The sequence below is a fragment of the Limanda limanda genome, chromosome 11, assembly GCF_963576545.1.
Source record: "Limanda limanda chromosome 11, fLimLim1.1, whole genome shotgun sequence".
Taxonomy (NCBI): domain Eukaryota; kingdom Metazoa; phylum Chordata; class Actinopteri; order Pleuronectiformes; family Pleuronectidae; genus Limanda; species Limanda limanda.
This window is the reverse complement of record NC_083646.1, coordinates 25,204,813-25,348,991: the sequence shown is the minus strand read 5'-3', so window position 1 is coordinate 25,348,991 and position 144,179 is coordinate 25,204,813. Positions and strand designations below refer to the sequence as shown.

At 41.1% G+C, this 144,179-nt stretch overlaps 2 protein-coding genes across 2 annotated transcripts; both read left to right on the top strand.

The window, feature by feature from the left end:
* Positions 1-25,334: 25,334 nt before the first annotated feature.
* LOC133014520 (plectin-like) lies at positions 25,335-89,439 on the top strand. Its single transcript, XM_061081787.1, has 35 exons — positions 25,335-28,869; positions 51,582-51,643; positions 54,506-54,523; positions 55,561-55,650; positions 57,615-57,692; positions 57,792-57,896; positions 59,460-59,626; positions 62,554-62,669; positions 63,049-63,152; positions 64,025-64,144; positions 65,022-65,117; positions 65,226-65,353; positions 66,426-66,519; positions 66,669-66,823; positions 66,942-67,260; positions 67,345-67,422; positions 67,575-67,736; positions 67,840-67,944; positions 68,042-68,137; positions 68,253-68,378; positions 68,516-68,668; positions 68,782-68,936; positions 69,580-69,706; positions 70,062-70,245; positions 70,920-71,077; positions 71,956-72,134; positions 72,219-72,357; positions 72,506-72,862; positions 73,140-73,223; positions 73,342-73,446; positions 73,591-73,689; positions 75,594-78,947; positions 81,289-88,367; positions 88,529-88,642; positions 88,777-89,439. The coding sequence occupies exons 1-33, from the start codon at positions 25,335-25,337 to the stop codon at positions 87,448-87,450; spliced, it is 17,010 nt and encodes a 5,669-aa protein (XP_060937770.1). The 3' UTR covers positions 87,451-88,367; positions 88,529-88,642; positions 88,777-89,439.
* A 36,647-nt stretch (positions 89,440-126,086) lies between these two features.
* LOC133014297 (riboflavin transporter 2-like) lies at positions 126,087-131,050 on the top strand. Its single transcript, XM_061081492.1, has 4 exons — positions 126,087-126,249; positions 127,680-128,744; positions 128,902-129,025; positions 129,584-131,050. The coding sequence occupies exons 2-4, from the start codon at positions 127,726-127,728 to the stop codon at positions 129,794-129,796; spliced, it is 1,356 nt and encodes a 451-aa protein (XP_060937475.1). The 5' UTR covers positions 126,087-126,249; positions 127,680-127,725; the 3' UTR covers positions 129,797-131,050.
* Positions 131,051-144,179: the final 13,129 nt, after the last annotated feature.

Below are 144,179 nucleotides of genomic sequence, written 5' to 3'. Positions count from 1 at the left end.
ACCTGTGCTGCAGTGCTGCCACATTTATTTGGATTACAATGAATGTTTGCTTGTTGAATATTGCAGTAATGCAACAGTGATCTGAGACAGCTGGCTGTGAAAAAAGGCCAAACAAGGCAACAAACGGTCAGAAAAAAGCTGCATGAAAGGAACAAGATGAGACTCATGACTCGAGTTTACAAGAGGACAAGATTACAATTTGGGAGGACAGTTTATGAGTCTCTGCAGCTTTGCAAAGATCTTCTCCTTGTGGACTCTTGAGCTTGAACTTGAAGTTGAAGGAATGATCGGCAGCAGGGCCCTTGAACTTGGAGCGTGTAGTCCTTTTACAGGTCGGCCGTGTGTGCTTTTCTCCAGTCTGCATTCATGGGAAAATCAAACCCAGTTACATTTTCACATGTCCCAGACTTTAGTTTCTTAAATGAGATGTTGAATCAGACAGTAGGGTGACTCATTTACTATTCCTCAGAGGCAGTCCCTTCTGTCTTGGGTTTATTTATTTGGATGTCTTTATCAAAAAGGATGAACGATCAACAAATGATTTAAAGTATAATAGGCCACTTAAGTGACCACATACAAATGACTCATTCATTCTGACCACACACTGATTGTTGGCTACTTAGGAGTAACAAGTTAAAGGGATAGTTCAGAGAAAAAACGGAAACAAAACATAACATGCCTCCACACTGCCCCTGTGGTGTCATTCGGGTGTCCACAAGTTAGAACACAGAGATGTGCTACTTGTGGATGGGTTAATATAAAGGAATGCCTTGTGTTGGCGACAGCCAGTGGCATTATGTTTTCGGATTTACCGTCCGTCCCGTATATGTCCATCCTGTGTATGTCCGTGCCGTCCTTCCATGCTTCCCATTCTCCTGATCACATTATCTCAAGAATGCTTTACTGGAATTTCTTGAATTAGGTACAAACACTCAGATTTAAGGATGAACTATAGATTTTGGTGGTCAGAGGTCACAGTGACCTTATATGAGTCTGGAAAAAATGTTCTATGTCTTCAGAAATAGCAGTGGTTTGCGCAGGCTTACTATGCTGTGAGTAGTTTAGACTTTCCGTGATTTCTTTAGTGGATTTATATCTTGTGTAAATGTTTGTTATATTGTAAATCCGACCCAAGAAAAGGTACTTTGCCCTGATGTGGAGAAGGTCATTGAATCAACTCAATGAGTTTTACTTGACAATTTGAATAAATGAATGTGCACAGGTTTCACGCAGAGAATTTTCCACAGGCATGCAGAACTGTTTGCTGTCTAGCTCTTTAACAGAGACAGAAGTGATCGACTCTTCAGTGAAGTGAGGAAATGCTGAATTTAATTAGCCCAAATACAACAACTCGAAAAAAACTGACATCAAACCAACTGGGATCGTTTGTTTAAAAGGCTCAGTAGCCAAACTAAAACCAATGCTCACTATCACCAGCTATGAAGTGGATTTTCTCTCCCATGTGTTAGAGATTTTTCCCTATTTGCTGAAAATTAAATGGTTACTTTTAGGAAGCCATGTTGTCACATGAAAATAGGTCAACTTTATTTATAAAGCTCAATTTAATGGAAGGAGGTCTGTGCACTAATGAAGTCATACAGAGATCAAGGGTTTTAAAACAATCTTCAGGTCGTTAAAAGAGAGGAAGGGACTTAACATATATCATCTGATTCATCAGCATTTATCTACCTCCACCAACACCAGTCATCAGTGTGAATTGAGTTGGTATCACCTTCTCTTTATTTTAATGTGACCAGTCTTACATTAGATGTTTGCAATTTTTCGTTTAGAGATAGAAAATATTGATTTTCACAGGAGGATATTATGATTATCATCAAACGGAGGAGGTGCTCAGACTTCTGTGTGGCCTGCGGTTATTGTTTCCATGTCCATTCTTTCCAAACATTTATCTGTATTTAACCATGTGGGAATTCTAACACATTCCTCAGCTATTTATAATGTGTCAGGCTTGTTACAGCTGTGGTTTATCAGTGCTGAATCCAGAATCTCTCTGACACGTTAAACTGTATATTTTAACATGTTTCATTTTATGCTAAAGTGTTATTCTGACTTTGGAACATCAGCTCTTTGTCACAGACACATCTGGTTCCACGCCCCTCTCCACAATGCCTTTAAGCAATTTGTTCACAATTAGGGACATTCCTTATCCTTGCATCCCTGCTGGAAAATGCATCATGGGTAGTTTCCCCTCTCTGCTGTTGAACTATTTTCGGTGAGAGTGACGCCCAGGGGAAAGACCTCACATTAAAGTAGGAGCAGCTTGGATTTCATTTTGTGTCTCCCTCATGGAAAACGTGACCAAACAGAAGTCAAGGAGCCCAGTGGCTAGTATTAACTGTGCAGTCAAAATCTGGGTGTCAGCTTGTGGCTTTGGGTGCAGAGTGTCCATCAGGTTCACATAGGCAGTGGGGGGGGGGGGGGTGGGGGGGGTGGGGATTATTGTTTTTATTTATCAAGATATCAAACAAACACTTCAAGTGGTAGCTAAGGAGGCTCAATACCAAGTTTCATAAACCTGTAAGAACTGTATTTGTTCGGCCACTTGGGGGCAGCACCACAAGCTAAAGGTGACATTAGTGTAAGAAGGGACATTCAAAAAACAGGTTGAGATGCAAGCTGGCTCTAGGGACATGCTTACAAGTTAATGGACCTGACACACATTTACCTGTTATACTGTACAGTATTTAAAACAAAGATGGAAATGTACTCAAGGTGCTTGCAGTGCCATATACAATGAATGGAAAATTCAGGAAGTTGCTCAATATGTGAGGAAACATTCAGACAGAAATCAAACAAGATACTCTTGTGCATGGTTTGAGTTGCTGAGGCTAAACGTCCCAGATTTGATGATCAAAGTTTATAATATAAAAAATAGGAAATATTATCTTGTTGGAGATAAGTATCAGTATAATTGATTTTTAAATGATCAAATATCACAATGTTGCCTCATGGTAATTCCTTAGTGATATCAACACAGATTCCAACAGATACATATGCGAAAAGGACAACGAAATATTTGACACTATTTACACAAGACTGATTGTTAAAGGAAATAATTTAGAGATAATGACTTTCATGCTGTGCCTGTGCTGTGAAGATGTTTTTGTTTTAAAAGTAGGATTAGAGGGTTAATCCTCCTCAGACAAGAAAAATAAAGGCATCATCATTTTAGGATTTCAGTGTCCAGTTTCAGTAGGACCTTTCCTTACACATCTATTTGACCTATTTGAGTTCACTTGTATCCATGTTTTTTTTTAAATTTTGCCATTTACCATATATACAGAACGTAACGGAATTTAAATCATCAGAATCCATTTGCACTTCTCTCCCCTGGGTCCACTTGAAATCTCCAGATTGGGTTAATGTGTGCTGTGCTGTGCTGCAATTTAAGACTACATGTTAATCATTAACCCTTTTTAATGGCGCTCAGTTAAACACCCACCTAGTAGGAGTATTTACACTTCCCACAGGATATAATTGACTGTGCATTGTGAGACTTTCAGAAACTTTAATGTCTCCACTTGCACCGATGTGAACATCACAAGCCTGATGATGAATTTCAGAGTTTAGTGGGCTGATTACACACATATAGAAAACCTAGACACTGTTTCACCACACAGACACACCCACCCAATCTTTACAGTATTCCCCAATTACATTCTGGTTGTGTCAGCACAAAGACTTGCTCAGACGACAGAAGTGGCCCCAGTCCAGTTCAGCCCTCTGCCTCTGTGGGACTCTTTTATCACTAAAGACTGCTGTCTCTGTTCAATTTGTCACCCAGACTTTTTTTGTTTTGTTCTGCCGAACAAGAGACTCTTGGTTTGTTTCTCTGACACGCTCGCACGATACACTGGACCTTGAACATGTCTTTTTTTTCCTCCCACTTGACGCTGCATGAAACCCTCGCATTTACCCCCATGAATATTCTAATGTGACTGTAATTATCAAGTATTTTTGATCTCATGTTTCACAGCAGCAAAGACACAACGAGATTGTGCAGGATGCATTTGATCCGTTCACTCATGTTCTTTGTGTCGGTTCAACTCTACCCTTGTTTGCTTTTGTTGCTGTTCAGAAATGTTAGCTCTTTTTCAAACACTTTAATGCTACACACACACACACACACACACACACACACACACACACACACACACACACACACACACACACACACACACACACACACACACACACACACACACACACACACACACATACACACATTAACAGAGGTATTATTATTATGAAGGGCGGCTCTGACCTGTGAAAAAGAAGGAGTGGTGGGGGGAACTCGCAATTCTGTTGATCTACACAGTGTGACGTGTTTGAAAGAGAGAGAGCGGAGAAGGAACACAGATAGGGAGAGAAAGATAAAGATCCGGCGAGACGCACTGAGATCAAACAAAGAGAGAGAGTTAGTGACTGTATCCGTTGGGACTTGGTCGGTGGACGTAGCTGTAAATGTTCAGCATGGAGTCCTTCAGCTCGAGCAAAGGTAAGACACGCTCGCTATGCATAACTGAACAGAAGTGCAACTGAAAAGAGAGAAAGGAACAGGTGGCCGAGCTGAGGTAAAGTGATACAGGTGGAGAGCAGACGGTGGGCGGACATAACTGAGGGTGTGACTGCACATGGGTCAAACTCTTCACACGGCAGCAAACACATGATTCAGTATTCACAGGATTCTGTCCGAGTCTGTCAGTGCCTGTCAGGAGACTGAAGTCAGTTGTCAGATTTCAGAGAACACTGAAGGATAGTTATACTTTTAATGTTTCTGATTTCACTCAACTACTGCAGCTGATGTTTGCAAATCAGAGAGCGTGACTGTTTGATGTGGCAATACTGGATTTACAGGATTTTTTGCTGAACCTACATCGCTGCTTCAGCATGAAACAGACAAAATTACTGATTTTCTATTGATATGATATTTTTTTCTTTTATGTATTATTTATTTTACGATTGGCATCAAAACATAAAACCATATATACATTTTTTTACTAATGTACTTAAACAAATGCAAGAGTAATATGTGTATATGGATTGTGCATGTATGCTGATTATTCGGGCAGAGTGTTTTGACTTTGATAGATGTTTCACAACCTGACGAATATGGTGATGTATTGATATTAGCTGAACAAAGCTTTATCAGTACAGCCGTTAAAAGATATGTGTTGAAACAGTGTCATGACTGTCCACCATCGTGCTCCCCAGGTCATTACTACAACTGAACAAATATGAGTTGTATAAAGTCAATTAATATCATCAAATATCTGTATTGGGTTAAAAACATCCTGTATTTGTTGCTTCACATACATTAACTAGTGTTATGTCTTATAGGGATTATTTGGTTGTAATTTACAGAATAAATGCAGCCAAATGTGTATTGGAATTTGACACCGTTAGGTCATCCAGCAGTTATGAAGCGATGAATACATCAAGCTGAATATGTGCACAGCCTGAGGAATGCATCTGAATCTTTAGCTGTTCAGTGAGAAAGAAAGAGGGATTTCCCTACTTGGATTTCAGCCACTTCTTGTTGGATGCAGGGTCCACAGAAGAATGCAAAGTCTGTGATGAAACAAACATTTCATATGTTTCTGTATCTTGGTAACATCATCTTTATGTGTGCATTTTCTTCACTATTTCCTCAACATAATCATGTAATTTATAGCTAATTTAAAAATATATATATACGGTGCCGTTCTAAATATGATTTAGTTAAAAGAAAATCTAAATCCGTGTAAATATGCAGTACATACGATGCACTGAATGTTTAACTTAACACCGTGTTTGGTACTATGGATAAGACATATTTCCTGTCATTCAAAATCAATGTTAAAACCCGAATGTAGAGCCCTAATGTGAATTAAGCAGTTGTGCTTCATTGTGTCCTTCACGGCAGTGGTTCTCAAATGGGGGTCTGCAGATTCCCGGGGGTCTGTGAAAAGAACCAGTAACTTTCCTTTATAGCACCTGTAAGAAACTTTGTAGTCATCATTTGTTTCTCATGAATCAATTTGTCGTCCATATTCTTCAGCCTGTTTGCTTTTCTTGTCTGTACTCGCAGGGAACACAGAACAACATGTTTTAAAGCTGCTAATGATTGTGTTCAACATAATGGAGGCGACTGCAGCTTTATTGTCCTCATACCAATCCTCAAAACATGTTATTTTCCTAGAGTTGTCTGGAGTTTGTTTTATTCTTTTCAAGGAGAGGTGACAGTGGAAGTTGTAACTCAACCCACTGTATCAGCAGTTAATGAAAGATTTTACATGGATTATCCACTGGGATCAGTGGGAATTGAAAGGTTCTTTTCGAGGACCCAAAACATTGATTCACATAGGAATTTACATAATATATACACAAACAAACAGCCACAGCCTTTATCTAAAGCCTGTGAATTCATTGTTATAGTTCATGTTCAGCACGTACAGTCGCAGGTACTGTCAGACCTACAGATGTAGATGAACAGATGATGAGTCAGGGCCACAGGTGTTGGGTTTTCACCACAAACTGACTATAAAGATTGCCGTAGATTCTGGGTCCGGAGGGTGAGGCCCTGTATTCCCTCGAATAACCAACAGAGGGTGACTGTTGGCAAAAATAAGTCAGTTTCTAAAGGACCAATCACTTGATGTAACAGTAAACTTTTCCTATGGTCTTAATCACTGGTCGGTATGCATTGGGGCATGATTACTTTGCGATTGACTAGTACGGTCCAATGGGTGCCGGTCGCAGCTGTAGGTGTGTGTGCAGTGTCCTCGAGCTCTGACTCAAGCTCAACCCTCACTCCTCCAAATGTGGTTACTTCTAGTTTCAAATTTCCACAATGGCGCTGGACAAAACGCTAATTCGAAATTTTAAACCTAAGTGCGACGTGCGACATCATTGTGGTTTTCCACTAGAGTTGTTTTCAGACATGTTCCAGAAAAATGTCTATGGTAAAATGTTCGGAAAGTGTTTGAGTGAGTTGACGTGAGAATACAGCAGGTCAACATCCAATGAGGGAGTGGACGCTGACGAGTGGCGCTTTTGGTGATAAGGGCCAATGCCAGTGCCAATGTGCTGTAAACCAAAACTTTGATTTCCACATTTATACATCAGGTCCTGCTTTCTCTACCCAGACATCACTGCTAACCCTCTGGAAATGTTCCTTCTGGTGTGAACCTGTCTGGCCTCTAGAATCTCTTGGTGCGTTCTTCATATGTGAAAAGAAAACTCAACAAAATGTCAATCCCAATTTTCCAGACATTTTCTCAAACCCCTATGGCCCAAAATCCCATCTGTGCCAAGTGTCTATTCTGTATTTGTAGCATGAACCAGTGCTGAACAGAATAAAGTGAAAAAGAGCATCAATTAAAGAACATTAGAAATCAATTATCATTCAGTTACAGACAAAACCACTTTACTGTATATGATGTACTTCCTGTTGTACTGACAGATACAGTTCAGCGCCTCTGGTCTCTAAAAGCTGCATCACAGATGAATTCATTCTGCAGAGGTGTAACTCTGCAGTAAATGGATACTGACTGTGTTCACTTGGTCTTGAGCAGATTTACTGTCTTGTCGTCGCTCACTGCTCCCTAACTTGCCTCTTTATGCTCTGTATCAGCAGCCTGAGCAGTATATTACTCTCTGATCTCAGTGACGCTGCCGAGCTGCTGACTCTCAGTCCAGAGCCCACAGGGGAGGGATTTTTCTCTCACTCAAAGATGCTTTTTTCCCTGTCACACTCTGGGATTACCGAGAGAAAACGTTCCCACTGAGCTTCCATCAGGCTGCAGCATGACTCAAAGACCTCCCACAGAGTAAGAAGTGGTGCTGTAATGTGTGTGTGTGTGTGTGTGTGTGTGTGTGTGTGTGTGTTTTTCTAAATGCTTGGCTGGTGGAGGTTTGTCTATCTGGCAGTTACAAGTGCAACTGACACTGGTGGAAGTGTTAGGGTTGTTGACAGACGCAGGTTCCAGTCACCAAGGCCTAGTGGGGGGTCAAACATTCTATTGCAGAGGTGAGTTTAGGCCATAGACCCCTCAGAGTCTGTTTGTCATGTTTAAAGCAGGAATGTCAGTGATTCAGTGAGTAATTCTTACAGTGTTGCTGCTTTATGAAATAATTCTGCAGCAGCAGAAACACATATCTTGATCAATCTGCAGCCTCTGAGTGAAGAAGTGTTGCATCAAATCACTGTGCCATTACTCATGGCTATCCACTGTGTTTACCATTATTACATCACCTTCAAATGACACCAGACAGCTACAAAACAAGAAATCCTCACAATATCTATCAGAATGGACTGATTGGACCATAGACTGTAAATAAAGATGGATGACAGGTCTGCACTTTTATCCCACTATCCAGAAATAAAACCAAATTATCCCGGATACTAACTCTGCCATTTTGCACTTTTGGAGCAAGAGTCTGTACTGCATCGATCCAGGTAGAGATGCTGTACTGAGCTCCTGTCGATACACCCGCTCAACCAATCGTGAGTCAGTCCAGCTGTCAATCAGGATGTCTTTTTTTAGCATCACTAAATTAATTAAAACCAAACTTTTTTGAAAAATTAACTCATGCTGTTCATCAGTGTTATAAAAACAACCTTAGCTGACAGAAATCTGTTTTTCTGCACCTACATGAAACAAATTGCAGGTGCACTTAGAGATGTCCCAAGAATCTGTGTAACTGCTTTGGCTTGTCATTGGACAAAATGTTATGATATCACAGCCTCTGCTGCGTCCGCCGCAAAGCAACTAGCTTCTAGGTTCGAACCTGATGTCCAATCAGGCCCTTTTCTTGTGGAGTTTGCATGAACTACAGACTCTAAATTACCCGTAGGTATGAATTTAAATACTCGAAAAACAATAAGCTGTGTTTATGCGTGTGATAGGAGGAGGACTCCTATACTTACACAGCATGCAGTTATACGTCTGACATGTTCAGAAAACCTTTTCAGCAGTTTCAGAGAACTGGCTTTTTCCATTGCTTTCAACCACAGCTCACAGTCTTCATCAGCACTTTTCTCAGTGAGTGAACTTACTAATCAAACTCCATCATCCTGATGTGTAATGAGATGAGGCTGAAGGCCCTGAAGTAAATTAACTTGATGAGATGAATCTGTCTTACTACTGTTTCAATATTTTATTTTAATGCATCATCTATTGTACTTCTGTCCGTCCTGGGAGAGGGTTCCCACATTTGTACTTTCTGTGTTTTTTCCCTTGCTGAAAGGGGTTTTGGTTGTTTTTTGAACAGCCCCCACCATGTCGGAAGATCATGGAACACGGTGTTGTTTCCTAGGGAGCTTACAGATTACCTAAAAAACTAAAAAGTGGCCTCTAAAGGAAATTCACTTCTGTAAATGGTACATTAGAGCTCCCTTTGACACTGAATAGATGGATGTTCCAGGAAGACAGTTATATGGCTAGAAGACAGACTTTCCTTTAAACATACTAGTGTACTTGGAACATCATGTTGTCCTTGACACACCATCCGGCAGCAAACTGTCCGTTCAGGAAATGTGACGATGATGGGATGTTCCAGAGGAGAGTCTGGCTGCCTCCTCTCACATCCTGTTGTTCCACGTTTAGTGTTATATATTGTTTTAATGTTCACTAGCGTAAAACATGATGCGTGACTTTGGCAGCAGCAGTTTTCTCTCTGTAGGGCTGCTACAACAAATGCAGACAGTTATTCAAGTGAAACTGACATAATGTCAGTTACCACTTTAGATTTCTACATATTTGTCCGTGTGGGTGAAGATGTTTAAGACATGTTGTTGGTGTCCAATTCTCCAGCTGGATGTTTTCTCGTGGATGTTCAGGAAATTGTTTTTTTCTCATTTCCTGGGCACCAATTTCTTTGCCAGAAACCATATCTTAACAAGATTTAATGTCATCGCACACAATTAATCTGTGCTTTTTAAATAGGACTGGGTCATTGATTAAGTGGTTGGCGTGCAGTGTGTAACAGAGCAGCAAGGGGTGGGTGGTGGTAACCGTTAGTTCTGTATATGTAATAAATACCACGTTGGTGTTATGTCATCATTGTGAGGAGGACCAGTGCATCTGTGCAGTATTGGTGTCAGGGGGGTCTCCCAAAAGTGAGGCAGACCAGTGACTGCGGTGCAAAAAAAGCCCTTTCATCCAAGATAGCAGCAGTGACTAAAATTAAACTTCTCATCATGTTGTTGTTGTTGTTAGATTTGACAGCAGTTGTCAGTTGCCTGCACATTAAGCACACAAATGAACTATCTGCAAAACATGTGTAGTAGTTTTCTCTCTCAAACTTCTCAAACATGAAGCGTTTACCTGCTGTTGCCTCTCAACAATGAGCAAGAAAAGACTTTCGTAGTAAATTTCTAATGCGCAAGTATGTTTTACACTGTGAATGCTTACAAATACCTGATCTCAGAACAGTGCAAGCCGAGTCAGCATCAGCTTGACAAGCAGACAGTCTGTAGCTAGTCCCCTGTCAGAGATCACAGGTTTGTAAAGCCTATAAGCTGCTCTTCCCTCCACTTGACAAATTCCAGCCAACAACAGGACATGGTCACACCCACCAAAGTGACAGATGATGATTACTGCAGTGTCTGGAAGTCAAGCTATTTTTCTGAGACACATGTTGATCATTTGACAGCTTTTTAAATGTCACCTTTGGCACCTTATTCAATGAATAATGGAAGATACTGGCAGATGAATTGATAGTGAGAATAGTTGTTATGTAGTTAAAGCCCTAGACTTTGTCATCTACTGTGATTAGCTCTTCCAAATGTTTTGTATTTTCATGAACATTGTTCTACTGTATTTGTGTTGAAATTCTTAATCTTTCCTGGATTATCTTTTAACATCGCCCTGTGAGTGTCAAACTGTGAAGCCCTCAAAAGAAGACATAAGCATTTAAAGGGAGCAGCACGATGTCGATTGTCCATAAAACATTTATAACCTGCTCACTAATCCTCACAACAACTGGCAATGTCAAACACTTAACATAAACATTCACCATAAACACTCAGTGACAGTCAGCTGTTGAAAACCATTCCAGAAGATAGACAGGTCCAGTTTTAGAGCGGGGATATTCCCCTGATCACTGATGTCATTAGGTGATGATTTATCACAGTGTTGGTTCCGCATGGGAAACACTATCAGGGCTGATGGTGTAGAGCTGGTGTTCATACGCAGCTCACATGCACAGTGGAAGTGTACGTGTGCATAGGTCCTTCCTGCACAGACGCAGAGCGACGTGGGTGGTAAGAGTCAAGGGCAGGGGGGACTGACCCCGTCATGAAGGATACAGGATAATGTCTGGAATCTCATCTGATATAGTTTCATTGCTGAGGAGGTGTGGAACAGTTTAAGTCCCCATCAGACCCTGTTTAATGTTATTTTCTCAGATATTAAGATTATAGTCTTGGGTGTTTGGGAATCATTATCTAGTGGTGGGAGTACTCAGAAATTTACAGAAACTGGAAACTTCTCCTCAGAAAAATAATTTACTATGGGGATTTTACAATTATAAAGCATTATAGCAGTGTATTATTACATTTTGCCAAGAATCTATGTTTGTTTGTCTGTGTGTCTGCTAGTTTACGCAAAATTATTGGACGTATAACCATAAACCTTGGTGGAAGGATGTGGTATGGGTTAGGGAAGAATCCATTATATTCTGATGAGGATCCAGATCAGGGAACGATCCAGGATCTTTTACTTTCTTTGATGTAGTGGAATAATATAGTAACCTACAGACACATTTTTAGTTTTTCAACATTTTTTTAGTTTTGATTCATGGATCCTAACGAAAACTTTCAGGCAAGTTTAGGGGACATATATGTATTATTATGGTTTGTGTATTTATTTACAGCTGTTCAAACCAATTTTGACGGATTAATACATTTTATTGCACAGTTTAATTTTAACATTTGTAACACATTATAACTCCACTGTCACTCTAGAGCTCATACCTTCACCAAGGCCCAACAGTCTAGTTAATTCAATGGAGCCGCCCCAATTTGCAAACACTGATAGAAGTCAGTTTTGTTTAATGTTTAATGCTGGTTTATTATAAAGGTACATTAATTAGCTCGACCAAAATAGAATGTCAACAAAAGGGACAAAAAAATCTCTTGTCTGCTGCCTTAATCAAATCTAAGCCAAAATTGTATGGGTCTTTCTTTTGCTCATACCCCGCCCTTCAATAAAATCATATTACACTGCTAAAAGACAGACAAACAGACAGAAAACGATAGTAATTCAAACGTAACCTGCTTAGTGGATGAAATATGTACATTCATCATAATTCTGTATATAAAATCTGTCAGGTGACCAGTACTTCCATCTGCTAGATGGCAATTACTGCTATTAAGATACAAGTACAGTATTAGAGATGTTAAAAGTAGTTGGTACAAGTTCCTCAAAACTGCACTTATATTCTGTACTTATTGTAAATGGATAAGTTACATTTAACCTCTCTATAGTTGTAACCAGCCACTTTCTCATACATAATTGAAATTCAAATCGCTATGAATGTCATGATTTTACCTCTCGCTGTAGTATTCCTTAGGAGTTTACCTGCTTTCTTTTTCTGCTTTGCTCTGTTTGTCCAGTAGATGGTGACATTAACCAGTGAACCTGAGTTTTGCCAAACATGTGTCAGTCACGCTCACCAGTCTTCTTTCCGTGCAACGGGATTCATAAGATCCAGATTTAGTCTTGTTGCCAAAATCACTTGAGAAGTGATAAACATGCTCTGAAAAACACGATAATGTAATCCAGTGTCCAGACATGGGGAGGCAAATTCACACATTGGATTGACGTGTTTGCTCGTGTCAGAGGCCGCATCCATTCCTGTTGTGCTCTGCTAATGCAACACACATGGGGGACCTCCTTATCTTTGTCTCTGTGTTTGCTAGATTCAGTTTAACAGATGGGATTTACTGCAGCGTGACTGAATGAATTTCATCCTTACATTCTTTCCTTTAATAAATATAATCGGGTTGTATCTTGTAGCTTACATATGTTTATTCTTCCCCACAGCTCTGATTGTACTAATACTTTGTGTCTCTCTTTGTTTTGCAGGTGAGTGTCTCTTCATCTCTGCTGTTGTTTCTCTGTCACCGAGGATGGTCTGGAACATCTGAAGCTTCCGGCCAATAAGTACTCTGATTTAATTAATACAACTGGGGATTACCATTACACACAGAAAAATACATGTTTAATTCTTTATGATGTCCAAGACGTGTTTGCTTCTTGGTTTTCTCATTTTTTACCATTACCTGAATTAAACCCTTCATGTTTTAGGCATGACCTTAGTCAACTTGAGCTGGAAACCAAATTATTCAAAGTGCTTAAGTGTCACATGCATTGACAAACGTGTCTTATTACTTCACTGACAGATGTATGCTTTGTTACACAGTCACTTTCTTAAGGACAGTTTTTATGCAGCTTTAAAAGTTTCAGTTCTCATGAGTCTGGAGGGTTGGGTCAGGACCTGCCCTTGCAGGCCATCTTTTTCCTCTGAACTACATCTGGAATGTTTTACAGTGGCCATGATAAACCTACGAATGGGCTGTAACACTTAGGTGTAGTCTGGCATCTTTTGTGGAACAGGTCACTTCACTGCTTCGCTCTTAGTGTTGTCGTAGCTGAAGGTGTCATGAAAACCATGGTCTATTATTTAGTCACAGTGACATTGGATCTCTGTTAAATGTCTGTTTATGTCATAGTTGGCTTTACATAAACTGTAGAGGGAAAATGATATGAGGAGAATTAAAATCAGAAGTTTTTGAAATTAATGTGCGGGAGTGTGTTTGAAGAGCAGGCAAACAATGATTCTTCAGTTAGTTTGAACTTTAGTCATAAAGAAAAAATGCCAAGAACGTGTGTGTGTGTGTGTGTGTTCGTCACATCAGAACGTTTTGCCGGTGATGTTCATATGAGTGATAACATTTCAATATCACATCTCTATCTCTGCCGTAGCGTCTCCAGTGCTCACTGGTTCACATTTCATCCCCTTGGGGTGAATATATTCTCTTGCAGAGTCCTGGTCATATCTCACATTGTTGCTCTGGCTGCTTTACAGAGAGAGTCAAATTTTCCAGGTGATTGAGCTGGTTTGCATTTCTCTCCTAAGGTCATTGCCGACATTTGATACTCGCTTTATGCACACTTCTCTTGCTGTGTATTCCAAGGAAACACTCATAGCTTGCTAGCTTCAGTTTTACCACAGGAGTGTACTGTTCATACAGTTTTCTGTGCAAGCAACAAAGGAGGCCCCACACCTTTTTAGCTGCACATGCGGATCCATTGCAGTAAACTCGTTTTAGAAGCTAATGGTGTGGTTTTGTTTCTAAGACTGCACCATGAAGGGAGGCTGCAAAAACATAATGCAGGTCTCAGAGCTGCTGTGGGAGTAACCTGATCTTGTGTCGACTGAAGTTATTCTGCTGTTTTGTCCCAACAGGGGCCACACGCCCTGTAGTGCAAACTGATTGTTACCTCCTTATGATTTCATGCAGGAGCCCTTTTTTGTTGCTGCACTCATGTGCTGTGAATTAATTCACATGGTTCAGTACTGGAGCAGGCTCCTGCTCACTGTTTTTCATGACAGTTTGGGAAGGGAAGCCTGTCCATTGTTTGAAAGCTGCAGTTTTACAGTAGGTGTCACAGTGGAAAACAGGATGCGGAGCAAATCCAGAGGAAGTAAAGAGGAAAGTGAAATGCTATCCACTGCAACAGTGAGGACACTGTTGGTAGGGCAGTCCATGAATGCCCTATATGAAATAAGATTATCTTTTAGGACATTTCTAACAAGGTGAGACTAAGGTAAACACACAAAGATTCTTATAGTATATCAGGGGCGTATCCAGGGGCTGGCCCAGGGTGGACTGACCCCAGCTGAAATTTGATTGGCCCCTTTAGTGCTCCTGTCCTGTCAGTCAGGCTGTCATTTATTTTATTTTTTTTAATAAAGTAGTATCTTACTAAGAATATTAACAATAAATATGCTAATATGTTAAGGATGTTGAAGCTTTATTGAAGAAAGCAGTTTTCATTTGCCTGAAGCTTTAGAGCTAACAGTGAAAATAGGAATGACTTAAATGTGCACCTCACAAAATCAGGAATTGTGCATGGAGGTTGGATCCTAATAATTGGCCCCTCTGTGTAAATTGTGGCCCCTTCATGGTCCCTGATTTCGAAAACCCGTAGATCAACTGCTGTTTCTTTGTGTTCTGTATTGTTAACTGCTTCCAGTGTGTTGTACATTGAACAAGCACCTTAACAACAGTCACCTAACTTTTCATTATTCCTGCAGCAGAGGAGCTGCTGTTTCCCAGCGTTCATGTCTTGGATTCTTACACAGCTCACCTTAAACAAATTGAGGGCACAGTCATAATTTAAAAAAAGATAATAATGTGAATGATCCATTCTCACATCTCACTCCACCCACTAGGCGAGGCTCCGTACCTGCATAATGACACATTTCTTTGACTCATTGTGTTTTAATCACTGCCACACACTCCATATCATTCCATACGTTGTTTTGTGACATTGATGTCGGGCTAGTTTTTTTTCTTTCTCATTGCTGCATGAAAGAACATGTTGGGTACATTTTATAGTACGTGTTTTTTTTAACTCTGGTATTTTACTTGTTACCTGATGTTCTGTAATGTCAAAGAATATAATCTAATTTAGAAAAAGCAAGGACAACACTGGTACAGGCAGTAAGTCAATCAGAAATTAAGTTGTACTTTTGCAGATGCATCGTTGCTCACATGCCAGATTCTCTGTTGATGCTGAATCAGATTAACTTCATTCCTGTGTTTGTGTTGGTATGCTGCAGATACGGTGCTCTTTCCTCGCCTCTCATCGGAATGAATGGTTCAATGAAGTGAAGTTTGTTTTCTTGCGTCAGTTAATACACCGATTCAGGCGCCACATTGTGCATCTCAAAGATAAAATATCTTATCTGTCAGAGCTTTTATTCTAATGATCAACCACCTGAACTTTAATTCCACGTTGCTGCAGCTGTTGTGACTTCACATCAAAGAGTTAATAAGAGCCCTCTTGTGTGTGGTTCAGCTCAGTGACACCAATTCATGAAAGTTAGACAATTATAAATGATGGTGAGTCAGTGCTGTCAGTGACTGGAATTCAAAATTGTGGGAGAACAGGCCCTTTCTCATCAGAGAAACTCTGAAATATGTTTACTAAAAGTCCTGTCTTCTGCGTTCTGCTCTGAGGAAAGAAAGAATGTGACCGATCCATTCTTTCCAGATGTTTTTTATGGAAGTGAAGATAATAAATCACCTTATTGTCTGTGTGTGTGTGTGTGTGTGTGTGTGTGTGTGTGTGTGTGTGTGTCTGTGTGTGTCTGTGTCTGTGTGTGTGTGTGTGGAGGAGGCACCTGTTTTGTGTTTGTTTGCATTTCATTAGGCATCCTGAGGATGAAACTCTGTCTAAAAATAAAGCTCAGTCTCTTCAGGTTACGATGGCAGTCATTAAGGCCAGAGTCCGGATCCCATATCCACGTTTGTTGTTTGATAGCCCGTTGCCCATGGCAGCAGCGGCAGCAGCATGCCCACGCTCCCCGGGACCTCAACCGTGGACACACATGGTATTTGCCTAACGTGTGGGCTGTGTTGCCACAGCAACGCAAGTCCAGCATGACCACACCCATGTGAGGCTTGCAGACGCTGACTCATAGTGCAAATATTCAACTGTTTTTTTTGTTTGATTCTAAAATGTGACTTTGTTTCATTGAGGATATGGTTTCATAGTGCAACACACTTCCTTTATTTTCTCTACCCCTTTATGTTTCTGCTTCTTCACACAAACATGAGCTCAGCCACTCATCGCAGGCTGTGTGCGGCTGAAACCGTCCAGCGCCTTATGGCTGGCACCACCACAACTACCACTCTGGTCGGCCATTTTAAACTGTCCTCGCCAACCGCACTGTGGCGCCATTTTGTGGAAATCACCTTCTATATTCAAACATGACTCATAATTCCTGATACTTAACATTTAGGGTGCACAGTCCTCATGGGCAAACAGTGTAATATGAGTGAGTCTTCAGAGTCTGTCTTTTAGATTTCCTGCTCTTTGCTGAACCTCTGTGTAGGGAATGAATCCATCCACGTCAGAAAACTAAAGCCAGCGTGTGTCGGTGTGTGGCTTTAGTTTCTTTCATCATTATTTACTGTATAACCACATTCAAATATATGTCCTCCTGGCAGTATGGACTGGAGAGAAATCAACTGCTCCTCTTTCAATGTACATGTGTTACATAAGTATTGTTTTAAGGGAAAAAGTTTGGGTTATTGTGTCAGAGCCATAGACTGTATATAATGATGGAGGACATGAAAAGTGAAGCCAAAGCATCTTGATACCACCTGGTGGCTGGCTTCAGTATAGGTCATAAACCCTGCCTCCTCCATGTTCAGAGTTGGGACATGGACCAACCCAATAAAGTCAAAGTACACATAAAATACATTTTTCTCAAATATGCTTTATGGCCTTTTGGTTTGAATAAGCTATTCGATGCTGACTTATGATTGGTCAAGCGCATATATCGTCAGAACTTTGCTTCTATGGCTCCATCCACCGATTGCTACTGCCGGCGTTCGTATCCAGTATGTTTTGGCTTAATTTTTGGGAAAGTGGGAAGAAGTTGAGATGCGGTGTCAATCTTTATATGCAGTCTTTGGTCTGATCTAATGGCTAATCAAAGTTGAGTGAAAACAGGGTTATGCTCTAATTTTAGTTCAGCACACATTAGTGCTCTGTCCTTACAAAAATTTAGTTGGAACAAATTTTAAATGACAACCCAAAAGTAATAAAATGTACATTACTGGCTTACTTTACTGCTCAGTCACGAAGGTGTGCAATAGGTCAAGCTGATAGTGATCACCCTCTGCTGGATCAGGGGGCAAACTACTTCAGACGGTCTGATGTGCTTCTAGACTGTTTATTTTGAATCAGAAGTACTTTTACACCCACATTAGAATTAATGTTGAAATTCAAATACAAAGTGACAGCCCTACTAATCATCAGCCTGAACACTTCACATTATTTCTCAACTCTTTGTCTCACACTCAACCACAGTTGCTAGAAACAAGCCAGAACTGATCAAAAGATCAAAACTGAGACTTGATCCCTCTGCTCTTCACATATTATTACACCTGGCGGTTGTTTTCAAATTGAAAGGAAATTTGCATTGGAGCACTACATGTCGGGACTGTTGCTCCTTTGTTCTGCTGTTGCATGAGTCCAGTTTCAAGATTAGCTCACCAGTTTTTATCAACCCATAAAAGACTCAATTGCTCCCTGTAAACCAGAGGATAAGAATGCAAGAGACTAAGCCAGAGCTGTTGTTTGGTGTATTTTGGAAGCCCTGATGGGGCCTTTTGCAGACTCGCTCCTTGTCCTTTGTTTTCAGTCTGTTTTCTTGCCCTCACTTTTTTTCCCATGTCATCCATCCATCTTAATCTCTGTGCCTGTAATTTGTGAGATATCTCGAACAAGGCGTCCAGTGTATAACTTTGTGTAATAAAGCGTGGGCCCTTTTAAATGTATGGGACATGGTGCAGGGTATCCGGGGCAGCAGAGAGGATGTGTCCACCCTAGCACGGCCCGCAGATTTATAGTGTAGATGTTCCACTGCATTTATGGGCCAGAGATGAAAAGATCCCCTTGTTCTTTTCTTACAAACCCCCTCCCTACCCTGAATGTACCCCTCTGGTCCCATTCCTTCTCTCTTTTTTGCCCCATCTTGCAGCAGGTCTCGTAAGGGTAAAACGAAGTAGTAGCAGTTTGGTTGGGACTGGAAGCATAAGGAAGGTGTTCTGTTCTGTTAGAGGCGCTGAGGCCCTTGTATTATATGTCAAATCAAAACAGCATGGACAGAGGTGATCCCCTTGGAGATCGGTTCTGGCTCAGCCCGAGAAAAGGTAAGGGATATTTAGAAATCCAAACTGAGGCAGGATGCAGCGAGTGAATGATTCTCAGTATTTTCATAAAGAGGTGTGGCCACTTTCAGACAGCAAATATTTTGTTCTCATTTGTGGGCTACAGAGAGTTAAACAGAGAGTTGAGCATGTCCTGGATCTCTTGCAAAACAATGCAATCCATCTCTTGCATGCTGATTCTGATCCCTGGCTGCTGTTTAGCTGAGTTGGCTTCCTGGTCTCACAAGAGAAAAAACAGAGGAGTCAAAAGCTGGTTCAAATTTTCTGTTCAGATTTTACTGCTGGAACTTGTTTGCAATACAAAGCGGTTTTGTAGTCGCTGGCTGTTTTTTGCAGTATTTAGCACTAAAACGTGAAATTCTTTTATTTTTACATCAGAATGACAAGATGTTATTCTGCTTTGCAAAGAGTATGCTGCAGGAGGAAATGTGAGAAGTAGGGGTGATGAAAACTTTGGCTTCTTCTGCATCAGCTTAAGGAAAAGTTTCCATGGTTATCTATGGTTGATGCTGTTTCAAACCTGTCACAACACTGCTCCCGCTTTCAGTCTGGCCCCATTTACCCCCTCACGGTTGGGCTTCTGTCCAAGTCTCAGAGGCTGCAGGGGGCATTGTAAGGTTGGTCACATCGAGACACGACGACTAGCACATGACAGAAAGCTTATTAGAGTGACAGTAAGTAAGAATGATGTCTTTTTGGGCACTCCTGCTTATTTTTGGTAGGCAAGTGGGGCAAAGGGAGGCATAATCTGTGACTTCATTTCTTTCCACTCTGGAAAAGGAGAAGTCAGTGTGATCCGTGACTCGTGGATTTGAGAACACAAGCAGGGCCTGTCATTTTTACCTCAAGCCCACATCAGTTTATAGATTTTCCATGTGCATTTTTGCATGTATTGGCGAGACAAAAGCCAAGAGCTGGCTTTTCTTACTCTACCCACACAGTAGGCGATTCTACTTGGGACGTCAGCACAAGTTTTATGTTGCTTAAGCTTAATCATTCCCTAAAATATACGGTAACTTTCTCACTTTTTACACAAAGCTACACAAACTTTTTACACCACAGTGGTCTTTAATGAGACTTATGTAACTCCAAAGATATTCATGAAGCAACAAAAGTTGAGGTTGGCGAAGCTACAAGAACCCTTTTGCATATTGTCTTGATTGATTTCAGAACAGTGTCTATTGTTCGTACTCCTCAACTCTGGAAAGAAAGAAAAAGACTTTTGTTCAATCATAAATTGCCTCTTTTCTTTTACCTCAGTTCTCCGAGAACAGTTGATTATTTATTTTTGCAGCAGTGTGTGGAAATGCCAAAGACACCTCTCGCTCCCTCTCTGTTCACTAGCTTCTTACACACAGGGCCTCTTTGTCTGGGACCACTTTGTGGTTTTGCACACTTCTGTGGGTTTGTGTTTGGTGGGACCGTTTGCAGATTACGAGACTTTCTTGCTATAGCAACTTCTGAAACTGTCTCTGGTTTTTCTGTCTCTGCATTGGACATATACTGTAGGTCCCTTCTGGTCATCAGTCCTTAAGCCCACTAGATCATCGCAAACATGTCCAGGGACCGCTCTGCACGAGGGGTTAATCCTTACAGCTTCATGCCTCTGGCAGTTCAAAGGCTACTTGCTCTCTGTATTTAAGCTCTATTTGAAACTGCTGCTCTTACTGAACAGGTTCCAGTCAAGGTTGTCATAACGTTTAAATGAGGGTGGGATTAAGGCCTCACAGTCAGTCAGCATGTTACAATAGACATATCAACAAGTTAGTGTCTATATATAGCCCAACATCACAAAGTTGCCTCACGGAGCAAGTTGTACAATATACACAGCAATGTTTTGATCTTCAAGCTAACATTAGCATGCTAACATCCATATAATAACAATGATGCTGATGTTTATTCTGTCCAAAGCTGACATGAATGTCAGGTTTTCCACTTCTGAATTTTTGACCTGATGATTGTGCTACAATAAAAGTGTAAGGATTAACAAACTGATTACAGTTTATCAAGAACAGACCAGGAATGTGTGCAACACATTTACCATAATCGTCCTGTATGCTTTCACTTAAAACCAAAGACGATCTCAGCCACTGGTGTTTCAAGAGGAAAGATTTGGGCTCAGCAAAATCAATAAGTTGTATCCACGAATATATAACAGATTTCATGGCAATTCATCCAACATTAAAGACATTTCACCTTAAAACCAAAATTATAAAAATATACATTTAGAGACTGCCAATGGTGCTGGAGGAGAAATTAGCTGATCACTACAATCAAGAGACTTTGTTTTCTGGGGACCATGAATGCGAAGATATTTAAGTTTGGACCAAAATGGTCAACCAACTGTCTGATAGATCATGGGTCCGACAGACCCTTAGCATGGGCACAAAAGTGCAACAAAATGTCATTCTCACATTGAATTTAATGTAAAGTTTGTCGGGCTTATGTCAGTTACAGAAAAAAATGTTACTAATTTGTCATATCAAGACTTTAAGACACTTAAAGATTTTGAAAATGTAAAGGATTTCTTGATTTCCTTTCGTTGACCAATTTAAATAAATGAATAAGTACATATAAGAACATAATTACTGTAAACTCCTTTCTCCATGTGATCACGTGATCTGGTTCACAACTCTCTAACCTTAGCAGATTCCTCAGTTGAAGGTGTTTGAGCTTTAACATGTGTCAGCGCCATCAGGGGTCACAGCTGTCCCACACATAGGGGGTGGGGGGGAGCCGGAGAGTCAAGTCGTGTCAAGTGTAGTTTGACATAATTAGCACAAGAATTCTCAAAAATAAATTTGTAGTGGTCACATTGACTTTGACCTTTCACCATTTGATTCTAAGCAGATCCTTCTTCTGTAACAAATTTGAACAAGTGCCCAAAAGGAAGATGGATGGACAGACATAAACATATTTCCCCAGATACGCCTGTCGTTGGCACAAAGGCATAAAAATAGGCTCAGATAATAAGACCACTTTCTTAAAAATTTCAAAAGTGCAAGTGATGATTTGGGATAGGATACATTAAAGAAATCAATTTAATGATTTTAATCGTCTCACACTGAGTTTGTTATTAATCCACAATGCCTATGTGTCATTCTCTGGGTCATTTGCTCAATAGTTTTGACTTCTTTAACCTTCTTATTAAGTATGCACTGAACATTTGAGGGTAAGAAAGACCCTGCTGACCTTTTCTTTCCCTGGAAGTGGCTCGAGTGGCTTGGATCTGATGTCAGAATAGAAGGCACGTGTGCAGCCCCAATAGACCGCCAGGGCAGAAGGCCTTTACGGTGGGCCAGTAGCCAGACACCATCAGTTGGTGGTGACAAGTCTATTTTGAGACTTGTAGAGGTCTCAAACTTTCAGGCAGGAGTCGACTCCAAAACCAGAAAAGTGTTCAGACAGTTCCCCAACATTGTATTACACCTTTATCTGCTTCAAATTATCACATCGTGCTCCAATCTGTGGCTGACGGCGGCAATGTTTGCTTCAATTCTGAATAAAACAAAGATGTAAATCCCAGTACTCCTCTTAGACTTTATTAATGATAATTTAATAAATTACTAGCGCCAACTCAAACCTGCTTTCAACTGTTGTAAATTACTGTAAGCAGTTTGAAAAGCAGAAACACATCATGTTCATGCCTCTGTCCGCTGATACAGCACCTCCCTGGCATATTTAATGTTTGGGTGACTGAACAGACTGGGTCCCATCCAGAGTAAGGGTCACTGTGGCATGTTTGAAGTTCACTGAACACTTTGTGCATAAACAGTGCATGAAATCACATTGATATGCAGCCACGAGAGCAAAGGCGCCATTCACAGTGATGCAAATCACCCCAGATGAGACATATTAGCAGATCAGCATGTCTATTTTCCATCCTATTTGTATTTTTTTGTATTAATAAGTTCCTTGCATGTTGTTTTATATGACCTCCTATCCATGGGTTCTACCTTCTATACGACCGCCTCTGCTCCAGAGCCAGGCTAAAGACAAAGTGCTGCATGTCAATGATAAAACATTTGTTTCGTAATACAGAGAAATGCTTTTCTCTTACTGGGAACCTGAATATCCCTTTGTTCCTCCTCCAAAAATTCCTCCCAGCCTTCTTAAAAAAACACTAACTTTACCTGCACGTCTTAAGGTGACATACCGTAACGAGGGATGGTTCTGCTATAGGTGGAGTACACACTGGCATGTCCTGGGGCGTCCCCTGCGAGACTGACTAGTTCTTAAAGAACTATTGTGTGAAAGGAATTGCTTTATGACGGTAGTGATGAGTGAGGTCAATATACCAAACATACTGTCTGCTAAGGAAATTATAGTAATAATAATAATAATAATTAAATTAAATTGTTTATAACTTCTTTAAGCACATACTGAATGTAAGACTACAGTTTTGCTGCCGGACAAGCCTGAAAATGTGATAAAAGTTTGTTTCAGATCTTTGCAAATTGCCGCATGATGAATGACAGTGTGTAGTCCAGCTGTCCTGGACGACAGATTTATTACCTTCTGCTCCACAACAGCCCCGAAAGCGGATAAGTGCCTCACTCGGACCTGACTCACTTCGTTTGACTGTTGCTATGGTGAAAGAGGAAAAGAAAACATTTTTCCGCCAGTATTTGGATGTGTAATAGTGTGTGTGTGCGGTTTCAAACTGCAGTAGGAATGCATCTTTCATTGCTGCCCATTCACCACGAGCATTATTTCGCAACTAGATCACTTTGTTCCAGCACAGTGCCGTCTGCTTACTCTACTCTTCAGGCCTCTGTCTTTCCAGTTATACGAGTGAACATGTGTTCCTCTGCTCTATCTGTCCGGCAATGGTCAGTTTTGGTTTCAGTGTGGCTGTCACTGGACTGGCTGTGACAGGACACTCTCACTGACACAGAGAGACGAAAGGGAGACAGATGTACAGGAGAGGGAAGTGATCCAGGGATAGTAATCTGATATCATGTTCCTGAGAGGACTGAAAAGGTTAGCTATAATGCACAGTTCTTTATATAGTCGTGCAAGAGAGATTCTAGGCTTAATCTAGGAACAGAGCCCTAATGTTGGCCGTCTGAAGCACCAACACATGTTTAGGGAGCTTTACAGCCTGTTGCATCACTATAATGAACTGCAATGAGAAACACTGATTAGTCTACATTTCCTCCCTCTCCAGGGTGGTCTGGAGACCCTCCAAACAAACAGATATGAATAGAATCAAGAATATTTATTTCTATTAGATTCAATCAGCATGGGTCATATCAAACTTGCAGGGTTTAACTTGTAGTGTCATGGCAGTTTTTTCTTTACTCCTTCTGTCTATAAAAAGATTTGTAAGATGTCTATTAAAGGTGACCCAAATATAATTGCGCTGATGCATATACTTTCTCCTCAAATGTCACCAGCCTTGACTCTACACATTCAAAGTGTGTGTGAAACGACATCTGAAAACCACGCCTTGTGAGTAGAGTAAAAGCTCTTCAGTGATATCCGATCAAGTAATGTGTAATACTAGACACCTTGTACTCCACAGCCTACATAGACGATCAGAGAGTTGATTTCTAAGATGGACGTACGTGCAGACTGGTTGACTCTCTTCGTTATACAGTAACTAATCTGTTTGAAAAACAGTCCATTCATTGGGCTGGGGTGTTAGCCAAAGGGTATGTGTCAGACAGTCGTGTTGTGTGTGTTTAGAGGTGTGTGTGTATAGTATATCGGAGGTGTGTGGGTGGGCGTCTCTGAAAAAGTCACAGAGCTACAGAACATGTGCTCTCACACACTTTAATAGCGTCGCTTAGTCACTGGATCGTACTCTTTTTATTTTTATCAAATTATTTCAGACATTTCTTTTTTCATTTCGTCCTACTTCCTGCTGCACTATTTACTTTAGTGAGAACCATTTTCCATGCCACTTTTTCCTAAGAAATAGAGAGAGAAAGTAGGAGGAGCTGGAGTGAGAAGTGTGCCTCTCTCTCTCTCGCGCGCGCACTCTCTCACACACACTGCCTCTCTTCCATTCTGTCATTGCCATCTCGGCAGAACGGAGACTGTTCATTCTCAGCTACGCTGAATGTAATGGGGACAGTACACTTCTGACTTTGTTTCAGCCAGATTTCAAAGAGGAATATTTGTTTTCTTCCAAGACAACCGAAGGAGAAAACACGAGGAAAAGAAAGTAAGGAAAAAAAGATTGCAAGGATTTGTTCTTTAATTATTTTTTTATTGAATTGAGAAACACGTGACAGCCGGTTTTGCCAGTGGATTCTTTAGGGACGTGTGACATTAACACGTCCCTTTTATTTCCTTGCTGTGCATATTCATTTTACTTTGAGAGAGTTTTCTGACACAAAGCACAATGGTTGCTGGAATGCTGATGCCCCTGCGGGACCTCAGGGCTATCTATGAGGTCCTCTTTCGAGATGGTGTCATGGTGGCCAAGAAGGATAAAAGGCCTCAGATCAAGCATCCTGATGTACAAAGTGTGAGCAACCTACAAGTTATCCGTGCAATGGTGTCTCTTAAGTCCAGGGGCTACGTGAATGAGACATTTGCATGGAGACATTTCTACTGGTACCTGTCTAATGAGGGAATTGTTTACCTGCGTGACTACCTCCGCCTGCCCGCTGAGATTGTTCCGATGTCCCTGCAGAGGGTGAGGAAGCCAACCACCACTCTATCCTTTGCTCAACGGGCTGCAGGGGTCCAGACTGTAGAAGGCCCCACGTCTTATGTTCCCAAGCCGGGACGAAGGGGTGAAGCAGAGAGCCAAGATGCACTGGCTGAGCGTCAAGGTTACCGCCATAGGATGATGGGCCCTGGGGAGAGAGAAAGCTACTCTGATAGGACCCCCAGGTTCAGGGGTCGTCCACTGGCTGCAGAATCAGTCAGACCAACAGCATCATTGGAAGGGGAAGACCAGCCTCTGTTCAGGAAAGGGGGCAGCTTTAGAGGTGAAGCTGTAATGGTGGAGGAGAGTAGGGTGAAAAGAGTCTCCCATCAGCAGCCTGATGTGAGGAGTGAGAGGCCAACTACAACATTACAGGAGAAAAGAGCTTTTGGGGTCCAAAAGGAGAAAGCCCCAAGTTCTGTTCCTGTTCAGAAAGCAGCTTGGAAACACGATGTATCACAGACCACTCTGACATCAGTGTCCTCAAAAGCAGCACTACCATTAAGTGTGTCTGCTGTCGCTGAGGGTGCAGGTGGTGCAACATCAAAGATTCCATCTGAAACCTTAACTCCCAAAACAAATAAGGAGAAAACAAAGATCTCTGGTGAGAAAACTCCCATGAAGTCTAACGAAATGATCCCAAGCCATTCATCCACTGGAGCACGTCCTGATGCAGAGGTCAAAGAAGAGAGGATTAATACGTTTATTGTGGATACAATTAAACCTGCAGAGGTTAAGGCTGAAGTGGCATCTGAAAAGCCCCAAGAAGTTATCACAGTGGCTGTTGTTCAAGAAACCTCCAATCTTCTTACTGACACTTGCACTGTTGCTCCTGTCAGTACAAAACCTTCTAATAAAGGTGTAAAAGATGAGAAGCCCGAAAAGGTGATTGTGCATCAAGTTAAATCTGCAGAGGTGAAGACTACAATAGAAACTTCAACTGATAAAGTGAAGCCCCAGACAGCTACCACAAAGGCATCTGCTCAGGAAACCATCAAATCTCTTACTGCCACTACCACCATCACCTCTGTCATCACAAAACCTGCTAATAAAGATGTAAACAAAGAAAAGGCCCAGAAAGCAAATGTGAAGGAGGAATCAATTAAACCTGCAGAGCTGAAGACGCTGAAGATCGATCATGAGAAGGCCAAGAAAACCTCCTGCGTAACCGTTTCTTTAGAGACAAGCGAACCGCCTCCTGACCTTACCACCAGCAAGCCAGTATTGTCCACTGATGCACCAAAGGAGATCTCCAAATTAATTGTGACCCAGGAGCCCATTGATGCTCCCCTAACCACAGTCAATCTCTCAGCAAAGCTTGAGACTGATGTAGTGCCCCTAAAAACAACCACAATAACCTCGATACTTGAGGTTACAACTACCGTTAGTAAAACAACTCTCTCAGCGCCTTTGTCCAATGCTGAAGATGTACAACCAGTCAAGAGGGAAGCTACAGTGACAGAGGGTGTTGAAAAAGAGGAGAAAACCGAGGTCTCTAAAGTATCATTACAGGATCCTACATTAGCACAAAAGGACTCCAAGTTCAGTCAAAATGTTGATGCCACAGGTGTAGTTAAGGAAACCAAACAAGTGGGTGAAGGAAGTTCCAAATCAAAGAGAAAGAAGAAGAAATCTCCAGGTGAGATCTCTAAGATTGTCAACTTTGAGGAAAAGGAAAAAAATTCTAAAGACAAGGCCCTGCTAGAGCCGGCAGAAAGTACCCCCCATCCACCACAATCCCCAATGATTACTTTAGGAAATGTTTGTGATGGTGTTCAGACTAAGGAGGCATCACCTGTAGAGAAAAATGAGGCTGAGGTTAAAATGTATGTGGAGAGGGAGCAAACAAAAGACACCCCGACAAAAGCTGATGGGAAACCAAAGGAGGAAGTCCCGAAACTAACTGAGACTATTTCTGAAGCATCACTACCTATTGGCCATATCCCCACAGTGCCCCCAGTGGAGCTTCCAGGTGAAGCCCAAGTGAAGGAAAAGGTTGCAGGAAGCACTGTCACCAAGATCACACAGGGACCATTACTCTCTAAAGGCGAGTTAAATAGTAAGTTGCTGCACACGGAGCCAGATAAATCTGAGGAAATGCCTGTCAACAAAGGTGAAACGGAGACTGTAGAGAAAATAACCAACGTGGAGTTTATACAAGAAATGTCCAGATCTGAAAAGAAAAGCTCTGCACTGCAGTCAGAATCTCAAAGACCCATAGCGGAGACTAAGCCGCTAAGCACAGAGAAAGCTGCAGAGGAATCTTCAAAAGGTAAGAAGAAAGGGAAAGGGAAAAAGCAGGCTAAGACACCAGAGGCAACGACTATAAACACAAAGCCTGTATTTTTGCCTGAAGCAGAGGAATTACCCTCCACTGGCATTACATCATTGCCCAAGGCCACAGTTAAAGACAGCCCTGTCATGGCCTCTGCACTGACAGACCCTAATGTTTCTACAAAGATGACTCCTAAAAGAATGTGCAGTGAGGAAGTCGGACAGGCAGCAGCTGTGCTCTCTGAGGCCCCAGCAGACAAAGGGGAGGTGGAGCCAACACTGCTCTTTGCAGAAAAAATCAAGCGGGAGGTTCCAAAACCAAAAACATCCTCCACTGCGAGGGAAGCACCCGCAGCCGGAGTGTTAGCGTCAGCAGCGCCAGCAGAGGCAGCTGTAGCTCAGGCACAGGCCAGCCCCCTAGTCAAGCAAGAGGAGCCTCCCAGAGTTGCACAACATTTGGCCACTCAGACAGCAGAGCGCAGCACAGAGAAAAGGCTCTCTGTTTCTGAGGCCTTAAAGCAGAAGGAAGAGAAGAAGAGGGACCTGAAGGAGGACACACCCTCTGCCACTGCCACTCCCGCAGTTGCTAAGCCTGACCAACTTCACCTGGGTGTCACCTGTGAGTCTGTTAGCCCTGACACAGACGAGGCCGCCATGAGGAAGAAAATTGTAGTAGTTGAGGAGTGGGTTGAGGTTAAGAAGGTTGTCAATCCTCAAGCAACTGGGGATCAGTCACCTCCACCTGTGCATCCTGAGCAACCGGAGCAAGCTGAGCAACCTGAGGCACAAGGAGAGGAACTGGACTTGGATGTTTTGGAAGCACTTGCCATAGAGCGGGCACTACTGTCGGGGGCAGCAGAGGCCAGGGTGCAAGGAGCCTCACCTGAGGTAGAGTGGGACCACTCACTGGATGACCCAGAAGAGAAGAGTTGGCCTAACTTCATTGAAGGTAAGATTGAGTGCATGCCAGTTTACCTACTTCCTGCGATGTCCTACACTCTCTGTACATGTGATGTAATTGGTCCTGCACCTAGGTCCCCACCTTTCTTGGTTGTGTGGGAGGTCTTAGGTATGGCTCTTGTGATGCATGCCGTACATTGTCATATGTATTTAAAATATTTAATACTCCAAAGAACACACCCACATTGTAATTATGTCTGACTTGTATTATTTTGGGTGTTTTGATTACAGTTTATGGCTCAAAGTTGCATGTTACAGCTCCCAGTTTCTATTTTGTGAAGGAGACTAGAGGCAGTTTCTCTTTAGGGAAAATCTTAGTGGGATGGTGAGAAGAGTCCTTTGACATGTCGCTGTGATCTAATTATCTGTGTGTTAAAATAGATGAAGTATCAGTAACAGTGCCATAGCACACCCCACTGTGTATTTGAGACACTGTCAGATTTCACCCAGCCATTGTGACATGGATTCCTCCTCCACAGATAGTTACAGGTGAACGTTTTACAAAAAAAGAAAATAGATATATATAAAACTATACATCAAAAATAATTACGATTTAAAACCTCAACTCCAAATATCCCCACAATGTACATGCATCAATGGCAGTTCTATCTCCTATTAAGTATCAAAACCCCTAAATCCAACATTTTTGGGTGGGGAATTGCTGTTTTGTTGGATGATAAATTGAGCTATGCACACTCTGAGTTTGCCAAATGAGATTATTAAGACCTGCAGTCCAAAAAGGTGGGGCTGTTTTCTCAAATTCAGCCTCGCCTGTTCCCTGTAGAGATACTTGTGTGAAAGTAAAAGCCTGACTGACGGACTGACTGAGAGAGGGAGGTGTGGTTCATTTGGGAGCATTTCTCCTCTTTGCTCCAGTAATACTGTGTTCTTGGCATCAGTTTGTGTTCTCTCGTTGTTTCCTTAGTTCTCCTTTTCAGCCTGTCTTATATGTGAGATAAGCATGCGTACCGTTATGGTATGCGTGGGATTTGGGAGTTATGTGAGCAATGTGAGAACAGAACTGTATGCAGTGCAGTCTTCTTCCTTTGAATTTTGGAAATAACAGTTGCCGAAAGTACAAAGGAAGAGACCATGTGATGCATGTGGTCGGTTCTGCTGAAGTGAAACTGGCATTTGCTCATATTGAATCATGATAATGAGGTATTTTCATGTGACTTAATTTTGCATGATGTCTAATATTTCACAATGCTCATAAGTAAAGTAAGATGTTTTGGCTGCTGTGATTACTTATGTATCCCTGAGAGAGAGGGTGTCTAAGCACTTCACATGGGCGTTGCCTGCTGTGGGTGTGAGCAACGGACAAAGAGTCAGGAAGCTGGAATAGCTTGCTCACAACTCTATGGGTGTGTTTGTTTGGATCCTCACGTGACAGGAGATCTGGATTCAATTAGCAGCCTTGATCCTTTTTTCAGTCTGTGGTGCTCATCGTCCCATTTTTACAGTCACATGAGCGTGATATGACTCATACATATGGTAAACCACATGTGCTTTTCAACTTAACAGATATGGATACAGCAGTGCCATCAGGGCACCACAGTGTTTGCTGACCCACTGCTGACATCTGCTGTCCATTGACCACTACTGTCTGCTGACTCATAGGCCAAATGCTACAACTGCAGAGGTGTTTGGATAAAACTCAAAGAAATACATATTTCACAGGATATAATAGACAGAGCTTGTTTTCTTTCTCGGTGTCAATCTTTGCATTAGTCGATTTGCGCAATGCTGCCAAAACCGTACTCCTTCATTTTACCTGAGATTGGATCAGTAGTGTTAGATAGATCTGTCTGATTTACTGACATTGTGTGTTAGTGCTGTTATCTTACTGACTGTGGTATTCTTGGTATGCAGCAAATGAAACAGCTGTCAGCAGAATCAGTTACACCCTTGAGTTATAACTGCAGTCAAGTATATCTACTACTGAGCTGTTTTTTTATTGCTTTGCATCCGTGATGTGGAAACCAGCAAGATGGAAAGTATTTAAAAACCGACTTCTGCAACAAAGGTGTTGCTTTCAAAACAAGGGCTCTTTGAGCTGGTTTCGATTTCAAGGGAATACTTAACTATTTCATGGAGCACTTTTGATTTTGTATTGAATGGAGGGTGTTGCATATATTGTGCAGTTTTGTAGAAGCTGGTTGAAAGGCAGTTTTAAAGCTGACCACACATGGCACAAGGGCCAGTTATACTCCCAGACATGCCACTGAGGTCCTCCACGTTTTGATCTCTGAAATAATGCCCATGCATTCTTGCATGATTGGATAAATGAGCAGCTACAGTTGCTGCAGCTCTGTGCCTTTCATTATGGTGGCACATCATTTTGATGTTGTGACTCACTGGGGCGTGAGTTATGAGCCTGACCTTTTTGAGTAGAGGAAAAAAAGGAATGGGGAACATAATGGACACTCAAAGTCATTCGGTCTGATTATGTGGAGAGTTGGCAGCTGATGTACACTCGTGACAATGGGAGGCAGTTGATACAAGAGTCAGTGCTTAAAATACAGAAAAAGTGAGAATGAAACTTGATAGAGACATCACCTCTATGATATCGGTCAAAGCCGTTAATGTGAAAATCTCCGTGGCCAGGGTGAAACTAATAATACTGTAATGTGCACTGTGATGACACAGTGTAATGAGCAACCAAAACAAAATCCTCTCCCTTAAGCCATTTGAGTGTGATCTTCCAACATTTAGTTGCCAGTTGTAACTGGCGTGTTGGTGAGGACAATATTAATATAAAATATAATGGCAGGTAATAGCAACATTATTAGCAGAGGCTGGAGGTCTGTCGCAGCAACACTCCCCAACCGATATTCCACTTATGACGTTGACCTACAAAATTGTCCCTGCCTCACTGTGGGAGCATTTGCTTTACTTAAACCTTCCATTATGGGCAGGAAACAAAGTTACCTTCTGTCAACTATGACACGCTATAAAAGAAAAAAAGGAATGGGTGATGGTGGGAATATTTACATGGGTACGAAACGGTCTGAAATTCTTGTGTTGTGTCAAATGTTACACCAATTTATTCCAAGCTCAGCTAATGTTACTGGGAGAATACTGGATATTTATATTAGATAAGACATGAACCCACAGCCCCATATGATTTCTAAAGTAACATGAAATGTATCAGAATGTCTTGCGTACTGTTCCACAGAACCTGTATAGATAGCACGCAAAACATAGAAATTACGTGGTCAAACCTCACTATCTATTCAACTATCTATTCTATTCTATTCTTTGACAATTGTGCTACCTTGTTAGTTGTGGAGGTGTTACTAAATATGCTATAAAATAGAAATAAACATCTCTATATATTAATGCTTCAGTTCAAATATAAATAAATGTGAAGTAAAAGGACCATTTGATGAAAATACAATCCATGCTTGAGAGTGACTCATTGAACATGGTAAAGTGAACATGGCAGTGGTAGTGAGACAGTGGCCATTTCATTTGTCAACGTCATGTGTGGCAACCCGTAGGCTAGGGAATTTTTGACCGGGTAATTTCACAAAAATCCAAGAGCAAGAGCAGAAAGGTGAGAGCAGAAGTAAAGGTGCAACGCAGCAGCCTGAGACGGACTTAACCCGAAGCACAGGACGTTTGTCCAGCAACAGTAGATATGTTTACAAGGTTTGAACAGGAGCAGAGAAAAGTGCTCATGAATAGGAACTATTTCAGAGAGAGAGGGCAGGGGAAACATTACAAAATCAAATTGTAATACATATTTCTTTCAGAAATAAAAGACTACTGTTAAATTAAAGGAACCTCAGGCCAAACCCTGGAAACTGAGTCATTGATCCCATGTGGAAGATATTGAGTTTCGCCAAGATGGTTATGACGTTAGTCATTTCCCATGGTACACGTTGAGCCTTATTACAGACCATGACTAACATGACTTCAACATTAGAGAAATTGTTGAGTTTTTTTCAAGATTAAGCCTCCACATGTTCAGTATTCTGTAGGGTCCATTTATCCTTATTTCTCAGTTAATTAAAGTAATTGACCTTTGAGATTTGACCCTATTTATGCTGTATTTTCTCAAGCGACACTTCCCCACCTGCTTATTCAAGATTAGTTATTAGAGAAGTGTGAACAAAATTTGTTACTGCACTTTAAGGGTCTAGATTGAGACAAGAGGTATTTCCCTCTGGGCACAAGCTTAGAATACCTTTCGGCTGTGTGTCTTAACATGAATGATATGTTCATGGGGCGCCTGTGGGGCAAAGGAGTTAATGGATGCACATGAGGATGTACATGGAGGTATTCCATGCGATTCTCTGTAAATCCTCCTCCATGGTTTCTGGGTATAGATGCCTTCATCTCTGCACATCCCATCCATCTATACTGTCCAAGTTTCATGAGAGAAGACGATCCCCTGCTCTGCTCTCCAGACACTCAGTGGAATGGCTTTTAGCATTACGGAGAAACAGAGCCAGTTGTCAGCACTACAATTGACCAAGCCATATGCTTATATTTGAAGTCGCTATATTTAGAGACTGTTGTGCTTTGCGTTGATCCCAAAAGCAACAGGGGATGAGCACTGGAAGCTGCGGTCATGCTCTCAATCTGTCCATCACTAACGTTGAAAATGCTGATGGACATTTAGTGCGAGGCAATCAGATTTTAGTAAATATTCCACTCAGTTTCCCTATTTTCTCACCTTGTTGCTATTGCTGTCCACTTAATGTTACCACCTGTGGTTTTTCCCATTAATACCCATGAGTACATCCAGTTTAATCCATCTTATTTAAAGTTTAAACATCAGACCCTAAGTTCCGATCTTATTATAGTTGATGTGTCATATGACTTTTCTGGAAGAGCAGAAATTAGAGGCAACATGAGTTAAACATTTTAAATAGAAAGTTACCAATTTAAATTGTAAATTTGTGTTTTCTCCGATTGTGTCACATATGTTTTATAATCATTTTAGAAAACCATACTTCTTGTGCTATAGTAGTGATCAGTCTACTATTATGAGTGCTGACAATATTATGTCCCAATGATGAATGTAGCATATGTTGATCATGGTGAAGCCCAGAGTACTCAGACACTTGAGATCGTTCTTTTTTCTGGCTGAGAGATGTGGCACAATATCACAGAATAGCCCTGCCAGCAGCATCATAAAAGAAAGAGAGAGAGAGCGAGCGAGAGAGAGAGAGAGAGAGGTGGGGGGAAGAGGGAGGGAGAGAGAGAGAGGGGGGGGGTCTGCTTGTGTGTGTCGAGGGGGGTGTCTCTAAGGGATGAGCGTGGCCAAGTGTCCCGCCACAGCACTACCATCAGTTTCTAACTGTGACACTGTGTGATCATCTGGCTCTGGTGGATATTAATAGCCCTCAGTCAGCTACAGCGCCCCCCACACACACACAACTCCCCCCGGCCCACCCACTCCTCTCTGCCCTGTGAGCCCCTCGCCCCTGCCCCCTTCCCATGCAGGCTTGACTTGTTGTCCCTCCTCCTGTTTGCCACGGGAGAAGCAGACTGACGGATCCAAGCAGCAGGCGCAGGGCTGTCAAAATCCAACACAAGGGAGAAACGCAACAGTTCCGAGCAAACACACAGGAGCCTCTCCTGTCCTTCTCTTCATTCCCCCTCTGTCCAGCTCTCTTCTTCCTCCTCTTCTTCTTCTTAATCCTCGTCCTCCTCTTCCTCCCTGTCTCTTGATGAAGATAATACCTGGTAGGTCTGCAGGGTGGGGTTGCTGTGGTGTGTCTGTCTGAGTCTAACCGTGTCTGTCAGGCTGCTGGCTGAGTTCTTGGCAAACGCGTGAAGTCCCGTTGTGTTCCCAGTCTGTGCACATACTCACACTAAACATAACAACCACACACACACGTTCACATTTAACAAATGTCAACCTTCACCCACTGCAGTACAGATTGTATTCCATATTTAACCCTGTCCACAATGTGACGGACTCGGTTGGCTGCCTCATTTATTTTCCTATATCCAAAGATATGTGGAATTGTGGTTAGAAATGGGCCAGCGCAGTGGGGGCAATGTCAACCCCCCCTAACACCATGACCACCCCCTCTTCCCGTCACCTTTAGGAGGTGTATTTCCTGCCATCGGATGGTTGTCAACAAGTAGGGGCAACCTGTAAACAGCGCATTAACTTCAAACCTGTGGTTTACATGCGTGTGACAGAAATACCAGTATGTCTCTGTGTGAGTTACTTCAGTTTTCAGCTGTAAAAGTAGGAACCATCAACCATTCTTCTGTACAGTATCAATGTAATAGTGTTCGAAAATTTAGACAGGGTTTTTTAAAGTTAGTGTTTTTTATTACATTTTTAATTGCTGTGCCATCAGATTGTTGAAAGTTCTTTTTTATATGATAAAATCAAAATATTCTGTATTTTTTTTGAGGCATTGTAATTGCAAAGTCTTTCCACTCTGGATGAACTGGATGAAACAATGAGCTGGACTGACAAAGGGACATTAATGTCTTTATTGGGTTTTGCCTTATTCTACCAAGGATGCAGTTAGCAAGCCTCATGTCTGATAACAATGTGGCTATTTAAATAAGATTGTTCCATCAGATTAGCAGCTTTATGTAGTTATATTTCATCCTGCCAAATCACTGGCAACAGTTGAATTTGGATTAGGAGATTTAGAAGATATTCTTTTGTTCTCTAGTTTTGTGTCTTTTAAGAAAATCAACATATTTTCTAATATGCAACCTTCTTCAGATGGGACTACAAAGCTAGGTAAACACTCCCGTGCTCTTCTCAGTACATTAGTGTCCGTGTCATTAAGGTCTGAAAACAGCTGAACAGGTCAGAGGAAGACGTTCAGTCATAGCTCCAGGGTCAGGAAAACAGCAGGGAGAGTACATTTTTTTTAAATGTCCCTGCTGCCATACACGCCCATGCCGCCCCACTCCCCCATTCACCCCCCACCCCTCTGAGTTAAGGCCCACCTGTCACAGCAGACCACACTCAATCCCTCTCATCTCCTATAACTTATATTTCTTTGTCACAACAAATGCTTGTGAGGCCCCACGGACCCACTCTCCCCGCCCTGGTGGTTTTGGGGCACTTAGTCTCCCTGATTATATTTTGGTGCTTGAGAAAACCCAAGAGGTAAGGTTAGAGAACTGCTCCAAAGATATTTGGCTAAAAGTTTAAATAAGCAATAAAGAGTAACATGTTTGTGAAGTCACAAAAGAGCTGTAGCATGTTCGCTTTAGCTCTTCCTCTGCCCGTCTTAATGCTGATTTGGGTGATGATACTGCTACAAAGGGAAGGATTGCAAACTGAATGTCTGTTTATCTTGTGTATCATGTGTGAGAATTATTCTTGACACTGTTCATCCCCGGTCATATTACTAATCCATATGAACTTCCCGTCTGGCATGTTTACCCTCTGCATTAGTCACGTTTATGTGTAACCGTGGAAGCTGTCAGTCGTTGAAGACAGTGACTGCTAGCAGGGGCCACTTGGGCAATTCCAGTGTCATGCTGCCATGTTGCCACCCGCAGATATGAAGAAACTGTTATTACTTGAAGTTTCAAAAGGATTAACTTCTGATTCCTCTGACAGCGTGTGAAGGCCTTGGTGCACAGACACGAAACCAGCACAGGCTCCACCCACCTCGACATAGCTCATTTTCTATTGTTGCACTGCAGAGTGGCTGATGCGATTGCAACAATGTCTTTGTAAGGTCCCTCCCAAACGTATCTAGTCATTGTGGTTATAGATCAAAGACCTGTGTGGGTGTGTGTGTTTGTGTCTGTGCTTGAGTGTGTGCGCGATACATATAACACCTGCCAGGTCGGAGGAGGCACTCCTAGTCCTCAACACTGTCTGCCAGCCTTTTGAACCAGAACAAAGGACATAAATGTGTGTTCATTGGCAACACAAGACTTTATCCAGGAATTACCCTGAAGAAATACTAAATCTGTATGCGTACAACTCCGGGCAGAATGTGTCCTCTAATACTGCAGATAAACAATAAGCCGTCTGATCCAAGTCTGTCACCCGGTGATAAAAGCCGCAAACGCTCTTTGTCAGGCACACCGCCATCTTTGGCTGAACTATGTGAAATATCTTAATGACTATTACATGGATTTTCATATTTTATACAAAGATTCATTGTCCTGATCTAGATGATCTACTGACTGGTATTGTTTTTCCATTCGATGCCCTTGGTCATTGTATCAGTAATATCTCTGGGGAAAGTTTCCACATCATGTAATCTAATCTAAGATAGTGTCTGAGAGATAGGTGACTGGTAAAAAGGACTAGGAAACAAGCCTTTAGATAATATTTAAGTTCAGGTGAAACTCAGTTCAAGACATTAGTTTGAAAATGATGCAGACAAAGGCAAAACTTTGTATCTACTAAGTAAATAAAAATGTGATATATATTATGTTTTAGGTTTAGTTATGTTTAGGTAGGTCGTAATTATATTAACGTTCCTTTTACGGTACTTTAGTTGTGCTTGTGTAGTTTGTAATGTATCCATATGTTGTAGTTCTTTCTCAACAATTCAGATATAAGTATGCTGTAATAAATCTACAAAAACCCAGGTTTCGCTTGGCTTGGCTGTGATGCTATACCTACTGTCTCTGCCTCTAGTTTAAGAGAACGTGGAGTAGAGGGTTATAATCTATTGGATACTTAATCCTATCTTCAATTATGGGGGCTCCTTCCTACCTGTTATACTCTTAAATCTAACTCATTATGGTCTTAAGTGTAACTCGTTGAAACATCCAGAAACCCTGAAATCAGTACCCGCCAAAAATAGAGATACTTGTGGATGTGTTTCGAGTTGGCTGAAATCAGTTTTAAAGTAAGGGACATTGTTCTTTGTACAATATCCTTTATCTTAAAATGTTAAAATGTGCTTATTTTGATAAAGTCATAAGTCATGTGACTCTGTCGTCTAAAGACTGATATCTGACTGCTGTAACAGCTCCTCAGTTGATGTTTACGCAACACTGACGTCGTAATGATTCGTCTGCTCATGTTTTATTTTCCGAGATGCTGTCGAGTTAAAGGGGCGGCAGCTGGCGTCCGTGCTACTCTGTGCTCTTCATGGGGGATTTCTGGTCTTAACTGTCCCCTTGACCATTGGCGTCCATTCTGCATGATGACAGCTCTGTCCTCTATGCAATCACTAAGTCCTCAGCTTGCGCTATCACCTATTACAGCACTGAGAACACTGGACACTGGACCCCTAGGATTTCTTCTGCGTCCGAGCACTTTGAGCTCAGATTGAGACTGGTGGTAACATGGAAGTTAACATTCTCTCCCGACCCTGTGGAAATGAGGTCGCCTGAAAGGTCATGAGGAAAGAGGGCATGGCCAAGTCGGACTGTAAATACTGAGTGTCACACACGAGGCCCATCAGTCGGCATTCTCCCTCTGAACTTTGACCTTACATCTGTGTTTGTTTTCCCTTTCTCAGACTGTGAACGATGGCATGTCAACAATCCAGGGGCCGAGCGTGATATAGTGTTGCAGATTTTCAAAGTCCCACTGCAGTCGTCACAGCAACAGCTAATCAGACTAAGAATTCCTGTTAAATGTTATAAAGCACTGGGTTTTTCCTATAGGCTTTAAATGGGAAGTAAAATTTTGCTGGGCTTAATTCGTTGGTGAAGAATTTTCCTCGCTGTTATTCTGAGGTACAGGCAACATGTGTCTCTTTTGGCTAAATAAAGCTCTCACACCAGCTGAGAGCTGTGAATTTGCAAAGTCATTTTTTACAGCGCTGGTAAAGCACAACATCCTGTTTGACATGCTAAGGCCACGGGTGTAATTTAATCATACATGCTGCCAAGCATAGGGCTCCTTTAGAGATGGATGTCAGGCCCTCACGGAGCTGTGTGGGCAGCGGTGGTTGGGTTTCTGGCTGCGGCTTTGGACTGGTTTGTGGAAAAGCCAGCAAACTTCCTGGAAACGGCCACAGCCAGAATCCCAGAAACCCAGCTTCCACTTACTATACACAGTACACAGGGTGTGTGTGTGTGTCTTTTTTCCATGAGTGTATGTACGCAGCCTCAATTGCCTGCACCAGTGAGACTGCCACTGGTGCAGCAGTAGGCATGAGTCATAGTACAAACAATGAACTCCCGCCTCAGAGGAGCTCAACAAGACTTTTGGACACAGCTCTTCTGTTCTGTGGGAATAGGGAACAAACTCCAGTGAGTGAGAACAACCCACATGCAGCAGATACAGAATCTTCTAGACCTGATTCATATATATGAGCAGGAATGTAACCATGGAAACGGAGTGTATGCAAACCCCTCATGACCCCCATTATCGATTTATCAGCAATCAGTAGTTCATCGAGTAAACAGTGACATCAAAAGTTTACCTAAAGATGCTGATGTCAGCGTCAGTTTATAACTGGGGCCTTTGTATAGAGTTATATAGAGTTTGTGTACTATAGAAAACATCTGTTCATAATCAAATACGAACCCATATACATGTTTCTTGGGTAATTTATTATCTGATAGTTTTTTCAGACTGAGTCAAGCTTCTCGTCTCTAGAGGTCACATCTGTCACCTCTGCGCAGTTATTGTTGTCATGGAAACAAATATCCCAACTAACTACGATGATAATTAATCTGGAGCTAGCAGCTAAGCTTAGTTAAGTTTGGCACCACACCAGTAAATAAGCAACTTGCCTGACTGTAGAAACGTAACACAATCCCAACAGTGAACAGTTTTTACACCTTATATTGAATTTATGAAACAATGCAACTTCTTAATGGATGAATGAATGAAATTATTAAATGATATGTGATGTAGAAGTGGTTGTTGGTTGGTTTTGTCACTTTGCTCAGAGGCACTGTTGTTTATTTAATAATAGACCTGACAAAAAGTTTGAAATGAAATGGTTGGAAATTAAAAAACAATATTTTAATTAAAGATTAAAGGATAAAAAAGACAAACATTGTTTTTTTCAAGCCACACACCAGTAATAAGGTATGTCCTTCCACTGCAAGACTACCATTAGTAATTTTTTCCTCACAGTTTTTAACAGTTTTTATAATTTTGAAATTATAAAAATGTTCAACTTGTTACAACTAACCATTTTCTCTACCCGTGGTTAAAAACATTTTTTATTAAAAGACTGCAAGCAGGTAAATGAAAGATGCTGCTGTGTGAGTGATTGTGACCAGTGCAGCATGTGGGACATCAGATAGCTTCCTGTTCAGTCCAGATTTTAGAGGTCGTTGTCCTCTAAGAAGAGAACTCAGCCTATTCAGGTCACTTTCCCTTTTAAATGTGACCTGGGAACAGCTCAGCTCTACCCTGCACTAAACTGTCACACCCTACCGCTGTCTGTCGACAGTGGGTGTGTGTGGGTGTGTGTGGGTGTGTGCTGGAGTGAACTTCTTGGTTCGCTGCAATGGTTTGTTGTTTGTCGTTTTTTACTGTTCAAACAAGTGACGCAGCTGCTGAGTATATGACGTTTGTAGATCTTCAGAAAGCAAAATCTGCACACAGCAAACAGCTTGTGTGTACATAAACTAAAATAATGACACTGAGTCCGGACAAATGCCAGACTCTGATAAATAGGGGACTTAAGGGCGGGGCAGTTTCCTTGACCTGAGAGGAAAACAAATCATTAAAAAAGTAACTCGAGAAAATAGTTAGAAGTCAATGAGCCAAATGTTGTTTTTTTTATAGATCTAATAAAATGCAACATGACACTATTGACAAAAAAAATGCAATGACAAACAACAGGCAAAGTTGACGTGACAATAATGTTGAATTACCAGTCTGTTATCTTGTGTTTTGTCCATAAGTGATTGGGGCAGGGCAACTTTCACCTGTCATAAAGTGGCTGCCGTTTCTCTTTGAGTCTCCCTACACCAGATGGCACTGTGTGTCTGAAAAGCACGGCTACTACGGGGGGATCTTGTTGTGCACGTCTCCAGCAGAAATGTAATGGCTGCATTGAGGGAAATATCTGCACGAGATGAGCTTGTACGGAGAGAAAGGAGCTTGTTTCTGTACAGTAAGATGTGTTGTGCAGGTGAGGGCAGAGAGCGTACCTATGGACTGTGGGTGGAGATGAAGTTCAAGTAGTTTATTGGTGTGTGGTATGTTCAGCTTGGTGGAACCACGTGGTTGTTACTACCAGAGTCAGGCCTACAGAAAAAAAGGTTAATAGTTTTAGATTTTATAGTTTTTATTGACTGGTTAAATCCTGCAATCCTATAATATTTCGTATACTGATTTGCATTACTCCATAACATGCTGCTTTTCCACCCTTATTGATACATATATATTTTTTTTTAATTTCATTTATTTAATCGTAATTTTGTTTTTAATTCACATAATTTAATTTAATGGAATACAGTACCTTCATTTTTTAAATAAATGACTTTTAAAGTGAGTATTTGTTCAATATTTTGTATTAATATTTGTATGGTAAAGATTCTGTACTTACTGCACTTTTTATGTAATGTGTCTAACTTTATATTCAGTAGATAGATATGAAGTACATATACAAATTTAGTCTATTTTATGATTATACCTCTGAGGTACTTTAATACTTCTCAGATTGTATATAGTCAATATTACAACATCTGTGCGTCTCACAACCTGTTTAATTACAGACTGCGGCGAACATTTTTTTACGTAAAGAGACAAACAGATATTCGCCTCCAGCTCCTGCTGCTGCTGCAATAAATCCCACAGTAAAAGAAGTGAACAACGACCTTGCGGAATGTAAATGTTATACAACCATCCACAGGTACCTTGGCACACCTGTGTTATGATGGGAGGAGGCACTGAGGGAACTCCTGAACACAATAACAAGTATGTCAAATAAAAGACGTGCAGCTTGATAGACTAGAGGTCACGACTGATCAATATATGAAGCTAGATTGTTTAAAGCAAACCTTGTAGTATTGTCTAGTTGTAAATGACTAACTGCAATAAGAGTGGTTTCTCTATTTTTTTCTAATGTATGTCATATGTTCATGGGATGGTTCTTGTTTCTATATCAGTAATGATCCCCAGATGTCCCTAGAACTAAAAATGTTTTGTTGGTGGTTTGTTTGAGGAAAAATGTTTCCAATTGACCAGATCTTTGTTTACTTTCATTGTTATATTCCAGTTAAATCCTTTTGTAAGATCTGTTCATATTTCATAACATGTCCATGAAGCTATTATAGATGAAAATATAATAATTTATCATCTCCTGTCTTATATTATTATTTTTTTTGAAAGTCTTTGTTTTCCAACCCTAACATTTTTATTTATGAAGCAGTCATATAATATTCATCTGTGAGGCAGTGGGGCGTGGCTGTGCTCTGGCCCCATCTACTGGTTAAATTATTGAACTGCTTTGCCGTCACTGAGAGAAGTCGTAGAGTATGGTGGGTGGAGGAAGGTGTTTTCCTTTCCACGTCAAATCGGTCAGTCATCAGAGACTCCCCCACCTCCATATCTAAAAATACAGCCATGAGTTAATCTCAGCTACAGTAGCCTATGCGTCAGTACATGGGGTTGTGTGTTTGTAATCGTTGGCTGCCATAGAAACGTCTCTCAACTTCCCTTTTTTTCCACAGTTACACGGGTGTTTGGAAACTGCCGAGCCTGAGATAGCATATGGAAAAACCAGTTGTCATAATAATGGCTTCAATGATCACCAGGGAAATAAAAGACCTACTATGTGATCCAGGCTTACTTATGGAGACAAATATTTCAAGGAATAGTCCACAGCTTATTCCATAACAATTTAGCTCTGATTTATGACTAATTAATCACCTGATACTTAGGCTATAGCTGAAATAACCTTCCATTAGCTATACCCCTTATTCTTTTAGGGTCAGGGGAGGGGGGGCTGGAGCCAATCCCAGCTGACATTCGAAGAGGTGGGTTCTAGTAAGCAGTGACAGTCCATAGTAGACAAAACAGCACAGCATGAGCAGTTGAGAAAAGTAGAAGAAGAGAGTCGCTGTGGGGATGTAGGAAACAAAGCAGGAGAAAAGTTTTAATCACATCCAAAGCCATGGTTTTGAGCGTTTTAGATTTACAGCCTTGAAAAGGCAATTTTTAGGATGTTAATTAAAAATTCTGCCACTCACCACTTTTTCTGACTTGCTCTTTATTCAGGCATCTCATTTAGTGAACCACAATGAAGAACAATGTCTGCTCTACTTTGCAATCGCACACACTTACTTCGGTCGGTTACCTCAGCTTTGATCTGCAAGTGTTTTGTTCCCCTTACCTGCAGAGGGCGCCACATGCTGTTTTAAATGTCCTCCTCGGTGCCATTCAGACTTCATCTTCCTCTCCTACTTCACCTCCCACTGCCCCTGTTACATTGGAATTCACCAAATGAAATATCAGTAATGGCCACAATCCCCAGATGTGAGGCTTTCAACATAGGCGTCTGCAGCTCAGAACTGAGCTATATTAAAACTCAGCTGCTGTGGCTAATCCACAGGCTTGTTGAGTCTGAGTTAAATTGGGTTCGCAGCTCCATCGTTGGGTCTAATTTTGAAGACTTCATCTGAGGTCGGCTGTCAGGCTGGAGATCAGTGCGGATGATGACTGGACTGTGAGTCATGGTAGAGTTATGACAAACATCCCTGTGATTAAAGCGGACACTAAGAAACCCCTGTGTGTCAGCCTGATGAGTTTATAACTTGTGTGTATCTCATACATGAATTCAGACTGGTTATTTATAAATTTTCGAACATTCTATATTTTTAATCAGTTACATTACCATTGAAATAATAATCGATATTAAAGACCATAAAAGCATCCAAACGTCAAATATATACAGTCACATAGAGTTACTTGTTATCGTTCCCTTTAAAGAACAGGGTTAGAAACACAGTGCAGGATACCTGGTTTATTGAACACACTTCACATAATTAAACACAATTATATCATAACAACGTAACTTTTGAAAAACTCATTGGATTTTCTTGACTGAAAAACAAGCTGCCTTTGATATTGTATTATTCTTTTATGTTCTGTAATGTGCTTAACAGCCTGTCCCCATTAATGCGGATATTTTACAAAACAACCTTTTTCTTCTTTGTTTGGGCCTCTCATCCAAACACAAACAGTGTTTTAAGTCCCAAAAATTGATTTTACAAATGCCCTCCAAAGCATCTTGGAATCTATAACGTTGCAGCTTACTTCACTCATGCCCACTTCTCCTTTGTGTAATGAGCATGTATGGCTATATACCTGTTTCTCACTGTTTGGTTCAAATTTACAGCTGCATTTTGCATCACTGCACCACGTTACTGGCATTCTCAGGTGCCAAGCTCAATACGTTTGAGACCACAGCGTCTTTGCATTGTGTTGATGTAGACTTTATCGCCACATACTGGCCCTGCCTACTTGTTTTAGTGTTCTTTTGTGGACAGATCGATATTTTGTAAAGGTTGTGTTGACAGAATCTTAGTTTTTAAATGGAGAAGAAAATATCCACAGTAGTGTAGACAAAGCCTAAGATGATTTCTCTATTAAATTCTTCATCCAGGTTACATTCAACAAAATGGTTTAAACATGTTTTAAATACGGTGCCACATACCAGACTGTTTGAGTCATGCAGTGAGCGTCACAGCTCTTTTGATCTTTATAAATCCCAACCGATCCAAACCCAGTCCTGTTGTGAGGATACCTCTGCAAAACACAGCAACTACACTTCTGTGTGTGGCTGTGATTCAGGTGGCAGCTACCTTTCACTGCCTCTGTTCCTCCCCCTCTCATCGGTCATCCTCTTCACAGAACAACCAAGGTGATAGTCTTGGGTGTGTTTAGGCTGCTCCTAGTTTTATCAACATTCCTTTCTGTTGTTGGGTGGGGTGGCCAGATATGTTGGTAAACCGCAAATGACAAAGACAAACCAGGGGGGTCAAGAAGAGAGGGATGAGGAAAATGGTAGTAGAGGAGATGTTACCTAATCTGGGAGAGCAAATCCCTTCTGCAGCTCTTTATCCTCCACAATGAAAGGTGTTTTCTGTCCTCCCACTATCCAAACCCTTGTATTTGCTTTGCAGTTGAGCAATTTGAAAAACCATAATGACACACTCTCAGAATTCTTTTCTCCTCTGATTTAATGGTCTTTTTTTTTGGAGTCCTCTTAATCCTTAAATGTAGGTGGTTGTTACCCTAAATTACTGCAATTGCCACTATTCATTAGAGGCATATACACAATATAGTTTCCTGTCTGTAACTTTTGTTTATGATTACCAGATTGATAGAAAAGGATTAAGTTAAAAATAAATGGACTCTCTGTCAGATCCATGTGAAAGAGCAGATTATGTAAAGGAGTTTGGAAAAACTTTCTGATACAGTTTTGTTCACTGGGATGTGGTTTTCAGGACCACAGACGTGGGAGTGCGATAGAACAAACCCATGATGTCAGTGGACAGACTTGTTTATGATAATAACACCAAACCATTTTCACAATAACGGAGTTTGGCAACATAACCAGGTGCCTGCAGCCATGCTAGTGGCTCTGCAAAACAGTATATATGCATAATGTTAAATGCTAGCCTCAGGATGCTAACATGCTCACAGTGACAAAGCAAGCATGTTAATGTTCACCTGGTATAGTAATATTTGCCTTAGTTTTGCATGTCAGAATTTGAATCAAACTGCTAAGTAGAACTGAAGTTAATGGTAATACTATTATTTGTGTTTTGTCCCACACATTTCCACCAGAAGATGGTCATAGTCATTACTAGTTATTCTAAGGGCAAGATGAAGATCTTATACATATTTGATGGTGATTTAATCCAAAAGTGTTTGAGATTAATTTACTCAAAGCCAAAGCCGCATGATGGCGCTAGAGGAAGAATAAAGTCAGTACAACTCATGGTCTAAGGACAATGAATAATTCTACCAAGTTTCATGCAAATCCATCCAAAAGTTGTTGAATTATTTTGGAACAAATGTTGGCCTAACAAATGGACAAACAGTGCCAAAAAATGCTGCATCGGAATGAAAGCCTGTAAAGTCAGTCCATTGTATCACAGTCATATGCTGGGACCCACTCCTCATCTTTGACTGCATGAGTACGTTCATGCTGACAAGTGACGACCCAGTAGGCGCCTTCAAAATATTCCAAAGGATTTTTCACGCTTCTCATCCTCAACGGTCAGCATATTGGTTGCAGAGTCATGGGCACCAATGTGTTTTACGAATTTCCAACGACGAGTTCTATAGGAAAGAGAAGATGATCTGTCAATGTAGCAGACGGTGACGTAATGTCCAAGTCTGATGGGCACACACGCGAAAGTGAAACTCACTTCTAAGTCAAGAAAGCAGCCAGTAATATTTTGGCGCATGTCACATGTTAGGATTGTTATTTCATTGAGTGAAAAAGGGGTGTGTTTGATTTGGGACCATCCCATCCCGTCCGAATTCATGCGCTACACAGTATCCAATTCGAGACACAGCACACATTGATAATGCAACATTAATGTGGGAGGGACAAACCCAACAATCCTGTCACTTTCATCATAGACTCAAACTTCTCATTTAGAAAGAAAATACTATCTCCACATATTTTCACCACACTCTTCCTCCTCCCAAGTATTCCATATGGTTTGGATGAAGCCAGATGAGGGCGCAGAGTAATAAGCATGTTGAGACCTTAATGATATGCCTCCTTTTTGGAGGAAAGATCTCATGACTAAGATGTTCCACACTTTCTGGATCCCATCTGGGTTTCCTGCTCGTGTGTCCCATGAGGTTTAGGAATCCAGCTCAAGCACTGTGGGTGTCGGTCAATGTTCCACTGCCACCGAACGTCACAAGTTCTCAGTTACCTTCTCATGTTGCCTCTGCATCTCAGATAACCTTGAAAAACCAAAATGCTCTGTTTGATTCTTTTTAATTCTTCATTAAGAAATGAGCCTCTAATTTACCTTTCACTTTACAAAATCACATGTATCGTTTCCGTCTGTATTTTACAACAGTAAATTTCGTAATCTGTACGATTCCTTTTCCTTTTTTAATCAACCTCTAATCTAACCACACACCACTCCTTAATTCCTTTGCTTGCCTAGACATTAAATGGAACTAGAAAGGTGTGTCTCAAAATGTGCTAGCGTGGCTTAAATGAGTCAACACACACACTCACACACACACTTTTCACACACCGACAGAGATTTACACTGACACATCCAGTACCTTCATGTTCATACAGGTTTTCAAGACTTTGGAAGAAAAAGGGTTTTTATATGCCAATGATGTCAGACAGGGTGGGGCACATGCCGTATATAGTCACCTCGGGGCTCGAGGGGCATGATTTAGCAGAGGACATAGGACATACAGTACATATACTAGATAGATGGGGGACCATTATGGACGATACAGAGCTTGCCTGTGCTGCAAGAAAATGTTTCTTTTAAAATAGAAAATAGCTACATTTCCCTCTTACAAAAAATAGTTGCATTTTTAAGCAATGGAATTCACCATTCCTTAATTTAATACACTCGTGAATATTGCAACTGGCCATATTTGTTCTAGAATGACCAGTCGGTGATAAAATCTCATTAATATTAGTTTTGAATATATTGGTGACTGGTGAAAAAATTATTTTACTCGCTGCATGATTGTTTTCTATTCATGCTAACTCTATGCTTCAGCAGAAATGTAGCTGATGAAACTGCCAAAAAATAAATTCTGTTTGTCATGTAGATTAGATGTGACTTCATTGCTGAACTGCATTTCTGTGTTTGGTTAGAATTTTCTAGTGAAGCAAAAGTAATAATCCTCAAAACTGCTCAAATTATACCTCATAATAAAACACGTTCTGTGCCTCCCTGGCAAAATGCTCTGGAACTCAAGTGAGGCATACTGCGTTCTTTTATTTTTTAATTAAATATCAAAAATCAGGAAATGTGTTGTAAGGCTGATAAACGATTCTGGTCACATCAGGTAAAATATCATCAAGAGTCTAACAGACGAGACCTAACAGAACAATTAAGTTTGTTATCAGACATGACAAACTTCGATGCAACATTGACTTGACAGAATAGCATTGATAGAAAAAGAAATGCACACATTTTCTCCACAGGAAATATACCTTCCAAATGATTAATTAGACTCGTCGATCTTAACATGCACAAACGCAGTCAAACATGTATTAACGTATTAAGAGGCTGTATTTCTCAGTAATTCAGTGATGTACTAGTTGAGGCCATACATCACTGTCTGGAATTTAAAGCCACCCTTCCCACAACTATCTCTTCCACTTTTTCTTGTCGATCAGTGATTCTTAATGAGAAATGTCTGAGGAATGCTGGGAACAAATAATGATTAACCAGGAGATGTATTTGTGTGTGACTGAGAAACCTTTATCTTTTTAGACTTAAGTTATCAGCCCCATCTTTTATGATTTTTTATATCCCCAGTGACTCAGCGCACGTGTGTATTTTGTTGCGCAAATGAAGTGATTAAGTGATCGTCCCTGCAAGTTACCACACCTCATCCATCCACGCCTTTCCCTCCTCTACCGCGCCTGAGACTGCTAGAGGAAGGGGTGTGTTTAGAGCCCTACCCACCATGTCCTGTGCACTCTAGCACCACTAAACACACACTCGCACATCACACACACAAGGACAGGCCCAGACTTCGTAGCCCACAGGCATCATTTGCCATGAAAGGAATAGAGTAAGCCGAAGAGAAAAAGAGGAAAGAAAAAAAAACTACTTACGGAGGAAAAAGACGGGCAGAGCCGAACCCAAAGAGGGAGTGAGGAGGTTGAGAGGAGAGAAGGAGGGAGAGGGTGTGTGACGTGCTGCGTTGTTGCCACAGGACTGCACACTTTGGAACAAGCTGAGGGCCAGTGGGACAGATATAGACGCCAGAAAACAGAAGTTCCTATCAAGGGGGAAAACCACCAAGGAGATTTTATCATCGGGATTATTATTGTTTGTGCTGACAATCAGTGACAATGACCTCTCCGCCGCAGAAGTACAGGAATTTCTCCTCTGACAGCGTGGGTAGGGAGAGGAACCACTCTGACGATGGTTATTTCCAAGGGATGCTGAAGGCTACAGACGGCAGGAAAGGTACCAGTATTGTGGCAGTTAATGGAAAACAGCTTAATTGCAAACCTTAATCTGGATCTATGTGTTTCCATGTGTGTGAGAAGCTGCCGGGCAGGAATTAAATGTTCCAGGAAGCATTTAATGTAATTTCAGCATTGGACAATGTTCAGGTTGTAGGCTTTTGTCTGCAAGAGCCTGACGAAGTTGCTGTTGGAGCTTTATTGGTTAGCTTGTTGAATAAGGTTTGGTTTTTTACATTAGTAAACTCAGCTGTCAATGCCTTCTTTCATGGTACAGGTACTTTGACTGTTGTTACATGATCTGGAGCAATCTGACGTATTTAAAATCACGGATGTGGTCATCCTGATTGTACTGTCCAGTGTTTCCCCACACAGCCACTTAAAGCAGAATACTATACTTTTATCTAATGCATCAGCTGCTTCCTCTCAGTGAATTGGCCAGCAAAGCACATGCACAAATTTGTGTAATGTGACATGCATGTGTTTTGGGGGGGAACTTATGTTGGATGAATGATGTGCTAGATTTTCTTTCTTATTTTTCCCATATTCGATTATCATTCTCTGTTTTTCCCCTTGAACGCTTCAAACTGATGACATTTTACACTTCTTCCAAATATTCAGATCCTTTATTAAGTTAAATTGGAAATTAGATTACGTAGAAATAATCTATTCTGCTTTCATTAACAAGATTAAATGTACCTCAAGTAAAGTAAAATTACTCATTGTGTAGAAAAATGTCAAAGTGTCATTATTGATCACATGATTGGATACCAATTGCTGTTGGATATTTTTTGCATTGAAAGACGTATCTTGCCCGAATAAAGTAGTCAGTTTGATTATATCATCAACAATGCATCATATTTTATACAGTCTTTGTTTTGCTCGCAAAATTGTATTCGTCAAATTAACTTGAAACGATAGTTGCGTAATCAAAGGAATGCAAATAAGTCAGTACAAACATTGCCCCTGGAGTTTAGTGAAGTATAAGTTTCAAGATTAAGTACTGTACTTAAGTAAATGCACTTAGTTGCAGTATTTTGTCTGCTCTGAACTTCCGTGCTGTTTTGGATCATAAACACCACACCTCACTGAAAGCTCTTTGTGTTTGGATGACATCTGATACTTGGTCGTTCATGCAGGCACTATCTTCTCGCACACCATTCACCTGTGAAGAGCAATGAGTCCATTACTTCAAACAGTATTGAGTAATATGATGTGAATGCAGAGACTCACAGGTCAGGGTGCAGCTGCCATGGGAAACTGCGTTAGTCCACAGCAAAGTTTGTGAAACACCCCAGTGTTATTGCCCTGTTGCCCTGTATGGGTGAGCGAGTATGCTTCTGTGTGAGAGTGTGAGTGTGAGTGTGCGTGTGTGTGTGTGTGTGTGTGTGTGTGTGTGTGTGTGTGTGTGTGTGTGTGTGTGTGTGTGTGTGTGTGTGTGTGTGTGTGTGTGTGTGTGTGTGTGTGTGTGTGTGTGTGTGTGTGTGTGTGTGTGTGTGTGTGTGTGTGTGTGTGTGTGTGTGTGTCTCTCACCGGTCTCTTCACGCTGTGACATTTTGCCCCCTCGACAGGAAATGGAGCCACACAGAGGTTACGTCATGAGGCGCAGACCCTATTGGTTTAAATGATAGATGGGGAGGTTAAAAGTCTGGTGGTCTCTATATTGGGTTTCCATGGAAACAAACTTCCATAACACATTTGAGGAAGTCGTTGCTGACACCCTCCTAAGAAAACAAACGTAGCCTCTGGGCGCGGATTTCATGTTAAAGTTGAATTTGTGCCCTTTTCGTTTCATTGCTGGGCGTGTCACTCTACAGTAGACAGTTGGATCACTACCCTTAAACTGATAAGATAGACCGGCTCTGTTGTCTTGAGTTCAGTCTAGTGCAATGTGAATTGTGTGTGAGTCAGTGAAGGTGAGCTCCACATTAAAGAAAAGACTTGAATTACAACATGCTCATCAGACCACAGCCCTTAGATCAGTTCCCGTCAGGGAGCGAGAAACACTCTGATCCCTCCACTGTGCCTATCATAAATGTTGCAGTGACACACCTTGTGGTTTTTGCCATGAACTCCAACAGGGGCACATCACAGCAGGTATGCAGGGTTGTTGTATTAGTAGGTGTGTCCCTCGCCAAGACCTTGTTGTTTCTTGTTGGAAAATTGCACTTAATAGTTATGCCACGTCTTGCAGAGTGTTTTGACACTACATGTTGCCTTTGGCGTGATTTCCTTTATTCTTCTGTCCAAGAGCACATGGTGGCAGCTGTGTTAGAGTGAGACACCACCTTGCAAATGTTACATTTCCCAGACAGTAGGGGTGCATCTCCTGCAGTGAGCATTATTTGATGCTCTGACTCAGATGCAGGCGCGTACAAGTCGAGGTGTGTTTTTCCACCCAGTGATAAATTCCGCATGTCCTACACAAATCAAACACGTCTGGTATCTTGGGGATTTCCTCTTTTGTTTGCTGCTTTTATATAAAGTAAATTAAACCAGGAACGAAAACATGATGTAAAAGAATGCATCAATCATATGCTGTTATTTTAAACGTGCCACTAGCAAATTGTTCTGTTCTTAATTGGATAAAACTCATCTCTAACAGGGTAAGGTTTGGGGGTTCTCTTCAAACACCTCTCACATCTGTGGTTTCTCTGTCTTGCAGATGAACGAGATCGAGTACAGAAAAAGACCTTCACAAAATGGGTGAACAAGCACTTGATAAAGGTAAGGACCCATCCTTAACTTTCACTCCGTCTTATTGGACTCAGAAGACATATTCATTCACTCATTCCAGCCCACACATGCCCTCGCTGTCATGTTCCAGACGTACTCTATTACGAACAAAGCACACTTGTGCAGAATCAATTGGACAATGAATCTGGACAAATTTAGCTTTTTTCCAACATAGCAATGTGGTCTCACACAACAAGCACAGGGGATATCAAAAAGTCCATTTCCCAGCTTGTGGTCTAAAGCCTAATAATAAGTCTTCCACCACAGAATGCTATGTTGAGCATTTAATAAATGTGCTGAGATTTTGAGAGGTGATTGATAACATTTGCAAATAGTTGGTCTTGATTTATGTTTATGTTGGCAAGAGTTTAGATGTGCTCTTAATGTGTATTGCTCTGGATAACTATCAAAACAATGATTATATGGGATAACATTTAGATTTAGGAGTTTTGAGTCAAAAGCACAGTACAACATTGATTTTGTGTGTGCAAGCTGTAACAACAGAATTGTCTCAGAATGTAATTTGGCTTTGTGGATTACATTCAGAGACCATGAGTCCACCATTGTCTAATATCTCATCCATCCCTCACCTGTGCATTGTGTCTCTTCACAAATTATTACGAGCACCCCCGCCCTTTACTTACATAAACCTACATTAGCTAGGAGGCTATTGTTTCACTCTTGGTTGTCAGCGTTGCACGGCGATGGGGAAGGTTTACCAGAAGACTAGTCTGTCGTCAGCATAGGGTCTGTGTGAAACATCCATCAGCACTCGTCCACTCACACTTTATTCTCAAACCAAGGCCTCAGAAGCATCCAATGCATCAAACATGTTAGGAGGTATGCAGGTCAGGATGAGGGTAAAGTCAAACAGGCCATACTCCTCACTCAGGAGCTCCTCATTAGGGGAGAAAAATTACCTCTCAACACAATATACTCTCTCCAACAGAGCAGTAAAAATAGCCATGCTTGTGCCACTTTACCCATTGGCAGCAACACATTGACAGCCTCTGGACACTTAACTGCTTCCACATTGTTTGTATATTCACTCCCACAGACACTGAGCCAATCATCTTTTTACTAATGGAACAAGAGGGAAGAAAATAAGTACAAAGAGTGTTTTCCTTTCCATGAATGTGCAGTTCTACCGTACTCTGCTTCCAATGTATGACAACATACTGGAGTTACCCCCCCTTATTTCTCTAAAGCGTTCATTGTGAATTGTGGAGGGTGATTCGAAGACATCTGGACTCACTTTGCTCCCTATAAAAAGGCAAATTCTGGTCTCGGCCCGGAGCCCGTGGTGGTTAAGGCTGACGGTAGCACATGTGCTGCACAGAATCTTGGGTCAGGGAGGCTACCTGCATTCATCCCGGGCCTAAAATAAATAACTTGCATTGATGCAGGGAGATTACATAATGATTCACACTAATTTAACTTTTGTGATTATGTCTTCAGTGACAATAACCTATGTAATATAAGCAAACAATTTGTCAGAAAGTCAGAACAGACCTAAAATCTATTTGTTAGTAGATAATCCCTGCTGCAGGCTGCCTTTATGGTAGGCCAGCTGTTCTTTGCAGTTCTTTTTTTAAATTACGAATCATAGACTTTATTAAGACTTGCAAAATTTGTCATACTATGCACATGTTTGGCAGGGAAGTTGTTAACTCTGAGTTTCAAGTGTGCTACTCTGAGGTTAAACCGGTGTTAAACTGGTTTAATGGTTTAATGGTTTAATGGGTGGCTTAGGGGCAGACAATGGCTGGCCATATAAAGCCTTGAAGGCCCAGTGAGTGGTTTCCCCTGCTCAGTCATTTTCTTTTATTGTGCGGAACTGAGTGGGAAGTCAGACGGGTTGCAAAATGGAAATCTATTTTCTAGCTGATTCCTACAAACTTCACTTGATCAGATTAAAAACTATGAATGTTGCAAGTTGATCTCAGATACCAGATGCATGGCTATCGAGTAACAAGGGATCCCCTGAGGGGTTGGGCTGATGTAAAGATTACGTAAACCCTGAGGTATGTTAAGCACTTTGCCTCCCCAGACAGTGCAGAGGGCCCAGGATGAGGGTCTGTCAGCCATGTGCGCTAATGATTTTCAACTAGAAAAGTTTACAGAGCAGCTTCTTTTGTCTGCGAAATGGCAATTTGTAGTTTTGACACCCATCATTCATGTGCAGCAGCCTCTTCAGGACAAAGTGATTGAGGGCTAGTGCTGGATATGGTGAAGGTAGACGACTGGCTGCCGATAGATACCGAGCAAAAAGCTTTTTAAAAGTCTCCTAGATATGGGCAGTGGGCACTGAATATGTCATGTGCAGAATGTGGTATTTTATTAATTTGTGTTAATCTGTCAGACCTTTGGCTATTGGACTGTCAACAACAATGCAAACATGTCACTCTCTATAAAGTAGAGGACTTTTCGGTGTGTGGACAGTGAACCCTGGTGGTCACAGTGTTGGTTACCTTTTCTCTGCAGGCAGGGAGGAGCACGTCAAAGGTTGAATAATTGGTTTTGAATCTCTTGCCAACATAAATAGGCCGCTGTTGTAACTTGCAACGGAAATCAGCATTCATTCCATTCGAGGGCTGAGGACTCCTTCCCCCCTCACATGACCAAACACACCCACTTGAGAACTGAATTTTTCATTTAACAACAACAAAAGTTATTTTTGAAACTTATTCCATGTTTCATCTTTCTGCCTCACAATGTCATGCTTATCATCAAATAATCCCACTTTCAATTTCATTAATTTCATTTGTATTAATTTATTTCTATTATCATTTTCTTCCGTTCATTCAACTTCTCCATTTCTTATCCATCCCTCTATCATCCGCCATCCCCCAGCATCGGAGAGGAGCAGAGGTACGTACTTGCATGTACAAGCAGCAGCTGCATTAAAACACTTTGTGTGTCTGCTATCTGACTATCTTGAAAACTGTTCCCTCCCTTTTTTACAGCTCTCTGCTCCTGTCTAGTTTCACAACACCCTGAAAAGAAATATGCCTGTGCTTTTAGCAGATTTTTACGTTCACCCTGGTGCCTTTGGTCCTTCCCTGTTCTGGGTTTTAATCACAGCCCCATCCATCACTTTTCAGCGATGATAGCAGCTGGTATTTGGCTCCTGCAGCAGAGTTGGGCTTGGCTTGCTCTCGACTATGCATTCTTGACCTGTGTAGAATTGAACTAGAGGAGAAAACACATCTGAGCAGTGAGAAAACTTATATAACACAGCGAGGTAACAGATTAAGAAACCAATGTTAAGCACCTCTTTAAGCGGACAGTTGCATTTTAAGATCCTGAAATAAAAACCTGTAATTTCGCTGTGAATTTTGACGCCTCATTAGGTGGAAAGTGAAAGTAATTTACTAAGTCACAAAAACTGCACAGCATGCGGTTTCCACAAATTTTACGACAATATGTCTGTGACCATTTGTCACTTTGTGGCCATTAACTTCTGAAATAGTCAGAACCATTGAGATTTAATGTTCTGCTTCAGTCATTAACTGTAACAGCAGTTTGTGACAGATAATTTAGATTACAGTTACAAAAGAGCCTTTCTCCTCAAGACAAGATACGATAATCGTTAAATAGTTAAGATAACATTTTTTAAATTAATTTAAGTTATTAAATAGAAATTTGCTGTGTTGCAGCAGCAAAGAAGACTAAAAAATAGACAAAAGTCAAATAATACATACATTGCAAACATATATGCAGAGTAACAGGGTTGCACAGTGTAGCCATTAAATTGTATAACTAGAATAACGTATTGTACAGTTAAATGAGTTGTGAGTTAGGGTGTGTGTCTGTAAATCACAGTGCTTTTGTTTTAACCACTCCCTTAAAGGATCAGATCTTGAACCTTTGTGACCCCTCCTCTGTTTTTCATTTTGTCCCGGCAGTCACAGCGTCACGTGACAGACCTGTATGAAGACCTTCGAGATGGACATAACCTGATCTCTCTGCTGGAGGTCCTCTCTGGAGATACACTAGTGAGTATCGCCATGGTGTATTATTTTTTTTTTCCGACCGTCAGAGTGACTAATATGCATCGTTTTACCTCCACCTTCGATCCTGACCTGTTAAGAAAGCTTACTTATCTGCAAATAACCCTGGAATGCAATCTCAGTGGTAATACATTTTTACTAATCACAGCCGTGTTGACAGTCAGAGGCTTTACCTGAGCTGAACTTTGCCAAACAAAGGCTTATGAAGTTACTGTACTGGGTCACTGGTCTGTGATCTTCTTCACTTTGTCTGTAGAGCAAAATCTCACCAGCATATTTTTCTCTTTTTTGTCTTGAACTAAAATGTCAAGGCTCATATTTTAAACCCTGGGTTCAGACCTGAACAGAAGCTTCTTTGCTGCTGTACTTTATCATGCTCTCCAGGGCGGATCCAGGGGGCACTGGCCCAAGCTAAAATCTGATTAGCAACTGTGTTCTATAGTCCTGTCAGTAGTAAATAAATAATCACTTTTTAACAATACTAACAAAAACTAATTTCCTAAACTAAATGTGCTTGAACAAGGAGCAGTTTTCAAAATAAATGTATTGATGTGTGGCTTTACTCAAGGAATGACATAAATGTGCACCTTACTGAATCAGGAATTATGCATGAATGTTGGTCATATAATTGGCCCCCTCTAAAATGTGGGCCCCCTTATGGCCCCAGATTTAGAAAAACCCTAGATCCTTCACTGGCTCTCGCTCTGCTCATCCTCGGAATGCCTCCATAGCCTTAACACATTAACCTCACTTTGGCCTGTGTTTGTATGTGTGTGTGTGCACTATACTCCTTTCTGATCTGCGCTTCTTCTTCTCTACTCTTCCTCTTCCTCGCCTCCCTTTAACCTTCGTGTTTGTGTGCTGATCGCTGTCGCCTGGCCTTCGCCTCCTCTCTTTGCCCTGCTCTTTGTCGGGGGTTAGCCCAGGGAGAGAGACGTGGTCAGGAGCGTTCGGTTGGTGAGTGGGTTTGTAATTTTAAGTAGACTTCTTTTATTTTTTACGATTCACCCGCGCTTTCGCAACAATTTTGCTCTGCATGGTAACCAAACCTCCATGGCAATCAGGTTGATTTAGCAGTTTTTGTTTGTTTCTCTTCTAGACAGGCTTGCTTTACCAACATTGCTGCTGTACGTGTTTATTGATTATCATGACAGTTTTGGTATAAGCACTACTATTTTTTGCATGCTTTAGCTTTCTTTCTTTTTGGTATTTGGTTAGGGTCTTGAATTCAGAGCCAGTATATTTATGTTCTCTTCATTTACATTCATTTTAATTTTATTTGACAAACTCAGCATGATGCAACATGAGTTAATTTATTTGGCTGTCCTCAGATGCCCCCCATCACAAGCCCAAAACCTTGCCAAGGGTTTGTTTTTGGGCTTCTGTTTTATTTTTGTTTATTTCCACTTCCAAATCAATGATTTATAATTTCTGAGGGAATGTGAAGGAGAATTCCCTAAAGAACTTATAAAGAACTTGGAAAAATGGCATTCTGTCTTCTCTATATGCATTAAATTATGGGAAATATGTACAAAACATTGACCCACCTCGCCTACTCAATCATATAGAATGTATTGTTTGGTTAGGAGAATGATTTCAGAGCTCTTTTATTTGTTCAAGATATATAATATACTGGAACTTCGAATAAGTGAACTAAAGTTCTGAACTGAGATTGAGTACAGAAATATTATGATTCTTTTATTTATAATATTCTCTCGAACAACAAGGACAAAGCCGAAGAAAGCAGCATAATTTTAAAACATTTCTTCACTAAAATGTATTCTTGTCTATTCACCAGTTATTCTTTGTGTTATCCTTCTAATTCCTTCCTTCATTTTGATTGGATGCTTCCCACCTTCCATCATGAGTATGCAAAAATATGAATGTATGGTATTCTAGTGTTGAAAGTTTAACTAAACACCTCTATATCTCTTCTCCACCCTCCACAGCCCAGAGAGAAAGGCCGCATGAGATTCCACAAACTGCAGAATGTACAGATAGCACTGGACTTTCTCAGACACCGACAGGTACGACCTATGAAATTATACTTTCAACCCTGAAAACCTTGCAAACCAATGTGTGGTGATGGTGTACTCATGACAATGCAACTGTTTTGTTTTCCCCAGGTCAAGCTGGTTAACATCAGGAATGATGACATAGCAGATGGGAACCCCAAGTTGACGCTGGGGTTAATATGGACCATCATCCTCCATTTCCAGGTCTCCATTGCTGTCAGTGTTGTGTTCCATTATATTATCGCTTTCCCTTTGTGTGTGGGAACTGCGCCTGTCAGCTGCCGTTTCATCTCCTGGGAACAATCACAATGGACTCCTCTCTTCAAAATCCCTCTCATGAAAGACATTTTCTAATCAAAAGTGTTTCATTCCCACTTTGGGCTCTTGGAAGAGATCATAACAAACTAACACTGCAGTCTGGTATTTAGTGGCTGGTATTAGCAGTATAAAGAAATCAACACAATCAGGGGCGTGCTGGCATGAGTCACTCTGAGTTTGTTTCCTTCATTCAGGTCTGTGTTCTTTCATTCTGAGAGCAGCTGAGCACAAGGAGAAGCACTGAAACTGAACTGCAGGACATTCAGTATATCTTAGTGCTGTTAGAGCAGGAGCGGAGCCAATTTGCATGCATGCAGTGATCTGTTTGAGCGAGAAGGGCAGGGCAGGATAGGCAAAGCATTACAAAATCTGAAAGTGAAATGAAGAACTAATACTCTCAAAATGAAAGCTCACCCTGTTGAATAAGGAAATAAGCGGACTCCCAAGGATAGGGAGAGTCAGTGTGGGATATGTTGATATGCGAGACTCCCAACCAAAGCCCATACACAACAAGAGCTTCCAGGCAGAAGCCATTGGGTATCAGCCTCATAAACAGGGGCACACCCACTAATGCCAGATGATACATGTTGAGTTTGTGGAAAAGTGGCACATAGAGGAAAGAATGGTGTGGTTTGGTGAAGGAACCATTGTTCCCCGTAGATAAAGAGAGGGTGAGCCGGGTGGTGGTTACTGGTGAGTCACAGAGATGAAAGCGGAGTGAAGAGTTATCCCTCTTGTCATGTCATGCAGTGTTAGATCCTACAATATGATGACCCCAAATTTACTGAAATACATTCAGGATGCAGCAACAGTGTGTCTGAGTGCAGACAGTTTGGAACGATATGCAGGGATCTGTTAGAGCGAAAGAGATTCGAGAGAAAGCATCACAAAATCTGAGCATGACATGAGTAAATAATACGCTCAAAATGAGAGAGACTGAATATAAGTAAATAAGGATATCTTGAATAGAGATAGGAAATAAACTCCATATGACTTCCGGGGGGTGGGGGTCCAGTTCTTCTTCAGCTTTTCATGCTCATGCCAAGAGAAAACAAACAAGGACTAGCACTCAAAGACATACTAAATGGAAAACCCGATGGCTATGACTCATCTTTGCTGTTCCTAATTTCCCCCAAAATGGAATCCGGATGCCACAACCACAGTTTGCATTCTTCCAGACAGAAATCCTGCTGCAGCCAACGAGCCAGTCAGAAGCAACTTGAAGCCCCCTATAGCTTAGGAAATTTCTAAAACTCTAATCAAGTGAAGGGATGATCGGTGTCTTCATTGCTCTTGGACTAAATTAACCCTTGGTGTCAAGTAATTCACTTTAATTCAGGGGAATCCAGTAATTCACATCTTTTAATTTCCTCTAATGACCAATTTTTTCCACATTTCTTTAGTATACATCTACAAACTCTTTGTCCCTTTTTGTATTGACACTCGTTTCTATTTACTCAGATCGCAGACATCCAGGTGAACGGCCAATCAGAGGACATGACAGCCAAGGAGAAGCTGCTGCTCTGGTCTCAGAGGATGACTGACGGTTACCAGGGCATCCGCTGCGACAACTTCACCACCAGCTGGAGGGACGGCAAGCTCTTCAACGCCGTCATACACAAACACTGGTGAGTGTGGCCAGTTTGTTGCTGGTAAATAGCCCCCTCGTAGGCTGCCAATTCTTCAAAAAAATCTGTTTTGTATGCCAGGGAATTTGTTCAAATTCATTTGATTAATATCGTGATTGTTCACTTGGAGTAGATTTGCTTGCTAGCAACATCCATTTTCATACAAAATGATGAAATCTTTCTGACTTAATTTATAGGTTAAGAGGGCATGCAGGTGAAACTGTGCTGCATCGTTGAATATGAACTTTTCCCATTTGAATGAATGCTGGACTTTTGTACAAAGAGTGACAGCCCTACCTCTGAGTGATTCACATTAGCCAGAGTTCATATCGTATGCTGTATTTAACCTGCTTTACCCTGCCTACTCTTCCTGCTTCCACTGCAAACCACTTCACAACCCACCACCTCTTTTCATATTGAATCTGACCTAATAGAGTAGTTGTGAGTGATGACTGCTCTGTTCTGTGCCGGGGTCTTTTAGCTGCCGCTCTCCCTGCCTCACTTTGCATGAAGACCTTTGGAAGGTTAGAGAGGTGTGCTCTTGGCTTCCCACATATGCACGTGGAAGGGCAGGGAGTTCTCAGAACAGAGCCATACCACTGAATATAACTTCATAAAAATTTACTTAATTTGAAAGAAAGTTGTCTCGACTGAAATGCCTGCGGAAGGTCACTGCAATAACATGTGCACCCATCCTGTAATGCAGTGCAGAAAGTCAACGTATGCCATATTGATTTATCCCTAGTTATGCAGGAATTCATATCTACTTTTTTAGATAAGCCCAGTAACGTTGATGCCTGTCATGACACATCACCATCCGTACGTACCATTGAACATGGAGTGCAGTGCAGCAGGAGTTCAACCTTGTCACATTTCATGATGCCAGTTTGAACTCGCTCTGTAATTAATTCTACTCTCAGTAAGATGTATCCACTCCTTAAATAATTTTGGACATAATATCTATGAACTGACATTTATATTACTATATCTTATTCATAACAATGGAAATATCATGAGCAGTATGATATACAGCAGTAAATATTTATTTATCCACTCAGGTTAAAATATTGATATTTATTCTGTACTGTAGGCATTAAAACAACTTCTTTTGACCCATTTTCATACTTGACACTACTTGTCACATTTTGCTGTAATGAAAAGTGTCTTCATGCCTCTCTGAACATCTGATGCCTTTAGGCGAGAAATATCACTGAGACGCACTGACTATGACTAATAAGGATCATCTTCTGGTGCCATGTCAAGATGATAATTCCTCTATTAAATATGATTAGCTGATTAAATTGTTAGAAGCCTAGTATTGAAAAGTAAAAACATAATATATCCACTGTTCAACATTACGTATCCTAAAAGCTGCTCTGCTCAATCAGTTCTTAGGGATATCTTTGTGTGCGATTGCCTCATGGGAAATGACTGTGCATCTATTTCTCAGGAAGATTTGTCAATACAATTCACCATTGGCTGCTTTTCTTTATAAATGAGTCTGGAGAGCAACCTAGAGAAAAGTGGTATTAGATGAGAGAAAACAAAAAGCTCAGTATGATGTATTTCTTTATAGCTATTATGGGTTGAGAGAAAAAGATACCTGCAGGGGCAAGTTTACTGAAACCTGAGCGTGTACCAGCAACTTTTTTCCTTTTACATTTTTTTGAGTCACCGAAGGCTGGATTAACCTTTCATAAATGCCAGGGGTGTGGTGTTTGGGCGGTACTGTAGCACTCAATGTCTGCTACATTAAAAGTGTGGCATTGCGTCGTTCCTTGGACTTCAGGTTAAACTTTGCAGAATAGGCATTCAACCGAGAGTGTCTAGGTTTTAGGTTTGGGAAGCTTTACAAATTAAGCTCAGAAAGCAACAGTTTAATTTAGTCTTTTAAAAAAGGAGGCAGTAGCTTGACTGCACCACTAGGAGGCTTCTCCACCTCTGCAGCCCCGCAGAAGGATGGACAGGATCTTCACACGATGATGGACGCCTGAGAAAACGCATATGGATTTACATGCTGCCATCAATCCATACAAATATCTGGATCAGTTAATGCCTCCAGCTGAAGATTAAGCTTTTAAACGTACCACTGGACGAGGACCAGATTTAAGATGTTCAGTATAAGGAAGAAGACTAAAAAGAAAAAGGGAACCGTGGGCTTCACCGACAGCGTGTCAGGATCTGTCAGAGATGTGGGGAGCCGGGTGATCATGCTGTGTGAGGATATCCCATCAGAGGGATCCTCCTGGGACTCGGGGTCACACAGCTCAACGGCTCACTCTAGCAGCAGGGAACTGGGCCACAGCATGAGCAGCTGCCCTCGGCCAGCGATGAGGTCCTCCGTGCAGGAAATCCACCCTGTGGAGACTTCTCCTGTTTATGGACAAAATGCAGGACGGCCCACTACTTGCATTAGACAGTTGTATGGATCTGCTCTTACTGTTTCTCTGACTGTGTTTGCCTGCTAAATATAAGTTAAAATTGATGATGCATATAAAGCTGCCATAAATTATGAGATATTGTTTTAATTACATCAATATATACATACATTTGTGAAGCATTCAGTTTGCACTCTGCAGACATGAACTTTTGCCTCCGCTGGGAGTAAAGCTATGGCTGCTGACTAAAAGTGTGTGATTATGTTAGCTGTTCTAATTTGCATTCCACCTATAGATGACTCTGACATCTGCCCGAGTCAAATACCCAGAGGACAAAAAAATGTAGGTGCTAGCACAGATTTGTCAGAAGGTGAACCGCTGTGCTCTTTTGACGCTTACACAGAAAAGCAACAGCTGCAAATATATTGAGTATCAAAAAATCTGAGTGTGCTGGCCTACACAGAGTTGGTCAATGTGTGTTATATCATATCTAATATGTAAGGTTAACTCCCCCCCTCTGACCAACACCACATTTTTGTGTTCCTCTAGTCCCAGACACATCGACATGGGCAAAGTGTACCGACAGAACAACGTGGAGAACCTGGAACAGGCCTTCAATGTGGCTGAAAGAGAGATGGGAGTGACCCGTCTCCTGGACCCTGAGGGTAAGACTGGCCCAAAATCCTTTTCAACAGACACACCACACTGAAAAATGTGCCACAAAAAACCTGTAACAATAAATGATATTGCAATTATTTTGAAATATATTGTGATTTCACACAAAGATATCTTTGAAATCTAAAAATTTAAATGTGGTTGGAGCTGATGTCTGTATCAAAAGCATGTTCCCATAAATCTTGAAAATATGAAAAAAAGCCTCTGAGATTTAGATATTACACTTGGCAAGTGTGTAATTTTAATCAATCAATGTTCAGCCTTAGTGTTATTCAGCCGTTTCAGTGTTTGAAGATACAATATTCCTACTGCCTGTGATTAATTGACAATATGAAATAACGAGATGGCATAATATTTTTATCTTGTCAGATGTGGATGTCGCTCATCCTGATGAGAAATCCATCATCACCTACGTATCATCCTTGTACGATGCCATGCCTCGACCTGCTGCACATGATGGCGCCAGAGGGAATGTGAGCAGAACTTGTTTTTTGTTGTGGCATGTGACTCTGCTTATATTTAAATATGCTTATTTTGCGAGTGTTTTCCAATCCTATCAATGTTTGAAAGAGAAAAGAGGGGTCTTGTGAAAGGTCTTGTGAAACCAAGTATCTTGAAATTAGCAGCCTGTGGTGTTTACACTGCAGACGCCAAAGGGTCAGGCCCATATTTGATCTGTTCACATAAAACCTAATCTAAATCAGTTTTTACAAATCAATGGCATTTTGGGCATTTAAACTCCACTTGTATTTTAAAACTGGTCCTGATGAAATACCCCATTTGAACCCGGGATTTAATTGTGTTTATGGGATCAGATAGCAATCAGATAGAGCACAAGTCGGGTGATAATTGACCTCTCACCATTGTGACCACACTGCAAATGCAAAAACGCCATACAAGTTTCATGGATGGATACCATCTTCCTCCATCTGTTTTCGTTGTTTGTTGTGTACTAAGTGTACATTTTGTCAGGTTACAATCTTAACCAAATACAACCTGGTTACCAAACACATTTAATGACAGGTGTTAAAGGGGTCTTAAGCAAAAGTAAAATTCTGTCTATAATAATTGACTTGACAAATATGGGTGTGACTGTCCACAGACTGAATTGGAGAAACATGCTTCTGTCTGTCCGTCTCCCACCATTGTCTTCTCTCTCCCCCACTCCCTCCATCATCAACGTCTTCCCTGCTCTCTGTCCGTTCACACAAGACCCAGATTGTTGCCACCTAATTGAGTTTGGCTTGGTGTGTGAGGGATCGAACATGGAGACGCAGAAGAAGAATAGTGCTTCTGTCTGTGCTGTCTTCACTATCAGCTGTCTTTTCTGCTGTGTTGGCTTCAGGAGCTCGAGCTGCGCTGGCAGGAGTACTACGAGCTGGTGACGATTCTGCAGCAGTGGATGCGCCACCATATCATGATATTCGAGGAAAGGAAGTTCCCCGCCAGCTATGAGGAGATAGAGGTGAGCCAATATGCTGATAACATGTGACTTTTATGGCTCTAGGCAAGATAGTAGTTTTGGTTATGAGTTTTGTTGTTGTTGCAGTTGTTGTTCCAGTAACACAGTCCTGAAAATGAAAAAAAAATGTATGATGTAAAATAAGATCAAAAAAGTTTTGTGAGATCTATTCGTGGTCATCCATTGTTAGAATGATAATGCACTCACTTTAGATATTGTCAGGCTTTAGGCAGGCAGTATAAACTGTATTTACAGACATGGTTGAAATGTAGGTGGGGCAGAGCTGGCGCTGAAAATGCAGCCTGAAGGCAAATAATGTCGGACCTAATCCTCAAGAGAATTACCCCTGTGCCACTCCCTGTCAGTGCTATGCAACGAAAGCATGCCGTGACTTCAGTATTTTTCTTTATTGTCTCTGAAGTCAAATTATCATTAGCGTCAGTGCTTCTTTAAAATCAAAGCAAAGTCCGGTGAGAAATCTAGTCTTTTCTCTGGTGACCTGAGCAGGGACTATTTTGGGTTCATTACAAGAGTTCAATTTAATTTACACCGGTCATGGGAAAGCATGAATGATGTTTACAGAGGATTTAACCTCAGTCAAAGTGGGCCATTAGAACTGTAGTGTGATGTGCTGAATAGACTTGTCCAGTTTGGGAAATTAGAATTCAACAGTGATGTAACAGTACATACAGAACACATCCCTGAAACAACAACATAATGATGTGTCCTGAATTCACAAAAAGTCAATGTTTCACTCTGTGTCCTTAAGTGATGGTACATTATTATCTTACGTATTAATAACGTATACGTATCAAACAAACAAAAAGTAAATTACATTTTCTGAATATAAAATATAAATTTTGTGCCATCTGCCCTTCAGCTTCTGTGGCGTCAGTTCTTGAAGTTCAAAGAGACTGAGCTGCCGGTGAAGGAGACCGACAAGAGCCGGTCCAAACACATCTTCCAGTCATTTGAGGCAAGCTGAATCGAACTCCAGATTCTTTTGTATTACATTGTATTCTGTTGTCCAATCATATCAACATGTGCATAATGACTTATGTGTTATACTTCCACCTGCTTGCAGAGTGCTGTGCAGAGTGGTCAGGTGAAGGTCCCCCCGAGCTACCATCCTATTGATGTGGAGAAGGAATGGGGTCGTCTCCATGTTGCTATCCTTGAGAGAGAGCGACTGCTGAGAACAGAGTTTGAGAGGTGAGGACCAAGACAGATACTGATTGTCCCAATTAGATTAATTAGAATAAGCTCATTGATATATATATATATATATCATCTTCTTTCAATATGATATAATATAAGTGTAAACTGTGATCAGTAGGTGTAGATGTACAAAAAGGAAACATATATTGTACGTCACTTTGGATAAAAGCTTTAGCTAGATGATATGTAATTTAAAAACATCAAACATTACAGAAATAACAAATGCATAATATAGATTAGGAGATATTTTTAATATGGTTGACTAACATGATGCATTATGGGAAACAGTTTGTGCACTATGTAGGATAAATCAATTTCACTTAACATTCGGAAACCACTACAAAATGGCAAACTCATTAAATAGTGGACTGCATAATGATCGGTGAGTGATTTCGGACACAGCCGGAGCAAAAGACTATTACTTGTTGTTTGTGCTGGGCTGGAATAAAAAGAGAGAGAAAATTTCCTCATGATTGGACAAAGAAAGATATAATTAGTTCGGATGAAACAGGAGATGAATTTATATTCTATTTCTTAACCCAGAGTTATGTAATGTCTACAAACAGGATGGTTTGTGTCACAAGTTTGCTGGGTCATCTAACCGCCTTGTTTATGGTCCTGAGATGTGGAATGACTGAATTAGCAGACTTGACCGTCTTTGTCAGAAAACAAAGAGATTTTTATCTTACTCTGAGTTTTTTTTGTAAAATGCAATGGGAGTTTGAGCTGAACCCTCGGTCGTAGTAGCTGGAGCTCTATTTGGGATATGTCATTTGTGACAGACCCTTGTGGATATGAGTATTTGCTGAAACGCAGATGTCCGTAAGTGTTTTGGCTGATGTCTGATATCTGAATGTGAGCTTCAGCTTCTGCTCGTCTAACATGTGATGTAACAGGTTTTTAGTTCTGCCAAGGATTATTATTATTATTATTATTTGTACAAAAAATGTCTTTTAAAACAAAATACTGAATTATAAATTATTATATATTCTATTCTGTTTTGCTGGAACCTTAAAATTGTCTTTGAAAGATTATGACGGTGGTGTTTGTATTTTATTTAATTCAGACTTGAGAGACTCCAGAGGATTGTGATTAAAGTCCAGATGGAGTCTGGGTTGTGTGATGAGCAAGTCAGCCACTTGGAGAACCTGCTGCAGACGGTGAGTCCTAGCCAGGTCTAACGTTAGAAATACTACACTTTGAATTTACTTCACAAAGTCACAAATAGTCACTGTAACAACTTTTTGATGTAATTATGATTTCAAAAGAAGATGAAAGTTGTTATTTTTGCTGTCTTCCATCCCTTCAGGACATTCGTCTGCTGAATGCAGGGAAACCAGCTAAGAACACGGCAGAGGTGGAGAGGGAGCTGGACAAGGCAGACAAGATGATCCGCCTGCTCTTCAACGATGTACAGATACTAAAGGATGGGCGCCACCCACAGGCTGAACAGATGTACCGCAAGTGGGTGCTCCGTGAATTACTTTCAAGTTAACTTTTAGTACAATTACTTTTACACAAAGGACATCTGTCAACCACACATGAAGACCATAATGAAAAATGTGTCTTTTGATGTCCACAGGGTCTACCTCATCCACGAGCGCCTGGTCAACCTGCGCAGTGATTACAACCTTCGCCTTAAGTCCTCTGTGACCACGTCTCACACCAAACTGGTGAGCTCCCAGCAGTCCACCATGAAGGTGCGGCCAGAGTTGGACGATGTGACTCTGCGCTACGTTAAAGACCTGCTAGCCTGGGTGGAGGAGAACCAGCGGCGCATTGATGACGCAGAGTGGGGATCTGATCTTCCCTCAGTGGAGTCCCAGCTGGGCAGCCACAGAGGCCTGAACCAGACTGTGGAGGACTTCCGATCCAAGATTGAACGGGCCAGGGCTGACGAGGTAGTTCCCCCTATGAGATCACATATTGTCTAGAGTGCTTTATATTTTGAAATTAAACATTGTTGCATCGTTCATGTTCTTCAGAGCCAGCTGTCTCCTGTCAGCAAGGTCGCATACAAAGAATACCTGGGTAAACTGGACCTTCAGTACGCCAAACTGCTGGTAAATATTTTTCCTATTTCACATTTTTTCGGGGGTAATATTTAGATTTCAGTTTAACACTTGTACATGATTTAACTTGTAGTTGAATGACAGCTATTTAAATAAAGTTTTGTATATCTGTGTCCAACTGTTTTTTCTTTTCTTTCTTTCAGAACTCTTCCAAGTCCCGCCTGAGGAACCTGGATTTACTCCACTCTTTTGTCAGCTCCTCCACCAAGGAACTGATGTGGTTAAATGAAAAAGAGGAGGAGGACGTCAACTTCGACTGGAGTGACAGAAACACCAACATGACTGCTAAGAAAGACAACTACTCTGTGAGTTTTCAATGATTATTTCTCTTATATTAAATAACTGAATGAATCCACAATTGTCATCCTAAGCAAGGTCGTGATTTACTTTTACATTTCAATTCTTCAGGGGCTCATGCGAGAGCTGGAGCTGAGGGAGAAGAAAGTCAATGATATCCAGACTTTGGGAGACAAACTTGTCAGGGATGGACATCCTGGCAAGAAGACAGTTGAGGTAATTCCTCATCACCCCATTAAACCGTAAAGATTCACAGCATAAAAGCATCTCAGTGAGTCCCCAACTTATTTGCCCTCTTCTTTGTCCATGCCAGGCCTTCACAGCTGCCCTGCAGACTCAGTGGAGCTGGCTCCTTCAGCTGTGCTGCTGTATTGAGGCTCATCTCAAAGAGAACACAGCCTACTACCAGGTATGGAACAGGGACATTCATCGGAATTCCATTGGACACAGTAGACATGCATCAACATTCCCACAACTGAGATTCAAATTCTATTTCCCTGATGGTGATGGTCTTTTTTCTACAGTTCTTTGCCGACGTAAAGGAGGCTCAGGACAAGATGAAGAAAATGCAAGAGACCATGAAAAAGAAATACAGCTGCGACCGCTCTACAACCGCCACACGCCTGGAGGACCTGCTGCAGGACGCTGTGGTAAGTGATGAATACAATAAAAATGTAGATAGGGTTGTTAATTCAAACTGCAGAATTATCCTACTGCTCATGTTTAACATCAGAAATGTTGCTATTATTTTAGTCTTATTAAGTCTGACTTCATTTCTTCGCAACAGGAAGAGAAGGAGGAGCTGAATGAATTCAAGACCATGGTGACCGGCCTGAACAAGAGAGCCAAGTCCATCATCCAGCTGAAACCACGCAACCCCACAACCCCCATCAAAGGCAAAACACCCATTCAGGCTGTCTGTGACTTCAAGCAACAAGAGGTGAGAGCCCCTACTAACCACTCCCCACTTACTTATCATCATTCACAGACCAGAGAGGTTGTGTTAGCTTGACTATGTTTTCTTCATGGTGTATATCTCAACTCTTGTTTCAGATCACTGTCCATAAAGGCGATGAGTGTGCTCTCCTCAACAACTCCCAGCCCTTCAAGTGGAAGGTCCTGAACCACTCAGGACACGAGGCAGTGGTGCCCTCTGTCTGCTTCATGGTACCTCCAGTCAACAAGGAGGCTGTGGACAGTGTGTCCAGGTGAGAACATAGTAAAAGTAGAATGGCACGCAGTAGAGCGCACGCCTCCACCAACAGGACCCTTAAGTGGAATCAAATGAAGATTTATTTCATCAAAATAAATGATTTATTCCCAGTGTAAATGATAAAAAAATTTGAAAGTTGTCTTTTGGGTAATCTTGCTTACAAACAAACAGACAGAGGGGAAAACATAACCTAGCTTACTCTTGCAGCTGTTAGACACTGTAATTTGTTCCATCCACCAGAAGGTAGGTTTACTAGTAGTTGTACTAATCCAGCAATTATGATACCTATAGTGACATTGAACTGTTAGGTTGATTTATAGTTTTGCAAATATATAGTATAGTGTAGTATAGTATATATCTAGTGCACACTGCACAAACTGTATTTTGTTTCCCAAGACTTTGAAGGAGCAAGGTTTGTTAGAAATTTGGTCTTATGATCGTACAACTGCTGCCTCAGAAGATTTGATTAGTCATCTTGTGACTTTTTAGAGACACCGAATGCAAATTGCTAACAAGTTAATGAAGAAAAATGCCCTTCAACACAGATTATCCAATATCTGACACCTCATGCTGAGTAAATTCTATTGTGTCAATTGTTTCTTAATTCCTCCACTTTTTACATTCCTCTCGTCCTCCAGTCTGGACGGGGGTCACCAGCAGATGGTGACCATGTGGCAGATGCTCCACGTTGACATGAAGAGCATGCTGTCCTGGCAGTACCTGATGAGAGATTTCACACAGATTCGATCCTGGAACATCACCATGGTGAGGACTAACACCATTATACACTACTCCACACATTGACGTGAAGGTGCAACATAAAGGTTTCAGTAAAATATAGTATCTGAAATCTGGAAAAAACTAAATACAACCTGAACCTCAGCCTACTTTATAGAGATAACGAGATTGCACCCACCTCATGTAATTATGTAATTAATTATTTTTGTAGAATTCATAACTACAGGATAATTTGTTATTTTTTAAAATAAATATATAAGGTATATTCATAATCATAAAAAGGAGCCTGGCTCCCTGCAAATAAATCCAATTACAGCATCACCCTCTTCACACTGTGAACTTCTGCCTCTATATCCTATCCTATTTTCTTCCTTCCATGCAGTTAAGGACCATGAAAACAGAGGAATACAGGCTGATGATGAGGAACCTGGAGCTGCACTACCAGGACTACATGCGTGACAGCCAGGACTCACAGCTCTTTGGCCCTGACGACCGCATGCAGATCGAGGGAGACTACACCCAGTCCACCCAGCATTTCGACAACCTGCTTCGCTCCATGGAGAAAGGTAGAAATGATTTCCCTACACCACACGTCAGCTTTTCATTGTTCCTGTACATATAAAGTAGGTACAGTAGGTTTTCAGCAACTTCATGATGTCCATTCACCTTTCAGGACAAATGGTTGATAGGCTCAAAGGTGAGTGATTTAAAGCCAGGCACAGCTGCAGCTCACCAAGCTCGTGTGTGTACAGGCTTTGAGCTTTAGTCGAGATGTTTGAATTTTAGATTAGAGTCCTGTGTGACTGCATGTGGTTTTGTAGGCTGCTTTTCTGGCAGATCTGCATCAAATAGAACCCATGTGTTGTGTGTTAGGCTACAATATGTTTTGGTTTTTGTCATGCAGCCACCTAATACATGATAGTGTGATTAATTTGGGAGAAAATACCCTCTTTATACTGTATGTTATAAAGGAATATGGAGCTGTGTGCGTTTGAGACACAACACATGACCAGCTGCATGTCTGATTGAGCGTAAATGCACTGCAGTTGAACATTGCTATAAGTTTACAGAAATCAAATTAATAAGTATCAAATCCTAAACCTTGCATCGTACCATGTCATGTCAGCCAAAGGTGTTGTCTGCATTCTTGAACTTACCATGCATTTAAGCTCACCTCAAGGTATCCATAGACTTCAGTGTGTTCCTGTAGTTCTAAACCAATGTGTGTGCTACTGCACAGGTCAAAAGAACGAGTCTCTGTGTAAGAACTACATCTCTGAGATCAAGGACCTGCGTCTGCACATCGAGGACTGTGAGGCTAAGACTGTGGCTCGCATACGCAAACCCCTGGACAAGGAGCCTCTGAAGGAATGCGTTCGCAAGACAACAGAGCAGAAGGTAATGCAGTTTCATTTACTGCAATGTGTTTAAACAGCAATATGACATCGGGAAAATAGTATCCATTTCATATTAACTTTGAGAATTTAGGGAAATGATCATAAAAGAAACATAACCAGCAGAGACAGGGGAGCTTCGACCAGCTTCTTCCTCTGTGTTGGACATGGCAGGAATCTGCTGGGTTTCCTGTAGACTTGTTTTCTTATTTAAGCTGAGGATATAGTCCAAAAAAAGTGGAAATGTGTCTCAATTTAAAAACTGCTGAGAAATACCCAGCAAATTATAATGTCTATTGCATGTTTCTGCGTTATAACTGAATTACGATGTTTCATGACGGTGTTAATAAATTATGTGATTATCCCATGAACTAGCCTAGTTTTCATAGTTTCTTGGTGTAAGACTAATGAACCATCTCTGCAGAGGAAATCATCCACAACATGATCTTCGAGGCAAAACAAATCCCTTAAAGAAAACAGAAAGACAAGCTGAAGCAGAGAAATTAAAGTGAAATGAAAATTTAATAAAGGTGTAGTTGATGAGCGATGAAAGTGAGCGTGAACTGCGTGTATGCAAATAAACCAGAGAATCGCAGCTGTTTGGAGATCTTGAATTTGTACACTGCTCAGTGAGAAGTTCCTACTGTGGCTGCACACGTTCCCGCCGAGACCGAACCCATTAAAGTCAGAGCAGAATTGCTGGCCGATCCAGAGAATCACTACACATGTTTGTTAAAGTTGTAAGGTTTCCCCCAGCATATTTGAAGTATTTTCTTTTTGAATCCGGTCCTCAGCACAGACAATGTCCTAGTTTATTTTAAAAATCAATCAGGTTGACGCTCTAAATATTGTTAACTCTTGTTGTCGTCCTCTGTGATACAGAAAGTGCAGGTGGAGCTTGAGGGCCTCAAGAAGGATCTGGACAAAGTATCTGTTAGGACACAGGACGTCCTGTCCTCCCCTCAGCAGTCTGCCTCAGCTCCTGTGCTGCGCTCAGAGCTCGAGCTCACTGTGCAGAAGATGGACCATGCCCACATGCTCTCCTCCATTTATCTTGACAAGTGAGTCCGCCGCCACTTACTCTTCAGAGGAAATGGGTCAGTGTCGTACTCCTTTACTTATGTTATCATTGTTTCTTGTCCCAGGCTGAAGACTGTGGATATGGTCATCCGTAACACACAGGGCGCTGAGGGAGTTCTCAAGCAGTATGAGGACTGCCTGCGGGAGGTTCACACTGTGCCCAGTGACGTCAAGGAAGTAGAGAATTACAGATCCAAGCTGAAGGTACACTGCATACGATTCTTTTACCAGCTCTCAGTTCTCAGAAATATTAAATTCATGATTGTGAATGAAATCCATTTCAGCCTTATCATTTATGGTGATCATGCTTGCTCACCGCTGACCCTATATTTATTTTCGTCACTTTCTACAGAAAATGCGGGTTGAGGCCGAGAGTGAACAGCCTGTGTTTGATTCCCTGGAGGAAGAGCTGAAGAAAGCGTCCACTGTGAGCGACAAGATGTACCGTGTGCACAGCGAGCGGGACACCGAGCTGGACCACTACCGCCAGCTTCTATCCGGCCTCCAGGACCGCTGGAAGGCGGTGTTCACCCAGGTTGACCTACGCCAGAGGGAGCTGGAGCAGCTTGGCCGCCAGCTAGGCTACTATCGCGAGAGCTACGATTGGCTGATCAGCTGGATTGCCGACGCCAAGCAAAGGCAGGAGAAGATCCAGGCAGTGTCCATCACTGACAGCAAAACTCTGAAAGAGCAGCTTGCCCAGGAAAAGGTATAATTGTATTCATATTTTATTACTGATTCTGGCTCTCATTGTCTGACTCTTTCCGATGACGAATATTATCGTCACATTTCACTGATCCAGCTGCCTTTAATAAACAGCTAATGAAACAGTGACTTCTGGGTTCGACATATCAGACAATGAATGATCAAAATCGAGTTTGGACCATGGCCCCTTTTTTTTATTTGGGGTTCTTAATTGAGAATAGAAAAAAAGAACGAATGATTGACAGATTCACGTGTCTTACTTGAATTATTTTTCATAACAGAAACTGCTGGAGGAGATTGAGAAGAACAAAGACAGTGTTGATGAGTGTCAAAATTATGCTAAAGCATACATTGATACAATCAAGGTGAGTATTATAGGACAAAAGTCTGCATTAAATGTTGTACATATTCTAGTTTGAAGCATTTATTAAAAGGTCTGTGACATAACTGATGTATGGAGACTGTTTTTTATTCACCTAATAGGACTACGAACTCCAGCTGGTCGCCTACAAAGCTCAGGTGGAGCCTCTAACTTCTCCCGTAAAGAAATCCAAAATGGATTCTGCTTCTGACAACATTATTCAGGAGGTATGATCCTTCAAATCCATTTTAGTTCCAGTTTCTAGAAAATACTGAATATTCAAATAAAGGACAACATCCCTTTCTCTGCAGGAGCCCTAATACACTGATCATTTCAAATGTTTAAGTGCTGTTTGTGTCTCCCTGTATTAGTATGTAACACTGAGGACCAGGTACAGTGAGCTGATGACTCTGACGAGTCAGTACATCAAGTTCATCACCGACACGCAGTGCCGCTTGGAGAACGAGGAGGTGCGTGACATCAGGCCAAGGATCCCAAACAAACTAAATTCTAACATTAAGCTAACAAATCAACCAAATAATCGACCGACCGTCTTACAAACAAGTTTACCGCCGATCACCGAAACGCATGAATGCACGCACTTTTGTCTGTGTGTCTTACACACACACACACACACATATCCACACATGACATTAATGTACGGGTGACAAAACAGTTCCTTTGCACTGGTTATGCATGAAACATTGGCATGCTGTAGCTGAACAAATATTTTTGGAGGATACTATACACTGACAGTAGTGGTCATGTGAAGACTTAAGGTTTGTAAAAAGAGGAAGGAATATATATTACATACAAATGTGATTCATGGCGATTGAGTGAAGTTCATTTTTCAGTTGGAAGCCACTGACATCCTGACTCTCAATGTCTTAAACTAGAATGAACAAATATAACAGAGTGTATGATCAGAAATCCATGATCTACTCCATTTCCATTCATTGTGTGTGTTGTGCAATTGTAGATTCAAAACAAGGGGTTCTTTCTTTCACTTCTTTCGTTTTTTCTATTCTTCCTTCACCCACTGGCTTCTTTATTTTAAAGAAAATCCAAACTAGGACTCTGTCGTTTCTCACTGGTTATCATGGTATTCAGCTCTTCTCTTTCTACTTTCTAACTCAACACACGTTTACGGTTTTACGCTATATTCTAACCCTAATGTTTTTTTCATTTCTTTGCTCCTCTTAACTGCTTGCCAGTGCTTTGCCATGATGAACGCTTTACTTGTTTCAGCATTAAAGAGGTAAATTATGTTATAGTATTTCTATGCTGTCCGTCTATTCCCTCTGTCACTAACACTTGTCACATTCTTGTCTTTCCATTCAATTTTCTTGCTTTCACTTCAGCATTATGTAGAATTAATGCAAATATCTATCGTGTCTCCACATCACTAACACCCTTACTCAAGGTTTATGCATAGTCAGCCTACTTAACTTCATTTACGGTGCTTCCTAAACTTACTGCAGTCATAAGCTAGATTTGAACTAACAGTGACATCGTCTGAACCTCTTGACTTTTTCTTTCCTTTTCATTCTACTTTGTGATAAGAGAGAACCCCCGAGTGCATGGAATGAAATTAAAAAAAAAAACACTAAGTGAATGGTGTGAATAATGCTTATTGTTAAGCACTTAGTCTTTATTTTTAAAGATAGAATGAATTATGTTACAAATGTCACACAATACGTTTATTGTCAGATTGTATTGCAATCTATAGTAACACAAACAACACAACAAGTGAAATAGAATCTTGACAATACCATTACTAATACTACATATTAAACATAGTATTATACTTAAACAAGTATTTCGATATTGATAACATAAATGTGTAGAAAGTCTAACTGCATACACAATATAACAGGAATATAGCTGTCAACAAAATATTTCAGCAATTTAAGCATTTAAGTTACAATGTAGACTTTGATATATTAGTATCATTCATTATGCAATTTTAGGACCTTAATGCTACAGCTACAGTTGCATGCCATATGATTTTCTTGCTGTGTGTTGTGAAGTGATATTTTGTTTCCATACATTATTGATACATTTCCATCATCCATTTTTCCCTGAATTGTCTTCAATTGTCTTCAATTATTTCTATTGCATCATGAATTAACATAACTGTGATGATTGTGCATCTAATTTGCATCTAGTGATTGATCTTTGAGCTAATTTCTTAACATTAACATTGCCTGGGTAATACAGTACATTAAATCGCTCCAGTATGATTAAGCTGTGATTACTATAGTAATTACAACTTAAAGCCACACTGTGTAGAGCTGGTTAGTGTAACGTGTTACCTTTAACCTGTCATGCTTGATTTTAATCCTTTCTTTACCATTTGCTTCCACTAATGCAGAAAGCTGCAGAGAAACTCAAAGCGGAAGAGCAGCAAAAAATGGCCAAGATGCAGGCCGAGTTAGACAAACAGAAGCAGTTAGCCGAAGGTCACGCAAAGGCCATTGCCAAAGCTGAGAAAGAGGCTCAGGAGCTGAAGCTCAAAATGCAGCAGGAAGTAAGCAAGAGAGAAAATGCTGCTGTAGATGCAGAAAAACAAAAACACAACATCCAGCTGGAACTGCATGAGCTCAAAAACATGTCAGAGCAACAGATCAACGACAAAAGTCAACAAGTGGATGACGCTCTCCAAAGCAGGCTCAAGATTGAAGAGGAAATCCACCTTATTAGGATTCAGCTGGAGACAACTGTTCATCAAAAATCGACTGCAGAATCTGAGCTCAAGCAACTTCGTGACAGAGCAGCCGAGGCTGAGAGACTCAGGAAGGCTGCCCAAGAGGAAGCTGAGAAACTCCGCAAACAAGTCCAGGAAGAGACCCAGAAAAAGCGCATTGCAGAGGAGGAACTCCAACTGAAATCTGAAGCAGAGAAGGAAGCTGCCAGGCAAAAGCAAATAGCCCTGGAAGACCTTGAAAATCTAAAGAGGCAGGCCGAGGAGGCTGAAAGGCAGGTAAAGCAAGCAGAAATAGAAAAGGCAAGACAAATCAAGGTTGCTCAGGAGGTAGCCCAGAAGACTGCTGCCACTGAGCTCCAGAGCAAACACCACTCCTTTGTGGAAAAGACCTCAAAGTTAGAGGAATCACTCAAACAGGAGCATGGTGCTGTCCTTCAGCTGCAACAACAAGCAGCACATCTTAAGAGACAACAGGAAGATGCAGAAGATGCCAGGGAAGAGGCCGAAAAAGAGCTTGAAAAATGGAGGCAGAAAGCAAATGAGGCCCTCCGTCTGAGACTCCAGGCTGAGGAAGAAGCTCACAAAAAGAGCCTTGCTCAAGAGGAGGCTGAAAAGCAAAAAGACGAGGCTGAGCGTGAGGCTAAGAAGAGAGCCAAAGCTGAAGACTCAGCCCTGAAGCAGAAGGATATGGCCGAAAAAGAGCTGGAGAGGCAGAGGAAGATTGCTGAGAGCACAGCTCAACAGAAACTCACTGCAGAACAAGAACTGATTCGACTTAGGGCAGACTTTGACAATGCAGAACAGCAGAGATCCCTCCTTGAAGATGAACTCTACCGCCTGAAGAATGAAGTTGTTGCAGCTCAACAACAGAGGAAACTGCTGGAGGATGAACTGGCCAAAGTGAGGAGTGAAATGGATATACTCATTCAGCTCAAGTCCAAGGCAGAAAAGGAGACCATGTCCAACACAGAAAAGAGCAAACAACTTCTTGAGGCTGAAGCCGCCAAGATGAAGGACCTGGCTGACGAGGCAAGCAAGCTTAGAGCCATTTCAGAGGAAGCCAAGCACCAGAGACAAGTTGCTGAGGAAGAGGCTGCTCGTCAGAGAGCAGAGGCTGAGAGAATTCTCAAAGAGAAGCTGGCTGCAATAAGTGACGCTACCCGTTTAAAAACAGAAGCCGAAATTGCCCTGAAAGAGAAGGAGGCAGAAAACGAGAGACTCCGGCGACATGCTGAGGATGAGGCATACCAGAGGAAAGCTCTGGAAGACCAGGCCAACCAGCACAAGCAAGAGATTGAGGAAAAAATAATTCAACTCAAGAAATCATCTGATACTGAAATGGAAAGACAAAAGGCCATAGTGGATGACACACTCAAACAGAGGCGGGTTGTAGAGGAAGAGATCAGAATCCTTAAGCTCAACTTTGAGAAGGCTTCATCAGGAAAACTTGACCTGGAGCTAGAGCTTAACAAACTGAAAAACATTGCAGAGGAAACTCAGCAAAGCAAGCTCAGAGCAGAGGAGGAGTCAGAGAAACTAAGACAGCTTGCCCTTGAGGAGGAGAGGAGGAGGAGGGAAGCAGAGGAGAAGGTTAAAAAGATTACAGCTGCTGAAGAAGAGGCAGGCAGACAATGCAAGACAGCCCAGGATGAGCTGGATCGTCTGAAAAAGAAAGCAGAAGAAGCCCGAAAGCAGAAAGATGAGGCTGACGAAGAAGCTGAAAAACAAATTGTTGCAGCCCAACAAGCGTCCTTGAAATGCAATGTAGCTGAGCAGCAAGTTCAAAGTGTCCTTGCTCAACAGAAGGAAGACGGCATCACGAAAAAGAAGCTTAAGGATGAGTATGAGAAAGCCAAGAAGCTTGCCAAGGAGGCAGAGGCTGCTAAGGAGAAGGCAGAGAGAGAGGCAGCTCTCTTCCGTCAGCAAGCAGAAGAAGCAGAACGACAAAGAGCAGCTGCTGAGCAGGAAGCTGCATTCCAAGCCAAAGCTCAAGAGGATGCTGAGAGATTGAGGAAGGAGGCGGAATTTGAAGCTGCCAAACGAGCACAAGCAGAAACTTCAGCACTCAAGCAGAAGCATCATGCCGATGCTGAAATGGCTAAGCACAAAAAATTGGCAGAGCAAACATTAAAGCAGAAGTTCCAAGTGGAGCAAGAGCTCACAAAGGTTAAACTTCAGCTTGATGAAACTGATAATCAGAAATCTGTCCTGGATGAAGAGCTGCAGCGCTTGAAGGATGAGGTTGATGACGCTGTCAAACAAAGGGGCCAGGTGGAGGAGGAGTTGTTCAAAGTCAAGTTTCAGATGGAGGAACTTCTCAAACTAAAATTGAGAATTGAGGAGGAAAACCAGCGCCTCATCAAGAAAGACAAAGATAACACGCAAAAATTCCTTGAAGAAGAGGCTGAAACTATGAAAAATCTCGCAGAGGACGCTGCTAGACTTAGTGTAGAAGCCAAAGAGGCTGCACGCTTAAGACAGATTGCAGAAGATGATCTAAATCAGCAAAGAGCTCTTGCAGAGAAAATGCTCAAAGAGAAAATGCAGGCCATACAAGAGGCATCTAAACTTAAAGCTGAGGCAGAGATGCTCCAAAGGCAGAAGGACTTGGCTCAACAGCAGGCACAAAAGTTGCTGGAGGATAAACAGCTAATGCAGCAGCGTCTGGAAGAGGAAACTGAGGAGTACCAGAAATCCCTTGGAGAAGAAAGGAAAAGACAATTGGAAATCATAGCTGAAGCTGAAAAACTCAAGCTTCAGGTTTCTCAGCTCAGTGAAGCCCAGGCCAAAGCTGAACAGGAGGCAAAGAAATTCAGGAAACAAGCTGACACAATTGCTGCTCGTCTTCATGAGACTGAAATAGCTACCAAAGAAAAAATGACAGTCGTGGAAAAAATGACGGTCGACAGACTTAATACCAGTAAAGAGGCTGATGATTTACGAAAAGCAATCGCAGACCTAGAGAAGGAGAAGTCTAGACTGAAACAGGATGCTGAGGAACTTCAATATAAATCTAAAGAGGTATTGTGTCAAAAATGGCATAACAAAGCAGCTTATGTCATTGTGAATTCTATCAGAAAATTAACACTCTTTTTCCTTTATTTTCTCTATATCTTTCTCTTATTTTACTAATCATGAAATCGAATCTTTGATTTTAAATATGATTGAAATTTAATTTATTTACAGTGCACTGTGCTCATGCAAATCACATCTTGAATGTCCCCTCATACCCTGGAATGTTTCCTCATTTTAAGACATGCTTCATATTTCTTTCAGTTTCAGAACTTGCAGTACTAAAAAATATTATTTACAATAGGGTAAAATGGCTGAAAACTATGACAATCCTCAACCAATTTAGTAAAAAGAAGCTCCACTCAGAGGGGCATTCTTTCAATGATTCACTATTTCGTCACATTGCTGTTCCCATTGCTTTGGAATCCAGAGATAATTTTTTTGTGATTTTTCTGAACTGAACCAAATAGTCTTTACATATTTTCTAAGTTCTGTGAAGTTGAGTGTGACCTTTCGATAGGCAGAGCTGACAAAAAGAAAGTTGTAGGAATGTTTTATTTTGTACTCAACTAAGTTTTTGCAGATGACAGTAAGTTAAACAATGTCGGATTGGATCTTGAAGTGGCCTGGGGTGGGCTATGCCCACCCAAATTTTTATTCTGCCCACCCAATTGGTCAGCTTTATCTTGTGCAATTTCAATCTGCCAATCACGTTTATTTCATTCGCCCCGACAAAATTTGGATTGATTTCGAAATTGCTGGTTGGACATAGGGCTGGGTTTAAAATATTCTTTGATAAAAATTGATCTTCAATTGAATGATCCGATATCCATTCATAAAAAGGACAGATCGATCAAACGTTGATTATTATTAGTGCTGCCTTCAGGTGCTACACAGAGGACAGCCAAGCCAAAGTCTGCAGGCGTTCACAGTTTGTTCATCTACTAAATTAAATTTGGCTGCTGAACTTCTTTTGTAACATATTTAAACCCATGACACCTTTTTCATTAAAAATAATCGTCAGTGTTGTGTTTAATTACAGCATCATCCGTTCACAGCTTCCTCACTGGATCTCTTCACCTGAATGTGTGCTCCCGCGCAGGCATAAAAAAGTTTGGTTGCACTTATCTGTGTGTGCCAGTGTAAAAAATAATAATTATTAGTAGTATTATTGTTATATTACATATTTACATTATACCATGGCTTGGTTAAATTTCCTATTGAGGCGCGTTCTTTAAAACTCGGAAAAACTCTTAACACAAAGTCCACTCTGTGAAAAGTTGCCCTACCCTGATATCTAATTGCCCCTCCCAATCTGAGTAGTCTCGATCTGGGCCTGCGCAATGTTTTAGAGATTGAAGGTTTAAATGTGAGTATTATTACATATACTTTACAGACAAGAAGTTAATTATAAATATATTTCCAGGAAGGTTGCTGAAAGTTGCTAACTATGTTCATATTGAAATGTACGTCGAAAATACTCACCACTATAGCGATGGAGGGGTGGGTGAAGTGTTCGAATCCACAAAAGACTTTTGGAGTTATAGGGGTAAACAGTGTTGGAGCCAAATCCAATACAATTAAAGTAAATAGTGACCAATTCTTCAAACGTAAACAAACTAGAGATTAAAAACATAACATGCCTCCATACTCCTCCTGTGGTGTCTGTAAGCCCTGAAATTCAAATTCGACACAAAACAAGGTCATTTACGCCATGTTTTTAGCCTAAATGTCCGCTGTGGTCCATGCGTGAACTCCTCTCTGGAAGAGGATATCAGAGGACACTAACATGGTGTAAATTAATTTAGTTTTACCGTATCATTTTATAAGATATTTTAGAAATAACATTGACATGTTTCGATTCATGATATATATATATATATATATATTTTAATGTAGGCAGAAATACAGAGAATACTGCAGTACAATAATAAATCTTAAATCTTGGGATGCTAGAAAATGAAAATATTTCCAGAAGCTCAGATAGGGCATGTGTCTGCCAAGACCTATCTGGCCATGTTAAACTAAACAAAGAATCATTACTGAAAACACACTTTTTTTAGGAACTGCTCAATAATTTAATGTCCTTCGGTCATGCCCCACACCTGCACAAAATTTTGTAAAAAGTTGGTTCAGTAGTATTTTGCGAAAATATACATTAATAAATTGAAAATCTGATATATAAATTTAACTGGTGAATATTTCTGATCTCTAATTGCATAAGCATAGTGCATTGTGCAAGTTTTATCCATTACAAATTATATACACATTTTACATATTTTTAAAATATTTAATTATGTGCCTCAGCCAAAAACCTATTGTAACTTGTTTTCTCTTGCTTCTCTATTAGATCGCCGATGCACAGCAGAAACAAATGGAACACGAGAAAACACTGCTCCAGCAGACGTTCCTGACTGAGAAGGAAATGCTGTTGAAGAAGGAGAAACTAATTGAAGATCAGAAAAAGAAGCTGGAGAGCCAGTTTGAAGAAGAGGTTAAAAAGGCCAAGGCCCTCAAGGATGAACAGGAGCGCCAGAGACAGCAGATGGAGGAGGAGAAGAAGAAACTCCAGGCTACCATGGATGCAGCCCTAAATAGGCAGAAAGAGGCTGAGACCTCAATGCTTAACAAGCAGAAAGAAATGCAGGACCTGGAAAATCAGAGACTAGAGCAGGAAAGGATTCTCGCAGAGGAAAACCGGAAATTGCGTGAGAAGCTGCAACAGCTTGAAGACGCACAAAAAGATCAAGTCACCAAAGAATCTGTCACAGTAGTTAAGACAATAAGTCCAGTTTACAATGGAAGAAATGCCAGCGATGTGGTAGACAGTGTAGAAAAGAGACCAGATCCATTAGCTTTTGATGGCATTCGAGATAAGGTACCTGCAAGCAGACTTCATGAAATTGGCCTTTTACCCAAAAAGGACTTTGACAAACTGAAAAAGGGCAAAACCACTGCTCAAGAGCTTGGTGAAACCGAAAAACTTAAAGTAATTCTTAAAGGAAAGAATTGCATTGCCGGTGTTTTGACACCATCTAACCAAAAAATGTCCATCTATGTAGCATCAGAAGAGAAGAAGATTACTCCGGGCACAGCCTTGATCCTTCTTGAAGCACAGGCGGCTACAGGTTATATGTTAGACCCTATTCAAAATAAGAAACTTTCTGTTAATGAGGCTGTTAAGGAGGGTTTGATTGGCCCGGAACTGCACAACAAAATGCTTTCAGCTGAGAGAGCTGTTTTTGGTTACAAAGACCCATATACTGGTGGGAAGATCTCTTTCTTTGAAGCTATGAAGAAGGGTCTCACAGAGCATGATCATGCCATCAGAGTCCTCGAGGCCCAGCTTGCAACTGGTGGCATAATTGACCCTATCAATAGTCACCGTGTACCAAATGAAACAGCCTACAAGCAGGGACAATATGATGCAGAAATGAATAAGGTTATGGAGAACCCCTCAGAGGATCAAAAGGGCTACTTTGACCCCAGCACTCAGGAACCTTTGACGTATTCTGAGCTAATGGCAAGATGTGTCACTGACCCCGACACCGGTCTGTTACTCCTGCCAATCACAGACAAAGCTGCTCAGTGCTCAAGCATATACACAGAGGAGGAGACCAAGGATGTGTTCAGCAAAACAACTGTGTCGGTGCCATTTGGAAAATTCAAGGGAAAGACGGTCACCATTTGGGAAATAATAAACTCTGAGTACTTCACTGAGGACCAGAAGAAGGATCTCCTCCGGCAATACAAGACCGGCAAAATCACAATTGAAAAGATCATTAAAATAGTGATTACAGTTGCAGAGGAGAAGGAGAAGAAGAAAGAAATTACTTTTGATGGTCTGAGAGCACCTGTCCCTGCCGCTGAGCTTCTGGAATCCAAAATCATTGATAAAGACCTGTTCAACAAATTAAACAAGGGCAAAAAGACAGTCAAAGAGGTGTCTGAAATGGAGCCTGTCCATAAAGCATTGAAAGGTACAAATTGCATTGCAGGTGTAGTAACTGACTCAACCAAAGAGACAATGTCCTTTTATCAAGCCATGAAAAATGATATAATGAGGCAGGGACCTGCCTTGATTATGCTCGAAGCCCAAGCAGGAACAGGCTATGTGGTTGACCCTGTACAGAATCAGAAGTACACGGTTGATGAAGCTGTCAAAGCAGGTGTTGTTGGTCCTGAGCTGCATGAAAAGCTCCTGTCTGCAGAGAGAGCTGTCACAGGTTTCAAAGATCCTTACACTGGAAAAACTGTCTCTCTCTATCAAGCAATGAAAAAGGATCTCATACCTAAGGAACAAGGAATCCGGCTGCTCGATGCCCAAATGACCACCGGTGGCATCATTGACCCTGTAAAAAGCCATCGCATTTCACATGATATTGCCTGCAAGAGAAATTATTTTGATGATGAAATGAAACAGGTTTTGAGCAGTCCCACTGATGAAACTAAATGCTTCTTTGACCCCAACACTAAAGAGAAGGTCACCTACTCACAGCTCTTCGAGAGATGTGTCACTGACAAGAAAACTGGTCTCCAGCTTCTTCCTCTTTCTGATGAAGCAATCAATGCAAAGGAGGAGCCATCATACACCGAAACCCAGACAAAAGAGGCTATGACTCAGGCCGTTGTTGAGATTGACTCTGGTCCATTCAAAGGCAGAAAGATGACCATCTGGGAAATCATCAACTCTGAATATCTCACTGAGGAACAAAGGCTTGACCTCCTCAGACAGTTTAGGTCTGGAAAGATTACAATTGAAAGGATCATCAAAATTGTAATCACAATTGTGGATGACAAAGAGGCCAAGAAACAAGAACAGTCCAGCTTCAAGGGACTCAGAGCCCCTGTCCCAGCAGGCTCCCTGTATGATTCCAAAATTATTGACAAACCAACGTTTGAGCTCATTCAACAAGGCAAAACAACACCGAAAGAAGTCAGTGAAAAGAATCCCGACATCAATAAATACCTCAAGGGATCTGATAGCATTGCTGGAATCTACCTCGAGCCAACAAAAGAGAAAATAAGCATTTATCAGGCTATGAAGAAAAAGCTCCTCAGACATAAGACAGGGCTTTCACTTCTTGAGGCCCAAGCTGCAACTGGGTTCATGGTAGATCCAGTAAGGAACCAGTGTCTGTCAGTAGATGAGGCAGTAAAGTCAGGCCTTGTTGGTCCAGAGCTACATGAAAAACTCCTCTCTGCAGAAAAAGCTGTCACTGGCTATAAAGATCCATTCACAGGAAGCAAAATTTCCCTGTTTGAAGCAATGCAGAAAGATCTCATCCTTAAAGAGCATGCCATGCCACTGCTAGAGGCACAAATGGTTAGCGGAGGAATCATTGACCCTGTAAATAGCCATCGTGTCCCAGAGGATGTTGCATATCAGAAGAACATTTTCAGCAAAGAAGTTGCTAAGACCCTATCTGAACCAACTGATGATAATAAGGCTTTCTCAGACCCAGAGAGTGACGAGAATGCAACCTATAGACAGCTTAAAAACAAATGTCAAAGAGATCCAGAGACAGGCCTGTACATCCTCCCACTCTCCAAACCTCAGTCTCCAACTGTTGTGGAGAAGACATATCTCTACACGGAGGAACAAACGGAGAGTGACCTGACCGACACCCAGATTGATATTCCAATTGAGGGCCTTGCTGATAAACCATTGAACCTCTGGGATGTCATGAATTCAAATCTGATTCCAGAATCGGAGAGGCAGAAGCTAATGAATGAATATCGCTCTGGCCAAATCACCAAAGAGAGGATGATCATCATTATTATTGAGATAATGGAGCAGAGAGAGATAATTCGAAATGACAGTCCACTGTCATATAAGACTTTGAGAAGAATAATAACTATTGAGGAGCTCTACAATGCCCGCATCATCGACTTGGAGACATATAACCTTATTAAGCAGGGCAAGAGGAATATCCGGGACATAATGGAGATGACCAGTGTGAAACAGTATCTCTACGGCACAGGCTGTGTTGCTGGGGTCACAACAGACTCAACTTCCAAGGTAAGCATATACCAAGCAATGAAGAGAGGTTTTCTTAAACAAGAAGTAGCCATGAACCTCCTAGAAGCCCAAGCTGCGACAGGATTCCTCGTTGATCCAGTAAAGAATGAGACACTCACTGTTGATGAAGCAGTTCGTAAAGGTGTTGTTGGACCTGAGATCCATGATAAACTTCTCTCAGCAGAAAGAGCGGTCACAGGATACAAAGATCCATACAGTGGGAAAGTCATATCTCTTTTCCAGGCCATGAAGAAGGATCTTGTTCCAGAGGATTATGCTCTGAAAATGTTAGAGGCACAAACTGCCACTGGTGGTATTATTGATCCTGAATTCCAGTTCCATCTGCCAGCAGACATTGCCATACAAAGAGGTTATATCAACAAGGAAACCAATGAGAGACTGGCTAGTGAAGTTAAAGGTTTTGTTGACCCTGTCACAGATGAGAAACTACCATATGCACAGCTGCTCAAGAGATGCAAGTTAGATGGTGGATTGCGACTCCTCTCACTGGGAGACAAGAGGCTGACATTCAAAGGTCTCAGGAAACAAATCACAATGGAAGAGCTGCTCAGGTCCCAAATTATCGATCAGGAGACTGTCACCCAACTGAATGAAGGTCTAATTTCAGTGGAGGAGGTGAGCGAGAGGCTATCAAGGTACCTTGAAGGCACCAGCTGTATTGCTGGTGTGTTTTTGGAATCCACAAAGGAACGTCTATCAATTTACCAGGCCATGAAGAAGAACATGATTAGGCCAGGAACTGCGTTTGAGCTACTTGAGGCCCAGGCAGCCACTGCCTTTGTCATTGATCCAATCAAAAATCTCAAACTGACTGTCAGTGAAGCAGTGAGAATGGGAATTGTAGGTCCAGAATTCAAAGACAAGCTTCTCTCTGCAGAGCGTGCTGTGACCGGATATAGAGATCCTTATTCGGGCAATACAATCTCCCTGTTTCAGGCCATGAAAAAGGGGCTCATCCTGAAAGATCATGGTATCCGTCTCCTGGAAGCCCAGATTGCCACAGGTGGAATCATTGACCCAGAGGAAAGTCACAGAGTGCCAGTTGAGGTAGCCTACAAACGTGGGTTCTTTGATGAGGAAATGAACGAGATCCTGACCGATCCATCTGATGATACCAAAGGTTTCTTTGATCCCAACACTGAGGAAAACCTAACCTACCTCCAGCTCATGGAGAGATGCATTACTGATCCTGACACTGGCCTGGTGCTCCTACTATTGAAAGACAAAAAGCGGGAAAGGAAGACCTCCTCCAAAACCTCAGTTCGCAAACGCAGAGTAGTCATTGTAGATCCAGAGACAGGCAAAGAAATGACTGTGTATGAGGCCTACAGGAAGGGACTCATTGACCATCAAACCTACCTGGAGCTTGCTGAGCAAGAGTGTGAATGGGAAGAGATCACAACGACTTCCTCTGATGGTAATGTCAAATCCCTTATCATTGACAGGAGGTCAGGGAGACAGTATGATGTTGATGATGCTCTTTCACGTGGTCTCATCGACCAAAAGGCTCTTGATACATACCGATCTGGAAATCTGTCCATCACAGAATTCGCTGACATGCTGTCTGGCAATATGGGTGGCTTCCGTTCACGAACATCCTCCTTTGGTTCCACCACTGGTTCCACCTTCTCCTCTTCCATGAGCCCCATACCCTCCGTTAAAGCACCTGCAGTCATATGGAATGACCCATCAGAGTTGACTGGACCCATAGCCGGTATCTTAGACATTGACACGCTGGAGAAAGTGTCTGTCACAGAGGCAATACACAGAAACCTGGTAGACAACATCACAGGCCAAAGACTGTTGGAGGCCCAGGCATGCACGGGAGGAATAATTGATCCAACAAGTGGCGAGAGATTGTCAGTCACTGATGCAGCAGAAAAGGGTCTTGTGGATAAAATCGTTGTTGATCGCCTCAGTCTGGCTCAAAAAGCATTCAATGGATTTGAAGACCCAAGAACTAAAGTGAAGATGTCTGCCTCCCAGGCTCTGAAGAAGGGCTGGTTATACTACGAGGCTGGCCAGCGTTTTCTTGAGATCCAGTATCTAACTGGTGGACTTATTGAACCTGACGTTGAGGACAGAGTGACCCTTGATGAATCCATCAGGAAGGGCACAATTGATGCCCGCACTGCCCAGAAACTAAGAGATGTCAGTGCTTATTCTAAATACCTAACATGTCCAAAAACCAAACTGAAAATCTCCTTCAAAGATGCCATGGATAGAAGTATGATCGAGGAAGGAACTAGCCTAAGGCTCCTGGAGGCCTCCTCAGAATCCAGCAAAGGCCTTTACAGTCCTTACAATGCCAGTAATTCTGGATCTGCCTATGGTTCTCGGACTGGCTCAAGGACCGGATCCCGAACAGGCTCGAGGAGAGGCAGCATCGATGCAGGCTCTGGCTTCAGCATGAACTTCTCCTCCTCCTCCTTCTCATCCTCTTCAACTGGCTACAACCGCAGATTCTGATTAGCTCCTTTTCTTTCTAACAACTAAGAACCAAAAATACTAATGCATTTTAGAGTTGCATTTTTCATAGGAAAAAAATTTGAAACAGTAACAAAGAAAATATAATTTATTTATTCTGCCCTGCATGTGGTCACTATTGGCTTTTGATTCTTTCATATATAGCAGATGTAAAAAATCTGCCACATATATGGAGACATAATCAAGCATTGTTAAATATATAAAATATTAATTTCCCTAAGTACTGATTCCAAAAATCAGTTCATATTTTACAAAGCAAAGCATGGAATTTTAGCTGTTTTTACGTGACCACAGTTTTAATTTTACACGTTAAAAAGTTGTATACTTGCTTTCTGAAACTAATATATAATGTATGTATGTCAAACAGAAATATTTTTCCAGTATTCCTTGTTACCTTAAACATTCAAGAAAATATGTCTATTTTTTATCTTTTTTCGACAGTATAGTGTGATATACTGTATGTCAACATAGTTTTTTAAACAGATTCAAAAATACTTGGATGCCTTCAACTTTCTAAATGTCTGTATAGAATATGGACAGATTTTGTGTTAATGTTTTGATGTGAAATGGTGTCTGGGTAACTAAATAAAATACCCAATAAATATACACATGTGAGATACTAAAAAAGTTGACACTACAAGAATACAACACTGAAAAGAAGTGCCAGAATTAACGTTACGCAGACCGCCTAAAGTTAGTGTCAGATCTGTTATTGCTTTGTACTCATTTATATTCATTAGACTTTTGCTTTTTTTTTGAGTTCATCTTTCTTTTACACACTATAAGTTTTTGGATTCTTCATATTCACCATCAATCAAGTGTTCCTGATTAATCCCAAGATGGTGTCAGACTTGCTCCTCCTCTCCCATACAGACCTGCCTCCTGTTATTTTGGTTCTTGTAAGTTAAAAAATTTTTTATTTATTCTTTTGTCTTTACGTTTCTTTCACATCAAAGCCATTTCTGTACGCCATCCCACACACAAGATGATACCAGCTTATTCAGTTAAAAAATCCCAATTGCTGCTTATTGACTGTTGCTTATCCTTTTGTCTTCGACAGCTGCCTCAGTCCCTTAGACAACATCTGAGCAGAGATACTCAGTTGGCCGGAGCATACGATTCCATCAACTTGGATGGATTCCTGAGTCCATATCATCCTCACGCAGTAACACAGGTACAGTGTATGTATGTTTGAAAAAACATATAATTTTTATTTTTTCACAATTTTCGTTTAATTCCTATTTTGTTCTTGCTGCTTGTTTGCTTTATTTTGATTTTAATTCATAGTTATTTCCTTTTTGTTTCTAGATCTGCCATTGAGTTCATCCATTCTTTCCATTGCGCATCACATTTGAAGAAAGCTGAGGCTGAGTCAACCTGACATCATCTTGGGATGCCTTCTTAGGAACACACTTCATTCATGGCCCTTTTTCATGCATTTATTACCTGAACGCTAATTGTGACATATGTTGATATAACAGCACATCATTTCACTAGTCTTAAACCTGGGACTTTAAATTCATTTCAACCAAAGTATGAGTTGAGAAATTTGTAGAACTCACACATTTAACACAACAGCACATTTCATGAATGTATCATATAAAAATTAAGAAACTCAAAAAACAGCTTCAAGCTTTATTTTGCCTATAGTGATTTTTATATGTCAAGTATTTCTTTTCCTTTAAGTTTTTTGTCTCTGTAAATCATTTTACTATGTTTTCATCATGTTTTTGATATGTTAGGAATTTGTCTTGCATGTTTAATAACTTTACCAAGGATATTTGGGAAAATGTCGATGTAAAATAAAGACAACTGCAGATAGTAACTGTGCTGGTTTTAATATTAGCGATATATAAACTCACAAACTAACTGGTTGTTTTTTGGGGGGCAGATTTAGCTTTGAATGATATATTGAGTGGATTCATTGTTCTGAACATAACACTGTTGTAAATAAATATGCTCTGAAGAGGCCCTCTTGTCATCTATATATTGATACCATGCATCTGAAGACATTTCTAGTAGATTTCCTTTTTTCAAAACTCGTGTTACATTTGATCACCAATGACACACAACCAAATCAAATAAAATATTTGACATACTGTGAATACTTCACATTATACATCTTCCATAACTACATGTTAAAAGATGCTAGTGCTCTAGGTGAATATGTAAGCAATATAAAAAAAATATAGCTTCATGACTGATTGTGTGAATGAAGCTTCATGTGAATATTGTAAACAGGTTATTGTGTACCAGCAATAATTGGCTTTCCAATGTCCTCATTCTTCACTGCTGTATTGGCAGCAGATTTGATTTTATTAACTGGTTGTAATTGGAGAATCTGAATTCCCTCTGGAAAAAACAGTTGTTGGCCACATGGAGGCAGCATTAGGCTAATCTGCACTCACTCCTGAAAGCAAGTGCATCAGGTGACAACACCCACTCTACATTTATCATGTAATGAACCCATTTCGCACTTTGTTTAATATAATGATTTTTATTTAATTTTCAGATTAATGAGGGTGTGACTGGGTTGTTTTTTAAAGGGGATAATCTTAAAGTTGCCCTTATTTAAAATGTTATTCTCCAAGAGCCTTCAAACTCTATATACTGTACATATCTTTGCCTTTATGTACCAACATTAGCCTCTAGGTTTAATGGAGGAGCCTTCCAACAGAAGAAACGTGGCATTCACCTCCCAGAATTCCTCACTCAGCTCACTTGACTTCTCAGATCTAACCCTTAACCTCCCAGCTCTGCCCACACTTGAAGTCTCAGGCCAGGAGGTAAGCACACGGAGAACAGATTTATAAACACTCCTCGTTATCCAGGGTGCTGTGCTGTAATTCTTGAAGAAATATTGTCAGCTCAAGCTGCAAATAAGGAAATCAATGTTGTAAGGGTCATTTTATATTTCTCTCTGATGGTCTCTCTTAGGATAAAGAAAGTTCTACATTTGGATCAACAACACCTACATCAGAAGATAAGAGATTTGGGTATGCCGAAGTATAAAACTATTCGATGTTGCTGCAAGTGTGTCCCTAAAAAGTGTATGATTAGAATATTTGCACAAATTATATACTGGACGTAAGAAATAACCTCATATGCTCTGTGTGGTTCATCACTTACTGAATAGGCACTTTCAGAAAAAGCTAATAGTGAATCCTACATGATTGAAAGTGGCCACCAACAGTCAGAGTTAACAGAACACACAGCCTGTGGCGACAGTTGGTGAACTGGACCGGCTCTGTAGACCGGTGCGTCCGCATTTGTCAACAACACAAAGACAGAATTGTGAAGCGAGGCACACACTGTAAAACATCTAATTGAAAGATACTCATAAAAGAAAACTGATGTTCCAGTCCAGCAGAGCAGCAGATGTCTCTCTTGAGATATTTGGCCAATGGTTTCAATTTGAGAGCTATGGTTATACTGTATTTTGAGAAGAATAAAACAATAGGGTTTGTTTTAGCTCACGCTGATGACGTGCAGGTTGTAAAGTTGGTGTATCATTCAAATTATTGTCTTAAATATAACAATTAGTCCAGCTTCTGTTGCACAAATAGTGTGGTCCAATTATAATCCACACTTTGTAGTAATCCCCAACTCATCTCGTAAAAATAAATGAACGATGGTGGATCTTGTACTTTCATGTACTTGTGCTGTGCTCCTGAAACCACACAAGAGTCCCCAGATAAACTGATAGCAGCTCCCATGTATGCACAAAAAAACTAATCAGACAGATAATAATAGAGGGAAACATATCACCAATCAATCTCTAGGTTAACCTCAGCTATTTGATTGTTGACTGGCAATGTATTTGGCAAGATTAGTTATGTGTTATCATCTAATGTGTTGTATTCATTCTAGAATGGATGTGGACGACTTGAGCCAATGGCAGAGTGAGTTCAGGAATCAAATCCAAGCTCTGCGCCAGTGGCTGAGGAGCATGGAGATGAGGCTGCCTCCTCCGGACCCCAGGGTCAGTTCAATCTGCTGTCTGCCTCCCTGCTGCTGTCGCTAAATCTCTCTAACCCTGTCTCATCCCCTGTTTCACCACATCCCGTCTCCTCTCATGCAACTCTGCTCATCCTGTGTCTGATCTACTCTACATGAACAAGTGACGTTCAAGAGGCGACAGCCATGCTAGCAGCTGTACTTGTGTGCAAAGTGGTGTCAAATTGCGAAGACAAATTGTGCGTTCATGTAGTGTCTGAATAATTAGTGCCCAACTGGGAAAATTTCACATGAACGCCATCTGAAGTCAGAACAACAGCTTGAAAAGTCGGCACAATGTTGGTGCTGAGTTGCAGACGTCACCACTCATGAACCAATTAATATATTTTTACAATTGTCTCTAATTATTAGTTTCTTCTTGTCAATTTGTAAAATGTAACACTTTTGTCACCTGCAATCTCTTTGCTCACAAGCACCTAAAACAACTTTTTAGCCCTAAAAAAAATTATTAGCTTATTTGCGTCCATAAGTTTTATATTATCTATGACTCTCAAACCTGATCTTCTTTTCTTCGTTAAGTAAATATTGGAATTGTCAAGGTGTTTTTATTTATGTGTTTACACGTTTACAGTGTCAATTTTTTTAGCGCTTTCCAACTTCAAAGCGTATGAACATATCAACTACGTCAACACTCGGGGAAAGGCTTTCCAAGGACTATGTGAATGCACAGAAAGTTACAACTAAGGCAGACGGAGCTCTTAAACTGTAGGTTATAAACTGAAGTTTATTTATTGGAACTCAATCGTGCTCAAGTGTCGTTGTGGGGTAGAAGAATGAACACTCCAAATAATAGTTTAAACAGTGAGTTATGTTTAACCTCATTCAAATAACCCATGGTCCCTCTCTTGAAGGACAAACATGGCTTAAAACATCTCCATGTCCATAGAGTACAACAAGCTTCTCCTATCTTCTTTTATTTTTTATGAACACTGAATTTAATTGAGCATTACAAAAAGAGGAAAGGGATTGTGGAGTCCGGCATACTCAGACGGATACCAAGGTGGTCCTGCTCTGCTCAGGCAGGGAGACCTCTTTGGGCCACAGGGGGACAGAGGGGCTGAGGGAATCCGGCTCTATTGTGCGTGGCGTGGACAGCCTGACTAGAGAAGTGCTTGGCAGCGAAGGCTCTCTGTCCACATGAGCGAGCACACTGAAAAGACATTAGACTCAGATGGTAGGAAGAGGCAAAGGGGACAGGAGAAAAAAAGAATAGCAGGATCTTTACGGTAAGAGCACTCAGATCTGACTGTGGAGGCATTTACCGAACACAACTGTAAGTTTTAATACACAGACATTTATATCAACATTTATACAACGATTAATAACAGCTTATTTGTGTTACTGGTTAAAAAGGAAAACTACTGTTCACATGTCACCAAGTCAGGCTGCACCAGAAAAACCTCCAGATGTATTACATTGAGTGAGGTATTGTTTGAATGGCAGAAGAAGAAATTGCCTTAGCTATCTTGTCTTAGCATAAAACCTGTCCAGGATCCTCCCATCAGCCTTAATTTAACCAGACGTATTACATCTATCTCTTAATACTCTCATTTTGCTGGTTGAATATTGCTCATTCAGTACCATTGTGTTTCATCTGGGAAACTGGGTTACTGTACTCAGTAAAGAGTATACCTCCTCCAATTAAGGACCAACAGTCCCCTGAAACACACATTGGACCTAAACGTTTAAAATCACTACATCCAGTTTTAATTTGGATTGGCCCCATATAACACACATATAATATCAGTCCCCTTAACATGCTTGTATTTTTTTGTCATTTATATTTATATGTTCCTGGATCCGCGCCCTGATCCAGATCCCCACCAAAGTTTAATTGGTTCTTTCCCAATCCGTTCCACATCCTTCCACTAGGTTTCGTGGTAATCAATCGCACTAATAAACAAACAAAAGACAGACATAAACATAACCACGTAAATAGAGCCTTTTTAATGTGGATCATTCTCAGTAATCATTTATTTAAATGTACTAAGTGGTGACTTCACCTTCTCCCATGAGCTGTAAATCAGTAACACAAAAAGGATCTAGAGTGTGAAGTTTTTACTGTTATAATAAAAAACAGTTGAAGCCTATATGGTGCATTAAATGAACCTGGTCCATTGTTTGGGCCATTAATTGATTGAAGGGGCCAGGAGACTAAATACGATCTGTGTGTGAACTCATGTGACCTCTGAAGAAACTGAGCATTATCATCTTAAGAATAGACATTTTTCCAACAGGAGATGGTATTGGTTTAAAATTCTTTTTACCTGTTGTCTGTGTTGGAAATACATTTCTGTTTCCCTGGGGACTGATGTGTACAATGCACAGGCATGTCTTAACGCATCATGAAAGCTTGAACGCTTTGGAGAGCTTTAGTCTGAGCCCCAGCAAGACTGTGTGAAATAAGGGGGTGTCTTTTCATCTATAGCATGCCTTTATCATACTGCATCCGACCACAGACCTTTGTCATGGTAATGCTGTTAGTCTGCTGCACTGCTGGTTCCAGTCTGGGCCTGAGGGACTCGTTAGTTAGCACTGTGAATGAGGACATCCCTGAGAAGCCCCCCCCCCCCCCCCCCCCCATATATACAGACCCTTCTTCAATACACAGGAGAGAGACACACCTGCTCCTTAACACAAACCACTGACACCTCTCAACACAGTTTTCCCATGAACACTGGGACACATGTGAGCTTCAAATTGGTGTCCGGCATGAATATGGTAAGGAAATGGAAAATACAAATAACATGTAATTTAGAAGGTCCACGAAAAACCCCACTTTGAGAACTTTTATAGTTAATCAATATAAATATCAGCCATCTGGGACATATATTGATGATGGGGTACTTGAGCTCATCTGATACATCTTTGGGGAGCGTCAGACCAAACAGATCGCTGATGATAATGTTTCAGTCTTTGTCGCCATGGGAGACAGTTCTTTGAACATGAACTTCATCCACATGAGTAATGGTGACATGTGATGTATTTTGGTAACAGTCTCTGTCTCAGGACATGTTGGTGACAGGTCAAAGACAGCATCTCTTCATGACAGTGGAACTAAGGTCAGAAGTTCTTCTTTTGACACTGCCTGCCCCCCAACACACACACACTCAGTTGCTGATGACATTCTTCTAAATAAAGGCTCTCTGTGTGTTTTAAATGTCTCCGGTTTCCCTGGGCCTGGGGCAGATGCTACATCCCAAATAAGCCTTGTACACACAACGTACCAACAGGCCTGAGCGGGCCGGGGAAGAGGGTGAGAGATCATTTCTCCTCGCTCTCCATTTGTGACAGACAGCAAACAGCACCTCTGCTCTATGATGCTGTCATATCCTATGGGGGAAATGTAGGGGGTTGGTTTCTTTGCTGTGAATCACCTACAAGACAAATGAATACAGAGATATGTTAAACAAATTTGTTTTTTCTGGCTAAAGAATAAAAACCTGATTGTTGATCTCTTGCTTGCTTGGAGGAGCAAATTGATTTTCATCCTACAGCACTTTAGGTGATCTCCCTCATCAGAGGATTTTTTTAATTCACACAATTTATCAGTGCTAATGGCGATGAGGGGCCTCTTCCTTTATTGGTCATGCCTTCCTGTACTCAATGGAAAATGCGGACTTGCGGCTGTAAATCCTCTCTTCCTGCATGGGAGGAGTTGAATCGAAAGCGTAGCTGATGATCTGGTTGAACTCTTATATCCCCAAGTGGCTAAATCCTCCTCTTAGCCATGACTGTAATTTTCAGTTTCCAGGCAGCACAGCAGGGCCTGGGCAACCCAACAGGGAAGCCCATCAGCCTTTCATCCACTTTTCTTGGAAGCAACGTCTTTTTGTGATAAATGACAGTGTGCACACTGAATGGTGCTTCTGGTCTGACCCCTAAAAGGCCCCCCCACTCTTTTTCATTTCTTGTGAAGAGGGCTAATTACCATCTTCTGTAGAGGAGCCATTGAAGTCTTATTTAATTTGAAGGCTGCAGAGACGTTGAGATAGCGGAGGAGGGGGAAAACAAGCACATAAAGTCATTCCCATTTTTTACTCTGGTCTTTTGGCACACAGGATCTGTGATTAAACACACACATTAATTTGGAAACTAACTTTGTGTCATCTCCCTGCCTGTGTCCACTCCATTATTGTGTGTGATTTGGGGGGGATAACGTAGGCTGCAGCAGGAAAGACAAACTGACTTCCCCAGTTACAGATTTTACCCCCAGCAGCAGCTTATTGCATCACTGCATAGCGCATTGTGCCATTTGCTCTTCAACTACATCAGCTGTTGTCTTTTTAAGAGCAGAGCACTGCTCTATGTGCACCCACTGTGAAATGGAGAGGAGAGAGTTTTGGCAAAATCACTTAATTAGTACAGAGGGGACTGGAGGATGCTGAAAGCTTGGATCAGGTGTCATGGTTCTGAAACAATGTCTTCCTGGCAAATTGGTGCCTCATCACTGCCAGCTCCTTTCAGTAGGGAGTGGGAAGGTGGGCCTTACTTACTCATTAAACAGCTAAAGACATTAGCTCCGTGAGTGACCCTAAGAAACAGCTATCTGTGAGTTTGTGAATCTTTTCCAGCCAAATAGTAGACTGAAGTAGAAGAGACTATAGGTGCTAATAATGCTCCTTGCTGGTGAGACAACTACAGGATATTGTTTGAGGTACAATTAAAGACGGAGGGATTCTTGCATCAGCACTGGAGAATTCAGGGGTTAAATAACTTGACCCTGCAGGGGTCATGCTATTCAATTCACCCACACTGTGATTGGCCACAGCAGTTTTCTTTTTCCCCCCTAACTTGGCCTCTTTTCCCCTTTTTGCATAAATTAAAGCTTGAGGAGGGTGGGGGGTCAGAAATGGGGCAGTAATGTAAAAGGAGTGAAGAAGAAGCCTGAGAGCAGATTTGAAAGCAGAATTCATTAAAATCCGTACAGAGTCTGTACAGTTCATTTGAGGTTTGTGGTGCTATTGAGTACAAGACAATCACAGGATACACTCTTACAGGAAGAGTTTTGATACTGAAAATATTTTTATTAATGTTTATATTTTTGTGGCAATCTCCCATTAACTTGCGTCCAAGAGACTTTTTTTTCAGAATCTGTTGAGTCTTTTCTAGATTTCTCAAATTGTTATTTGGTTGTTGTGTAATTACAACCAGGAAATGCTCTAAATACCCATCTAATAACTCGTGCCAACAGGCAAAACATAAGTCAGACATTAACTCCAGATTCTGTCTGGACGATTGGGCTCGGAAAACATTATCTGGACTTTGCTTTGCACATATGAGCAACACAGCAGGACATTCACCTAGTCAGACATGTCAACAACAAAAGGACATGCTTCGCTGAGTTCAGATTGTTTTATTTACTGCACATTAACACTTTCATGGGTCCTCATCACCAAAAACTCTTAAATCTCATTGCCTTTTTAAGATGACATCTTCATTGGCGTCTTCTACGTATATGGCTCCTCTTTTTCATTTCCAGATATTTGTATTCATTTAGTTATTTGCATCTGTTGCCAATGTAATCAAGACGCCCGCTGGCTCGTGGTGAACTCTCCGGACAATTTCCTGCTGTATTGTCAGATGACCTCACTTCACACATTATGATGAGTTTTACTAGGGGGCTCAGAGGAAAAACTTCAGAGAATGTCCGCAGCAACTGACTCTGACTTTTTTGTTCTCACATACGATCCATCCAGAGGATTTAAGGAAAATGTCCAGTTCAGTGCACATCTGAAAGCATTTTTACTGTAAGTGGTCGACCTGGTAGACTCATCTTATTTGATGAAGCAGCCTGCAAATTCAGTTCACTCTCGTGTACATGTAAAATACACAACGTTTTCAACTGAAGACAGAAAACTGTCGTCTTTATATAACTCTGTTTAATTCACAATGTTTCATAACCTGCTTGACCTTCCTTCAGAATATAGTGTAATAAATTATGTGTTGAATGAGTTATATTATGAACCTTTGGCCTAAACGAAATAAATCTGGTCCTCTACACACATCTCATGCTGAAGTTACTAGGTTTGCATTGACAGGTTCGAAGAGATTTCCTCCCACATGTAACACACTGGACCATCTAGACTCAACAGAGTGGTATTGATTTTATGATATTTCATGTCGAGATGAACCGAATGTACTCCCACGTGAACATTCCTCCAACTCCTGAAGATATGATCATTTACGGCTTCACCAGCTGAGAGATTGATTACAGATAAATAAAATAGTTTGTGTAAAAAAATCTAGCATGAATGGGTGAAACTGTGATTAATAAGGAAGTAGTCGGCATTCGTTGTGAGTCCTTCTTCATTAACCAGTCCTGGAGCACTCAGGCAATCGAATGAACGACCTTGCAGATCAGGGAGGAAGCTGACTGGTGGGGGAATGCAGGTGTGTGTGTGTGTGTGTGTTTGTGTGTTCCGTGACAGAATGAGAACGAATGCGTGGGTGTGCACTGTACATGCATGCGTGCTGTTGGTGCATTGGTTGATTTTTTTGGTTGGCTGGACAAAGACAGTAAGAGAGAAATAAAGGAAGGCAGAAACACAAACACTGATTGTAAGTCACCTGTGCACACGTGTTGATGTAACAGAAATAATTCACATGGTTTAGTTCACGAGTAAATGCAAGGCAGTGTTGCTGTAATGATGTTTGCATGCAGTACACCTGCTGTACAGCAAATATTGTGACCTCTTTAAATGGGGCATGATAGAATTTCACCAGAGGGGGCCTTCCTTTGCTCCCTCATGCCAGAAGCAGAACCCGTATTATTTCCCCATTGCTCTGTACTTTGTGTTTGTTTTCAGCCTCTTTGTTTGCGGACTGGGGTGGAAATAGCTGTAAGGGAGTTGAAAAGTAATCTGAGATGTTTTACAGTAATTAGTCGTCTTTGTTGCTTTTGTGGAGACTGCTGCACTGACTCTGAATGGGGGAAAGAAGGGACTGCAAGGGGGATGGTGGTGGGAGTGCAGGAGGGTGGTGGGAGTGCGGGAGGGTTGGTAGCAGGGTGGGTGTGGGTCCCTTCTTTTGTAGCCTGCACTTCTCTCCCTCGCCATCGAGAGAGGGAATGAGCCGAGGCAGCTGTCACTTAACATGTGAATGTTCTGAGGGGCGGCCCAGGGGTCTTTAGAAACCTCTCCTTTTTTTGCCCCCCTAGCCATCCCATTTTTCAAGCCGAAGCAGCATGGAGTTTCTGAGCCACAGTCAGACCCAGAGGAGGGGCTTTGTTGGATGAGAAGGGGGGAGAGAGGGAGAGAAAAAGCCTCTGGAAGGTAAAAGGGGGCACTTTGCCGCCTTGCTGCCTGGTACAGGAGCAACCTGAGCAGCAGCAGTGCTGGTGGGAATGCCACCGCTTCATCGTTATATGGAACTGGAACCAACTGACCTGCATGTGAAAACCCCTCTTGGCTGGGAACTGTGGGAGTTCAGCTGAGCCGTTGGAATACATTGTCTCCATCTGGGCGCACTATCCCATCAGCGGCGTTAACAAGGAAGGAATTCCTCTATCACAGCTCCCACAACAAAGAAGAAAGGGAGAGGAGCAGAGCTGGTGGGAGGAGAAGTGAAGTGAGGGGAGGGGAGGGGTGCACTGTGATGGGAGAGGAGGACATTGTTTGCCTGTGACTGTGGGCAACGGAAAAGCATGAGTTATCAGGGCATGTGTGAGTGTGTTTAGAAAGTGTGTTTGTATGCATTTGGATTGAGTGTGTGTTGAAGGGAGTATGCAAGTGTATGTGTGTGTGTGTGTGAGGAGCCTTCAGTTTGGGATGTTGGGAGCTGGGAGGCTGTTCAAAGGATGCTCAAACAAAGCTGGACTTTTTTTTTCTCTTTCTCTCCTTTTTGAATGGTGATTGAGGACCGGCTGGATTCCTTTACTCATGCTGTTGCGCTCAGCTCTGCTTTAGGGTAAGTGAGCTTCACATCACCTTCAAACCGCCAAAACTGCCAGTGACCCAGGACACACAGAGTTTGGGTTTGGACTTTGCGAGTGTCTGACTGAACTAGGGAGCCATGTGAAGGGGGAAATTAAATATGTCAGCAAAAAGAACTTTGGTGTGAATGGATGAATCTGATGTAAGTAGTTTTTATTGTGTTCAATTTGTAAATAGTCTCTTAGCTGATGGGTTTTCAGGAAAAGATTCACAGTTCAGGTTATTGTTTTTACATTTAGTGGGCAGGGCCTTACATTTATATTATATTCGCTTAAAATCGTATCTTATATGTCCTTTGTATATATATAATAGCTTTTTGTTTAGGTTACTGTCTTTCAGACAAACATGTGACCTTGTACATTATCCACCCTAACATGTTATGAGTCTCATGGGCAAATGCACATCTGCCATTCTTGATTAGGAAGCACTACCATGATTACTACTACAGGTCCGTCGTTAACAGAGACAGACACACAGCAGTGACATCACATTACAGGGATCTGATAACACATCTACCATATAGAGCTACTTAAACCATACAAATGGGTCAATTGATATTATACACAAGATTCAAATTAGATCTATTTTAAATCTTAATTTGATATATGCTCTAAACATGTATACACAGGCCTGTGTCTGATATTTTGATAATAATTATTTATTTATTTTCTTCCCAATAATAATATTAGGGGTTTTGCCATACCACAGAGAAGCCCCTATGTTAATGTAATAATGAAATTCATCAGGAAATGGACTGCGGTCGTGTATCATAAATCACTGGTGAGAGCAGAGAAAGGGGCTGGGCTGAATTAAGGGCCATTTCAAAATAGGTTAAGTGATGGGATGGTTAGGTCATCTGCAGTGTGAGTTAAATGGTGGAGTGGTTTGTGGTTCCCTGCTTGGATCTCTCTCTAGTATCATTATCCTAGAAAGTGAGAGGTGCATATCAGATACAGGCTTGAGGCATGTTGGGAGGGTTTTCTCTGGTTTGCTGCGACTGCAAAATAATGTAGGTCATGGTATTGTTATTTTCTATTGAGCTTGGGCCAAAAAATACCAATAAAATGGCTCATTATCTTGTGTTCAATATTGTTTTTCTCACATAGGTGGGTCAGTAGACATAATGAGAGATGAATATGTTGGAATATTTGTGTGCAGCACGTGTAATTTGGAATTTAGCAGTAACCAGACACGACACACCCTCTCTCTTGAATTGTTAACCCATGTGGACATGGCTTCAGACACTCTCTCTGCCCTCCTCAGGAGACCGCTGGGCAGTGATCTGAGCTAACTGAGTAATCATTGATCTTGAGACTGGGGCTTTGTCTGGGCACTACTCTATGATCTGAATGTGAACTCCCCTGCCGATCCCCAGACTGCATCATCTGCTCTGTAGAGACGAGCAAGATGTAGGCAATTACTATCCTAATGCACCTGAAAGCATTACAAGTGGGTCGTCTTTAGATTTGGATTCTTAACTATGATCAGTTAAACATATGAGAGGCACTAAGATTCAATTTGATTCAAATATGTGGTAGATATTGACAGAAGCTCCATATTCAGCATATTTATTTGCTTACAGCTTGGCTTTAACATACCACTTTACATATACACCAGTATGAATCCATCTCTCCTGCATTTTATCCAAAACAAAAGGAGCTAAAATAACAATTTTCATATATTGAACCATATTGCCCCCATATTGGAGATTAGACACCAAGCTTGTCCTGGAGTAACCCACTTAATTCTGAATGGACCAGTCCAGCCCCGCCTCAGGGGGAGGGCCCGACCTCAACAGGAAACCAGCCTGTGATTTCCTGGTGGGTTTCACCTCAGCTCTTCTAGACCAAGATAATTACATTCACCTTTAACCCTTATGTCAAAACAATGCAGGCACTGAGCTGAGGGGGAGGTCCTTTTGGTTTAACTGATTTTAATATAATATAATAATAATTCAGTGAGGCAGTAATAAAAAGAGAAAAGCCCAGTATCTCAGAACCTCCAGATGATTTATGTTTGCCTTTTTCTATAATAGCAATGATCATATTACAATGCACTAAGGTACAAAGTTGATTGTTGTATGCCACCCTGTGTTCATCCCCCTTTAATGTTACCTCAGAGATATGATGTGATGACTGCGTTTTTATGGCTGTCATATTCGATCAGATCCTCAGCGGGTTTCCCAGGACTGGTTTAGGCTGAGTTAGAGAAAGAGCTGGCTGTCTGCCACCGGTTCTCCGTGCCAGGCTGAACAGTGGGATCCTCGACAAGCCTGTCACACTGATTTCTAAGCACAGAATATTTTAGTTGGTGATGTGAGACAGAGGGAAGCATGTATGTATGTGGTCGAACGGAAGACAAAGGGAGAGGGTACATCCTGGCCAAGTATCTCTGCTGTAGTTCCCTCTTGTCTTATAGTGTCAAGAAAAGGCCAATGTTGGCACAGGAAATCAGCAAATAAAGGATCTGAGAGACAGGTTTAATTTGGTGTCATTTCAGTTTTTTGAAGATTTAAGCTGTGCAGACACGCATTTAGTTATTCTGAAGCAGGGAAGTTATAAAGACAAAAGGGCAGATGTATGTGTTTGCCTGATTTGCATTTTTTCAAATGACTCAGACACCCCTTGTCTTATTCTAGGTAGCTGGAGAACCCCTTGCATGCATGGCCGAGGGGCCTTACCTCACCTATTACCTTACTAGCCGCTTGGCTGTAGGATTATGGGTAACCTCATCAGCCGGCCCAGCTGCCTGGGCCAGAAGTCCAAGCATGTGAGGACAGATGAGGCCTTCCTGAAAGAGTGCTACCAGCGACGAAGAGAGTGGCAGTCCCCAGAGCAAAATGGGGAGACTAAACAAGAAGAAGCTGTCGAAGACACATCCAGAGAGGATACGGACAAGGACAGAGAATTGGAGAAAGACAAAGAGATACAGGAAATTGATTATGTGAGAGAGGAGGGGACTCGTACTCCCATTTCAGACAAACCCCTCCGCAGCTCTCCTGCATCCACAATCAGGAGTAGCAGTACTCTGGAAAACGCCTGGCACAACAGTCCATCCCCATTAAAAACATCCAGAAATGGGACACTAACAAAGAGAACAGTGGCACCGGAGTTTACCAGATCCCCTCTGGCTTATCTTGACAACAACAGTGCAGAGAGGAGGGCCAGCTTCCAGAGGAGAGACTCTCGAGAAGGAAGTCCATGGTCTTGGAAGACTGTAGCATCACGAGAGGTTACAGAGGTGACGGAGGTGACGGAGACGATCGTGACGGAAATTGTAGAAGTGACAGAGTATCCGTCTGGAGATAAAGGAGGAGACCCAATAATCACCAGAACTGTTAGAGTCCTGAATGGTGTGGCCGAGGAGCTTGCTGAGGTTGATAAACTTTCAACTACATCTCAACTCTTTCTTTCATTTGATCTCATCTCTCATTCTCTCAACTCATCTAATCAAACCTTAGTCTCTTTCTTGAAAAATAGAATTAAGTAAAAACTTTGTTTCTCTCAATAGCTGCTTTCAGACATGCACTGAACTCCGGATAATCTCCTGACGTTGTCTGAAGGGGCTGTATGTAAAAATGCTAATGTCCGATTTTTCCTACCAGCCCCCCAAGTAAAAAGTCTGGATTATGTCTGAGACCCCATTGTGTGGAACATTTGGGGTCTCGTTCTGTGGAACATTTCCACACAATGGGTTCATGTCTGAAAAAAGCTTATGACATGGAACCGGATCTTTAAATGAAATGATTCAACTTGTTTGCTCTCTTTACTGTCTTTACTTTGCAGCTCCAAAGTGATGGACAGTCAAGTTCAGACCAGGATTCAAGCCTGGATAGATGGAGGGTATGTTTCAGCCATACCTCTTATGTCCTAACAGCAACACTGATCATGTGCCTCCTGAAAGCATTCTCATATTTTGTGATGGTCTTTCTCAAGGGAACAAGGTCTGCCTTGGCACTGCAGGATGTGGCAACAGACTCTGAGACTTTTCTCCAAAACCTGAACGCTTTGCTCACATGGGTCAGTGAGATAGAGGAGCTCACAGCCAATCAGAAAGCCCCATCATCAGAGGTCAAAGTGGTGAAAGCTCAGCTCCAAGAACAAAAGGTGTGTTTTCAGCAACATCGCAACACCTCATTCCGTCCTCTTTTTAAGAACTAAAACAGGGGGAACACAACTGGAATGTGTACCCATGTGAAGGTATACTAATGTAATGTAAAATGCTCAACTGCTTCCTTTATAATATAATTCAGCTCTTTTCAGTGAGAACAGGTGTCATTCATAGCCTCAATGAGTCTTTGTGAGCATTTCCCGGGGGTATGAAGAAAGCGGGGAAGTCTCTCACCTTTCAGCTGTATTCACACCCATTGTCCGCTCGATGGATCAGGTGAAACCTTCCCGACAATCGACAATGTCAGCTTGACACAGAAAACAGGGCGTCCTCCACACTGACACAAAGACAGGCAAAAAACAAGAATAAGGATTTGATAAATATAAATTCTTGCTGCAAAAGCGATGGTGCTTCTCTAGAACTAAACATTTTTCTGTAATACTAATGAGAACATGACAGGGTCTGATTTAATATTAATACTATTCTCTGTGAGGGTGTTGAAATATTTATTACTTCTCGAAGCTTCTATCTTCCAACAAACAGGGGTGAACCATTAAAGGCTCCTCCATCTACAGTATGATAAACTGCTTTGATTTAATAAAGTATGCTTTGTTGTCTTACAGCTCTTACAACGACTCCTGACAGACCGCCGGCAAAGCATGGACTCCATGATGTTAGAGGGCCCTCGGTTGGTGGAGGCCCACCCAGGAGAGGAGGGGGAGGAGGCAAAGGTCAAGCTCTCCACTCTCAAACAGAAGTGGGAGGCCTTACAGCTGGAGGCAGAGCAAAGGTCATCCACTTTAACTGGCAATGCCACACATTGACTTGACAAGGCTTACTGCATGACACAAATCTTACTCACCCATGTTAACAATAAGTGGGAATTGTGTTGTTGGTAGGAGGGGGAGTCTGGAGCTCATTCTGCCCAGGGCCCAGAGTTTCCAGAAAGGAGCCGACAGTCTGCAGCAATGGTTCATATCTGTAGAACAGACCCTAGCTGAACTACGAAATGCAGAGAGAGTGATGCTGCATATCTCAGAGGCCACCGATCGCGGCAAGGTTGGAAATCTACCATGTAGAGAAAACATACAGATTGTGGTAAATGTGCGCAGTGTTTTTTTGATAGATATGTTTTTGTTTCCACAGGCAGTTATTACAGAGATACAGGTGAAAACCTCAGAGTTAGGGAAAATACAAAAGTCGGGACGTGATCTGATGGAAGCAATTTCAGGTAACATTTGCTACATAAGGTAACAACTTGATGAGGTTGTGGCACTAAACACTAAACAGTACAGCAGTATAGTTCAAACTAAGATTTACCATACTGGCTGAAGCACATCACGAGAAAATGTAATGACTGCCGTCATTTTTGTGTACTGCTGAAATTATTTGCATCATGTTTTTGTGTCTATATAGACTATAGTCAACACAGTAGTACCTATAAATAAATAGTTTCCATTTGTAGTGTAATAATGGTTCAGTTCTGATAAATTCCATAAAAAAATATGAATCCTACAAACACTGACTCACCTTGATTGAAGATGGTGTGGACCTAACCTGTGTGCACTGATTTTTCCTTCCTTTCAGAGGAGGAAGCCGAGCAGGTGCAGGAGAAGATGGACACTCTGCGTATCCGCTGCTCTGTGTTGAGTCTGAGCAGTCTGGATGTGCTGCAGAGGCTGGAGCAAGCCCTGGAGGCTGCTAGTCGGTGCACCTCCAGCCAGGAGGACCTCCATCTGTGGCTGGGCCGCATTGAGAGGGAGCTCCTGGGAGCAGCAGGAGTGCAGACACATGCTGGAGACGCAGTTATGTGTGCAGCTGAGAGGCAGAGGGTAAGATCCCCACACAATGTTACGATGAAGCAGACAGAGGTTTTCAAGTTGTTTACAAGGACCACATGGCAGCCATAGTGTACCTTCACAGCAAATGCACGAGAATGTGTGTGAATAGATCAAATAACCTGTGAGAGCCAAACTTATTCTTATTTACCTTTTTTCTATTGGGTGGAATAATAGCTGGGTTTTGTGTGAGCCAAGCTGGTATCTAACCTTAGTTTGCTAGTTAGCTACTTAGTGAGTGAAGGTTATGGAGGGCAACTATATAGATAAATATTGCACCTTCATGCCGATTGCAGCGCATTACAATCACACACCTCCGATTTGTACCTTTTCAAAATAAAAGTCACAAGAAGCTTACTTTAATGTACCACGGTCATTGCAGGAACAGGTCACTCAATGAACCAGCTTACATTACCTACAATTTAACCTTAAAATTTTTTTTTTAAATTAGCTAATTCACAAGCTAATTCACAAACTAGCAGTAAACAACAATTTAAATATGCAGCCATGGATACATTTACAACAAAAAATTCCATACTCTGCCAAATTGAGCTAGCTAGCTAAAGCATTGAAAAAGCTTAGTTCAGGTGAACTAAACTGATTCAAGTAAAACTTTTGAGGTTCTTTCTTTATTTGAGAGTATATACATGCATGACATTGAAATGTGTTAGCCAGAACCTATTTACTAACAAAGACTGTGTTTTCTTAATGATTTACCATGATCACCTATATTTGCCTGATATAGCTGAATGGACCTTCATGTGGTACTTTTGTTGTAGCAACATGTAGATACATTGTAGGAATATTTTACAGCAGAAATAGCAATGTTCCCTCTAATATACCTTATACTAAAGAAGAATCTATTTCGATTATGATATTTACATGAGTTGCTAATTGAATATCGCATTCCCATTTACATGCTAAATGCGAAATTGCGATTATTGCTCAAGACATTCTTTATAACTCATATGAATCTGTCTTTTTCTTTTGTCCTAAATATTTCTGGCTTAGTTCAAATAGGAATATTATGTGTTGTCATGCACTGTATGTATCACATTTATGACAAAATCATGCTGCAGCCAAAATATGTTCCTGTGCTGTTGATTAGGTTCAGATACGTCGGTATCAAATTGAACTGATAATTTTATCGTTGATATGCTAACATGCAGTACCTTCTCATTAGCTAGAGCAGGCGGTGGTGAAGGAGATGGCTTGGTTCAAAAACACAGCGCTGGGTCTGGAAAAGCTGAAGACAATTAAGCTGGATCCAGATCTCATAGCAGGACAACTCTATGAGCAGAAGGTCAGGATACATACTATTTAATTAAATATAATAATTAATCAGCTAAATAAATATTTTCCCACTTTGAATATAAAAAAATCCTGGATGTTTGTGTCACCTCACCTGTAATTTCTACATCTAAAGTTTGAGAAACTTTTCATGTGTGGATTTACTCTGATGTCTTAGCAGATTTTGGCTGTGGAGATTCTCCAGCACAGGTTCAACATTGAGAAGATGGTGAAGATCGCTGAAATCCTGCTAACGTACAGTGATGAAGGAGAAACAGGAGATCTTCGGGTATAGCCTTCACTATATTTTAATGCGATCACTTTAATGTATGATATAAATGTATCTCTGAATAATAATGATCTCTTTATTTGACTGTCATCTCTCTGAGCAGACCCCAATAGACGTGCTACAGGAACACTGCAACACCACCTCAGCCACGAATTCCCACGTTGTTCTGCAACTTGAGCATGCTCAATCGCTTCTTCTCCAATTCTGCGAGGGGCTTGCTGAGGTTTCCCCCTGGTTAGAAGAAACTCAAGCCCTCATTGGCCACCTCTCCCTGAGCACAATTAGCTATGAAGCATTTCGTGAACAACAGGACCTCTTACAGGTAGAATGAACCAGCCTCTCCACACTGGAGTGTCATCTTTTCTCTTCCCCTTTTCTGTCCTGACCAACAAAGAAGTTCTTTGATACTTCCCGGTCTGCCACCATTTGCCTTTGGGTAAATGAGTTGTACTTATCAAGCACAGGTCATTTGTGTAATTTACTTCTTGACAGGGTTACTTTTCCACCAGTGTACTATAAATGCATTTATTATTTATCCGGTATGTCGAGAAAAGTGATCGTAATACATTTTAGGGATTAAACTTAGATCAGGTTCCATCTGAAAAGAAGTTTACTCTCCACATTGTTATTAAACCTTTCTTTATCTTTCTCCTCTGCTCAGGGTCTGAGAGAATCTATAGCAGAACACAGACCTGTGATTGCACGCCTGTGCTCTCTGGCAAAACGGTTGTCAGAACTTAATCCCAACCAGGGTGACGAGTTCTGTCGCAAGGCTGCAGATGCCGAGGAGCAGCACAGAGCCATTAGAGACCGGGTCAGAGAGACTGCTAGTGTGCTTGAGGAGTCACTGCCACGATTAACACAGGTAAGAAATTATTGGATGCCTAAAATATTATAAAGATGTACTACCATATATCACAAATACCCAAGCTCACAACTTCATATCCTCTCCCCTTCCCATAGCTGAACGAGAGGATGACTCTCATCAGAGAGAGTCTTGATCGCCTGCGCAGTCGCATACAGACGCCCACGTCACTTCAAGGACTCACCCCAAGGATCCAGGAGCAGCTGCAGGACAACAAGCACACCCTGGCCGAGCTGTCCAAACTGGAGCTGGGCCTCAGCAGTGTTAAGACCCAGGCAGACGAGCTGCTGGCTAACACACAAGCAGCTGGCGATGGATCCATCGGCACGGGTAATAAATCTCAATTGTCATAAGGCACAAATTATACACTTTTAAAATACTGCAGGTGCAATGCTGTGAACAGATTCTAAGGTGTATTCTAATTCTAGCAATCCAGGAGCGCGTGTCCAGCCTGTCCCAGCTTTGGGATGAGACACACACTCAAGCCCAGGAGAGGGACAGCTGGCTGCTCAAACTCTTGGATCTCGCCATTAAGTTCTGGAGTGATGTTGGGGATGTCACGGCTGCTCTCAATGATGCTCAGCAGGCAGTTGTGGACCTCAATGCTAGTCGGACGGACTCTGAAACAATCCGCCAGAGCCTTGAAACCATGCAGGTTTGTCTGGAAACTCTCTGTAACGTAATAATCCCATATTATCTATTATTAGTATTCACTCTTACATTGTAGAACCTTTTTTTCCACTTCAGACTGTCAGGGAGGATATTGACGGTTTACAGGGAGATCTGGACATACTTGGCGTTGTGGGAATGGACCTCATGTCAGCATGTGGAGATACGGACAAACCAGATGTCACCAAGAGTCTGGATGAAGTGAGCAGTAATTCAAATAAAATAATATTTTTGTCTCGTGAAGATGTGTCGACTAACTTAACACCCTGTCTTTTGCTGTGTCACAGCTCTACTGCACGTGGAACAACTTGAGCAAACTGTGGAACGAATGTCACAAAAAGCTGGAAGAGTCTTTGTGGCTGGCACTACACTATCAAGACACAATGCAGGTGTGTGACTACCTACAGTGCATGCTTTCGTTACGTGTATACACATATCCATATGCCAACAATGGTGATGATAAGAAGAAGAAGGAGAAAACTTTATATCTATAGCACTTATCTCAAGTAAATAAGGTAACATAGTGCTTTAAAGAATACATGGGAATAAAACAACACAAAAAAACAAGCATCATCTGTTAAACCAGTTTAAAAATTCAGGTTTAAAGGCTTTACAATAAATATATGTTTTAATCAAAGATATAAAAAGGGTGCTGGTAAGCCTAATCTCCTCAGAAAACGGAGTTCCAGAGCCTTGGGGCCCTGACAGCAATAGCCTGGTCACCCTTAGCTACCAGTCTTGACTTATGAACTACCAGCAAGTGTTGGTTGGAAGATCTCATAGATCTGTAATATAACTGGGGCCAAGCCCCAGTTATATCTGAGCTTTAAAAGTTGATAAAATGATTTAAAAATCAATCTTAAATTTAACTGGCAGCCAATGAAGAGAGGATTAGGCCGTGATCGGCATTATAACCATGTCAGACTTGACACTTATGCCACCACAGCGGCGTCATGGCATCCTGCCAAAGACAAAGCTCTTTTATTTTTTCGCAATAAGAAAGTTCAGACTCAGTGTGGTTTTCTGCCAAAGGCAAATTAGTTTAATGATGTGAATTATGTGAGAAAGTACTAAGGGAAAACCAGATGAAGTGTATCCAGCTGTAAGGATACAAACATTTCAACATGGTAACAATGACGGGCTGAGTGGAACTAGTGTGTGATCTAATTTATTGGGCTCATATGCATATTCAGTTTGTTATGCTTTGCTCCTAGGGTCTGTTTGAGTGGTTGAAGTCTGCAGAGCTGAGGTCTACTGAGGAGTTCATGGTAGGAACTGACCTGGAATCAGTTAAAGAGCAGCTGTGTAATCTCAAGGTGAGTTTGTACAGCAGTGCACCCATCTCTAGCTATGACACTGTGTCATAATGTATCATAATTATTTTTTCCTATGTGTGAGGGTCTTTTCTGCAGAGATTGTGACAATACTGAGCTGAATGTTAGTCCAGTCCACACAGAAGGGTGGTTGTGGCTCAGAAGGTAGATGGTCCTATCCCCTGTTCTAGTCTACATGCCGAAGTGTCGGGCAAGATACTGAACCCTAAATTGTCCCTGACAGCTTTGCCAACAGCATATGATAGAAAACCCTCAGCATATAGTAGGCTGTATCAATGTGTGTGTGATTGTGACTTGTACTATAAGGTGCTCTGACGAGTTGAGTCAAGAAGAGTGATATATAAATAAAGTATGTTCACAATTTACAGTCAATATTCATTCTTTATTTTTGCTACAGGAATTCAAGCGAGAACTTTACCAGAAGAAGATCGAGATAGAAAGCCTGAACCATCGCTTTGTGTGCCGACTGTCTCCAGGCTCTGAGCGCCCTGGCTCAGTCTCGCCGCTGTGTGACTTCAGAATGCGCTGGGACAGCCTGGAGTCCGAGACAGTCAACAGACAGGTGAGAATATGGGCGCAGTAGTTCAATATACATGTAAGTTGTATCAAAATAAGAAGGTTCCTGGTCCAACTCCCAGTCTCTGTGGAGTTTGCATATTGTTCCCATGTCTGTTTAGGTTTTCTCCGGCTTCCTCCCACCGTTGTCAGACATGCAGAGTGGGTTAATTGGAGTCTAAATTGACCAAAGGTGTGAGGGTGAATAATTTCCCCAGGATGTTGTCCTTGGAATCAGTGGTGACATGTTCAACGTGTACCCTGACTCTTACATAAGGTCAGCTGGGATTGGCTCCAACTAACCCCATGCGACCCTCAAATGATAAGCAGTACATATAATAAATGGATGAAAGTTTAGACATACAATCATCTGTTTTCATTTTAAAGTCTCACAATGCTCTGTCACCTGAAATCTTTCTGTCTGTGTGTTTTATTTTCAGCATCAGCTGGAGTGTGCTCTGTTGGGTCTGGGTCAGTTCCAAAACACTCTGGACGAGCTGCACACGTGGCTTTCTCGTACGGCGGAACAACTTCAGGGCAGCCAGCCAATCAGCATTGATCTGCAGACCTGTGAAATAGAGCTGGCCAAACACAAGGTTGGCTGATAAACATATTTTGATAAAGCGCTTCATTGTAGGGGCTGTGTATGTGAGGGAAGGCTCTAAGTTGATAAAGCTCTTCCAGACTTTCTCAGAGAACATTGGAACTTGTAACTCCAGATTTTCTTAGGGACTAGTGGGTTTATCTGTGATACACTGAGCACCTTGAATTGAAAACTATCTTCTGAGTGAGTGAGTGTTCACAACTGTGACCACCAGTGTCTCTACTGTATCTTTAATTTCTGTTCATTTCAGCTTCACCATCAGAAAACACAGCTACGTTTATCTAAACTGCAAACCACAACTAAAATACATCCTTGTCATACATTTTATTTAACCACCCACTGATAACCATGATACATCTATAACCTCCTTCTTCATCTTCGAAGGTCTTGCGTAATGACGTCATGTCCCATGTCCGCACGGTGGAGTCACTGAACCAGGCTGGCAGGGGACTGCTGGAGGTCGGGTATGGGGACAGTCCATACGGTCTGCAGTCTCGACTTGAGCAGCTAAATGAGAGCTGGGAGTTTGTTCGCTGTGAGACTGAACGCAGGCAGCTGGAACTGGAAAACAGACAGAGTCAGGTAAAGAGAGAAAATATTCAGTAGTAAAAGCTATGAGGTAGATTGAATTAAAAGAGACCTTTGTGATTAAACATTATTATTATTCTACAGTATAAAAGGAGGAAAAATCATGATATACAATCCTTTTTTCATATCTGTCTGATGGCGCCATCTTGTGGTAAATGTCTGAACAGGAGTGAATGATATGGTTATTTTTCTTTCCTTACTTATTTCTTCTTTGCTGAGACAGATGAACACACATGTTTGTGATAGCAAGCCTGATTTGGAATGTCTGTTTTTTTTACAAGTAAGAAAAACTGGCATTTTATTTATTTATACATACATTCTATTTAGGTCCAAGATGTTACAATGGAGATTCAAGATCTCCTGCAGTGGCTGGACAACACAGATCTCAGACTGTCCTCCTCCAAGACCGTGTGGGGAATGCCGGACTCTGCCAGTGAAAGGCTCAGTGCACACTTGGTGAGACCTACCAGACGTTTATCAGATTTTTTTTTTAAAATATAATCAAATAAAGAACAAATGTTTTCTTCATTCAAAATTAATTCAGTCCTCCCTATGATTCTTCTCTTAACAGGAGTTGTGCAGTGAGACGGAGTCAAAGCTCCACGCCTTCACAGATGTGAGGAATGCCGTCCACAGGATGCTGGAGAGCAGCGATGTTGTGCGGGGGTCGAGCACCGAACACAGCCTCTCTATTCTTGAACAGAAATGGGCATCAGTTTACAGCAAAGTCCAGGAGCGAAAGGTTATTTCACTTTACATGCATCAATTCAATCTGTTTTCACTTTGAACTCAGGAACATGTTCGGAAAAATTTGTACTGCTCGTCCTGCAGGCGAAGCTTACAGAAGGATTGGGTCTGGCCAAGGAGTTCCACAGCAACGTCCAGGAACTTCTCACTAGGATGAGCAAATGTGAAGAGTCCATCGGGCTTCTTCCTTCTCCCAGCTTTGTCCTGGACACCGTTTGTTCTCAGCTGCAGGATCACAGAGTATTGCTTGTTATACCTGCTGGAATCTTTCTCTTTGGCTGCTTCAGTTTCACACATTATTTTAAGTATTTGATTTTGGTTCCCAAATGACATTTTTCTTGTCCTACAGACCCTATTGAATGAGGTGAGCTGTTACGGTGAGAAGAAGACCACAGTAGAGAGCACAGGCTGCAGACTAAATGAACTGAGCAGGAAGGAAGACTGCGACGTCATACATAACCTGATAATGACCGTGCAGGATCGCTACAAAAAGCTCCAACAGCGTTCTTCAGACAGAGGCAGGATGCTGGAGGAGGTCAAAAAGAGCGCCAAGCGGGTAAACTATGTCATTATCACCTCCAGTATGAATGATGAACTTCACTGTCATGCTCAAAGCCTCACGATCTATCACTTTATTACTAATATTTCAGTTCAGAGAATCCTGGCGCCTTCTACTGGACTGGATGACTGAAGTCGAACAGACATTGGACACACATAAAGAGATCGCAGTTTCCCATGAGGAGATTAAACAACAGCTGATTGAGCAGAAGGTGCCGCATCCCCATGAATATAGCCTGGATACCTGCAGTATGTTTATGAGCCCATTCACTGATCAATTCTTTGTTATTTAGGAGTTTCAGAAACTGCTGAGGTCAAAGAGGCCCATGTACGAGGCCACGCTGAAGAGCGGCCGCAGCCTCCACGAACGAGCTAAGACGAGCCATGACAGACAGCATCTGGAAAACCTGCTGGCTGAACTAAAAGACACGTGGGACACCATCAGTGGCAAGTCTATGGAGAGGTATGGAAGTGCACAACACGATTCCTTTTTAAATGATCGCAACAGATATTCCGATTTATCAGGAATGAAGTTTAAAATGTAAAGTGTTGTGTGTGGTTTTCTATCAGGCAACACAAGCTGGAGGAGGCTCTGCTGTTCTCAGGCAGATTCACTGATGCTCTCCAGGCACTCAATGACTGGTTGTATAGAGCTGAGCCCCAGCTGGCTGAGGATGTTCCTGTTGGTGGAGACAAAGACATGGTCAATAATCTGATAGACAAACACAAGGTAAATGATTGAGATTTTATTGGTTGGTTGATAAGGCAAGATAAGCTTATCCTTTATCCTTTAGATTGCACATGAAACAATGTATTGGTCTATAGACAGAATCAATATTTGTACAGTTAAAAGAGTTAAACCAGAATTAAAGTTGACTTTTTATATTTTGAAGCGGTTACTTCACATTCCATTTCTCTGCATATATTCTTTGTCTCAGGCGTTCCAAAAGGAGTTAGGAAAGCGAGCCGGATGCATTAAGACCCTGAAGCGCTCTGTGAGGGATCTGACCAGGAGCAGCACAGCTGATGCTCACTGGCTCCAGGAGCAGATGGATGAACTGGGGGGCCGCTGGGAGGCCGTGTGTAAACTGTCAGTCAGCAAACAGGACAGACTGGAAGCTTCACTTCAGCAGGTAGTTCTCCAGCTAAAAACAGATGTCAAACCAAAACTTTGTAGAAGCTGCTGCTTTCAGTTTAAGTGTAAAGGAACTTCACTATTCTAACCAAGGAGGCTATGTTTCACCCCTATCGATTTGTTTGTTGGTTGGTTTGTTTGTAAACAAGATTACGCAAAAAACTATTGTAGATGGATGTGGTATGTGTCGTGGGAAGATCTCATTTAATATAGCCAGCAAGGAATGAATGATGGTTGACTAGCTTATATCTGACCATTGATAAAAGCTGATAAACAGACCTAATCCGAATCTTATCTTTCTGTTCTCATTAGGCTGAGAAATTTGATGGCCTTGTCCACTCTTTCATGGAGCGCCTGTCTGAGGCAGAGAGGGTATTGAAATACGGGCTTATACCTGAGGAGGAGGAGATCTTACTTGCCTTTCGCAAACAGCATGAGGTGAGTATAACATGATAGTTTATCAATTCCCGTGGACAATTCACTATCGAAAAAAGATCCATTAGATTGACATAGGGATTAATGACATGATGTTTGAGTCTGAAGGGTTTATCAATTTTTTGGGAGATTTCGAGAATAAAGTCATAATTGAGAAGAAACTCGTAACATAACATGAGAAAATAAATAAATTGATTTTACTAGAATTAAGTCATTATTTTAGAAGATTAAAGAAAATATTTTTGGTGCTCACTGGAGTTCCACTCCTATCAGATCCAAATTCTTGAGCCATTTTCACTGTGAAACTATAAATACAGATGTAATCAAGGACATACAGTAGACCACTATCAAACATTTCCTCCTCTGCAGAAGAGACAATGTCTGTGTGGTTAGTTCTTCGGAAAATAACTACAGTCTCTTTCTTTCTGAATACAATCTCTATATATTTGGTTGTACTTGTGTTTATTATGTTTTAGCTAATTAAAAATAAATACAAATAAAGCCAATTAAAAAAAATTGTCATGGTTTAGATGATGACATTTTAGGAATCATTGCCAATTATTTATATAAGTATCAACATTTTGTATTCCCTAATATTGGCCCCCCAAAAACCCATATTGCTAAGGATCTGATTTTTTCATGCCATACCAGGATAATAATGAATCATTTTCTGTGTATACTGGATAAAACACTGAACAATCCATTGATCTAACCGTCCTCAGGAGTCAGTGAGTTCTCTGCAGTCTCAGGCTGTGGAGCTGCAGAACATCCAGGGTCTAGGTGAGGAGATCCTGGCCTCCTGTCACCCAGACTCTGTCATCACAATCAAATCCTGGATCAGTGTCACCAAAACACGCTATGAGGAGGTGAGTGCTGCCAGGGCCACACAATAAACAACAGTGAAGTTTAACTTTCCTTGGGATTAAATATATCATCAATAAATCACAAATTATTTAGGAAATCATAAATCAGGTCAGGTTTCTTCGATAAAAAGCATATTTAAACTGCAAGAGAATCCATATTTGAGAAAATCCAGATGTGACTGGCCTAACTTCTCTCCCCTTCCTGTTTCCTGTGTCAGGTTCAAACGTGGGCTCAGCAGCAGGGCCAGAAGATCCACAGCAGCTTGGCGGTGCTAGAGGCAGAGAGGGAGGAAATCCAGAGACTTCTCGACTGGATCTCCTCCGCAGAGGAAGCCCTCAACCTCAGAGACCAAGAGCCTCTGCCTGAGGCCACAGAACAGAACCAAGAACTCATCGAGCAGCACACTGTAATTTGTTTTTCTCTTTAGGATGTCTGTATAATTTCTTAAGATTATTTAAATCCCAGCATAACCTTTGCCTTTTCCTGTCACTGCTCACTCCTCTCTGTAGGTATTCATGGATGAGTTGAATAAAAAGTTTCCAGAAGTTGAACACGCCACAAGATCCTGCAAACTCAAGAATGTTCCTAAACAGCTAGTGTCTCCCAGCAAAAGGCCCCTCACAAGTACGCCGACATGGACAGTAGTTTACCATATAGCTCATATTTCATTAACAAATGATAAAAGTGATCATTTTAATACAAGCACCAACAGCTTGACACCATATCTTCGTGCTGATGATGTGAAAAGCACATAATTTTACCACGATATTAAAATATTGCTGCTGTTTCTTCATCCAGAGAGGAGGAGCACTCTGAAGCTGCAGCCTGTTGTACCGGTTCCCCTGGAGCACCTCGACCCCCAGACCCCAGAGCTCAGTCAGCTGGTCGGTCAGTGGCAGAGGCTTTGGCTCCAGGCTGTGGCGAGACAAACCCGTCTGCAACAACACCAGCAAACACTCAAAGAGGTTATTGTTGACTTGTCGATCACTGTAAAAATGAGAAAAGTTTTTTGGAGTTTAGATTTTATGAAACAACTGTATAGTTAAATTACTTTTTTTTTCTCTGGACAGATGGAAGAATTTGCTAACTTTGACTTCAACATGTGGCGAAAGCGTTACATGATGTGGATAAGTCATTTGAAGTCTCGCATCCTAGACGTGTTCCGCTGCATCGACCGCGACCAAGATGGACGCATCAGCCAGAAGGAGTTAATCGATTACATCCTTGCCTCAAGTAAGACCCACTTGATATGAATCCCTTCAGTGTTGTGACCTATGTATCACCTAAATTCAGTTACCATGAAATTCAAAAGATGGCATCTGAAAAGCCTTATCATCATAATGAGACTTGTTGGCTTTACACCTCAACTGTAGAGTTCCCCACCAACCCTCTGGAGATGAATGCAGTGGCAACCATCTTTGACGTGAACAGTGACGGCTTCATCGACTACTACGAGTTTGTGAGTGCACTACATCCAAGCAGAGATCCCTACAGGAAAACACTGGATGCAGATCAAATCAATGAAGAGGTATGAGCTGTGTGCACACAAGAAAACGTATTTAATGTATTTAAATTCATCAGCGACATAGTCACCACATCTGAAAATGTGACCTCTGTAGGTGAGTCGACAGGTGTCACAGTGCAACTGTCCCAGGAGGTTCGAAGTGGAGCAAATAAGTGCCAATAGATACAGGGTGAGTCTAACATTTCTTATTGATTCAAATTCAAAAAATATTCAAACAGATTTTTTCATTTACTGTATTAATCACCTGATGTCTGGCGGGTGTCCGTGGGGAGGCGTCCTGTACCGACCAGGGCATGAAGTTTATAGGAGACAAGAAAAAGTTTTATCATGAGCATAAAAAATAAAAAATCAGTGATCATCATCCTGAAATTGCAGTTTGAAAATGCCACAGCAGCTATAAAAAATATACAAAACCATTTCCTCTATTCTATTACTTAAGTGCCTGTGCCAAAAACAATAAATGTCAATACAAGTTTTGTGTGTTTGCTGCAGTTTGGAGATTCACAGCAGTTGCGGATGGTTCGTATCTTGCGCAGCACGTTGATGGTGAGAGTGGGAGGAGGCTGGACCGCTTTAGATGAGTTCCTGGTGAAGAACGACCCATGCAGAGGTCAGTGCACTATTTCCAATTACTGCAAACTGTGTTTGAACATATTAATATAACAAAGCATACATGCCTGTCAAAGACAAACTACAGCTGTAATACCAGAGGCCCTTGAACATGGGCCTCTGGTATTACAGTCAACACTCAAAGACTTCAATCAGAATTTGTGTGCAAGTCAATTAGTGAATCATGTAATTGAATGATTGATTTAGGTAAAAAATATGACGTGGATCTTTTTCTGATGCCAGATAAACATCTATTCATACATAATAACTCCATCTTGAATTTTATTTCAAGATGTCTTTTTAGTTTTGAAAAGATTTTTTTTTAAAGCTCATTGTTGCAAAGCTGCAAACAGGGCTATTATTTCAGCTCATGAAAAATAACACTGAGGAGATTGATAGTTTTCACAAGACAATATTCAAAGCTACATGAATATATATATATATATATATATATAAAGACATTGTGGTGAATATGTAAAATCCAAAAAATTTTCAGACCTGTATTTTCCAATTTAAAATACCAACATTTTTTCTTAGTTTTAATACACACTTGCCTGTTGATTGGTATTTAATGTGTGTCAACGACAAAACGTTTGACAGTGTCCAGTGAAACTCTGCTGCTATGTCACCAACAGTGAAAGGTCGGACTAACCTGAAGATCAAGGAGAAGTACTTGTCTCCTGCAGGAAGCAGAGCCAAAGGTTTGACTGTCAGCAGGTCCAACTCGAGCCTCAGCCTCTACAGCAGTGCCTCTGCCCCCACCAGCCCCATGACACGCAAGGCAAGACCTCGACTCTGTCCTGTTACAAATGGCTGCAGCAACATCTTGTTATTTTTATCTTGGACATCAACTTATCCTTTGTTTGATACTAAAATAGCACCCTAAAGCAATAGAGGTCTGTATAAAATGCATTAGCCTGGCTTTTAACTAGAACTAAGAAATATAATTATATCACATCTGTTTTATCAATAATACATTAGTTTTCCTGATTGTTTTAGGATCTATTGGTTACTTTTTAAGGCTCATCATGGCACCAGGCTATATCTTTAATCTTTTAATTCCCATTAACTTTTGTGCAACTTGTGATCTTTGGGCAAGGGGCTGCTGTTACTTTCTGAATCCAGTCTGGGACAGAGAGACTCTGGGACTTTATTTTATCATCTCTATTAAAGTTATGACTTGCAGCCTTTACTGGCATGAACTGCATGATTTTCCACAGTAGTACACATATATACCTTTTTTTAAATCAGGTCATACAGTTTCACTCTTCTAAGTGCAAAATTTAAACTTCACATTAATTTACCTTCCTGAATGGGATATGAATATTGGATTACACAAGTATTGTTGGAAAGTCCTTTAAACTGAGATTTCTTGCAATGTGATTTGAGAACACATATTTTACTTATTGTACTTATTCAAACATTTCTTTCTTTAGGCATTACTCCGCAGGAGTTTCTCAGGTGACCGCTGCATCCGTCCCAGGAGCTCCATAGCTGCTTTGGGCTCTGATCTGCAGTTTGTTTCAACAGGGGAGGACAACCCGTCCTCACCATCAGGTCAGCCAGTCACCTCAGTAGAAAAACACTTTTAAAAAGGACACACACACACACAAACTATTTAATGGCAAATTAATCACCTCATGTTTGTTTACTCTGTTTTGTGCCTTCCAGACGAAGCTGAGAGGTTACCCACATGACCACCTCTGCCTCTGAGCACCACGTGTATACTGCAGCGCTGAAGCCAAACACAGCCTGAGGCAGAGGGAGAAGCAGCTGTATCAGGTCACATCTGAGGAGCAGCCCCTGACAGAATGGTTTAAAGGTCACCAGAGGTTATGCTGAAGCTTCTTTGGATGTGATGAGTCTCTTTGAAGATGATGTGCGGATGTTGCATTTCATACACCAGTTTCTGATTGCAAAGAGAGTAGAGATTAAGAAGCTCTGCATGGCTGCTTATTGCATGATGGCCAGAGCCTTGCTAAAGTTAGATTTTGTTTTTCTTTTCAGCTCGTTATTCTTTTGTGGTTGTAAAGTTAAAGTCAAACAGTACCAGAAGCTGAGTGTAATGCTCAGCAGAGGGTGTTAATGTGCTGTCACCGATTTGACAGTGACATACAGCTAGAACACTTTTGTATAAGGTATGTGAAGGTGCTGTACTGTTTGACTGCCCCCATCCAAAAATCACAGATACCAAAACCATGAAAGGGCACAGTACGCTGTCCTTCCTTATTTTTTTTCATTTCTTGAAGATGGCATTGATGGCAGGGCCAAACTGTATCAGTTTTTTCCATTTTTTGACACCATATTTTCAAAAAATTATGTATTTTTTAATTTTTCTATATTGTAAGGATGTTTGAAACATTGGAGATTGTGTAATGAACAATGCAGTGAAGTGCATCAGGTCATCCTTGATTTGTAGAGATTATTTTCTCAGGATTGGTTTTACCTTTCGCTGTATGTAATTCCTCTGGAACGTTACTGTGAAACTTAGACGTGTTGCTTTCTCTATGACACAAATTCTTAGGAAAGTTTTATTTTCAGCACATTATTTCCATTAAAATGCACTTTTGTGTCCGACTACTGATAAGGTTGTTTTGCTTAGTGAGAAATTTGGCAGTTGTCATGAGTAAGAGAATTAATTTTGAAATACAAACTGTTATTTCACTTTGTGTTTCAAATAAATGTAGAATTTTTATAATCGTGTTTGAGCAGAATGCACTGGAGGTGATGCTGTATGATTAAGCAGATGCTTTTTAAAGTGAAATCTGCCTTAAAGTTGAAAGATCTTTCCTTTCAAACATCTTTTACCAAAAGCAGTATATATATCGGCTATTTTTTACATTTTTTTGCCTTCTGTATTTGTTTTTTCAGTTCTCCGTCCAGTCAGAAATTCTCTACATGTTTGGGAGTTCTCATTTGTGTCCTCCGATGTTCACTCATGATCCTGAAGATACAAATATGCATTGTTTGAGCAAAAACTACTGAAACACAGTCGTCCTGCAAAGTCATCCTGCTCCTGCTCTGTGTTGCACTGTGCCTGGAGCAGTACTTAACATATTTTATCTCCTGTGTAAAGCTGTTTTCTATGTAAGTGTCCCTTTGTACTAGATCTTCTTAAGGCTGAAGACAGTAGCTTATGTACATTTGGTCTATGCAGTTATGAAAAGGATTTTTTAAGGTAAAAAATGTTTTTACATGATAACGTACTTTTTCCTTTTAGCCGCAGTGTGTTGATGTCTGGATAGTTTACTGTACTGTAAAAACACAATAGCCAGATTTCACTTCTATTGCTATGCATCCTAATCTTTCTGTACTGTACATGTTTCTATACCCAGCACTCTTTCCGATGTCTAATTTAGGGAAACTGTAGAAGAATGTCACTGATAAACTGAAGTTCACTTGTATAAAAAAAAAAATCTTTTTTGTAATAAAAAAAATTAAAAACTTGCCATTTTCATATATATATTATACAGTTCTGCATTAATGTGATATTACCCCAGAAGTCAAACAAAGAATAAGTGACAAATTTAACACACATTAAAACCTAATATGCTGGTTTAGCTAAACATCTGTGTATTTTTTCAGTTCTTTTTTCTATGTTTTATCATGGGCTGCCCTTCCTTCCTATGTGTGTGTTTGTGAATGAATGACTACATTAATCAATGAAGGAATGAACACTGATTGCTTGCGTGTGTGAATGCGTGTGATTTGTTTCCTTCTACAGGTCCATGGCACACTCGCAGTTGGTTTACACTAATCACCTGTTGTAGAATAAGAGCCCTGGTCTACCCTCCACTCATAACCCGATTATACAGTTTGGTCTAAGCTGTAATAAGGTCTCAGTATTGGCTCCAGATCAAGCTCGTTGTCTCAGTGGGACAGTGAGGTCCTGTCGGCTGACGCTCACTGTTTTCGCCTGCTCAACGGAACTACCCACCTGCCAGCTCGTTGGCCTGCTTGCCCGACTGACCTGAATCCTGATCTGCCTGATCATCTTTTACCCTGCTGGTTGGTTCATTAGCGTATCTGCCCCGCCAGAAGACCCTCTTTACATGCTCTGCCAATCACCTGCCTACAGCACACTACCGTGCTCAGCGTTCTACGCCAACACTGCAGTGAGGTCACACAGTCAGTAGATGTCATTAGAGGTGGACAGACTTGGATATGCTCACCCTGGAACATTTAGACTTTTATCCTTTATTTTATTGCTTCTCACAGCCACACAATACACACAGTGTCTACCAAATGTTAGGAACATGGGAGCATTGGCTTAACATATAAATGCTAAATAAGCATTCTTTCAAAAGATTTACATTCCAATGCTTCTTCATAGGATGAAGGTTAGCACTTTCAAAATCTACAGTAACAATCCGGAGCTTGTCTTTCACACAGTCTTGTAAACTGTCATTTTAGAGTTCTAATGTGGCAAAACTATAAAGTCTGTTTGTACATGACACAGCAGTTTGTAGTATTTCAAATTCATGTAGTAGAGGGTGAAACTGGTTCAGGAAACTGGTGCTTGATTTATTAGTCATACAGTTTTCAGATTAAATTCTCCTGAAGTGAGCAGGAGATTGAGCAATAACTTGTCTGTGACCACGCCAGAGACTTCAGGAAGCAACACCATTCCCCGCAACCCAGTCTGAAAGCCTATCATTAAAGCGTTTAGTATGTCATAATGGACTGTCATATACTGTCATTCATTGTCTGAATCTTGCTATTAGGTCCAGTTCCCGCTTTGATCATTGTAGTTTTGGGCCATTTGCGTGCAGTGAAAACATAACTAGATAACTACATAACTTGAGCCCTGATATCTAATTACTTATGATATTTTTTTCAGATAGACAACCTCATCACTGGTAAGAAGGACTGAATTTAGCTAATGATACCATAATGAAAATATTGACTTCGTATGACATGAGACAAGTTGAAGTTAGAATGGCTAAATGGAACCAAAACCAAAGCAATGTGTTTAAAGAAGCTATAAAATCCTCTGTATTTGTTGCAGTTATTATAAATATATTAATTAAGGCACCTTGAACTGCTATGTAATGAAACAAAATAGAATACTTTCCAAATCATACATTGCACTTTGCACTACACAAGTGCACTACATTAGGTTTTAAAGAAACATTTGCTATTGCTTAACTACTGCTGTTTAATGCAAAACGTCTTTGTTGTAGTATTAATGTGAATCTAGATTACACTTTGATCCAAATATAAAGTAACTTCAGCACTCACCATAACCATAGAATGAGGTCAAATGTCAGGTGCACATAGTCTTGGTCTCATTTAATAAAGAATTCTCAAAAGAAGAAATTTGATCTGCGATTCCCGGCTCAGGCCGCCCTCCTGTTGACGTCTAACAAGTGAATCTTTCACACCCACCAGCACCGTACATGCAGTACCAATAACACAGACATGTTTGTTTAAACACAGAGCCCCAGAAGTTTTGAGAAAGAAAGCAGAGTATTGTACTACATAAACAGCAATCAGGTCAGAGTAGTGCCCCATAAGGTTCTGATGTTTTATCAAAACACAGTCCTGTGACTGGACCTCAGCGCGTGTTTCTCATAGATATTTTCCAGTGTATCAGAGCAGTGAGGTCACACAGTCAGCAGATGTCAATAGAGGTGGACAGATTTGGATATGCTCACCCTGGAACATTTATCCTTAATTTCCTTATTAGAGTTATGCATCTCACAACCACACAATACACAAATGCTAGGAACATGGGAGCATTGGCTTAACATATAAATGCTAAATAAACATTCTTTCGAAAGAATCACAATCTCATGCTTCTTCATTGGATGAAGGTTATCACTTTCAAAATATACAGTCACAATCAAGAGCTTGTCTTACACACAGCCTGGTAAACTGTCATTTCAGAGTTCTTTTGTGGCTAAACTATAAAGTCTGTTTGTACATGACACAGCAGTTTGTATTTCAAATTCATGTAGTAGAGGGTGAAACTGGTTCAGGAAACTGGTGCTTGATTTATTAGTCATACAGATTTCAGATTAAATTCTCGTGAAGTGAGCAGGAGATTGAGCAATCACTTGTCAGACAGAGGTGAATGTTTTTGTTTCTCCACTCATGCATTCAGGTTTTTTTTTTTGTTTGCCCATCGGTTTAATTTGATCAGATTGTATTTCACTCTATTCCCATTTATATGTTTACCAACTATATCACAAGTGCATTCATGAATGGAATGGGAACATACAATATCGGAGCCTGTCGTCTATCGACTGACGATGAATTAGCAAATGGAAAAACAGACACTTAAATAATAAGAACAACTGCAATTATGTCAATGAAAAAATACTCTGAAGCTGCTATATAATTAATCTAAGGAGTTGTGTGACAAAATTGTGCCATTTTCTCCACTCTACAAAGAGTATGTTGCATTTCTCAAAAGATAAACCTGGTTGTGTGTATTGAGTGACTTTGCTAAACCTGATCCATCACGTCAAACGACACAAACTCTAATTAACAACACAACAGAATGTTTCTTCGACAGGAAGGAGCAAAGATTTAATTGATATTTGGCAGAAGTTAAAATTTCCCTTAATCCCTCGTCCTGGAAGGAACAAATCAGAATTATTTACTGTATCAAGAGTAATTTGCTTCAACACATGCCTCAAAGGAACATTGTTGTTATGTCTGGAGGAGGGAACAAGTAGTACCAGTCAGTGCAGAGGTGGGTACAAGGGCAGACAAATGAAATACCATCCAGTGCAGTTACTGCCCAACAGGGGTCATTCATTTGAGCTGGAATTCCTGGTGAACAAAAGCCAGGCCGACCCCAACCAAACACCCACTCACAGACTCACAGACAGCTGTCTACAGTCATCTTCTGCTTGGATACTCTGGGGTGGGGTTGTGGGTACAAACATCATGTAATAGTATTTTCCAGCTGAATCTTCATTTACTAAAACAGTTTTCTAAGTTCCCCTTCTTCCATCCGTCCCTCCTCTCTCCTCTCTTCCTTCCTTATGCCCTTGTTCCCTTCCTCCACCCACCCCCACTGCTGAGAACTTTGGCTCCTGCACTGGATCCCAGGCTCAGCCCTCAACAGTCACATGATAGAAATCCAGAGATGTGGACTGGTTAAGTACAAAGCATAGTATGCGTTCATACTTCACAGACAGGAAAATCAGAAGGCCACAGTGATTATACACATCCGAAAGGAGAAACTTTTTTGACAGTGGTTTCCACTGCACTTGACCCATTGTTGAACAGAACTGACTCTGCACTCCCACAAGCAGGTAGGTGGCATCTTGTGTAAAGTGGGATGATGAATATTTGTAATTCAAACCAAAGAAAGCAGTTGATACACTCCAGTGGCCTGATCTCAAGAGGAAATATTTCAGGAAAAGAGTTTGGCAGATTTCCCACAATACAGTTTTTCTGAATTAAGCCTGACTGCACCTAATGCAGCTTATGCAATTGTGCAAAAAATGTGTTTTTGTTGCAATTGTTCTTCAATCATATCTACTATATGATACATACAAGTATAATTTGACATTGGTTTGCCGTTTTATCACACAAATTTTACTTTAATAATTGACTTAATGTTTTTAGATTTGTGTAACCGCACAATGTTTTGAATTCACAAAAAAACACAATTTGTCAACTGTGTACAGCATATGAAAAGAATAATCTTTGAGTAATGCTCTAAACAATCCTTTTCATTTTTGTTGCTCTGTAGCAGTCTGGCATGCAGCCAATGATCCTATATGCTGCTGGCAGCCTAGAAAAAGTACTTTGTCAACCTCTTCTGGCCGCTAGAGGAAAACTCAGGGGATCACCAAAGTCATTAGGGTTCATCTTCTGGGGACCATGGATGTTTGTTGTCAATCAATGTTTCAGAGATTTTCAGTCTCAAATTTTCAGAGTGACTGTAGGTCATCATCACAATCCCTGCTGAAACACAGACACTTTATTATTTACGTATTAAAAACTATTTTTTTTAAACTTGACTCTGCATTGAGTGTTGGCCCTAATATTTGTTATGTTCAGAATAGTTAAAACAACAAAACAACTAAATGTTGTGACTGTGCAATTGAACTGATTTATATGTCATATCTGCACTGGTAAAGTTGGCAAACTGGTCTTTACAGGTGAGGACATGTGATCATACCATAAGTGATAGGCATGAGAAAAGCTGACTCATGCTAAAGACCTGTTTTTACAGTTAAAATTCCATGACAGACTCTTCCCGTCATGCTGAAGCAGAATCAGTGTGATATTCCTAACTATATATCATGCTAACTATATGCCATGCTGAAGCAGGGTCAGTGTGATATTTCTAACTATATATCACATACTATGACTCTCATGGTGAAGCTACTGTGGCTTTAAATGAGGGCAGAACACAAGGTCGCATGCTGGATGGGGGAGGGAAGGAAAGGAGGAGCTATTCTCACTGAGACCATCCTCTTAGTTTGCTTCCCTCCTATTGGTGAGCCTTAAAAAACACACACACACACACGCACACACACCCACACACACACAAATAGACCATGTGGCTGGATACAGTTGGGTTTTGAAACCACCCTCCAATTGTATCATGGAGGTTGAGGACATGTGCGCATGTGCAGTCCCTCCCACCCCTGTCAAGTGCAACAGAGACACGGAAGCAGAGTGTAAGCCGGCCGCTCTCTGTGTGTGCGTGTAAAGAAAGGGGGGAAGGTAAAAGACACACACTCCACACTTCCGGCTGATATTACAGAGAAAACAATGACCACAATGCAGTGAGAGGCTTTTGAATGGAAGAGGAGTCTGGTCACCTCCTGGCTGTGTACTGAACGAGGTAAGATGATACGGAACGTTGTGACAGCACCGAACTGGACCAGGGGAGGTCAGGGTGATTGGACTGCTGGGTTATCCTTGAACCACAAGGCCCTTTTTTAGTCTGTCTGCTCACAGAGTGTGTAACATGAAGTCATTGTAGAGTCTTACATTTGAGATTCAGAAGTTTCTTGTTTTGAATGTGACTGATACGTCCGATATAAAAATGTTCATACATATTGTATTTTTAATGATCTGGTTGCTGTGAAAGTTCCTGCCCTCTCCCAAGAGGCAATCTTTTAGATGTTGAAATAATGTAAAAATCATAACAGTGGATATGTAGTTTTATGTGGCACCTTCACCGTCATTTCCCTTTAATGTAAATGTTGCTGTATGTGAGCAGCACTGTGGCAGTACGTTAAAGGTCAGGCAGCCTTCTCTTACCAGTGAGCACATGAGAAAAGGATGGAATTAGAGGCAGAGAACAGGGCGAGACTGGGAAAGTCAGTGTTTTATATTGAATATTAAATTATGTATGTTTACTTTTTAGTTTACTGAACCTGTGTATGTTGATATGTAGTTACCAAACTTCATCATCTTCGTCTTTTTTAAGCCATGTTAGAAGCTTATGGCTTAATGAGTTGCAATTACGCAATCTGAAATGTAAATGTAGCCTCCGAAAAATGGGGTCCCTGAATTGAGACAGCTTTTGTGATCATTGCGAATTAGCAAATGTTACTATGATAACATTTTATGTTTATTGAACATCATTAAGCATTGCTGATATTGGCTTTAAGCTAAAAGCAACACCATGTTTTTGCCAGAGCCCTAAAAACGAATTCCCTTTTCTTCAACGTATCAAAAGTTACCACACTATTAGGGAACATTATTCAACCTTTTCTGGTTAAATAATGAATATTTGAAAAAACTGTTCCATTTTAATGGATAGTTCAGAGAAAAATTTTAATTCACTCATTATCTACTCACCACCATGCCAAAGGAGGGGTGGGTGAAGTGTTTGAGTCCACAAAAAACTTCAGGAGTCTCAGGGATAAACAGCGTTGCAGCCAAATCCAATACAATTGAAGTAACTGGTGATATATTCGTCACACAACAACAGAAAAACACACAGCATGCCTCCATAGTGCTCCTGTTGTGGCATCCAAGTGTCTGGAAGGCCCGACATTCAAATTCCACTTGAAATGGCATCATTTACACCAAGTTCTGAGCCTAAATGTCCTCTGTGGTCCGTCTCTGAGACATGTTCACACGCACACACAGTGCACACAAGCCCTCACCCAAGTACAGGTGTGGGGTGCGCGTTAGAAATTAGAAATCTAACCCTAAACCAAACTGTGCTTCATATAAAACTGTACATTTTTCAGATTGTAAGGATCCTTCAAGTTGTACATTCTGTTAGTCAAACTGGCTCATATTCTGTCTGTATTTCAGAGAGTGGACGTCGACTTTTCCTGATCTTCCTCAACCTGCCTCCATCATGGCACTGCTCACCCACGTGCTGGCATGTCTGTTTGGTATGGGCTCCTGGGTGGCCATCAATGGGATGTGGGTGGAGCTCCCCCTCATCGTACCAGGGATCCCAGAGGGGTGGTACTTGCCATCTTACCTAACAGTCCTAATCCAGATGGCCAACATCGGTCCTCTCTTCATTACCCTGATGCACCGCTTCCGTCCAGGGGTTCTAGATGAGCGACCGGTCATCTATTGCATTGTGGGGTTGGGGATCATTGCCACATTCCTGCTGGCTTTCTTTTGGAGGCACGCAGTGACAATAGGGGGCTCTCTGCACAGTGTTCCCCTGCTGGTGCTAAGCTTCCTGCTCTCTGTAGTAGACTGCACCTCCTCCGTTACTTTTCTGCCTTTTATGATGCGGCTGCGTCCACAGTACCTCACCACATACTTTGCAGGTGAGGGCCTCAGTGGTCTGGTGCCTGCACTGGTTGCTCTGATTCAAGGTGTGGGTGTGGTCCAATGTGAGAATGCCTCTTTGGCTGTTGGGGCAAACCAAACAGGTGATAATTCAGAGCTACAAGCCATTTACCTTCCGGCTAGGTTTTCTGCCCAAATCTTTTTCATCTTTCTCAGTGTTATGATGGCCGTGTCCCTGGCAGCGTTCATTTTACTTAACCATCACCCAGCTGTGGCTCGGGAGAGAATGAATGACCTCTACTTTAGTGGGGATCAGGGTGTGGGAAAGAGAGAACAAGGCCTGTCTCTGCATGCTCAAACACCAGAGCAGAAGCCAATGATCAGTCCCCAGGAGGCAGTCGGAAGGGTTCCCAGGAGCGCGTTTGGGAGGGGGACGTACAGCAACCTCGAGTTGGTGTTCATCTTTGTGGTGCTGGCCTGGGTCAATGCTCTGACCAATGCAGTGCTTCCCTCAGTGCAGTCCTACTCCTGTCTGCCTTACGGGAACAAGGCGTATCACCTAGCTGCCACCATGGCAGCTGTAGCCAACCCAGTGGCCTGCTTCATTGCCATGTTTATGCCAATTAGGTAAGAATGAATGCAACTACCTCTTTACACAAAGGATCCTTTATTTGAAGACTTATGATTGTTCAGTCTCCTCAAAAAGCACTAATTTATAAATTTATAAAAATGAGATGTAATTTACAAGTAGTGCAGTGTAACATACAGTTTGAATTGCTTCCAGGTCTCTTATCTTCATGGGGTCCTTGACCATGTTTGGGACTGGATTTGGAGCCTACATCATGGCCATGGCTGCTCTTAGTCCCTGCCCCCTGCTGGTCCACAGTGCTTCTGGAACTTTAGTCATAGTAAGACTCTCTCTAAATTAATTCAGTCAGTTCTTTCTTGTACATGAGATTGCTTTTGATTTGGGAAGTCTTCACGATCGGCAGGTTGAAAGATTGATACTTATCAACTCAAACCTGTCCGACTGTTACTTTTGGAATGATAGTTTTATTGCAAAAAATAGCAAGAAGGCAGGGTTGCAATTAGCATGTCTCAAGCTCTGAAAGATTCTTATCCTGAGAGGTTGGAGAGTCCATTTCTCTTCAGTTAGGCTTGTGACCTAAGAAATCTGAAGTTTGTATTGAAAACACTTAAAAAAACAGCTTTAAGCTGAGTTACAATGTGCTTAAGAGTAATACAGAGAAAACAGATATAAGTTCCACCCGATGTTTAAAAACTGTAAAATCAAACATGGTAGTGAACGCCTCCTGATCTAACCTGTTTATGATGCAAGGCACTGAGTTCTTGAGCAAGCTAATATGTTGTCATCAATCCAGGACATGTTACAACCTTAATGCTGTCTTTGTAACAGGGACTGGATTTTGTTCAGATAACTGATATTCATCTTTTTTGTGCAACAGGTTCTGACATGGATCCTGTTCGTCCTGTCCTTGTCCTACGTGAAGGTCATCATTGGGGTGATTATGCGGGATGAAGGCCACAGTGCCCTAGTGTGGTGTGGAGCAGTAGTGCAGTTGGGCTCCATGGTTGGGGCAGTATCCATGTTCCCATTGGTCAGCATCTATGGACTTTTCAAGTCAGGTGATGCTTGCAACACCAAATGTCCACTGTAGACTATAGATAAGTTTATGAAAAACCCTGCTGTACAAAACACTAATCCAAGTTGCACTCTTGTAGCGCTGAACTCATTGTAAGAGCTTAACGTGCTCCCGACTTGTTTCATCAGAACTGAGATGTTACAGGTAATTTATCTGCAACTTTAACTAAGATGTGTTTTATCACTCTTGTGATAAATTCATATTTTACACAGATGTCTGTATTTATGGACTGTTGAACTGTACATATTGCTGAAATGACATCGAGGGGCATTTTTACACCTGATAGTTCGGACCATGGTCAGAATAAAGCCTTAAAACTTTGTTACATTGTTTACATTTGATCTGCTTAGTTTTGATTTCACATTGAAATTTAGGAAGCAGACTAAATACTGTATGATAAACATTATACTGTTGTCATTACCACTGTAGGCCGTGTCTATCCATACTTGACTTTGATCAATTTGTAGAAGAGCATGTTTCTGATGTTGCTTTAATGTCAATTAGGCATTAATTAATTGTTTTTCTCTAACGTTTTATTAAGTCTTTACATCTGAATGGAGAAACATTTGTGAACTGTTTCACTACATTAATCTGGTTGACTCTGTAATATAATTATGGTATTACTGCTAGATAAATGTTGTAGTTGAAACATTACATTGCCAGAGGCAAAGACTACAAGAATTCATTTAAGTCGCTTCTGCTTCTTTTTCTCCTTCTATTCTTTATAGCTGTCTCAACTTCATACAACAGGTCAGAAAGTATGAACTATCCCAAATAATGTTTTAACACTGCAAACACTCTAAACCATGGTTCGTTTGATCTGGACTGAGACCACCTCTTTTGGTCCGACTCAATTTTGGGCTGTTGATTCGGACCATGGTCTGAGTCATTTTTAACGTCTGCTACTATGGTCCAGACTAAACTAAAAAGTCTAAAAGGTCCAGACCAAACAAGGTAGGTGTGATTGTGCCCTGAATTGTCATTACTTTGGACTACACAAGACCCACTGAATATTATTGTGCTGCTGAGAAAATTACTATTCCTTCTCTATTCAGAGGTCAAAGCCATTGTACTTGAATTGTTTTGAAATGTGGAAGTATAAATGATTGATGTTGCTTTTTTAAGAACCTTACTCTTAAAAATTTGCCTTCATTTGACACTGACAGATGTGAGTTTTTTTGTTTGTTTAACATTAGTACTTTATAACTTTGTGGGTGTTACTAGAGTGGAGGAACTGTTCAACAATACCAAATAAAGCCTTTGCTTTAACTTCTGCCTAAATAAGTTATTTATAATTTAAGGGCTGTTTAATTTACGAGGGGGAATATCAAAAGATCAGCCTGTCAACTCCATTGAAATATGCAATAAAGAGCATATAGTTACGTACATAAATATAGGTTTCACAAATAACAGATTATGATCTCATTCTCGTAATATAAATTTTTTTACGTGATAGATTTTTTCCTCATAATGTTACCAGTTTATTCTCCACCTTTAAATCTTATGACCTTACAAATCTCTGCATTTTTGCCTGTTCCCTTTTCTTTTTCCATCCTTCTTCTCAGCTCAGCCTGTCATCTAGCCTGACGTTGTCATACTCATAATTCTAGTCAGAATATGAGTCTGAGACCGCTCCATTGGGCTTTGATTATGGGGCGTGTTTCAACCGAACCAGGAAAAAAAATGCCTCTTCGCTCAATTGGATAGAACTACAACCAATCAGAGCAACGTAGTATGTGACGTAAGTTAAATAAGCGCCCATCGGGGCCAGCTGATAAATTAAACTTTTTCTGAATCCTGTAGGAAGGATGGCAAAAACATCTTTTCGATCTACAAATGCCTTGAAAATTAATGCGCTGTCGATATCTCCTAAAACAGACTCAATGGCAGCATCTACACATCTCAGCTCTCCAGCGCAAGGCATGTTTGTGGAAAACAAAGTCAACCCAAGCGCTCTTTGATGACGTAGTTGATTACGTAACTGTTGATCATCTGTCCATCATCGTATAAAGCCCGCCCTGACAATTTGATTGGTCCGAACAGCTTCTGTTCAGAGATAATTTCTCCTCAACGGAGCAACTCCAGACCGAACTTCCCGACCAAAAATGATGTGGGCGGGGCCTAGTTTGTCTGGCACCATGAGAAATGTGGAGCATGTTAACTCTACCAAGGAGGATATGTTTTCACTGGCATTTGTTTGTTTATCAGCAGGATTATGCAAAAACTACCAGACTGATCAACAATATTTTGTGGAAGGATGCAGTATGTGCCAGGGAAGAGCCCATTGAATTTTAGTGCGGATCCAAATCAGGGGTAGATCCAAGATTTCTTTATTATTATGAGATTGCAGCAAATTTCAACATTGTTGATTTTTCAGATAATTATTAAAAAAAAAAATTAAAATTAGGCATGTTAAAAGGACTTATATTAATAAGTGTGTGCATTTTGGTGCAGTTCTAAATTAAAATATGGATGTATAAGGGGACTGTTGGGCCTTTAGCAGAGGTATGAACACTGTAGTTAAGTTATAACTTACTATAGGTTTCACAAATAATGGAATTTTGTATCTTTTTTTTCATCACCACATTAATCCTAAGCATCTGGATTTGAAAAGATTGTGAAAAAAAGGTTTCTCTTCCGACTTAAAAAGGGTTTTGAGAAAATATTTTTTTCTTTACACTCTTAATATGACTAGGGATGCACCGATATGGAAATTCTTGGCCGATACCAATGTTTAAAACAATCTAGCCGAAAGCCGATTTGTTTATTTTGTTTGTGTTGCTATTCATTCACCCTTTTGTGCCAGGAAAATAATTAAATTATTATTTAAAAAGCACTATTTTAAATTATTTCAGCCCTTTATCACTCTTATCTTTTAATGAGCACAAATTCAATCAGATTTATGAAACAATCTTTAGTTTAACTAAACTTTATTTAAAGGAGACATACTATGCCCATTTTACCACAAGTTGATATGGTTCTTGGGGTTTTAATGAAATGTCTGTAACATATTTTGGTCAAAATACCAGAAGGATAATTTAAAACAGCACCCTTTTTACCCTGTCTAAAACAGCCCTCCTCAGATTGACCTTTTTTGAGGACTGGGTTTATGCTTATGTTTAATTATGACTTATATTCAGTTAAGACACCGTGTTAAAGGAGTATTGAGATGTACTGAGGGTCAGTGAACAGGTCGGGGTGGGGAATATGACAGTTCTAGACCAATTGGGTGGGGTTGTGTGGGATGACAGGTTCTCATTGGTTGGTTTGTTGGGTGTCAGGGGTGAATGAGGAAGGAAGTGTCGAAGAGAGTTGTTGATGTGAGGAGTGACGGAGAAGGAACAAGGAGTGCGACATGTTCGTGTTGACTTTAATAAAGTTACAAATAAGAGAAGAAGTTCCGTGTCGTCTGTGAGGCAGGGACGTTACAATACCAATGAACATCGGCCAATGCCATCGGTGAAAGTCAAGTTTATTACCGATGTGCCGATTGCAGTAAACGAGGCAAATATCGGCCGCTACCAATGTACGGCCGATACATCCCTGCACCACTAAATATGACAAATTTTTATATATAGATATACAGGTCTCATATTATAAATTATACTCCTGAAGTCATTACTTTACTCTCATAATATGATCATGTTCTCATATAATTATCACTTTATTCTGGAAATCTTTTATTTTTATTAGCATTGACTCATTTTTCTGCCACTTCCTGTTTTATTTTGTTACTTACTCCTTTGTCTCATTTCAGTTGACTTTACTTCCGGCTCTCTCGCTCTGCTGATTACAAGCCCTGCCCTTATTGGTTTCACCCAGGCACGTGCACAGACATTTTGTGGGGCCCGTGCTCAAACCAAAAAAAAAGGGCACCAATCGCCAAAATTATTTATGAAATTAAAAATAATAGTAATAAATAAATACTGATTCTCCCTCATTTGTTTTACTAGTTGATGGCCTGATCCAATATAAAAGAGAGATGCTACCCTGAGCTGCTTGCTGCAGTTCCCTGTCCTTCTGCTTTTGGAGTCTGTCTTTTCTTGGCATTATGTTGCAAATTTTGTAAATGAGATAAATAAATTTTGTGCATAATAATCAAGAGTGATTACATAATCTCTATAAAGCTGACAACACAATACACACATCTTTGTTTACTGTTTTCTGACAGAGTTGAAGTATAAGCAGCATTATAATATACCACAATATATACACCTCACGCAGCTCAACTTAAGACCTACCTTTCATTTCAATAATTACGATTTTAAATGAAACAAAACAGTGAACTTGTCTAATTTGTAAAACAGTAACACTGCCTTTAAATTCTCTGCCTGTCTGCCTGCCTGCCTGTCTGTCTGTATCTCTCTCCCTCTCTCTTCATTAAACATGACAAACGTTAGTAAACAGCTGGAAAGGCTTTGAAATCACGGATATGAAACGTCGGACCAGTTGCGACGTAATGTTTTCAGCGCTAATGTTGTGGTTAATTTATCACCAAACAACATCGGGGGATTGCACACACAGCGTCATTAGCTGTTTGTCTGATGCTGCGCGTCAGAGAAGAGGAGAAGTGGCTGCAGCCGCTTGGCGGTCAGCGCTGCATGAGGAGGAGGAGGAGGAGGAGGGAGGGGCCAGCAGGGGCTGGTGAGCGCGCGGAGCATGTCTGCGCGAACTTCTCACAAGAACTCAAATAAATGCCCTGTCAAATATCAAAACACATTGGGGGGAATTGATGACAGAGAGAGTAATTTTTATTCTTAAATATTGATGAATGAGGAAAAAATTGGACTCCAGCAAAAGGGCACTTTTCTCATCCAGGGCAAAAGGGCTGGTGCTTGAGCACCACTAGGGGTCTATCTGTGCACGTGCCTGGTTTCACCTGTCTGTTACTTCCTGTATTTAAACCACGTGTTTTCACCTCTTCATCAGTTCATCTCTTCAGTTTCCTTGCAACGTTCCAGCAGTTTCCTAGTTTGATCTCAGTGCATCTATGATTGAGCTTTGTTTTTTTACCCTGTCTCAAGTCTCTGATCCCTCCTGTGCCTGAATGACTGTCTAATTACTGAACTCAAGGAGTTTTTATTTAATTTGTACAAGTTACCACTAAACCTTCCTATAAAAAAAAAATCAACCACCACATATATAAGCAAGAAGTTATCTGCTAAAATGAAATCATAATAAACCAATGACGTTAAAATAGAGGTGAATAACATCTGCACACAGATTTTTTAAATTTTGATTCTTACCACAAATAAGCGGAGATCACATTTATTGATGTTTCTGTTTAGATTTGGTTTCCCATGCTAATATTTTGTGCAGGATTTTGCAGACCCCTGTGATGGTGTGAGATGTGTTGTAGTATTTTGGCTTAGTTAAGCTTGTTTTCTAATATAACTGTTGATTGTGTGTCATTATTGCTGAAAACATGGTGATATGCCCAAGCAACCTCGTGTGTCTGAAAGGACCAAAATGCAGAAGCTTTGGTGGTGAACATGAATTTAATGTAAAACAAACAAAATGGTGTTATGATCTCTGGTGGCAGGCAATCAGTGTATAGTCATCAAGTACATTTATAAATTACACTTTAACTGAAACATGAACAAAAGCATGTGTAAACAGACAATCTGACTGACAAAGGTAAATACATGCTACAGCCGTGTCTCAATTCAGGGCCCCCATCCTCCGTCGGCTGAGCCGAAATCAGACAGTCTGGTCTTAATGCGTCACCAGCTTGTTCTGCCCTTACAGCAGTCACCAAGCAACAGAGTTACGGACAAAAAATGGAGCCAGAAGTTTTCTTTATTTGGTTTTTGGAGGAGCTGAGGGAGCCAGCCAGCGTCGTCTTGTAAATTTCAGGCTGAGAGGAAACTATGGGCCAGTAAAATAAACCATTTCATCTGTATAGCCATTACAATTAGCCACCAAGAATGTTGATTATTTCATGTATGATTAATGTAATTTTAATTCTGCAATACAATTTCATATTTAAGAGTGATAACATGTAATTGAAAACATTCACGCATGTACTGCACTAACCCTACAAATTTAAGGTACTTGTACATTAGTATTTTCCTTTTTATGAAGCTTTATACTTCTACTCCATACATCTCAGATGCAGATGTACTAAGTGTGCACCTGAAGTGACTAGTTACTTTTCAGATCACAATTGTGAATGTCTACTGAAAACCACATCTTAATAGACGTATTGATCTTGATGAAGACTTATCTACCCAACATAATATTATTTAATTTTGTTATTCAACCTTTAATGTCTACAGTAGTAAACTAACATTTATATGACCACAGCAGTAATTAATACAAAAAAAATGTACACTGACGGGAACATTTTACTAAATAAAGTACTTTTGTAACAATTCACCTAGTTTAGGTACACAGAGGAAAATTACTACGCTATTATTTAAGGTGCACGGTTGGACCCGTCAAGCTGTGTACGGACGCCCACAACCTGACCAATTTACAAAAAAACGAATAATATTTGATTAGACCGATAACCTTGTCATCGGTCTCACCAAATATGAAATATCTATATAAACTCATATGTTACGAACAATATTCTGTATTGACACAAAACACCATTGTGGCAGTGGACCTTGCCAAGGGGCTCCACACAGCCAGAGACCGAAGTGTTTCTTTTAAGCAGATTTATTGAACCAAAACATATACTTCAATCAAACAAAGTGACTAGCTTCGCAGCTTAGTCCAGGCTTCTCTCCAGTGTCTGTTTCTCCCGTCTCTGAGGTTCCCTTGTGAGGCAGCAGAAGCTGCCTTTTAAGTACAAGGACCAATCAGCTAACAGTTCTCACCTGCGCTGATTGATCCTCTGTGGTGCAGGTGAGTGTGCTCTCCCAGCCCCCTCACCTCCACAACCATCATCCCCATGTACTACCTGGACTTGTGCCCACAAACAAAGGCAGAAACGTGAACATAAACACACTATTTAAACAAATCCCATACATCATCCCATACACCCAGAAAAAATGTCAGTCCTTGGGGTAATCCATCATGGTGTCGCCCAGCCAATTATCCAGTTTTTGTGGAGAAAATCCCATGTAGGTCTTCGGGGCCGCAGTTCCCTCGAACGTCGGGTCGCTCCGCGGGCCCGCACAAATAAAACAACCTCCTGACGAGACGTCACTTCCCCCCCATTTATCACATTTGGACGTTAAAGAAACCAATATATACACCATAACCCTTTCAACAAACAAATACATACAAAGATCCCTTCCCTCATCCTTATAATTTAAGGCATCTGACCGATTTAAATATGTACATGTTTCTGGTACATAAAGTCGATTGGGTGACCTTTACACTTTTGCCTTTAATATATACGTACATTCTGCTGATACTACTTTTAAACTTTTACTTGGTGTTTTTGAAGGCAGAACTTTGGCTTTACTGGCTATACTTGAGATCTTCACATTTTGTTTTTCTAAGCCAGAGCGTCTGAATATTATTTTTTATGACTTAAAATAGCTTTTTTCTGTTTTTCTCCTCTCTACTGAACCAGCCAAAATGAAGAACAGAAATAAAATTGAAAATCACTATTGTAGTGGCGACCTCAGAGCTGCCTGGAAACTAATGAACTCTCTCCTGAGAATTAAAAATGACCTTTACACCTTTTTCAGTCCAGTTCAAGTAAGTGTTTGTCTGTTATTTATGCTATTATATCTAGTATTGTGTTAATAAGCAATAGAAATTAATCAAGACATTTTTAGAGTAGGCTAACTATACACTTGCTAAATATAAACATGTATAACCATTAATTGATTACTTACATTGACATGTTCCAGCAAGTCCCGTGCTGTCTCATGTCCCATAAACTGGGACCCCAGGTACCTCGATTAAACTTACATGCAGGTCCAGCAGCTTGGTTTTGGTCGTCTGGTTCATGCTTTCATCGAACATCAGTTTATGTATTTTGTTCCAGCCATCGAAGGGGAGAATTCTCTGGTTACTCTTTTAATGAACCTTCTGCAGGGACAAGGACATGCAAGGCACATTACAGGCCGGTCTGTGCACAACCAACGTATTGAACATCTTTGAAGAGATGTTTTCATGCAGGTTGTGCGCTACTTCTGCATGCTTTTCTATTTGTTTGAAAAGTAACAAATATTAAACCCTAAAGATAACATTGAAAATGGCATTAGAAATAATATAAGCCAGAAATTCAAAAACGATTAGATTTATTCAGACGTGCTTGGAACAACCATAGAACCAGATCAGCTAGGAACTATGGAAGGCCAAACGGTTGAAAAACACGTAAACTACATGTAGAGAACAAGTTAACAACGCGTAAACAACTGGTTGTCAGTTTGCAATATCTGAACCAATGAAACATTGTTTTGAATCTCTCTAGCAGAAAGTTGTCCTTTAAATCTGTAGCTCCATCCATTGCATTCGGAAGATCCTGCTGTTATTCAAAGCTTTATTGAATGGTGCTTACACAATCATCAATCAATACCTGATTATTTCTCACACACTGTAACTCTTATTACTCCATCTCTTCCACCTGATGTTATCCAGAGGTCCTCCTCTTTCAGCTATAATGCCTGATTGACAGTTTTCTTTCAATAAACTTGTTATTCACCTTTAGAAGCCGAGATGAGCAGAAATACATCAAAAAGTATCTTGCTACACATTGCAAATATTTACTCATCCAGTTTTTTAAATAAAATACGTAACACTGGTATGACAAAATGTATTCAATGTTAATACAAGTTATTGGTATTTGTAGTATAAAAAACATATATTCTATACAAAATTATATTACCACATGTTCGTAGTCTAGTGATTTTTTGTGGGAAGTGAGTCTCCTTGTGTGTGAGAAGTACTTCCACCTTGCCAAAGTCACAGAAAAATATGCTATTAGAGGTTAGTTAAGTGACTTTAAGTGTTTTGATAAACTCAAGTTGCTTAAAAGGCTGTGTGTTGTATTCACTGCCACTTTTTTCGAGTCATTCGTTCATTTCAACGGGGGGGGGGGAAGAAATTCCTGCATGAAATTCCTGCATAAAATAATGTATCATGACATTTTGGATGATTTGAAATGGTCATTTATTATCACTCTAGCATTTAATTATCACGGCAAACAATAACGCCGCACTGAACTGTAAGTAAAGTACAAAAAAGTTAAAATAACGAAACCTGTAATTATTACTTGTGAACGAATATCATTCACGTACTTACTTACTAAACCTAGTCACGCGAAAGTGAACGAGGGATCTGCCAGATACGAGTCTTTGGATCCTTTTTCACGTGACCTGCATTGGTTTACTAGAGGGAAACAGTTACCTTATTCTCTTTCGCGTGACCGCTGTTTTTAGTATAGAAGACGTGAATTATATTCGTTCACAAGTCATAATGACTGGTTTTGCTATTTTCACTTTACATTTACACTTACAGTATAGTGCAGTGTAATTGTTTCCCGTGATAATTAAATGCGTGTGATAATAAATGACAATTTAAAACCATACAAACTGTCATGTTTTACTGTATTTAATTAAGGAGGTTTTCTTAAAAAAATATGATCTGCCACACAAATGTGCAATTCAAGTAAAATGGTCTTATATTATATGGAAATTTCTGTGTAAGACACACTTGATTTAAGTCTGTGAACTTTAAGTGACATTGTCCATAGGAGGGGGGGAAGCAGTAAGTTCACAGTTCACACCAATTGAAAAAGATCAGGTTACACATGTAGGGCCTATTGCACTTCATGTTGGTGCCAAAAAAGGGTGGAGCCGGTGTTGAAGTAGAGCTGTCAGTCATGGCTGTCTCCAAGGGGACTGTGGCCCTTCCCCACCCTCCCCCACAGTTTTGCATTAAGTGACTTGCAGGCAGAAGAGACCCCAGACAAATTGGAATAGGTCGAGAATGAGCACTTGAAAAAAGGAGTGATGTTTGGTCTCATTTTGAAAATGTTTGTTCTACGAAAGCGAAATGCAAAATTTGCTCATCGCTTTTATCCATTCAAGGAGGAAGCACCTCAAACTTGAGAAGGCACCTTAAATGTGCACATCCAACTGTGCTCTTAGCACAAGTTAGAGGGGACAGTGATGATGGTACTGCAGCAGCAGGAGCTGTTTCCACCAGCAGCACCTCTTCAACTGGGCCTGCAACTGCTACGTTGACCATGTCCATAGCATCCACCTTTCTAGCAGCACTAACTACCACCCAAGCAGCAGTTAGGCCACGGAGGCCACAACAACAAACCTCAATGGGCAGTTTTGTTACAAGGCCAATGGATCTGTTAAGACAGAGTAAACTGGATGAGGCTCTGGTCAAAATGATTGCTTGTGATTTCCAGCCCTTTTCTGTGGTTGAGGACAGAGGCTTCAGGGAATATTCAAAGCTTCTGGACCCATCATACAGTCTACCAGGTAGAAAAGCTATTTCAACAAAAGTTCTACCTATGATGTATGAGAAACTAAGAACTGAGGTCATGGAGTAAATCAAGTCTGCCATGGCTGTATGTCTCACAACAGACTGCTGGACCTCAGTTACTACCACAAGTTACATGTCTGGGACTTTCAAATGACCTCAAATCTCCTGGACTGTTTTGTCATGAAAGAGACACACTGCTGACAATCTTGCAAGGGAGCTGACGTGTTAGTGAAGAATGGGGTGTTAAGGACAAAATTGTAGCCTGTGTCACAGACAATGCTGCCAACATTGTGTCAGCTGTGAGAGACCTTCACTGGGACCACATACTCTGTTTTGCCCATGTTCTGAACTTTATTGTCCGAGCTGCCCTGAAGATGTTCCACAGCATAGTGCAAAAGGTCAAAGCCATTGTTGAGTTCTTTCACAGGAGCACAGTGGCTTCAGAGAAGCTCAAGGCCACGCAGCAACAGATGGGACAGGAGCAATTACGCCTAAAGCAGGATGTGGCCACAAGGTGGAATTCAACATTCTACATGTTGAAAAGAATTTTAGAGGTCAAAGATCCTTTCATCTCCACCCTGGCACTTGTGAATGCGTCTCTGCCAACCTTGTCCCTAGAGGAATGTGAAATTGTTAAAGAAACAGTGGATGTTGTCAAGCCCTTTGAGAAGGTCACAACTGAACTGAGCGCTGAGAGGTATGTAGATTAAGTGATTAACACCTATTTTAAATCAAGATTGCAAACTCAATTTCTCCTTCATGATGGATTGTTTTTTTAACCTTTTTTTCACAAACAGGTATGTATTGGCTTTTTAATAATACATTGTATTAATTATATTTAAATAATTGTTCATTTCTTTAGGTTTGTGACTGCCTCCAAAGTCATTTTAATGGCAAGAGGCCTTCAGAGGATTGTTGCCCGCAATCAAAGGAATCCCTCCATCCATGAACCTGTTAAAGGTTTCGTGGACAGCCTGATGACAAATGTTGAAGAGGTTCAGTAAAGTGGAGTACAATGCAGTGTAAATGTGTTACATGTGAGACTTCAATAGACGGATGGACCTTTGAACTCCACCTAGAAGAAGCCTGTTCTTATGGGGGGGAATGTGACGACCCTGGAGTGGTCTCCTGTGCTTGAGTGTGTTTTCAGGCTCCTGTGGGCGGAGTCGGACGATGATCAGTGGGAATGCGGCACACCTGGGGAACCACTACTTGGGAGCCCTGCAGACTGGTCTCTCGCTCTCTCTCATTCACCGGGTCTACCTCCACAGGGGCATGTGGAGGTTTTATTTGTATTTATTCTGGCTAGAATAAAGACTGTAACTACAGAACTTTGTGGCTGTCTGGTTCTTGTTGCACACCCTGAGCAAAGGTGTAACACACGTGTAATCATTACAAATGTTAACTGTATGTGTTGCATGTCTGTTGTCCGGGTCCGTATACCGTGTTTATGTTTGTTAACCCGTCCATTTTGCATCCAAACTTTTCCATGCATGCTTCCTTCAACCATTACACCACTACAGTTTAAATACCTTTGTACCCGTCGGTTTTCAGTTAAAATCACCACGCCATACAATGTCTTGTGTTATAAATGTTCCGTTTATTTAGTTTAAAATCTCACATTAATTCCATATTACACAGCATTTGTCTTACCGTTGTTCAGTGTCGCGTCTGTGTTTGTTTGTGAAAGGCGAGCAGCCCGTGATGCGGAAGTAAATAGGCGCTCGACTTCCGGGGTAACCGGAAGTGAACCCGCGGGGTTCTAATATTGTTTATGCTGTTCTATTATTAGTTGGCTATGCCTTCATGGAGCAATTGTATGGTAAATATGTTGCTGGGTATTTTTCCAGCCATAGGGAATTTGTTGTATAAGCTGTTAAAGCTTCGGGGATTGCCTTACCTGTGACACCCCTGTGTATGATACTATGTTGGTTTGTTCCAATTGTGGGGGCAGGGTTAGGTCCCATTTAAGCCGGTCTGTTCATTCTGTAAGAGAAGCTGCTGATGAAAGGACGTAAATCTAAGAGCTCTCCCGAGAAGCGTTTTCTTAGAAGTATATTGTTATTGTAATTATTTGTTTGTGCCAATGTGCCAATTTATTTTCTTATTTCCAAGTGTTTGTTTTTTGCGCTCTTGTTTTATTTTATATTTACCTTGTTAATTCTGCCTTGTCGGCCTTATATATGGGACAATAAAAATTCCAATCTTACACCTTCATCTCCAAGTCCTCCTGAGAGTTTTTTCCACCGAGCTCAACCGCTCACATACATCCTACCTTTAACACTGGCATTTAATTATCACGGCAAACAATTACACTGCACTAGACTGTAAATGTAAAGTGAAAATTAAAAAAAACAGTATGACTTGTGAACGAATATCATTCATGTCTTTCTAAAACAGCGGTCACGCGAAAGGGAATGAGGTAACTGTTTCCTCTACTAAACCAATGCAGGTCACATGAAAAAGGATCCAAAGACTCGTACAAAGACCCAGTCGGGAAATTAACGAATCATTTCTGTTTCCTCTAGCTAACATTAGTGAGCCTATGCAGGTCATGTGAAAAAGGATCCAAAGACTCGTACCCGAAGACCCAGTCAAAATGAACGAATCATTTCTGTTTCCTCTAGCTACCAGTACTGAGCCTATGCAGGTCACGTGAAAACTGATCTAAACACTCGTACCAGAAAACCCAATCGGAAAATGAACGAATCATTTGTTTCCTTGACTGAGCCTATGCAACAGTCCCGATGAGCGGCCACGAGAAAATGAACAAATCTCTCTTTGAGAGGACTCGTTAATCCCAAGTTCTTGTAAGGATTCATTAAAAATGAACGAATCGATTGCGAACGACACATCACTACCCTGTTCATGCTATGGTGTCTTCCTGCATACTTCATGGCAGGGTTGGTCTGGACTTTGAAAAGCTTGTTAATAGAGCTAATTCTGGACCCTGTGCACAAGCTATTTCCCCTGATGACTTTTAAAAATGACCACAATAAAACGCCAAACTGTAGTGTTACACATTGGCTCATGTTGTGCAACAAGAAACAGGAAAGGCCACAAAGTTATGCAGTTAATAAATACAAAGAAAACCAAAGGCAAGACCAGAGCCTAGTCTGCAGGCCTCTTAAGTACTGGTCACCCCAGGTGTGCCACATCCCTGCAGATCACTAGGGTCTGACTCCGCCTACAGGGGCCTGAAACACAAGCACAAACACAGCACACAACTCAAGGGTAGTCACAGTAGCTATGCTCCAAATACTTTTGTCCTGACTTAACAATTATTCTTGGTAATGAAGCTTCCTATTAGAGATGAGCCGGATACTCGGCTGAAACGAGTATCCGGTACGGATAAAGCACTTTTGCCGAGTACGATTATTATACGAGTAATCGGAGTCATTATCTGTGCTCGGACTGAATGAAAATCCTCACACAGCGTCACAGCGCTCCTCCCGTCACACAAGGCTCTGCTCACTCACTCACAGAACAGCTCTCTGTCTCTCAGTCACTCAGGTTCACTGCGCATCGGGACTGTTCCATAGGCTCAGTTAAGGAAGCAGAAATGATTCGTTCATTTCCCGACTGGGTCTTCGGGTACGAGTCTTTGGAAAATTTTTCACGAGACCTGCAATGGCTCAGTAGAGGAGCGCTGGAGATGCGAGGGACGTTAACTGTCTCCCGGAAAAATTAACACTCTGTGTTTTTAGTATAGAAAGATGTGAATTATATTTGTTCACAAGTCATAATGACTGGTTTTGTTATTTTTACTTTACATTTACACTTACTTTACAGTAAAGTAAACCTCTATTAAATACAGTACAACATGACAGTTTGTATGGTTTGAAATTGTCATCTATTATCACACTGGCATTTAATTATCACGGCAAACAATTACACTGCACTAAACTTTAAGTGTTAATGTAAAGTGAAAATAACAAAACCAGTCTGTATGACTTGTGAACGAATATAATTCACGTCTTTCTATACTGAAAAC

Bases quoted from the DNA above. Each gene is read 5' to 3' on its own strand.
- LOC133014297 (XM_061081492.1), top strand. From the start codon at position 127,726: ATGGCACTGCTCACCCACGTGCTGGCATGTCTGTTTGGTATGGGCTCC. The intron at 128,745-128,901 runs GTAAGAATGAAT...AATTGCTTCCAG, and splicing joins GCCATGTTTATGCCAATTAG to GTCTCTTATCTTCATGGGGT. The intron at 129,026-129,583 runs GTAAGACTCTCT...TTTGTGCAACAG, and splicing joins CTTCTGGAACTTTAGTCATA to GTTCTGACATGGATCCTGTT.
- LOC133014520 (XM_061081787.1), top strand. From the start codon at position 25,335: ATGGTTGCTGGAATGCTGATGCCCCTGCGGGACCTCAGGGCTATCTAT. The intron at 57,693-57,791 runs GTACGACCTATG...TGTTTTCCCCAG, and splicing joins ACTTTCTCAGACACCGACAG to GTCAAGCTGGTTAACATCAG. The intron at 64,145-65,021 runs GTGAGCCAATAT...TCTGCCCTTCAG, and splicing joins CCAGCTATGAGGAGATAGAG to CTTCTGTGGCGTCAGTTCTT.